Source organism: Cupressus sempervirens, chromosome 11 (genome assembly GCF_028749045.1).
Source record: "Cupressus sempervirens isolate cs-2001-9-10 chromosome 11, ASM2874904v1, whole genome shotgun sequence".
NCBI classification, from domain to species: Eukaryota; Viridiplantae; Streptophyta; class Pinopsida; order Cupressales; family Cupressaceae; genus Cupressus; species Cupressus sempervirens.
Window position 1 is genome coordinate 70,807,288 of NC_143128.1, and position 144,179 is coordinate 70,951,466.

General features: G+C 35.2%; 1 protein-coding gene across 1 annotated transcript; it reads left to right on the plus strand.

Annotated features, from left to right (window-relative positions):
• Nucleotides 1-19,339: 19,339 nt before the first annotated feature.
• On the plus strand, nt 19,340-79,222 carry LOC149528284 (uncharacterized). Its single transcript, XM_089811906.1, has 3 exons — nt 19,340-20,120; nt 42,179-42,293; nt 78,599-79,222. The coding sequence occupies exons 1-3, from the start codon at nt 19,459-19,461 to the stop codon at nt 78,767-78,769; spliced, it is 948 nt and encodes a 315-aa protein (XP_089668032.1). The 5' UTR covers nt 19,340-19,458; the 3' UTR covers nt 78,770-79,222.
• Nucleotides 79,223-144,179: the final 64,957 nt, after the last annotated feature.

The window sequence follows — 144,179 nt, forward strand, 5'->3', positions numbered from 1 at the left end:
ATGGTATTATCATGAAGGTAAGCGATGATGGGGTTATACCAAAGGGAATCAGGAGTGTCTAAGTGGCAAATGATAAGGGAATCAGGTTGAATAAACATGAGTTGAACCATCTCTTCTACTAAGAACTCATACCACTCATGCTGCTCCGGGAGCTGGAGTAAGGAGGCCAAGGTGGCCATAGCATCTGTTGCTCTATTTTTATCTCTGAGAATTTGTTCAAAAGTAATATGAACAAAACATGCTTTGAGGGTGTCAACCATATGTTTGTAAGGCAATAACTTTTCATCTTTGGTCTAATAAGTGTTAGTGACTTGATTGATGATCAACTAGGAGTCTCCATAAATCTCTAGTATTGTTAGTTTCCACTCTAAATCTAGTTTGAGACCCAAGACCAAAGTTTCATATTCTGCCATGTTGTTGGTGCAAGGGAAAAGTAGTTTGTAAGACTTAGGGATGGTAACACCTAGTGGCATGATGAACAAAATACTAGCACCTGATCCATGATGTGTGTAGGAACCATCAAAATAGAATTTCCAAGTTATTGGCTCTATTTGAAGAATGTGCATGTCTGGGAAATCAGCCAGGATAATATTTTAACTCTCTATAGGTGCATCTACGAATTGATCAGAAATGTCCTACCCTTTTATTGCTTTCCTATCAATGTACTCAATGTCAAATTCACTTAGAATCATCACCCATTTGGCCTTAATGTTGTTTTGCTGAGAAGATATTTGAGGGGGTCAATTTTGGAGATGAGCTTGACTTTGTGTGTTAGAAGATAATGACGTAGCTTTTGGGAAGCAAAAACTACAACTAGACATGCCTTTTTGATAAAAGAGTAATTGAGCTCATAATTGACCAAGTTATGACTAATGTAATAGATGGCCTATTCCTTTCCTTGGTCATTTTCTTGTGCTAGGAGGGTTGATTTATCCGTTAGAGAATTGTACAGTAACAAAGGTTTGTGCGATACTGGAGGTACCAACACGGGCGGATTCATCAAGTAAGTTTTGAGTAAGTCAAAAGCCTTCTGACACTGGTCATCCCACTTAAAGATTATATCTTTGTGTAGTAAATGGGTAAAAGGTACACACTTTTCTGCCAACTAAAAAATGAATCGACAAACTAATTTAACCTTGCCTTGAAGAGAGTGTAACTGACTCAGGTTCTTCAGAGGTTGCATACTGATTATGGTTTGTACCTTTTTAGGGTCAACTTCTATCCCTTAGGTTGAGAGAATGTATCCTAGAAGCTTGCCTGATTTGACTCCAAAAGCACATTTCTTGGGATTGAGCCTAACTTTGAATGCTTCAAGGTGGGTGAATATCTTGCCCAATATGGGGAGATGTTCTTCTTGACTATGGGATTTGGCAAGGATGTCATCCACATAATCTTCCATAAAGATATGCATCATATTGTGAAAGATGGTGGTCATGGCCTGTTGGTAGGTGGCCCCAGCATTCTTTAGCCCAAAGGGCGTCAAATTCCAACAAAACATTCCCCATGCACAAGTAAAGTTTGTTTTCTCTTGATCTTCTGGTGCTATCCTGATCTGATAATACCCTAAAACCCCGTCCATGAGTGAAAACATGGAATGGCCTACTGTCAGGTCTACAATGGTGTCAATGTTGGGAAGAGGCAAATCATCTTTGGGACATGCTTTGTTTAAATCCAGGAAATCAATGTAGATGTGTATGCTAACATTCTTCTTTGATATGAGAACAATGTTGGATATCCATGACACATACACCAAGGGCTAGATAAAATTGGTGTCGATTAACTTCTCTAACTCTGCTTTGACTAGTAGAGCTATATGGGGATGCATCTTTCTAAGCTTTTGTTTTATTGGCTTGACCTCTGAAGAAATGTTGAGATGATGGAGCATTAACATTGGGTCTAATCCAAGCATGTCTGCATAGGACCATGCAAAGTTTATCTGTCTTTCTTCAAAGAAGTGAATAAATGCATATCTTTCCTCTGTGCTTAAGGATTGTGCCAAATAAATGACCCTCAATTCTTGCTCTGTACCAATGTTTATTGGTTCTATTGGTTCAATCAAGATAGAAGATCTTTCCTCAGAGTGTTTGGGTAAGGTATCAATCACCCCATCCATGGGTGCCACAGTTGCGTTTTCACCTTGGGATGCATTGCTTCTATTTGTTTCTTATTTTTTCTTGAGATCAGCTACAACTTGGTAGTGACCATTAAGGTTGTGAAATGCTTGACCTATTCTAGTGCAACTGAGGTAATTGATACCAAAACTAACTTCATGCCTTTCTTTTGTTCTTTGTTGATGAGATGGTTTAACCCCGTTAAGGTAGATGAAAACATCATAGTTAGTGTCAAAATGAGGAAATTGGTGAGGCTCGATTGTATCCCAATTAATGAGTTTAGGATGGACTAGAGAGAGTGATTCATAATATGGAAAGGGTTCAGTTAGGTTTAAAGACATGATTTCATTGGATGGATCATACATTGTATCCATTAGATCTATGACATGAGCTTCTTCTAGAGTATTAGGAAAAGTAGAGCTTGTGAGAGGCTCGTAGTAGTCATAATCAACTTCTATTGGAAAGAAGTCAAGAAATAGGGTTTGAAACCAAAACCCTTCAACATGTTCATCATCTTCTAAGTTGCTCTGTTGTACCCTGACTCTTGATGAAGTGGGCACCAAACAAGAGGTTATTCCTTGTGTAGCCAAACTATCAGAGGTTGGTATGTGAATAACATCACATTCTTTGTCATGAAGAGACTCCTCAGATAATGATTCAAATTCCCATTTAGTGGAATCATCATTGTCTTCGTTATTAGAGGTATTTATAGGTGATTCTTCCGTGAGATGTGAACCTAAGAGGGATAGATTTACATTTATGAAGTCAGTTTTTGTCTGGCTATTACTATCCATTTGTTTAGGTACCCACACCAAGGTGGAACAAGAGGAATCACTATGCTTAGGACAAGCATCAAAAGAGGTTTGTGTTTTGTCTTGTTCACCATACCCTACCCCTGTTTTGGACCTGTTGGACCTGAATTGTGCTATCAAAGGTTCGAAAATGCTTTTCCCTTTCCCTAAGGGACCATCTCCCATATATCCCATTTTTTTCATGAGATCAAAGCCTTTTCCATGTAGGTGGGGGGAAATGTCAACATTTCTTTGACTGATTTCTTCTACTAAACTTGGAGGTGCTCCACTTGCTTTGATAAAATGTGTGTGATAAGGCTTAATGGTGGATGATGGTTTCCCATGAGATTTTAGAGAAAGTGGTGGATCAAATAAGGAGACTAGGTACTCACCCACCCCTTTGCATTGCAATTTACACTTTCTATCAAATTCTTTCATCGATCTATCCATTTCTTCATAGTGTGACCATTTAGGGTCTTTGGATGATGATGGCGAAGGAAGGGAAGGACCTAAACAACCAACTTTCTCTTTTCCCTTAGTTGATGTGGATGAGTGGTTGTTATTTCAGCCAGTAGAGCATGAAGCATCTATAGATGTGGACTAGTTGATGTCATCTGTAAGTGGGCTAGTTTCTTCCTTGTTATGAGGGACAAGGGAATTACAATATTGGACAAAATGTTGATCTCTGGGTATGATCACCTCTTGACCCATCTAAGGAAATTTAAGACACAGATGGTAAGTGGAGGGGAGGGCCTGCATGTCATGAATCCACGGTCTTCTCAACATGATGTTATAAGTTAATTGTAGGTCTAAGACCTGACAAACAATTTCTTTCACAACTGGTCCTACTCTAGTTGGTAGAGTAACCATGCCTTTGGAGGATCTCTCCTCATCATCATAGGCTTTGATGGTGATTTTCTTTCTTGGGTAAATAACATCCTCTGAATACCCTAGGGATTTTACTAAATTAAGTGTACAAATATTGAGATCTGCCCCCACCATCAACCAATTCTCTCTTAACTCTATTTCTATGGATAAAGACTTCAATATGCAAAGGAGTTTTTTGTGGCTAGACGACAGACATGTCATCTTGGGCTGAAAAAGATACACGGTGAGGGAAAACTATATTGTTGACCATATTCTGAAATCTACTCACATCTAGGTCATTTGGCACTAAGGCTTTGTTGAGTATTTCTTTATGCTCTAGGGAGATCTGTAATAGTTCAAAAATGGAGATATGGGCCAAAGTCTTAAGTAATTGGTTGACCAGGTTGTACTTGGGCAATGAGGAACTTACAGTTGCATGATCAGGATTTGTCATAGGTCTTGGTAGAACAACTTTAGAGGCTTGGCCTTGATGACGACATTTGATGACTATTTCTTATTTTTGTCCTTAACTATGATAACATTCATGGCATCAGCAAAATTGGAGATCATGTTAATGGTGTTGTCATAATGATGCATGTAATTAACATTAGTTTGATTAGCTTTGGAGGATTCCCCCTTTTCATGGCTCGTGAAAGGGTTCTTGAAGGTCGTATGGTCTTCATTATTGGTAAGATTGTTTACTTTGATGGTTCCATCATTGAGTGATTTTTGTATTGCCCCCTTTAAGGGAAAAACTATTGTTTGTTAGGTGCCCCCTATTTTAATGGTAGACACAAATGTACTTTTTATTCCACCATTTCAGCTTGACTTGGGATTCATAGGGTTTAGCCTCAAGAAGTACAATGAGCTCATCAGCCAAGAGGGTTTGCAAGGCACTTTTATAAGACACCTTAATAGGGGTATACTCCTTGGGTATATCAGAAGATTGATATCTGCAAGGAGGAGGAGCTTGATTGTAAGTGACTTGTTGATTGGACATCGAGGGAGTTTCTGCATTATGTTGGTAGGCATTGTCTTGTCGGGGTGAGTTGGAGTTGGTATTGTTGACAATAGGATACAATTGACTTAGATTAGTTTGAGGTTTGACATGGTTAGCTTTGACCATCCTGTCATCAATGGTGTTCTTCTTGTTGTTTCTCCACCATGACTTTTGTTCATCGATTGCCCGATCAAAGGAATTACGAGTCTGTGTGGAATTGTTTGAAAAGCCGTTACCATCTTTTGATAGTTTAATGATGTCATTATTTAGTAAGGTCTCTTCTACCTTAGCAGCATTTTCTAAGGTAGTTTTGAAATCTTTAGGCCCTTGGAGTTAGAGCTATTAATTCATCAATTTGGAGAGACTATTAATGAAGATGGTAATCTTCTCGTTTTCTGGTATGTCTCTATGGTACTTGGTGAATGTGTGTCTCCACCACTGGAGGAAGGTCTTGAATGACTCATTGGGAAGTTGTTTCGTGTTGCATAAGTCAATCATTGTGACTTCCCTTTCGATATTGTAGGAATATTGGGAGATGAAGATGAAAGCCAATTGGTCAAAGGTCTTGATATTGGAGGGTAGCTTGGAGAACCACTCCATGGCTTGCCCTCTAAGGCTCCTAGGAAACAAACGCATCAAGTATGTCATGTCATGGACAAATTTCGTACTCAGGGTATAGAATTGTTTGAGGTGATCTTGTGGATTTGATGTGCCAAAATATTTATCATACTTTGGTATTTGTACATTTTGTGGGAAAGGTGTGAAGGTAATGTTCTTATTGAAAGGGAGAGGACACACCTTTTCGAGGTTGAATTCTACAAGTTGTGTCTTTCCTCATTTCATCCTTTCCATTTCCATTTGTAGGTCTTGTAATTTTTTTCTGACGACATCTAGGGGTGACTCTTCTTCATCTCATCTCAAGTTGGTCACATCAAAATCAGATGACAATTTCGCACCTTGTTGTGCTAATGTTAGTATATAACGCTCCTTATATTTCTCGAGTATCTTGTCCATGATGTCAACAAGTTCAGGATTTTGTTGAAAATCTTCAATTTTAGTTTCAATACTCTTGTCATCTCATGCATTAGATGAACCCATTGTGGCTAAGGAGTTTGAATTTCAGTTGAACAAGGGTGATTTGTGAGTAACTGCATTTGGTGAGAAATCTATTGGTGTAGTAGGTTCAAGGAGATTTAGAGGTTTTGTGTGTTTGATGGTTCTGCTAGCTATTCTAGCACTCACTTGTATAGGTGACCATCTTAGTTTTGTAGCTATACTGGTTTTGTATGGTGGCATGAAATGTGAGTTAGATTCCTTTAGTTCTTATGCATTTTTGACATGTGAGGGTTTTTGTTGACTGTGATTCATCTGGAGTAACAAGCTAGGTTGGACAAGGTGCTTGACAATATTGATGAGATGAGTTCACTTTTGCGAAGTTAGGTAGGGGACAGAAGCATTTCTCTGAACATTTTTGGCTTGATGTATGAAATGAAGCAATAAAAATTGTTGGGTTGATAATGACATTTGTAGCTTTGCTTGTTTTGAAAAGATGTTTTTGGTCAATTATGGAATCTCTTAGACTTGTAAATACCAGTGAGGAAAAGGGTATCCAAATTTGTCATTTGTTCGCAATTATCATGCATGCAAATGCCCTCTGTTTTATGTCTTTTCTTAGATGCATCACAGTATTGATTAAATACATTGTTTAACAGATCATATGTGCTTTTTAAATGCTCAGATGCACTATTCTAATTGTCATATGCACTGTTTAATGATTTAGATGTGTTGTTTAGCTGGGAAAATGTGTTGTTTAAAGGCTTAGATGTGTTGTCTTACAGGAATATGTGTTATAACAAAGATCATTAGCATCATAGGAATATTCAAAAGCATTGTTTTATGCAATATATGTGCTACTTTAGGGTTGTTTGACAATGTTCTTGTTTTGGACTTGATTTCTCAATGCCAGTTTGAAGTTGCATCTTTCAAAAGGATAGTGATCCGCACTGGTGTTTCTTATTAAATTTTTAAGACACATCCAAGCATAATAGTAGTATAAATCAAAGTAAAACATAAAACCGCACACACCTATAAAGTGAAAGGAAAGAGCTTCCTAACAAGGTCATCTAAAGTCGATGACTAGTGGATTTTAGTGTTTAACCAACTATGTTCATATTTACCTCTCTTGTGATAAAGATCTTCCTACCAACGCTAAGAAGGTTTGGTGCAATCCCTTATGAGACTACTAGAGGAAGGTTATATTCTAGACACGAGTGGCTTGCATTTGATTGGGAATACAAGATTGGGAGTCAATCCCTCTCACTGGCCTTGCTAAGGCAACTTAGGAGGTAGCCTTTCTATGGCTAGATAATCCTACCTAGTGGAAAGCAGGAAATGGAAATCACAAACAGGTTTGGGAATCTGATCACTCAAGAAGAGTGAGAGCATATCCCTACTATTTTGACTTTCCAAACGCAACAAACACAAAGTTTTAATCACCAACCCTTATACAACTGAAGACAGAGGGGCTCTTAGTTAAGCTATGTGCGGAATCTTTCCTCATTCAATTATGACTGATATTTATAGAAGGTTGGGCATTCTGATCAACTCGAAGAAGTTGAGAGCATAGGCCTACTTCTATTTTAGATCGGTGAGATCGAACACTTCTATTAACCTAGGTTTGGAACTTAGAAATATCGCACTTTAAATTAACAAGAGCTGAGGTCCACCTACCTGATTCAGAGCTAGCAAAGGCTAGGCACATTTATGAGGGTCTTCATTCCTATTGCATGCTATCTGCAATCTAAGAGCTTTCATTAACTCGAAAGGGACCTGTAAGAAAATAATATTCGAATTTGGAAGTTAGACTTAGGAAATGGTAATTTATACTAGATGTGTTACAGGAATACTCATATGCGTTACAAAAAGCTTTGTATGCACTATTTAATCTAGAAAATCTGTTGTAATAAAAGAAAATGTGTTGTAAAATACTTTATATGCACTTTAGAAATGATCAAATGCATTACAAAACTCTATAGAAGTGCTATAGAAAGTTTTAAAAGCATTACAAAACTATTTAAAAGCGCTTTAGAGAGATTAAATGTGTTAAAACAGAGTTTAGAAGCGTTAGAATATCTATCGAAAGCGTTAAAATAGAGCTCAAAAGCATCAAAAGATTTAGATCTGGCCCTTGTGTGTTTGAGAAAGACTTTGGGACTTTATTCACTCTGATACGAATCCTCTAGAATGCTGTAGAACCTGTAATCGATCAGATCTACACAAGGAAACATCAAGAAACACATATCTATACTAAAAATGAAAGATTAGACTGAAAGATTTGAAAATAGAAAGGCTTTGAGCTCAAGCCCTATAGTGGGCACCAATTTGTACGTGGTGTAATCATGTATTCATGAAACTTTAATGTAGAATGCAGATAGACTGATAATGAAGTAGACTAAACCCAATAAATCATGATCAAAATGTAAATTCTACAAGCATCTCATGTTTCCCTAACTACAACTACTAAGAAAGCTCTTAGACCAACATCTTAGTGACAGTTCTAGAATGGAAGTATGCTTAGAATGCAAATCTACAAGAATGCATGCAAGATCTATGACTGTAATGCAGATTATATAAGGATAAAAACTCTTACAATGTTATGACAATGGACATACAATGAGCTAACATGTAATAAATGATGCTAAATGACATAAAAACAATGCTAAAATGCTATGAATTTGCTAGAATGATAATGCTAAAATGATAACTCAGAGTGTGCCTATAGTGCAGATGCCTAAAACTTGGGCCCTTTGGCTCTTGGATTTCCCTTCTATTTATAGGATTTTAGAAGGGGTTGGGGTAAGAATTAGGATTTTCACCTTTGATTGGTGGATGAAAGTGAAATTGAAAATATCTCATGAGAGACTAGGAGGAAGAATCCGACAGACTTGGTTTTGAGAATAAATGGGGATATTTCTAATTCTTTTAAATGAAAAAGGGAGATTTTCTCTTTTGTGAGGATAAATGACTTTATTGAATAAATAAATGTCTTATTTATTTTCAACTTTTTGTCTTTTTCTTCCTCCCTTTTTGAATTTCATTTTTATGAATTTGAATTATTTTTCTCCTCTTTTAAAGTTGATTTAGGTCTTGTCGATTTGATAGATAATTAATGACCTGATGTGATTTTGATTTGAAAGTCTATTGTGTTCTTCTAATTTCCTCCTTAATTTTCATTGATTGATCATTATAGCATAATTCAGGTCTTTGCCATTTTTTGGGTGTCTATAGGGGACATATGAAGAAAAGATAAAATGAAGTTCACTCTAAAATTCATACCAAGGAAATCAAGAAGAATGTTTTGAAGAAGATAGAGTCTATTATAAAGGAATTAGGAATGATAAGGAAAGAATTCGATGAGATCAAGGGTATAGCCTTGGAGATGAAGGCTAGTGGGAAATCTAAGGTATTGGAAGCTACTCCTATTTCCATTCCAACACCTTCAGAGGGAGTGACAGTAACATGATCTACTTCCCTGTGCCACAGTTACATGAGTGCAACCTATCAAAGGGAAATTTGGATAGAAGAAGAAACCTGATGAAGATTTGGTAGTAATAGCATCTATGTAGAGAAAATAAAAAAGAATGGTGAAGGTAAAGCATGAACCTACACCATCTCCTAGAAAGAGAACCAAACAGACCACCGATGGTCCAAGAAAAAGAAGAAAAATATTGCAAATAAGTGAACCTAATGAGTCTACGGAAGAGACTAAGGATAAGATAGTAGATCAGGTGGTTGGTGAAGGCATAACATCAATTGATAAGAAAGCTTGGAAACTTAGCTTGGAAACCTCTGATTGAAAATCTTAATATGCAGATAATTGAGAATGACAATTTTGTTCAATTAAATAAATATTACAATTTGTATAGTAATATGGATAGAAGTCACTTAGAGAATGCTATAGTAAGGAATATGATTTTGAGAAGTAAAATATTTGATAGTATTCAGAATAAGATCCCTGAAGACTTGTATAATAGACTACTAAATAGGAAGAGAAGAGTAGTAGAGGAAGATATGAACTTAAGAGAAAACTAATTAAGAAATTTTGTGAAGTAAGCACTAATGATGATATAGAGAGTATTTTAAAAGGTATTGAGACTTTTTTGAGAAATAAGAGAAGATAAATTCTTCTTATGGGAGGAAAATATGAAGAGGTAAACAAGGAAACTGAAGAAGCCATAGTTAGATACATGACTTCTATGCCTAAAGCCACTAAGGAGAGTGCATAATTAAAAGAAGCAAGCCTTGTGCATGTTGAGGCTAGTATGCTTAGTTTTGGTGAAGAAGAGGTTGAGGAAACTCGTAAAATTAACTCACCTTCACATATAGTTATTGAGACTAAATCCATGCAAGTGGATAGTACTCATATAACACTAGATGATAAATTAAATCCCTTTATAAAGTATGAAAGCAACATTGTTGGCAATATCACCACCTACACTAGCTTTGATGAAGAGGATATTGAGGAAGAGGAGAAGAGAAACACTGAAAATAGGAAGATTGAAGATGAGAAAAGAAAAAAGGAAGAGGAAAGAAAAGAAGAAGAAAGAATGAAAAAAGAAGAAAAGGAGATAGAGAGAAAAGAGGAAGAGAGGAAAGTCACTAAACTACAAGTAGTCACACCAACCCCAGCAACAACACCTACTACATTTCCTATTGTATCTAATGAGGATGATGATCATAAGGGTCTGATGACCTCATTGAGAAAATTGTTGGAGAAGAACAAGTCTATCGAGACTTTTGAGAGAACTCTAGCAGAAGTTCTAAAAATGATGTAAAAGATAGTGGAGACTATTGTTGCATAGCTAGACATTTAGAAGAAGGCCAAAGAAATGATGAGAAAATTTGATGCAGAGTTCACTACTTTATTTGATATTGCTTTAATGCAAGCTTAGAGTAAGCATGATGCATCACTCTTTGACACAATATGCACAAAATTTAGAAATGATTTGCAAACTTTGAAGGTTTGCGTAAAGGAGCTGAGGAAGAACATTAATGAAGGAAAGAAATTGTATGGACAATGTGCAATTTTATATAATTACTTATTAGAATTTGATGACCTAATCAAAGGCAGAATGAGTGAGCTTCAAACACTCACTATCGGATTACAACAACCAGATGTGAGCATTGAAGACATTGAAGTAGAAATGGAGAAAGTTCACAATGCTATCAGAGGCATTGAATATGAAAAGGAGAAGGTAATAAAGAGATTCTATGTCCTTACAGAATATTTATCTCCTAAAGTTAGCATTTTGTAGACGTAATTGAAGGAGTAGCTTGCAACAAAGTCATTCTATGACAAATTCGCCTATACAAACTAGAGCATAGTATAAGTTGCATCATATGCACTATGCGCACTTATCAGCATATCTGATATAGTAAAAAACAATTGGAAGAAGGAGCTTGAGAATATGAAACTTGGTTTTGCAGATTGTATATCAAGAATTTTGAGTTAGAACAGAGAAAGGTAATACAATTTTATGTTGTACATATTATTTGGACTCTTTTGTCATTGATGTCAAAGGGGGAGAAGAATGTAAAAGAAATTTGTATAAAAGATATAAATATATATATGCAAGGGGGAGCTTAGCTATGTATATAGGAAATAATTGTAAAAGAAGAGATAAGGAATGTAACAATCCATCAAGACATGAATATAATTTTGAAGTTTTGAAGGCTAGTTTTGAGTAGTTTCTTTTTGTATTTATTGTTGTTTTCTATGACAACATTTTGGAACTTAGCCAATTTTCCCATAAGTCCCCTTCAATGCCAAAGGGGGCTATTGTTGGAAATATAGATGGGTAGATGAGTTAGTGTTGTTAGTTATGGGAACATGTATATTTTGGTATTTCATTGTGAAATTAGAGACATAAAATTGTCTAAGTATTGGATAGTTTGTAGTAGCATAAAGATAGATTCGGTATGTACAGATGAAAGAGTCAAAGTTGTCACATGCATAGTTGAGGACTAATTTTTGATAATGTAATGGTAACATATGTTAGTGTGTATATTTGTATGGATTGTACATAATTAGTTACAAAGGAATTACCTGTACAGGTAATTAACATATCCAAACATAGCACAATAGTAAAATGATATGTACGTGATACATGAGCATCCTAGGTTGATGTGTTATCCTGCTCATTTGTGTTCATTCTTCCAGTTGTTGCTGAGTTGCAATCATTGCCGAGTTGTAACAATTGTCGAGTGCTAGTAATTTGTAGTATATGTCAAGTTGAAGTTATCCCATGTAATGTTAACATTTGGAGTTGCGTGTTATCCCATCTCACTTTGCAGTGTGTGCCGAGTTCCATAGTGTGTGTCAAGCCATCCAGTGGGTGTCAAGTTATCCAGTATTTGTCGAGCATTCTTCATGTGTCGAGTAAACTTGTTGATGCTGAGTGTCAGCATTTTGGACGAGTTTTCTATGTTTTGGTTCTTAATGGGAGCCAACATGTGGGATTAATTCTGATCATGACTTTTATGATTAGATATTATCTTGGGATGTGTGCAGACCATTGTAGGGTCGACCTTTCTATTTTGTAATGTTCTAAAATCTTTTGTAAGCCATTTTGACAATCATAAATAGAGTGTTTAGTCTTAGAGTCAGGGAAGATTTGGTAGATTTTGGGGAGGATTGAAAAAGTCTGTTTCATATGTGTCTAGAAGTGTGAGTTTGAAGCTAGATCATGGATCTTGAATGTATTTTGTATATGATCGTAACCCAAAAGGCCTTATAGTTGGGCATGTATGTTGATCATTTGATGAATCAATAAAAGAATATTGTTCTCTCTCTCTTTGTGGTGTTGTTCTCTTTATGTGTTTTCTTCTATTGTGTTAACTCTACAAGGTTGGTTTGGATTACTAGGTGTGCCTTTGGCCCTAATTATTCTTTCCCTCCTTGCATTAGGTGGTATTAGAGCTTGAGGTTCATCCTTGTGGAGATCGGATTATGTAGAACCCTTATTCAAATTTGGTTGTTGGGTTACAGATTTGTGGATTTGACCTATAACTTGTAGAGGGTTATAATCTTGCAGGAACCTAATTTGTAAAGATGGTTTGAGGTAGAGGAAATGTTGATAATGCAATATTGGACATTTTGAGACAAATTACAGCCAGATTAGATGTTGTGGAGACAACTTAGAGGAGAGGAGTGCATCTTGAGGATGTGAGTGATGATGAAGCAATAGCACCGAACCCTAATCTGGAACCTAAAGAAGATCAAGATGAGGAAAGATTGTTGAGAGTATTGTCTAGGGCACATTCAAAGCTTGCTATAGAAGTTGTTTCTTATGATGAAAAATTAGACACCAATGTTGTGTTGGATTAGATCTTTGATATGGAGAATTTATTTGAGTATGAAAACACTCCTGATAATAGGAAGGTGAAACTTGTAGTTACTAGGTTGAAAGTTCATGCTTCATTATGGTGGGAACATTTGCAAACTAATAAACAAAGGAGAGGATAGGAAAAGATCAAAACTTGGGTGAAAATGGTGAACAAGGTAAAGGACAAATTCCTTCCTACTGATTACCAAGTTAGCTTGTTGAGAAAGATGCAAAATTTGAGACAAAGAGACATGAACGTGAAAGAGTATACTAAGTAATTCTATAGATTGGACATTATATTTGGACATGTGGATGATTATGTTGAGAAAATTGTAAGATATCTAAATGGATTGAGATCTAGAATTCAAGATGAGATAAGTTTTCTGAAATTGGAAAGGGTGGAAGAAGCATATCAATATGCCTTGAAAGCTGAGGAGATCTTGACAAAGAAGCATGAACAAAGACAAAGAGGTAGTGGTGGTAGATTCCAGAGAGGCAGAGGAAGATCTTATGGTGAAGGTGGCAGATCTAATAGTTTTGTGCAAGATAAAGGTAAATCTAAATGGAAGAATGATGATAAAGACAAGACTGAGTGGAAAGGTGGTAGTTCATACTGAGGAGGTTGGAAAGGGTGGAAGAAGCATATCAATATGCCTTGAAAGCTTAGGAGATCTTGACAAAGAAGCTTGAACAAACACAAAGAGGTAGTGGTGGTAGATTCCAGAGAGGCAGAGGAAGATCTTATGGTGAAGGTGGCAGATCTAATAGTTTTGTGCAAGATAAAGGTAAATCTAAATGGAAGAATGATGACAAAGACAAGACTGAGTGGAAAGGTGGTAGTTCATACTGAGGAGGCATTGGTCCTTACCGAGGAAGAGGTAATTCTTATTCTAGAGGTGGTTTCCTTGGTAAATGTTTTAGATGTGGTAAAGAAGGGCATAGATCTTTTGAATGTAGATCCTTTGAAAGTGGGCAAGGTAACAAAAATGTTCTGATTCAAGGAGATTGGGAGTTCATTGAGTGAACCCGAGGTTAGATAAAATCTAATGGTGAGAAGAACCTTATGTAATAAGGGAAGTGATGAGGAACTTGTCCTTAGAAGAAGTCTTTTCAAGACCATATGTAAGATGGCTGGAAAATGCTGTAAGGTGATCATTGATAGTGGAAGTTCTACAAATTTGGCATCAGAAGAGCTGATTACAAAGTTGTAGTTGCAGAGGCTGAAGCATCCCAAACCCCATCATGTTTCATGGATCAAAGACGAGCATAAGATATTGGTAGGTGAGCAATGCATTGTGAAGTTCAAGATTGGACATTACTTTGATGAAGTGCTATGTGATATTATGCCTATAGATTGTTGTCATATTTTCTTGGGTAGACCTTGACAATATGATAGATATGTTGTACATGATGGAAGAATGAATCAATAGACACTTTGGGTGAATGGGAAGAAGCAAATATTACTACCTTTGATTGAAAGTCTAGATGAGGTTAAGTGTACTACTATGAGAATTTGCATGGTTAATGGGAACACAATTTGAAAAAGAAGTGAAGAAGAATCAAGTTTGTTTTGCTATAGTTCCTAGAGGATCGAGTGTTGGTAGTAAACACCGAGCAACAGAAGTTGGTAATGACCGAGTGACAGCAGAAACTGGTGATAATGATTGAGTACTAGTAGAAATTACCAAATTTCTGAACGAGTATTAGGATATTATTGCTAAGGATATTCATGATGGTTTACCTTTAGTAAGAAGTATAAGTTATTGTATGGATCTAATTCCTGGAGCTACTTTGCCGAATAAAGCACCATATAGATTGACACTACAGAGAATGAATAACTTAATAGACAAGTGCATGAATTGCTACAGAAAAGATTAATCAGAGAAAGTTTGAGAAATTTAAAGATTTAGTTAAAGTCTAATTTTGGGCATAATAATATTAATTAAATTTAAAAATAATATATTTAAGAGTTTATTTTTAAATAAATGTTAAATATTATTATTACTTAATAAATATTTTTATCAAAAACGTCTTGATAATTAATTAAAGAGAGAAATAAATTAATTTGATAAAGATATTTTAATTAAATGGCAAAAAGGTTGTGCATGAATATTAAAATATAATTAAATAATAAAAGTAAAGGGCTTTTTCGCATGATTGCACAATCAAAGCCCTAAATTGGGAAAAAAACTCTTTATTAGCAATTTAGAGTTCATTTCTCAGAAACTGGGTTTTGGAGGACCAATTTCGGAGAAGGGTTTTAAAAAAAAAGGGAATTGTTTGTGTCCTTTGTGCGTTTGTCATCTTAGCATTATATCCAGGTAGGATCTTGTGGGTTTATTTGTACAGTGGTTTTCCATTCTTCGAATTCATGTCTTCTTTGTGTCTGGATAAATCTATTTTTAGAATTTTAGATTTGGTAGAAACCCATGTGTTGAAATTTACCATTTTTAGTTCTTGATCACATCTATGAATTAATTAATTAAATTGAAACCCTCGTTTGAGATTAGTTGGGTGATTTGTAATGGATTTGTTAAATTTGATTGATAGTTCGTTTCTCTCCTATCAGATCTATTAAGAAAACTTTAAAAAAATAAATCAAATTTTAATGGGGATTAGGGTCACCACTTCTCCGACCTTGGTTGCGATAACAGTTTGGTCGCAAAGGCAACCAAAGTTGTCGTGAATAGCCGAAGTTGCTATGACAGACAAGGTTGCTAAATGTATCGGCCTTCAGGCCTTTTGTTATATGTTGCATGTGTTATTTTTTAAAAATTATTTTAATATAGCTTTTGGTTTTAATTTATTTAAAATTTTTAATATAGTTTTATTATTATCAAATGTAAATTATATCAAAAGATGATTATTATTATTTTATTAATATTATTATATTAGTTAATTTAATAATTATTACTTGTTAATAAATAATATATTAATATATTATTTTATTAGTAATTTAATAATTATTAGTATTAATAATTTAATAATATTTAATAAATTTGAATAATGGTATTAAATTACAAGATGTTTTAAATGTAATTATTTTATATGAAAATAATTGGAATAGATATGTTTTTGATTTGTTAGAGCTTTCCATTTGAGTTTTAGAGGTGTTACATCTATAGATGGAATTAGTTATATGAAATTGATTTTTATTTCTTTTAAGAATATAAAAGAAAACTTTATCAATTATGATTACCTTTGAAAGAATGAAACCATGAATCTTGATTGAAATTGAAAACTCTATAAACAATGATACTTGGAAAAGAAAATCGAAACCCTGGTTGTTATTGAATCTTTGTATTTTGAAAACAAAAATGAAAACTTGGAAACCTATAGTAAAAATTGAACTTATGTGTTTTCAAAACCTAATGAATTATGAAACCTACTTTTGAATGTACTCTTTATGATGTGTGGTTTATTGTTATGGATTTTGGGGTTGACTTAGCTTTGAACAAATTAGGGTGTTTACTAGATGCTTGGGGAGTTTGTTCTATGATGATGTTATGTATTCAATCTTTTACACCTGACCATGGTGATGTGTCTGTGTGGTTTCTATGATGAATTTGTTCAAATGTTTGTTAGTACTTTCCAGTTCTTGTGTAGAATTGAGGTGGATGTTGTGTCTTTTCTGATATAACCTTTGAGTCTTCAATCAATTATCTTTGGATTACTTCCTAGTTGCTTGTATAGGAATGAGGTGATTATGAGTTATTATTTTTAGGTGATGTCATGATTTTGTATATGTGTACTTGATTTTGAATTAGTCCTTTTAGGATGATTGTATTGGTGAAATCTATAATTTTCAATTAGTGTTATTTCAATATTCTTCTAGTTGCTTGTTTAAGAACTGATATGTGATTTATTTTCGTATAAGACCTTTTTCTTTTACTAAGCTTAGGGTAGGTTTTCTATATGTGATGTCGCGAAGTGGCTTACAATGGAGATCAGAGCCCTAAAGAGGATGGATGAATAACCTATTGTAGGTTAATAAGTGATAACATTTCATTAAATGAGAGTAAAATGAATTAATAAGAGTCATTATTTTTCCTTGCCCATGCTTCTAGTGCTAGTACATGCTAGGATGGGAGTAGAGAGGATGCTTGGTTGTGACCTTGCTTTGTTAGTATGCCTTGACAGTACGAAAAGATACTAATGCCACATATAGTCACTAGGGGGCCGTAGTCCAGTCAGGCTGCCAAGATAACCTTAGAGTTGGCTCATGCGATGACCCACTTACATAGTAGATTTCTTATGTGTCATTGTTGCCTCTAGGTTTAGATGTCACTTGTGTCTTCATACCTTGAGTTAGATTACTTTAAGGATTGTCTTGACCTAGCTAGATGTTGGATTTGACTTTTAAGTTTGTTACCATGTTTGGGACTTGAGACTATATCCTCAGTGCAGTGAGAGTGGACCCCTTTTGGGTTACCATGAGGTTGGGTGGTAGTACTTTTTACTTTTACCATTGAGATTCGACAGTTTGATGCTGTGGCTGGAGTTCCCTGTTTTCTATTTCCTTTCATTCTATTCTTGTGTACTATGATGGATGGTTATACCTATTGTATTGTATTTTAATTCATGGATCTTAAAAGATGATGCAATCTATTTTATGATGGATATTCTTTCAACCTTTCATACCCTTTGACTTGTATAGTGGATGATTGTGCATTTTGATTATTGCCAAGTGACATTCAAGATAATTGTATATTATTTAAATGGATTTGTACTTATAGTTATTCTTTAATGTGGATGTGTTATATATTGGTTTTAGTATTAATTAAACTTAAATGTGATTCAACGTCATGGGACCCTTAAGAATTGTAATATGTTTTATTGTATGTGTTTTGTGTATGTTATTGGTTCCACTATATTATATTTGTTGTTATTAAGTTATCATCTTTCAAAAAAAAGAAGGTTTGACAAACTTAGTGAAACTTTAGGTTAATTTCTTTTGGGTTCCTTAGAGGGACATTACATAACCGAACAAGGTTGGACCAGTTGTTGATTTTGTTGATTGACAAACTTGAGCCGAAGGTTAAACAATGAAGTGTTGAGGTGAAAAGTGGTTGCTTGAAGGATTTCCAAGTGAATAAGTGATAGAGATGCTAATGGAGGCTAGTCAATGAGTCAACTATTGGATCGAATTTGTGATCTATATTTGCAAAGTGAGTTGTATTTATGAGATCAACTTACTGCTACCTTCTAACCATTGTATCAGTTTGGAATTTTTTAATCAAGGTTGACCTAACAATTATTTGTAAATCCTTTAGTCAATGTGACATACTAATGAAATGTTCTAAAGCCCTCTAACAAGGCCGCTCCTAACATGGTGATTAAATCTTTTAGCAAGGTCACATTTAACAATGTATTTTGTAACCTTTAACATGACTGACTCCTAACAGAGCTCACTTTAGAAGAGTGAAAAATCAATGGCATGTTACTGGTATTTTTTTCCAAATTGGGTTTCCATGTTAAATCCTAGTGTCATACTCATATGGATGTTATTTGAGATGTTTTGATGTTAATGTTTTACATTCTGCAAAGTTTGTTACTATTAGGACATTGGATTGGAAGTTTATGTTGCTAATTATTTGATATAGAGACTGAACACATTCCAATAACCACATAATCCATGCACACTTAACCACCCAATTAATAATTTTAAATGAGTCCTAAAAATGACAACACATGTAGCAACAATTGATCATTTTTTAGCTTTTTCGATTGGTAATTGACACTTTTGTGTAGATAATTATGTATGAGTATAAGAACATTGATGTCAACTAGTGACATATTTGAGTGAATTATTAATAGTGCATCTTTAAGTAAGAATCAAGAGACACTTTGAAATAAACACTTTTTAACTCTTTGATACCCAACAATCTGTACAAAGAATTTTGTTAATACCTAAAAATGAAGAAGTATTGTTTATTTAAGATATCAACTGCATTCCAAATATAACTGGAAACACCAAAAAATGGTAAAAATTCAGAGATATAATTTAGACTATTATACAATACGTGAAATGAAAAAGTGCAAATAGGAGTGCTCTTCCCCTATCACAACTTATCGAAAGAGTACGGTAAATGGGCACGAGTGTGCGAATTTCACCATTGCATATTTCATTAGATTTGAGGATAAGATATCTACATAAAATAAACACGATAAAACATTGCGTAGATTGAGTGTACGAAGGCCAGCCACAGCTACGGCGAAACACAAAGAAAGCGTCGGCTCCAACGCAGCCAGAACACCCTTGAGAGAAAAATATGTATGTATCAGAAGAAGTTTGAATCAGAGACATGTTAATTTCAGTGGCAGCCAATAAACTCATGGTGGGTTCTTTCTCAATCAGAGAAACACCCATGTTTGATACCGTAACAACTTCTGTCTTACCCCAACCAAAAACACATCCTAAAACGTTTGCATTACCTTCACCAATAATTCCCTCGAAGAATTTCACTACGAAGAAGCTCTGTCTGTCATCAGGCAGAATATCCACATTGAATTTCAATATAGAACAACTCTGTCTATCCTCAAGTACCCCTTTATTACTGAGTGGATCATGTGATCACAGGCTTTGGGCTGTGCGGACCAGCAGTAACGGGGACGATGGGTTTATTCCTGCTTTGCTAGAGAGACCTTCTTATGCTCCTAAGCAGGAAAGGGCAGATTATAACGACTACGAGGAGGAAGAAGAGGAAGAGGAAGAGGTGGACGAGAAGGAGAAAAAGTTGGAGGGTTTGAGTTATTTATTAAATTATGCGAAGGATTCGAAAAAGGAATATGAGGAGGAGGATGAGGAGGAGGAGTTGGGGAGTTTGAGTTATTTGTTAAATTATGTGAAGGATTCGGATAAGAAAGATGAAAATAAGATTTCAAAGTGGAACGATTGGGAGTTTCAAATTCTGAAGGAGACTCAACCTCTCATAAGAATTTCAAAGATGATACTTCATTCTTCCAGGTAAGTCCTGTTTTTGTTTTCCATTCTGTTACTTTTCCTTTGTTTTTTTAAATTCTTGTGTGTCGGAGGGTGTTTGTATTTTCCTTGGAAATTCGGTAGGGCTATAGAACTCGTTTTAAATCATGGGCGAAGCTGTAGGCTGAATTGTAAATCTTGGTTGGGCCAATAAAGGTAAATCGCAAATCTTGGGCCAGGCTGCAGGCTGGATTGTATCTTGGGTGTTGCAGTCTAGGTATGGATTTCTAATGAAAGACAACCTAAACTAGCAGCCTAAACAATTCTAAGACACTATTCTACTAGACGAAAATAACAATGCTGTCTCTTGTACCAATACTGAAAATTATTCTTTCAAATGGGCTACATTTGTTCCAAGGGAGAACCTAAAACTATTAGAGAGAACGGAAAAAAGGGCGTAGGACTCATTTACTCCTCGTGACGGATGATAATCTGAAATTTTATATTCATCTTGTTAATCTCTGGTTTGACCTGGTTTTCTCAATGTCTTTCTTACTCCATTTGGTTGGCGTCTTCCTCTGTTATACTCCTGCTCTACATTTTTGGCTTTCTTGCCAGCGTATACCTTGTGCCATAATTTTGGGCATGCTCTTCATTCAAAAATAACTTGCCTGCATCTCTGCATTTTTTTTCTGTTCCTTGCAGCTGTTTATCTTCATTGTCTTGGCCCTGTAGATGCTCAAAAAATTAAAAATGGTTCAAACCTGCATGTCCATGTGTTAACATTTTTGCATTGCGATTGAAACATTGTTTTGCACTCTAATTATTCTCCTCTGTTGGGGATGCGGTCTTCACTGTATGTCAGCATTGGGTCATTCCTCATTCGATTTCTGATTAGTAGTTCTCTCATCTTGCATCATAACCTTCACTCCTTTGGCTGAATTGTTCATGTTCAGAATCATTGTCGGAACCAATCAAGTCATTTTAAGTCCTTGTCGACATCTTCAAAATTGATTCAAAACCCTATCAAACCTTTCAAATTCAGTTCCAATTAGTTCTAATTCATTCAAAATCGTTTTGAACTCATCAAATCATTTTCAGAATCAATCTAGGGCATTGTCAGAGTCATTGATGCCTAATCAAATTACTTTCAAAACTTATCAAATTATGTCAAGTCCTCATCAATCATATCAACAACATAATCAAATCACTTTCAAAATCAATTCAAATCGATCCAGTTCAGTATCAATTCAAGGCACTGTCAAAGTTCATCAGTGCCTCGTCATTTTCATTATCAATCCTTATCAAATCAATTCAACATTATCAATCTCTTTCATTATCAATCTAGGGCATTGTCAAAGTTCATTGATGCCTTATCTTGATTAATTCAAGGCATTGTCAAAGTTCATCAATGCCTTGTCATTGTCAATTCAAGGCATTGTCAAAGCTCATCAATGCCTCATCATTTTTGACATCATTTCAACCTTTTCAACATCATTTCAGATCTTATGAAGTCAATTCAAATCAATTTCAAATTGATTTGATGTCATTGTCAAAGTTATCATTGTCATTTCAATCATTGGAAACCCTTTCAAAACCATCAAAACCATCCCAAACCTTCATCAAACTCATTAAACTTGGTTCTATCTTGCATCAATATCATCAATTCGGCCAATTTTCAACTAATTTGTCCTCGGGGGATAGATGACCCATAGTTCATCCCCAAGTCCTAATTGAATAAATAAATTAACTTTATTTATTCCCCCTTTCCTATGTCTCTACCATTAATTAATTTATATTAATTAATTGGCTAATATGAAGTATGGCATTTTCTAATTCCTAATTCCTAATTTATAAATTGGTGGGAAATATGAGCTTTTATATTCAAAATTCCTAACTCGTGCACTCTCCCTACTTGTAATCACGCTTCATGATTTCATCTTTCCCTATCCATTTCTCCACTAATTTGGCTTCCAAATTCCTATTAATTTGCCTACACCTTCCCTTCCCCATTTTCTCAAAATTTATGGCACTGATTATGCATTCCATTTGTATTTTTCATAATTATGACAATCTTCCAATTTGCACATCTAATTGCCATTTCTGCATTTTGGGTTCAATCCTCTATAATTGACTTCCTTTTCTTAATCAAACTTACCACTCTTTCCTAGTATTCTCATAATCATTATAGTCTTCTTTCAATTTGTGAGTGGATTTTTTATAATGGGAGCAACATATCTACATTTTGAGAAGAAAGAAAGGACATGGGAGTCGAATTGAGGGAGTGTTTGCATTCATTTTCTTTACATAATGCATTCTGTCTCAATTTCTCTTATGTTTAGGATAGGTTTGATTGTGCATGCTTTTGTGGTTAGTTGGTTACTCTTGTGTGCAGACGTTTCTCATTTCTCTTGTCCTACAGGCCCTAGACATCCTCATGAATGATCGGGTAATAATCCCTAATAAACAAAGGCTTTCTGCACACCCAGCGTTTGACAGAATGTCAAATGAATAAATGCAACCAAGAACAATTGCGTAGCAACTAGGACATCTTGTGCAACCACCGTAAACATTTATGCAGGCATGGAGAACTGTTGCACAGCCATGCTAGACTTATTTGCACAATCTATTGATTTATCTATTGGTGATGTAATATCAATCATACGTGGATGCTCCCGCATTGTTGGATGAAGCTGTACACCATACTGAAAATGTTGGACAAGGCTATGGGCTGAATTGTTAATGGTTGGTGAGGCTATGAGCCGCTTTCTTGTCACGTTGGGTAAGCTTGTATCACATTTATTAAAACTTGTAAGCGTAAACTGTTAAATATACCTATTAATTAGACTGCGCCAAAAACCTTATAATGTAGTGTGGGGAACGCTTCGACAAGATTATTAAGATCTCTATAGATGCTGTTATACTGAAATGTATACCTAGTTACTGTAATAACCCCTGCCAGTTATGACCACAACAATTGTAATTTTCTTCACTATTTAGTCATTTGACATTATTTTAAACACTTGGCAAGCAAACTTATTACCACTGGATATGTTGATAGATTTCAGATTTCATACATCTTTTTTGCTTGTGTTAATACTTTGGATTTTGCACACATAAATATAAGAAAGAAATGACAGTGCTGAAAATATGTTATCAAATCCAATGTGCTCAATTCATAAATGATAATCAATTTTTGCTAGCTACATTATGAAAGTTCTGCATATAGAGTAAATAGCAGCCAGTTCTGAAATGAAATTCCAGTGCAATCTTATTCATATGATTTTAATAACCTTACACAAGAGTCTTAACAAGTAATATGAAACCTGAAAGTCCCAGCTATAGTCAACTTGCAGCAATAATTCCAATGCCAGTCTAGCAGATCCAATTTCAAACTCTATCAATTTCTACAACAGTACATAAATATAAGAAAGAAATGACAGTGCTGAAAATATGTTAACAATCAAATCCAATGTGCTCAATTCATAAATGATAATCAATTTTTGCCAGCTACATTAGGACAGTTTTGCATATAGAGTAAATAGCAGCTAGTTTTGAAATGAAATTCAAGTGCAATTTTATTCATATGATTTTAATAACCTTACACAAGAGTCCTAACAAGTAATATGAAACCTGAAATTCCCAGCTATAGTCAACTTGCAGCAATAATTCCAATGCCAGTCTCACAGATCCACTTTCAAACTCTATCAATTTCTACAACAGTTCACAAAAATCCCTCTTCCATAGATCCATAGGATACCTCCAGCAAACAATCTCCTTAGACACAGATTAAACAATAGGAGAATTAGCAAATAGTTTTACCACAGCAACTATTTGCATAGCAAACCCTGACTAAAATCTCAGATTCGAATCTACACTACTTCAGCTGTAGATCCAATGGAACAACTCAAAATTCAGACCCTTGTACTTCAGCAAGGGCACAAAAATCAGAACTCAAAAAAAGTCACAGAGGCAACAAAAACAAATAAATTATCCAAGCATGCTTTTCTCGACAAATGGGCTTGTATTTATAACCTCTAGATGTCCTTTTGTTGCCAAAATGTAACTTCACTCAAGAAGCTTCACCACAGAACATTAATTAGAAACTTCCATTAGATTCTTTCACTTGACTTGGCTTAACTAATTAATAAATGGCTCTTTCCAGATAAGTCAACTTTCAACTTAAGTGAAATTATAAAGTTAAATTATAACTTTATAATAAGCCATTTAATAACCTAATAATAATTTGGCCATTAAAAATATAATTACTCCCAAAATATTCATCATTTAAATATGCCGTTTGAAATAGGAGTTATACCTATTATTTCTCCATGTGACCAAATGCACTTTCCAAAAATAGAAAAGGTCCATCTTGATCGACATCAACTTACCACAAATAGTAAGTACACAAAACTAAACCCAAGCGAAGTCCAATTTGAGCCAAACGAAGATCAACTTGTAGCTTACTCAATTGCAGAGAAGATAAAACCCTCCCAAGCCAAGCCATTGCCTCAGAAGACCCTCTATCCGCAATAATTAGCCTTTGAGAATCACAATAATAGGCTAATCCCCGAAATTCTGATATTGACAAAAATGGGGACATTACAGTCCTCCTTCCCCGAGATTGCTTGTCCTCAAGCAATCTGGCAACACAGTGAACTCCAACCTCCATCCGGATCCCAAATGAAGAAGTATGTGGCATCCCTATCAACATTGAAGCAACTGCATGCCAATATCATCAGGGCCATCAACATCACCTGCAATATAGCACCCAGTACCTGTGCTGATGATGTGAAAGTCAGGGCATCACCTAAAGATAAATTCGTAGGAGATCTCAGCATACTCTTCTTCCCTGTAGCCACCCATATAATATATACTAGACTGGAATTGTAATTATCACCAATAATCCCAGAGAAAGACGTAGCTACAAGAGAACCATATGCATTCATGCCAACTGTACCTATAGCTACAATGTATGTAACTACATCCTCATCAAAATTCGTGGCTACAAGAACATCACCAACTGTGACTATAGGAAACTGAATCATGTCTACAGATGGTGAAAACTGCGCCCAACTCCACTCAAGTGAGTGATTAACATCAATTTCAACAAGGGGATTGTTAAAAGACAGTACTGCATCCATGTCGAACATAGGATTGTCCCACAAAGTGACCATCAACACTGTGTTGATTAGAAGTATTACAAAACTCTGTCTCTTCATCACTCACCTCATCATCAATAACATGTGTACTATCATCAGAGCACATATCTACAACTGAATGCATACCACTAAACTCCTGGGTAGATATCTCAACCCACACCAAAGTGGCTTCTGATATGACAATATTCTCCCATGCTCTTACTCCCACTATTGCTGCATCGCCATCAAATACATGATCCTTAGAATTCTTGCCGACAACTGCATCATTTGACTTAACATGACATGAATTCTCATCACATTCCACCTCAATTGTGCTTAGCTCATGCGTTGACTCATAACAAATGTCTTGCACATTTGTAGCCGCAATTATATCATCACATTTCACTCTTCGTAAAAGTGATATCATGCTCTACTCAAATCTCGGATTCAAAATTAGTTGGGTCATCCTTTTGTGATTTTGATTCAGCTCATTCACTAGCACAACCAACTATTTCACAATACCCCATATCTCAGATTCTCCATCCCTAGGCGGAGAAGTATGCCCTCTGCAGGTATAATAAATAACAAACCTTTTGTCACCATCCATAACGCTGACAACCGAATCTCCAAAATAAAGCACTAATCAAACTGAGCCCAATTCCTGCAGGCTGGCAGGAAACCGCTTTGATACCACTGTAATAACCCCTACTGGTTATGACCACAACAATTGTAATTTTCTTCACTATTTAGTCATTTGACATTATGTCAAACACTTGGCAAACAAACTTATTACCACTGGATATGCTGATAGATTTCAGATTTTATACATCTTTTTTGCTTGTGTTAATACTTTGGATTTTTGCATACATAAATATAAGAAAGAAACGACAGTGCTGAAAATATGTTAACAATCAAATCCAATGTGCTCAATTCATAAATGATCATCAATTTTTGCTAGCTACATTTTGACAGTTTTGCATAAAGAGTAAATAGCAGCCAGTTCTGAAATGAAATTCAAGTGCAATCTTATTCATATGATTTTAATAACCTTATACGAGAGTCTGACCAAGTAATATGAAACCTGAAATTCCCAGCTATAGTCAATTTGCAGCAATAATTCCAACGCTAGTCTCACGGATCCAATTTTGAACTCTGTCAATTTCTATCGAAGTTCACAAAAATCCCTTTTCCATAGATCCATAGGATACCTCCAGCAAACAATCCAGCAAACAATCTCCTTAGACACAGATTAAATAGTAGGAGAATTAACAAATAGTTTTATCATAGCAACTATTTGCATAGCAAATCCAGACTAAAATCTCAGATTCAAATTTATAATACTTCAGCTGTAGATCTAATGGAACAACTCAAAATTCAGACTCTTATACTTCAACAACGACACAAAAATTAGAACTCAAAAAAAGCCTCAAAGGCAACAAAAGCAAATTAATTAGCCAAGCATGCTTTTCTCAACAAATGGGCTTGTATTTATAACTTTTAGATGCCCTTTTGTTGCCAAAATGTAACTTTACTCAAAAGGCTTCACCATAGAACATCAATTAGAAGCTTCCATTAGATTCTTTCACTTGACTTGGCTTAACTAATTAATAAATGACTCTTTTCAATAATAACTCAACTCTCAAGTGAACTTATAAAGTTAAATTATAACTTTATAATAAGCCATTTAATAAATTATTTCTTCATGTGACAAAATGCACTTTCCAAAAATAGAAAGGGTCCATCTCGATCAACACCAATTTACCACAAATAATTACACAAAATTAAGCCCAAACGAAGTCCAATTCGAGCCAAATGAAGACCAACCTGTAGCTTACTAAATTGCGGAGAAGATAAGACCCTCCCAAGCCATTGCCAAATCAGTGATCAATGATCATCCCCTGGAGGCTGGAAGTTGAAACTCATCACCACTAGAACTATTTGTCTCTCCAAGATCAAGAGCCGAAAAGGCAACACCGACGAGCCATGTGGTTGGATCGAAAGCATCATCCTCCTCATCAATCTGTGATGGCTCCTTAGGCTCTACATCCCATTGTGATGTTGGGCTCTCCTTGTACACACTTGTCTTGCGGTCATTGATACGCAACACATTTTGTACAACCACTAGCTTCTCTGCTCTCTGAGAGGTAAGTCTATTCCTCTTAAGAGAGTGGATGAAGCTATATGTAGACCGATTCCTCTTAGAAGCCGAGGAACTAGAAACTTGAGATGAAAAATAATTGACCAATGTGAGACTTGGGAATTAGAAGTTGAACAATGAACAATGAAAAGTTAAAAGTTGAGGAACTAAGTACCTGGGACAACAAATGAATAGCTAGTGTGGTGGTTGTAGATTTCGCTCCATAAGATGACCTCCACAAAATGCGATCCTCTTGTGCCATAGTCTTGATATCCGCTTTTGGCGCTTGATTGTAACCCCTAAGAGTAGCAAATTTGGTCCACTCAGTGCAAACCTTAGCTGCTGTCTCAAGGTCATACATCCTATCTATGCACTTGAAGAACCCTTCCTTCACTTGAAAAAATTAAAAAAGGTACAAATTATTTGCAAATAGAAGAATAAAGATGCTAGTAATGTAAATGATTTTAATTTATAGAATGATAAGAATCTAAGTCTTAAGACAGTCTTAAGTGTTATATAATATAAATCACCTCATCATCGTGAAGTGGTGTAACTTTACCAGGCCTAGTCATGTACCACCTCGGATTCAATGCATAGGCAGCCATGTGTAAGGGTGTGTTAAGTTTGTCCCAACTATGCTGAATAATAAGCCCAATGTGATCATTGTAGAAGGCTAATGTGGGGTCCTTCTCTTGCATAACTGCTCTCACTTGCCCAAGCATAGAATCAATGCACTCGTACACCTCTCCAAGAGTAGATGCATCCCCATCACTTGATCACCTTGAAGACTGGCCTAATAATAGAGACAATGTATTTTGCATTGCTCCAAAATACATCACTCTTAACTATATCCTTCACCCTCATCCCTCGCTCTGACCTGGAACCATCCCACCTATTCCATTCATTCGTCATAACCATTAGTTGCAGTGGCTTCTGCAACTCCAGCATTCTCTCCAAGAGAATGAAATATGATGCATATCGTGTCTCCACTGGCTTCAGGAACTCCTTCCTGGCGAAGCTTCTAAATATTGCATGTGAGGTGTGGCGGTTGCAGATATACATCTGCACATCTCTACCATCACTCACCACTCCCTTTATCCAGCTAATCTTCCCCATATCCTTTAGAGCATTGTTCATAGCATGCACACAACAAGGAGCCCACCAAATATGCTGATATGTGGCCTCAATAAGCCTACTTGTAGCTCTGCACACGAGCTGCATCTTTCACTACTTGGACCACATTTTGTGACCCAATCTCCTCAATGGCTTCCTAAAGAATCTGAAACTGAAAATCAATATCTTTTCGATGCCTTAAACAATCAATTGCCCTAAGAAAGAATGGGCCCTCTGTACATGTGACTATGATATTGATGAGTGGACGTTGTCTAATGCCTGTCCACCCATCCATGATAATGTTGCATTTTGATTCCTCTCAAACGACCCTCATGGTCTCCATGGACTCACTAGTCTTGGCATACCCATCATCCAAGATATTAGTCCTCAATTTGTGCTCACTTGGTGGCACATATGATGGTAACCCTGCCTTCGTGACATTGTGAAATGACTCCTTAAAATAAGGAGACCGAGCAATATGAAGTGGAACGCTGTTGGCAAATAACAATTTCCCAATGCATGCATCTAACTTCTCTCTCGTCTGGGCTGCAAACAATTCTGCTATAGGGTTGTTGTCACTAGACTGTGCCCTACATTTCCCTTTGCTTGTCTGGGTTGTTGCTACACCTATAGAGCTATAAGTAGAGGAAGGTGGGGGGGCTGCCTCTAGCAATGTAGTAGATGAAGCTCTATACTGTGGTCTAGAAGAAGACATGCATTGGTGTTGTTGCCCCTGTATTTGTCGCTCATGCACCTCCTATATAGTCTGAATCTGCTGCCTACTAGCCAAGGTAGTAGGCACTAGAAGGCCCAAGTCCTCTAGAACTCCCCAAAGCTTGTTGAATTCAATTCTAAACTTCAAGTTTTTGGATTCAGTAAAAAAACTACATGGTAAGACACCTTTACCTGTCCAAAAGAGGAAGTGTGCATTCACTCTAGTGATGCTACCATACCATATATCACCACAAATATTGCATCTCCACTTTCTTGTGCCACCTGTTCCTGATCCGCTTGTTATTCCAGTGGCAAATTGTTTTAAAGGAGATTTTGGATCAAACTTACCCCTAGCCCACTTTGCCAAAGATGGGGAGGGGCAATCAATAGATGGAGTACCAGATAGTATAAAATCAATACCCATGGAAGTGGAACTAGTTTGGGCCCCTTGCTGATTTAGCCCAGCCCCAATGTCACTCTCATGCTCACCCCTCTAAACGGTGTCAACATCATCCTCAGCCCCAACCTCAGGCTCAGGTTCATATTCTGATTCATTGCCACTATTTGAATGAAATTCCATCTCGCCATCACTATGAGTATCAATGTGGGAGCTCATTTTGACACTACATTTCACAAAATGAATTTTTTTTTTTATAAAGTTAACAATTTGAATTTACAAACTTTCAGCCTATGCGCTTCTTTAAATTTTCTAAAATTTAAAAGTAAATAACAAGAATTTGCAAAATGAAACATCAAGAATCTTAATCTATTATTTAATATTTATAAATGATTCAATGAATGAATGATAATCATAATTATAATGAAATGAAACAACACACATTTAGAAATAAAAACATTGAGCAATAATTTATAAACATGCATTTGAAAATCAGAAAAACAAGTTAAAAACCCTACCTTTTGCTTGAAAAACTCCTTCAACAAGATGGTAAACCCTCCTCCTCCTCCTCTTCTTGCTCCTAGGCTCTCCTTTTTCACTTGCAAACACTTTCTTCACTCTTGCACAAACCCTTATCTCAGCTCTTCACTCTTTTTCTTCTTGCTGTTGCAAACAATGAGAAATGCAAATTTGAATAAAAATGAAGAATAGAAGGCTTTTGAACAAAGGAGGAGAAAGGAATGGGCCCCACAACCCAATAGCATAAAAATAGAAACATTAAAACATTATAAAAATGCCTTAAACTTTTTAATTTTTAATGTGCCTCTTTTGCTTGCCATGGGAGACGTCTTGGCGTCCCCCCAATAAAGGAGACTCCTTCGCATCCCCCCGCACCCACGCTTGGAGACGTCTCGCCGTCTCCAGCGGCAGTGGCGCTCTAAGTGGTGCCGCCCGAAACGCTGAGATGCTGTTCCTCCGTTCCGGGTGCATCCCCGTCTCCGAGAAGACCCACTTTTGGGAGGGGGGGACGCATCCCCATGTTAGTCTGGAATATATGAGTGTGATGAAGTTTGAAAGTTTATAAGCTGTCAGACAAAGTGTCAGAGATATGAATTTATAGAACACAGGTCATATAAATAGCAGTGATTATCAGTAAATATTAGCAAAGATTTATTGTGTTAAGAATATATAAAATCTAAGTTTTGAAGAAAACAAACAAGATAAGAATAAGACAAACCAGAGTCAGTGACTTCTTCAGCGACCATGGAGCGATAATAGACAAAGTAATGTTTGTGTTCGATAACCACATTTTTCTCTACAGTAATTAATGTTTGAAGCCGGCACCAATATAGAGAAATCAAATATTAATAAGGCAGTGATAATGTGTACTGAATCATCAATGGCTGACTCAATCACTACAGACAACTGCAAAGACTTGTGAATGTTGATTATAATTAAAAGAATTGTTAAATCCACCAAGGATGATATAAGCTGTCGGAAATCTTGGACACACATCCCTGGCAAAGCAATGAATGTGTGATTGTGTGAAGAGGAGCAATCGGGCTTTAGAAGTAACAAATATTGTATGAGGAAGTCCACGTTTTTCAGTCTACAGCAGAATATACACACAGCCAAAATAGAACAAAGTTTATGTTATTAGCAAAGTCCGAACATAACAAAGAGCCACCTCCATATTGAGGACTTTCAACTCACAGATAAAATTGACTTGTCAAAAGCCCATGAAAGAAGATATGAATGGTGATGGCATCAGGAGCAGTTTGTCTCCAAAATGATTAATTCTATTTAAAAGAAATACGACAAAAATAGTGTCATCCTATATTACAAAAGAGTGCCATTAAATTTAGATTATAGTAAAATTAAGAAAATAATTTAATGAAAAGGTGCAATTATAAGGTTATAATGATAAGGTGTGAAACACCTCTTTTGCCAAGAGATATGACTTTCTTTTGGAGCAAGATTGCACATAGATATAAGTAGAGAATACATTATTTGAAGAAAAGAGATTAAAGAAGAAACCAAAAAAGAAGAAGAAAAGTTTGTGCGTGGAGCAGATTAATGGGTGAAGAAATATAATTGAATATATATTCAGACTTGTTCTGAATTATATATATATATATATATAAAACTAAGTGTGACAGAATTATTAAAGAAGATTAAACAAAACATGGGAAGATTGCTCCTCTATTAAAGATAATAAAGAGAGTATGTTGTAATGTAAAAGAAGACGTGTACAAATGAAAGGAATGTGTATTCTGATAAAAAGCAAATAAACAAGGAGATGTATAAGAGGTTGACTTTAAGGAGTTAAACAAAAAGAAGTGTGTGTACTGAAGATAAAGCATTCAAACAAGTATAAGAAGAATTATGCACTAAGAAGATCCATCAATAGTTAAAGTAAGCAATATAGTACAGGTGGAAAGGAAGTACGGTGGGTTGATGCTCACAAAGACAGTGTGGGAGTAGGAGCTTCTAGTGGGTTGGGCCTGTGAAGTGTGGGAGTAGGAGCTTTCAGTAGGTCGGAGCTTGTGAAGAGTGGGACTTGGAGCTTCTAGTGAGTCGGTGCTCATAAGCATAGGGGTTGGAGCCTCTAGTAGGTTGTAGCATACAATATATTGTAAAAGAACAAAGTTGATATAAAAGCATTTATTGTCGTGGTTTTCTCCCGCATTGGGTTTCCACGTAATATATTGTGCCATTATGTTTATGTGCATAATTTTTCATTCCAGCATTTGAAGTTAATTGTTTGGATAAAAGTTTTAATTTGACAATTTTGTTATTATACTGATTAACCCCCCCTCTCAGTATAATCGTGTGCTCTTCATCTATAGCAAGTCAAACTGTTGGTTACGATGAGCTCAATTGAGTTAGAGGAGTTGAGTGATGCTTTTAGTTTGGGCTCCAAGAATCCTGGAGGGAGCGTCTATTTATAGTAAGTCACCTCGTCAGGCTCATTCATTGTCTTCCTTCATCAGGATCACTTTGGTGTTGTTACATTTTGATTGTGATACTTATTCAGTTGTTTTCGCAAGAGGAGAACTATTATTATTATTCATTTAAATATGTTGAGTTTGCTATTTTTGTTGTGTTGTATGTTGGTCACCTCAGTATCATAGCTCGTTAGAACGGGGTCAAAAAGTTTTAAATCGTGGGCACAAGAAATAGTGGCCTTCTGTGTCAAAATATTATGTTATGGCGGAAAAGGTCGTTATTGGGAGCCAAAAGCAATTAATAAATTATATTTATAATGACACTTTATTATATTTTGATATTGTGATGAGGAAGCTTCTTAAGTGCAGTTCATTTAAGTAACTTGTGCCATTTGGAGATTATAAATATGAGCCCATTTGGAGATTGCTTGACAAATTGTGCTGATGTATACAATTTGTCATTCCTCTTGACTGTTGCTACTGTTTCTAAGGAGAGGGTTTTAGTTGACTGAATTTGTGAGGGAAACTAGAGGCTGTTGTTTTGCATCTGTAGGCAATGTTTTGGTTTATCTATGTTTGCAAGCTTTCACAGGGTCTAGACGTCATCATTGGAGGCTGGGAAAATATTTATTGGGGCTGTGATAAATGTTTCAGGGGCTGCGTTCTGCGGCAGGCTTGCATTCCCTATAATTGGAGACCTGCGGCAAAAAAATCTGAAGCTGCGATCTGTGTGCTTGTAGAGGCTCATGACACCTATACTGGTTGTGGAAAAATAAATCCAAGTTCCACTGATATTAGTTTTAGCAAATTATTTGCAGTTTTTTCTTTGCTATCATCTGTAATCATTGGAGTTGCAATAAATAAAGGTTAATTTCTGAGTTGAATATTTTGGAGCTGATTTGTTTACAACACTATTATTTCCACTGAGTATTTCGTAATTGGTCACCTAAAGATTCAATGAACAAACTCCGAGCATGAAACATATTTGTTTATTCATTAGCATTACAATTGCATAAGGCCTGCTTACCAAATGTTGGACGAAATGTCAAATAGTTAAATAATTAAGAAATTTAGTGTTTGTCAAAGCAAGAGCCAGTAAGGGTTATTGCAATATGTAGGAGTTGAAGTCTTAAGGCTAGAGCTCTGCTAGTGTTTTTGAATTCATACAAACTTTGAAGACTCTCAAACATCTCTTTCGTTGAATTCAACTTGGATATAATAGGTACCAAATGATCCTCAATAGTGTCAGTAGATCTTTCTTTACATGATGTTTTTCTTTCTCCATTGCGCTTTCTCGGTGTCATTAGAAGGTTCAGGTTTATCATACTTCACATAGTTGAGAGGATCATTCTTTTCAAGAGCAATGAGGACCCTGAATTTTGATGAAGTAAAGTTGGATGCACCATCCACCATCAACCATCCAGCCCTCTTCAACTTTGAGTCCATTCACCATTTGTTGGAAGCTGAAAACAAGAAAACTGAAAGTAGACGGAAGAACAATTCAAAGCTTAAAAATTCTTGTTCAGGAATGTTTCCTTAGACCCACTTTGATACCATGGTACATTTAGAACTAGAATACTATAATAATTAGAAAGTTTAAAAACACAAGAGCAATCAATACCAGATATCTATCCTGGGAAAATCCTCCAGCCTGGGGGAAAAACCTAGCCACTGTGAAAAATAGTACCTTTATTCAAAATCAGGAGATTCAATACAAAGCTTCACAAGCTTATACAAAATAATCACTTCCTCAACAATTTGTTATCACATAACAATTGCTAGCAGTATATCCTTACAGCATTAGACATATCATACATTTAAATCACTCTTTTGAATCCCAAAACACATATATCAAAATTGATGATAGGATAATAAGTTATAACACAGAATATTATATTGCTGATCAATACACAACGAACTATCTTAGACTTGCATAGTCTTTTTCACTTGTTAAACACAACCCAATACTAGCTGTTCACCTTACAATAATTGTAGACACATCAAAATTCACACACAGATTATACACACAATAATGTTTGAAGTAAATATAGATGATTGCCTGATGTAGATACAATGATGTCTCTCACACGCAGAGATCGCTATTGCAGTTCCCTAAAATCACACTCACATTTCAATTATCATAAAACCAAACTCTCTGCCATTTACTAGAGCCGACAAGCCTGTCTATATCAAAGGAATGGAGCAAGAGACAAAGCTTGTAGCGTGAAGACAAATCAGTGGTAGTTGCTTGCTAAGCCGTTTTGAATACCCATTAACTTCAGAATCACGTGGTCTCTATTCGAATCGCTCATCACAAGCACACGATTCATCAAAACTGATGCTCAACATCGCTTCAATAGCCTAAGTCGAGAAACTAATAGAGTGACACCTGTAATGCTCCATTGAACCGTTGATAGTAATAACACGAGCTATTTCTAGTCCACCAAATGTTACACGGGATATGAAAATTATAACTCTTGACATAAGAAATAAACATGGTCACCAGCTTCATCTGATGCCCATTCTGAAGAAAGCATATGCGATGATAATATCTGATGATAATAAAAAGTCATCATCAATGCAAATGGTAAATCCAGCATAGCTTAACGCTCGACAGTACTTGCACACAACTTCCATTAAACCTGGGCAATGATATTATGAATAGAGCCAGTTCACCTCTATAAATAATGATAACGAAAAGTAGAAAGTGAATGGTGGATGAAAGTGATTTGCCAACAATAAACTGCTGCTCCATAGTCTACTCACGATGACAATAGCAGAGGTGAACAAAATGCAACACAACCGAAGGATATACACCCTGCTGTAGATGAAGCCATCACAGGTATGCATAATATCTCCAGTCTATTAATGTTAGTGTAGTTACAGTCAGATAAAACTCACGAAATATATATATATATATATATATATATATATATATATATATATATATATATATATATGTATGTATGTATGTATGTATGTATGTATGTATGTATGTATTATATATGTCATATTTATATATATACAAATATATATGTGTTAAATAACAAACTATTATATAAAATACTAATGAGTAGACATGTCCCATGAAGGGACCATGAAGGGACAGGTCAATCCATATTTCATCTAAAATAAGAGAGATGGCTGTCATTTGGAAAATGCATACCTTAACAGGCAATGCAATTACATTTGCAAGCGATCCTAAAAGATAACATGGTATCAGAGCCTTACTTGCAGATGTAAATCAGAATGAAGGAGTTGACAATGACTATCCAAATCGATGAACACAGGGTGATTTGTTGATTCAGCAAAATGACTAGTTAGTAAACAAAACATTGATTCATTGCTTGGTGCGACTTCTGAAAAGATACAATAAAGGATTGGCAGGGTTGGATACAGACATATACTTGAAGTCTTAAAAGTATGTCCAAATGCACGTTAAAGATTAGTGAGTTATATGCATGGCTTGGCTGCTGTCGAAGATTGATATAGGCCAGAACAATTCTCTTCCACCATTATCGAGGCTACTTGTGCCTTCGTGTATACTCTATGAAAGTCTTTGGTGATATTAATTTATTGCCGACAATTGTGATAACTCAGAAATGAGGTAGTCATTACCAAAGGCTAGAACACAACCGTCTCTAAATGGTCTAATAGGACGAAACGATAATAGAAATACATAAACATCGTACCCTGCCGTACATAGAGCATATGTAAGGGGAATGCATTAAGTATAAGTCCATGCAGGACCAGGTCAACCACACCACATTAGTGAGGTGCCGCGGAAAATAATAAATGTAAAGTGCCACCTATTTATGAGATGCCAAATACATATTGCAAAGTGGAATGAGTCAAAGTGATCCAGTTTTGGAAATCAATGAAAATACCACTCTAATTCATATTCATTGATTAATGTATTCCAAGTGCTGTCAAACTATAGAGGAGGTTGTGTATTACAAAAGTGGTAATGTATGGTCAACAAACACAAAGTGTTGTACTACTGCCACGTATACAGAGGGACCCACCATGTAGGTAAAGTGATGAACAAGGCAGAGTTTATAATAATAAACAAGGTATCTCACATAATATGAACATGTGTTTCAAGGAAATATTCTACTATTCCCTCCAAACAATGTACGTGGAATTATGTGAATCTTTATCATTATTTAATAATCTAAAATTGTTAGTAACATTGTGAATTTCTAATATTCTCATGAGGAATATAAATGGAATGGAATATAATTATGATTAGAAGTATTGGATAGAGTTAGTAATAAATAATAATGTCAGCTTGAATAGATTAATTATCTTATTCTAAAGGAACAACATTACACTATTATGATTATTATGAATATTTGATTATTCCTCATATTATTATTCTTGAATATTGTATCAATCTTTCTTTTTGTATACTATAAGAGCTAGTTACCTTGATCTTTTTCTTGAAGAATATTATTGCAGGAAAATGGAGATTGATTTCAGACTTAGAGGGAGTTTGATGAGCTGTTTTGAAGATTGATATTCAGAGGGAGTTTGAAAGTCCATGTGTGTGACTACATGGTTTTAATGAGCCTACCCCCTGTGTCCATCATGACGAAGTGATGACTTCCACATGATTATCAATTGTATTTTTGAAGTTATTGAAAGGTGACGATCTTACAATAACCTAATATTCTATTATGATGGATACCTTACAATGTCTATGTAGATCATGATAGATTATACTTTGCATGGTGGATGTTCATATGATAAGCATTATGAGAATGCGTGTGCACATACCTTATGAACATTTTGAGTACATGGTGAATGTTATGCAAATTGATGTTCAAGAGGCCATTACACAAAGCACTTGGTGAATATCAAATGAGATGACATTCAGGAGGCCATTACTCACAGTACTTGGTGAATATTTTGCAACTTGACATTCAGGATGCCATTGCTCAAAGAGTACACGGTGAATGTCACATGAGATGACATTCAAAAGGCCATTACTCCCAATATCATTACTCCAATTATTTAGTGAATATCATTTGTTGATATTCTGGAGGCCAATACTCGTGATATCAAAATGTTAAATATCTTTTGATCAAAGATATTACATTCAAGTAATATCATTCAGGTAATATATGGCCCTGTGTTTATCCTCCCTAACTAAGAGGGAGTGTTAATGTTAGTGTAGTTTTAGTCGGATAAAACTCACTATATATATCATAGTTGAAAAACTCAGATTCTGCAATTACTCGACTGGGACAAAAAAAATTGGAAAACTCGAAATCGTCAAAAAATTGGCGAAAAAACCGGCACTTTTATTGAAGATTTGAAAATATAGAATTTCTTAAAATATTCTTAAAAACACACATAGACAAAGATAAGTATTTTCATTAGTAGTATTTACTATTTTATTTCATCTTAAATGAATCTCTTTGTATTTTATTTACATATAATTAGTAAATACATTTGTCATATACATAAAATATGTTTCATGAATCATAATGGTAATTAATTTATTTTGCATTAAATAAAATTTAGCAATCTATAAATGTATTAAATAACTAAATTGCGAATCTATTAAATATTAAATTAGTAAATACATTTGCATATAATTATGAGAATTATATGTAAAATACATTTATGATTAACATAGTTTGCAAAACTCCTATAATTATATTAATAATAAATGTTTTTTTTATTTACATTAATAAATCTAAATTTATAAAATATATTTACTTTTACATTGATAAATTCCTAATATATAATAGGAAATACTTTACTAAATACATTTACAAAATGTATTAAACATTTACATTAAAATGTATTAGACTGAATTTTTTTTTTAATAGTCTGGAGAAGACGTCGGTGGAGAAATAGTTGGAGTGTCGCTGCTGAATGAAGATGCTGTGCTGCAGGAATAAAGATAAAACCACCACTGAAAACAAAAACTTTGAATCACAAATGATGATTCCTGACTTTTACAACACTTTTTTGGATGATTTTTGCACTTTTCCAGCGAGTTTTCTGGAAAATGTTGGGGCATATGGGCTCTGTTTGTACACATGCTCTGTGCTGTCTCTGAGAAATACTGTCTTTGAGGTCTCTGAGAAATGCCATCTCCATTTTTACTTTGTGAAATGTCATTAGTTGTTTTCACTTTGTGAAATAACCTAATAACATGTCAACGCCTTTTCAGACTAGTAAAAAAAACGTTGACCGTAGTACACCTGTAAAACTCACGAGAACCTGCGATTTTTTGGTAGTAATATTGCTGCGATACTAACTTAATATTGACATCAATTTATGGAACGATAATAATAGCAATCTAAAGTTTTGGCGATATATTGTGTTATAAGCGATATATCGCAGTTTTTTGAAACTATGATATATATATATACACACATGATATATATATATATATATATATATATATATATATATATAGCATAACAAACTATAATATTTAATACTAATAAATAGACATGTCCCATGAAGGGACGTGTCTATCCATATTTCATCTAATATAAGAGAGATGGCTATCATTTGGAAAGTACATACCTTAACAGGCAGTGCAATTACACTTGCAAGCGATCCTCAAAAATAACATTGTCAGTACAAAAACAGTAACAGGTCCTAGTGTAGCGGGTTATAGGGGCATCTCATCAAATCACCCTGACTTAACACTTCTATGGTTAGGTAACTTTAATGTTAATTTTAATAAAATAATGTCTTGATCATATTTGTTATTGAAGAAGCAGTGAAAGTTATCTCTTCAACCTTAATTGTTTGACAAGAATTGTGATTTAGGGTGGAATTCGGATATTCTTGATTTAGGGTAAAATTTGGATATTCACGATCTGGGGACATAATGTTGATTATCAAAGGTCTAAATACTTGTTCTATTAAATACCAGATAGAAGTTCTCAAGTACCTACCTTAAACTCTAAGCAGGAATCAGATAGCTAGGATCCAATCACAAATATACATCCAATACATAAATGGAATTTTCTGAGAATGAATATTTGAGGCGGCCTCTAGGAGACTGTGATATCAGGCTTGCATTCCCAGCTGCAAGCTACATAAGCTCTAGGCATTGTGAAATCTCGTGTTTGTGCCTTTGATAATGTGATCAGCTTGGAGCTAGCTTGCAGATCTCATTTGACGATAATGTCTTTGCTCCAACTGTTTTACCAGTGCTAATCTAATATCACTGGCTTTGCCCTGTGGAAGACAAAGGCAAAGAGTAAACACTTTTCCTCAAGTCGCAGTTCAGATCCCTAGATGTGCTGATTAGGCATTCCAAAGTCTGCCCACAATCTCATCCTTCGCGTGTGTTATCTTGACCAATGGTAAGTACCACTACCTGCAATGAATGGAAATGCTGTATCAAAACCAGTGATTAAGTGCTTTGATCTGCTGTGCAGTGGCATGATTATCTCCTTACCTCCTTAGCCACCTGAGATTTGTGTCCCAGGTTGCTTGAATGCTTAACAGCTCAGCGACAAATCAAACAAGCATAACAAAAACCTCTACCAACTCTCCTTAAATAGAGAGCTAGGTAAAATCACGACTAAGACAGCCACATCTAAAAACAAAAGTTCACTAATATTTATTTGTGCCAAGGCAAAAGAGATAGACCCAAGGGTGCTGATATTTATCAAATTTATAATAATTGGATTTATTAGAATTTTGATTTATTAATATTAAAGAGAACTCAAAATAAATGAGTGCTAAAAAACACAGTGTGCTGGCCAACCAGCCACTTCAAGTCATTGGGCTCAGCACATTTAACCTGTCAGAAATGGCCTGTCTATTTCCCGATCTGGAGTTGCAGGTTAAGAAACACATTCCGTAAAAGATTTTGACATGCCAACATGATCAACTCTCTTGATCTTTACTTATTTCTATCTGTCCACCATGAAGGTCAGAGGTCAAACAACCAAGAACAGCATTGCTAGTGTCTTCTTTGAGCACTTTTCCCTCCTAGTCATTTAAAAGAGACTTCAAACCATCTTAGAATTCCAACGCCTTTGTCATGCAATGTTTTGCCAAGTCTACAATCTGTGGAATATCCTGTAATTGGAGACATTCAGACCTTTGAAATCTTTCCCACTACATAATTGAAGCCTCAAATGCACAAACAACAGCTATAAAATTAATGAATATAACTTTTGTATATGATATAGAATGTTTGTTTGGGGCAGGTTTATAAAAATTATAATTGATTATCAAATAAATGTGAAAATTATGTGAAAACAATGCTTGAATATATTTCATTTAAAGAAGTGAGAAGTTGACACTTAACATAATCTTTGGAATTTTTCTTGCATATATATCTGCACCGACCATTCTTTATAAATGGATCACCTGTACTAGTAAGCATTTAAAATACCAGTGGATCGTCCGTACTAGAAAATAGTTTAAATACCAATACAACAAACATAATGCTCCTGAATAGATTAAGTTACACTGTGGTTCTTTGGTGACTATTTAACATTAAAATCTGCATGTGCCATTGCAACCTCCTCTTCATTGTTATACCTGATGGCCTAATCTCTAATTTTCGGATCTTATAAACACTACAGAGAAGAATCAAAAGCATAACTGGAGACAGAAAATACTTTAATGGATTATAATCTGAGCAATTGGAAGACTGCAATAAGACATGATGATTTTAAAAAACATGCCACTGGTAATTTATTTACAAAAAGCCAATGAAATTTAGAGGAGGCAACTTAAAGATTTTTTGACAACAGAAATGCTTCCAGAGATGCTACTTGTGCTTGAAAACATGTTTATTGGCATCTAGGAATTTTGTAAGGAATACATGGATTGCAGCATAATATAATTGGCAGATCTCAGTGAATTCATTCAAATGCTAGTTTAACACAGTAGAAAAGAATTACCATGTTAGGAGATGCTAGAGCAAAAGGGATGAACTACAATTTAAATAATGTATGGCTATTTATAATTTGGAAAAAGAATGACCCAAGTTATTCAAGAAGATTGTCAACTAAATGATTATAAATATGGAGATTTGATATAGAATGCCAGAACCACACATAGGAGTGTTCCTTGTGCTAAACTAAGATGATCAATAAGAGGAAGTTTAGGGAGTATTTGAAGTTCAAACACACTTTGCTTGTGGTCAATTTACTGTTTTATAGACTCTTGGAACACTTACTAACCCTTACTCAAGCTGTGGCAGATATCCCAAGTGAACTGCACTTTGTGAATGTAGAAAATCTATATGATATTGATCCATAGGACACTGCTGCTAGTAGCCATATAAGTTGATTCAAACTGGTAACAACTAATGCAAACATAGCATTTATGCTCAAAAGTATGGGATGTGATAGTTCATAGTATAACTTTGGCTACTGGTGGAATCTTCCTTCTACATTGCATGGTACTTTTATCATGCTCATCAATGTTTCTGCTGACACAAATATGCACAAATGGAAATGATTTTATTTAATGATTATAAAAGAAATACTTCTCACACAAAAATACAAGCATGCTGCAGCATTTCTTTCAGATTCTTATATTTGCAATTTAATCTCAAAGAACTATGTGTCATATTAATTAGGTAAGAGCAGTAGTTAGTAAGTTTGGTAATGATGTGCAGCATACTCAAGAACTCAAGGATTCTCTGCTTGCAGATACAGAAGTGGGGATAGGCTGTCAGCAGTGCATGAAAATATTATTCTTGAAAAGCTTCTTCCATATCATCCAGAGATGGAACAAAAAGTTGGCCCTGGGGTTGATTTTGTATCGGTATGAGCGGTTTTTCTCTTACATCTAGCTTTTTAGTGGTTACTTTTGTCTAAGCAGTAGTCACTCTATTTTCGACAATAACCTTTGTGCATTTAATATCATTTTGTAAGAGAGAACTTCTGGAAAACTTTACTGCCCATTAGTTGGAGGGTCAAGCCATCAAGCAAATGAACTCACTTTTACTTCTCCAAAATTTTCTGTATTGGAAAGCCTTCAAATATATAAGACCAGATAAATTTGGACATCTCTGATTGCCAAATACTTTGAAGTATTAACCAGAGTATGTTATGAGCTATCAAAATGCAGAGATAAGTTATTGAAATACTTGTATCATTGAGCTTGATAACTTTGATGACACGCCAGAGTCAACTTACAAGTTGTACCTTATTGAATGATGCATTATTAATAAAAAATTGCCTATGCCTTTAGAGGGTTGTATTATAATCAACCTCATATTATAGGAGTAACCATGAAGATGCATTGTCTGTTATAAACTTGGATAATTTGGGATTTGTATCCAGGACCTACTCTTAGCTGGTTAATTTCTTTATCCCAAGCAACCTGCCCATTGTGTTATGATACTTTCATTATTGTTTATCAAGTGTAGGAAAATCAAGACACACATGCTTTGGCATTCATCTGAAAGCTCAATGCTTGACAATCTGCCTGTACTAACAATTTTTGGAGGCCAGGTGTGGTTTATGGCCATATACAGCTTACATCAGGCCACACTTCAGAAAATTCAGCTCAACTCCAAGACAGAGTTTAACCATTGCTTTGATACAGCATTGGAACTTCGGACAAGATAGGATTTGAACCTAGGCATCAGTTGTGCTACCACTGAAATTCTTTCCCGTCTAATGGTGGGAACATCATTAGTGGCTCTTAAGTGTATATTGGCATTTCCAATGCTCACCTTGGACGATACAGTTTAAAAAGTCAATGTTTCACCTTCTGCTACCAATAACAATTCTCGGCTATCAAGTGCAGGTTGTCGTGTCAAGATTGTTTTAGTGGATACATGCAAGAACAGTGATTTGGGGCTCAGTGTTAGAATCTCTGTGGACAACTCTCCAGTTGAAAATCTAGACAAGTTATGGTGTATAGAGAAGCTTAGTTACAAAATTAATGAGAATTTAGAAATAGATATAACACCAATCAGTGAATGAACTTTGTTATGCTGAGAGGTGTATTACACTCACAGACAGATGTAAAAACCTTCGTAAATAAAAACAAAAGTCATTTAATTTGAAGGGGTCTGTCTTGAACAAATGGTAGCTTCAGTCAGATATAGGACTGATGATTGATTTGATGATGTTTTAATGTGTGTGTATGTATATGTCAGTATACACTGTGTATACTGATACACACACACACACACACACACATATTTAATTGTATATAGTCATATCATTATTTGACATAAGTTTTGGAAATCGATTATCACTTATATAACTGATGAAAACTTCATATGTCCCAAGTATATTGACGATCTGTATTTGAAGACTATTATTTGGCAATTTCTATTATTTCATGTTCCATACACAATCACGATCGAGCATGTATTATTGGTGATTATATTCAAATTGGATAATTGTTTGTGCAGAGATTACAATCTTGACTATTTCGATCGTGTTTGTTAAAGACATAATTATTGCATAGCCCAATTAGTAATTGGATGTATTAACCATAATGAAAGGGCACATTCACATGGGCATGCCATGAACGGCCATGTCTCCACAAAGCTTTGTAGAGACATGTTCACTCATGGATCCTACCCCTTCTAATAATGTATAATGCAGATCCAATCCCAAACAAAGGACATCAAAATCGATAAATGTTCTGCCTCTTGGAGATCAAATACAGATTAGATTCAGACTTGTGAATTTATATTATCTTTCAATATTCATTTAGCATCACCTTCATATTTGTCAAGGTCAAAATTGTCAATATTCTGATTACAGCCTGCAGATAAAGTTCAGTGATTAGTAAGAATCGTATTCTTAAAATTGAAAAGATATACATAGTTCAATTCTGAAATAAATTCAATCACCTTTAACATGGTATCAGAGTCTTGCTAAGGAAGATCTGATTAAATTTGAGAGTTCAGACTACTCAAAACTAAATAATTTTTCCTCTTGAAATTGAAATCACACCATTCTTCATAATGTCAAGTGTAGTCAGATTTGAGGATCGTCTTGAAGGTGCAACCAATTTTACATCCTGGAAATTCAGAATTATGATAACATTGAAAGAAAATAAATTAGACTCATTTGTGAAATTAGAACCAGAGAATGATCTTGAGAAAATCCAATGAATCAAGAACAATGAAAAAGCTATGCAACTTATAGGAGAAGTAGTTAGGGATCATATAGTACCTATCTTATCAAATCAAGATTCTGCATACCTAATGCTTAAATCTCTTGAAAGAAAATTTGAAATAAACAACACCAGTAAAATCCTTGCTCTAAAGAGGCAACTTAATCATGTAAAAATGAAGAAGAGAGAATCAATCACTGCATATTTTATGAGAATCACCGAACTAAGAGATTAATTCTCAATAGTTGGAAATCAAATTGATAGCAAGGAGTTAATATTAATTTCTCTAGGCGGCCTACCAACTTCATGGGAGTCTGTTATTCAAGGAATAAGTGCAAGGTCAAAAACTCCCTAAGTTTGATAGGCTGAGAACATATTGCTTACAAGAAGAATCTAGATTGATGACCAAAGGAAACAATCAGAAACCCATAGATGAGCATATTTGTGTATTAAACACCAATCCTTATAAGAAAGGTAAGAAGAAAAAATTCAAAAGAAAGAAGAGTACTTTTGGGAAGGGATTGCATTCTTTTGGGAAGGGATCGTCCAAGAAGAGGAAAGACATCTCCCAAATACAATTTTTCAGATGGAATCGGTATGGACACTATGCAATCAAGTGTCCTGATAGAACAAAATAACAAACATCTTTAGCTAAGATTGGAAAGGCTAAAACAAAACACGATTCTGAGAAATTTGTCCTCTACTTTGCATTATCAAGCCAAGTATCAAACAAACTCAATACCTAGTGATTGATAGTGGTTCACCAAGACACATCACAAGATTTAGAGAACACTTAGATAATATGGTAGAAGAAATTGTTGAAGAATTAACTACTGGGGATGATTCAACACATCCAGAAAAGGGGGTTGGAACTTGCACCATAAATTCAAAATTTGGCATCTCTCTTCAACTCACTGGAGTATTATTTGTACCTGGAATAAAGAGGAACCTAGTATCCATTTCTGCCCTTGAGGACAAAGGATATAGGGTTACCTTTATGGATGGAAACGTTTTGGCATGGCCAAAGAACTCCAACATAAAGAAAGCACAAACTATAGGAATAAGGCAAGGATATCTTTAGAAACTTTGCACAGACATGAATCAAGCTCTTATTCATGAGACCCTTGACTCAAATGAAATTTGGCATTGAAGATTAGGACCTATTCATTTCCGTGCCCTACCTTCAATAGAAAAAATTGGTGACAAGGTTGCCCAAACTAAAACAAATTCATGAAGGAGCATGTAAAGGGTGTGCCCTAGAGAAGAATACAAAGGGGACCTTCCTAAACAACTCTAGTAAAACTAAAAATGTATTCGAATTAGTTCACTTTGATTTATGTGGACCTATGTATGTACCTTCCGTGGGAGGATTCTTATATTATGTAATCTTTGTAGATGATTTTTCTAGAAAGATCTGGATATATTTTCTAAGTGTAAAGAGTCGACGGAAATCCTTAGAAGGTGTAAGGAGTTCAAAGCTCATACAAAAAAATTGACTAGGAAGAAAATCAAAGTATTGAGAACAGATAATGAGAAGGAATATACTTTGAATTTTTTTTAGGAAATTTGTGTAACTGATGGGATTAAGTGGGGGTTTACTATACCGTACAATCCACAACAAAATAGTGTTTTTGAGAGAGAGAATAGAACTATTGTAGTAGCTGCTAGACCAATGTTGTATGATCAAAACATAGAAACTTCATTTTGGATAGAAACCTCTAGGACAATTGTCTACATTCAAAATAGATGTCCCCACTCACATCTAGAAAACAAAACTCTCGAAGAAGCATTCACCGGTGTAAAACCGGACATAAGTCACTTATTTTTGGCTGCCCTGTCTACATTCATGTGCTTAAAGATAAGAGGTCTAAATCAGAACCCACTGGAAAGAAAGGGATATTTGTGGGCTATAGTGAAACATCAGAAGCCTACAAAATATACATACTTGGACAGAAACAAATTGAACTTAGAAAAGGTGTCATCTTTGAGGAAGACATTGCTTTCAAAAGATCTAGGAGTTCTCATGAAAAAGAAATTCAAGATTCTCCTAAAGCTCTGGAGGAGGATCCTTCCCCTAAGATTCAGAGGGAGTCTCCTATAGACATCATAAATGAAAACTCTTCTCCTCTAGAAGAGGAACCTAACAACAACAGAAAGAGAGCACTTTGGGCTAGAAAGATGATCGAGGAAGTTGAGAAATATGCAACAGCCAAAGAAACCTTTAAAAAAAGTAAGAGACCCCACAGATTCTCTAACCATGTTGCCCTGATGAGTGAGATCTTTAATCCAGAACCAACTAGTGTTACAAAAGCTCTCAAGCATCAAGTATGGAAAGATTCTATGACAAAAGAGTATTAGTCAATTTTGAAAAATGATGTATGGGACATAGTACCAAGACCGAAAGAGAAATTTGTTGCCTCTTCCAAAAGGCTATTCAAAATCAAACATGCTACAGATGGAAGTATAGAGAAACACAAAGCTCGTTTTGTTGCCCAAGGTTTCTTGCAAAAGGAGGGTATTGATTATGAAGAGACGTTTGCACTTGTTGCTCGATACACCTCTGTTAGAGTAGCCAAAGCTATTATTGCTGTTAAAGTTTGGAAGAGCCATTAGTCCGTAGATGATGTGATGAGTTGAACTTCAAATTTGTCTTTAATTTTTTCCAAAATATGTGCCAAAATGCCAAACAAATTTCGTGTCTCGATTTGAAACTATGCTCTTTGGTAGACCATGTAGTCTCACCACTCCTTTGAAAAGCAATTTTGCCATATGAACGTCATCACTAGTCTTCTTGCATGGAATGCAGTGTGCCATCTTTGAAAACCTATCAACCACCACAAAAATTGAATCGCACCTCGCTAAGACCTTGATAAACCAAGAACAAAGTCCATGCTGACATCCTTCCACGACTTCTCTAGTACAGGTAATGATAGATACAACCTCGTGTTCTGCTTTACTTCTTTTGCCATTTGATTTACTTTGCAACTTTGTACAAACTTCTTGATATGTTGCTGCAACTGCGGCCAATAATAATTCTCACTAACAAGAGAAATGGTTTTACTGTGACCAAAATGTCTAGCCAATCCTCCACTATGCTTCTCCTTGATGAGATTCTTCCTCATAGAACTTTTTGGAATACACAATCGACTTCCTTTGAATAGCATACCATCCTGGATGATGAAATCCAACCGCTTGGTTTTGTCTAGGGTAATAGGTTATGTACAAGCTCTCCAAGCTTCACCAAAATTAGGATCCTTTGGATACAAACTCTTGAGTTCTTGGAATCCAACCACCTCAATTTGCGTCTTTGTCAGCAAAAGTTGTCTCCTGCTAAGAGCATTTGTAGCCCTGTTAGACTTCCCGTTCCTGTGTCTCAAAACAAATGACAACTCTGCAAAAACTCAACCCATTTCAAATATCTTTGATTTAATTTTCCTTGACTATTCAAATATTGTAAAGATTAATGATCAGTATATAGAACAAACTCCTAAGGAAGAAGATAGTGTCTCCCCTTTGAACTATAACATAAAATTTCTGATCATAAACATAATATTTTCTTTTGGCATCATTCAACTTCTCACTGAAATAAGCAATAGGTCTACCTTCTTGGCTCAAAACAACTCCTATTTGTAACAAACGAATTTTCTTAACCTATTTTGAACTCCTAATAATCTGTTTAATAAGTAATTGATTCCATTTCACAAGACAATGAATTCTACTAACCGAATATAACTATGTTAAAAGTAATTGTGTCTAGTCTAACTGTATTTCATTTTCAGCTAATATAACGAGAACAAAAGGAAATAATAAATTTATATACATTGCTATCAATTTAACCATTTCTAGCTGATAACATATTCAACTGAAAATAAAGTAACGACTAACTTTTTTATCTGAATTATATCAACTGAAATCTTTATTCAATGTAACTATCAGTATTTACTTTATCTAGAAAACTAAACTGTCTAATTATTCTTCTAAGGGTTAAAAGTAAAAGTGTAAAAGAAACATACAGTAATAATGGAAGAATCCCTTTATCTTGTTGTTTAAGCCTTGGCATTGGTGAGAGGAGAAGTATTGACATAGGTTTAACCTCCCAACCTCGGACCATACTTATCCCCACACATCCTAACTTATTAGAATGGCCCTCCCTACCTTGAGATTGGGCTTGGGATGTTCTTCAGTCCAGCCATCCGAGCTACCGGGTGGTTTGAGTGCCCAATCAGTTATACCTATATAATTGATGTCTGCGGACAAACAAAAGATCTTAAGATTGGCACATATGCCTAAAACTACCTTGGCCAAGGATTTCAGTTGGGTTGGTGAACCCGATCTCCACCACTCGGTTTGACAACAGATTTCATTATCAGGGCATGCATGAGCTATTAGTTGTTCGTTAATCATATCTGATTTCATTGTTGATTCTTGTAGGTTGATTCCACCTCTTCACCCTTTTGTGGCTTCTATGCCCAGGTGAATCCTAGGTGTTTGAAAGATTATGATCACCTAGTTATTATATACACCTCTTCACCATTCCATGGCTTCTTTGTTTGTCAGTGAATTCCTTGGTGTTCGTAAGATTATGAGCATTTAGATATATTTTACACTTCTTCACCAATTCTATTGCATATTGCCGGTGAATTCCTCGGTATTACAAGTACTCCGAATATGTTTGGAAAATTGTGATAACACATGCATTAATGTTGATTCATGCAATTCAATCAAGCTTTCAATCATTTAAATTCATAAATATTATAATCTCAAGGATACTCGATAAGGATAAAAAAGGGTCTCAATGTAATACAGGGAAAAACAACAGCAAGATACCAGATTGCATGTAAATCTGACTATGGGTAGAAAGATGGGAGTTATGCATCTTTAATACACTTTTAATCTTAGTCTAGTGTTTATATTGTATGACAACAACATTATATTCAATGGTAAAATGAACTAAGTATAGCATTGCTTCTTTGGTATTTCATTCAACAAAAGGAAAATAAGGGAAACCGACTATAATCAGGCTTAGACTTAGCAGAGCAAGGAAGAAACAGGACTTGTGATTTGTATTTGGCTCTTCCACCCGCGGTCGAAACTCTTGTTCACTCGCTATAAAATACTTTCCTTAGAATTCCTATCGCCAGTAGAGTTAAAGAAAGAATGGAAAAATTGGCAATAAGAAATATTGGATGGTTATTCTGTTGAAAACGTCCCAACTCGGCTTGGTAAATTACGTAGTAGATGGAAAAAGAGAGAAGGAAGAATGCAAAAAGGGTTGCCTCCCAAATCGATTCATGGCATTCTTTTAATGGTTGGCTGAGACTCCTTAGCTACCATTGGTTATCAAGAAGACCATTCAAATACATCATAAATTTGAATTTAAAAAGGACAGAAATAAAGAGGGAAAAGAAATAAGGAGTTGAAGAGTTTTAAACTTATTTTATTATTATAATATGCTCTTATATGCATTCGCATAAGTATCTTGATGAGGTGACATCATTAGATTATATTATTATAATTTATTGGTGCCATGTCATTTTTATATTTATGTGTTCGTATTTAAGTGTTTATCATAATGATAAAATAAGAAGATTTAATAGTAAATCTCTAAAGGTATGAATTATATTTTAATTTAGATTATTTAATGTTTTTATTATATTGTTTTCCTAATAGCTCATGCGATCCCATAATGTAACTTGTGGACAAGTCTTCGTATCCTTTCCAAGGGAGTCTTAGGTCATACTTGCCGATCCTGATGACTGAACCAAATGACCATCCCATTCCGATGATCCCGTTTAGCAATGCTTCCCCTCTCTTTAGTCTTCTCTTGTAATCACCTAAGCAAAACATTCTCGCCAAAACATTAATTAAAAAATATATTGATCGTTAATTCAAATCAAACAACTGCTAATCATCTAATAATAGTTATAGGTTACTGGTTCTTTCATCGTTTATAATAACTAACTCATTTCACATGATCATGAAAAGAAATAATTCGTTAACAGTTGGTACAACGTATATAGATAACTAACTCATTTCACATGATCAAGAAGAGAAATAATCTGTTAATAGTTGATACAACGTATATAAATAACTAACTCATTTCAAATGATCAGGAAAAGAAATAATTCATTAAACCAATAGTTATGATCAAATTAAAAATTAGGGCAAAATTTGGGATGCAACTCTATTGCAGTACTGCTAGCATCATAGTCTACTTAAAACACCTTATTAACATCTAGAAGTGCTAAAACATGTTTTTCTAGAACTTTTTGTTTCAACAAATTAAAACTCTTATTCGCTCCTATAGTCCACTTAAGCTCTTTCCTATCCCCTCATTGTTTTAGTCAAGGGTCCATAGACACTGCTAAAACTCCTAACACATTTTCAGTAAAAGCTAGGAAAATAATGAAAATATCTTACCTCAGTAACACTCCTTGGAGTAGGCCATTCGAGGATAACCTTCACTTTCTTTGGGTCCATTTTTAGACCTTCTACTAAAATTACAAATCCCAGATACACTAACTCCTTCACAAAATAGCACTTCTTCAAATTAATCAACAATTTGTCTTCCCTCAACTTCTCCAACATCGTATGAATATGCATTATATGCTCCCCCAATGTCTTATTGAAGATCAAAATATCATCTAGGTAAACAATGATAAACTTACTCAGAAACTCTTTTAGTACCTCATTCATGAGCCGCATGAAAGTGCTTGGTGTATTGGTTAGTCCAAAAGGCATGGCTAACAACTCACAGATTCCTTCTTTTGTCTTGAAGATAGTTTTCCATTCATTTCCTTCTCTGATCCAAAACTGATGATATCCACTCTTTAGATCTATCTTTGTGAAATACACTACTCCATTTAAACAATCCATAATATCATCCATTCTTAACAAGGGAAATCTATACTTGATTGTGATCTTATTGCTAGTCGTAGAATCCGTATACATCCTCCATTCTCCATTCCTCTTTTGTGCTAATACTGCTGGTACAACACATGGACTTGGACTCTCTCAAGTCAACCCTTTTTGCAACAACTCATGAACTTGTTTGTTCAACTCTTCACTTTCAGCTAGTGTTATTTTGTGTTACCTTTTTTTGACAAACTGAATCGAAGTCCATCTAATGACTGATCTACCTTATTGGTGGTAATTTATCAAGCACATTATCATATACAATATCATGAAACTCATTCAATAAATCAACAATTTCTGTAGGTGCCATCTTTTGGAATTATCGTGTCTCATACCCTCTAGGAACTGTCTTCCATCAACAAAACTTATTTTGGCATTACTACATACCTTTTCTTCTATGTCCTTCTATGGCTTTAGCTTATGTTCCCCTCGATCCTTTGTTAGGGAATATGTATTTGCACGCCCATCATGTACAACACATTTGTCAAACTGCCGCAGCCTACCCAACAACATATGACATGCATCCATAGGTATGATATTACATTATACCTCATCATGGTAGCCCCTAATCTTGAACTTCGCTAGACATTGTTCATTAACCATGACCTTGTGGCCATCCTGCACCTAGGTGATTCGTTATGGATGTGGGTGTTTTTGTCTCTTGAGCTTTAACTTCGTGACCATCTCTTCTAGCACCAAATTGTCAGTGCTTCCACTATCGATGATCATATCACGACACTTCTCCTCACACTTGCACCTCGGGTGAAACAAGTTCCTCCTTTTCTTAGGTTCATTCTCACCACTCAATGAGACTCTTTTATTAACTAGAACTTATCCTCTTTTAGCATCTTCAGAATGTGATGATTTGGCATCTTCATCCACTTGTGCAACTTAGCCTTGGCCTTCAGTTTTCCCATCCGTCCTTCCATGGTGTCGAGGACATTTATAAGCCCTATGACCTCCACAGTGAAAACATGTTCCACAGAGGCCTCCTCTTCTTGATCCTTGTCCTCTTCCTCTTTCATCTCTATTATCCTGATCATGGAAATGTTTGAAATTATTTCCCCTCTGATTTTGATTGCTACTAGCCTCATGGCCTTCATAAGACCATCTGCTGGACCTTCCACTACGATCTCTTCCACTTTGTCTACTCTCAAACTTCTTGTTCAACTTTTCCCCTACTCTTAGGGAAAACTAGTATGCCTCTTCAATACTGTTCATTCAGACTAGACACAATTTTTTTAGAATGCTCGACCTCAACCCATTAAGGTAACAGGCAACTTTCTCCTTGTCATCTTTCGCATGACTTGATTTGATGAGGACTCAGTCGAACTACTTTGTATACTCTTGAACAAATTTTTCTGCTTGCTTCAACCCTTGCATTTCTTCAACAAATCAAGCTCATATTCAACAAGAATGAATTGTCGCTTCAATTTATCTACCATCCGATCCCATCTTGTGATTTTCTCTTTTCCTCTTCTATTTCACTCCAATTTAATCTCTTGCCACCAAATCTTTGCATGACCCTTTAGTCCGACCTTCACAAACTTGACTCTATCAGGATCTTCGATATCTTCACACTCAAAAATATTATTCTAATTAATTGTTCTAGTCGATCAATTCCTCTAGTTTAAGATTTCTTGAAAATGTGGGGACCTTAATCTTAGATGTTTTCCCAATTTTGGAAATGGCCCTAGAAAGCCTTTCTTCTTCTTGGTTCAAAATTTTGCATTCCTTTTTGACCAACATTTCCTTCGATTTCATCCTCACTTCCATCTCTTACAACAAGATTCATCCCTCCGTGAATCTCTTCTTGCAATGCTTTCACTTGTCTCTGGAGGGCTCTAACCTCAAGTGGCACAACCCCTACTCTTCTGCCATGTTCTGTTCGTGGAGGCATATTCACGCTTATCGCTAAAACCCTAAATCATAGTTCTAGTGCAACCTGCCTCACAATCAACGATCTATCTATACACTCAGTTCAAACCACGACCCTGGTGCAAATTGTCTCCTAGTCGGTCATTTGTCTACACACTCAAGAACTTCTATTCTAATATCACTTGATGAAGGGTGCTCCCCTAAATACCACAAACACATAACAAAAATAGAGACATCAACAAAAGGTGGGCTTCCTATTATCTCCAAAAATATGGAATTATAGATTTCATAAATACAATATGCACAACTACATGGGCACTTTCCTTACAATATTTTGCAAGCCAAAGTTGTAAACCACCTATCAAAACTGCCCTAGGAAACACTACGAGCCTTCCTTATATAGGCAATTTTACATTGCCCGGGAAGGTTTTAGATATTAACCTTAACCCTTGAGATCGATTAACACTAAAATTATCATATTTATTACATTAGAGTCGGCTCAAAACAATTACAAATTATATTTCTAGGTAGCACAACTTCCAGAGACAATAACATTTTAACCTTAGACCCGATTGACTGCTATACCATTTTTTGGAAACGAGAACTTCTGATCTACAACATGTGACTTGCACAAGCCTAATCAACCAAGGTTTGACCCCTTTTCGAAGCCTCTAAGTTCTTCAAAATTTAGCTCTAAGATTTTACACCAAAAATCCTCAATAAATTCATCAATACTTATGATATGACAATAAAACTCAACTGGCATGCTAATATATCTAAGAGGAACCTTCACCTGTGAAATTAGAACATTCCGAGCTTGTATTACCAACTAATTATAAATAGTAAGCTCCACAAATAGCAACTCTGTGTTGAGATACTCTTATTGTAAGACAAAAACATAAATATTTTTTGGTGATGCAAGATTGCCCTTACACCCAGGATGCTTTTGCATCATAAATACAAAATGTAGGCCTAGATCTACATGGATACTTTGATTCAAATTGGGCTGCAAGTGTGACCGATCGAAAAAGCACATCAGGATATTGCTTCACTTTAGGATTGGCTATGCTCTCATCGATCAGTAGAAAACAATCTTTAGTGACTCAAAGCTCAACAGAAGCCGAATGCTTTGCAACCTCTATGGGAGCAAGAGAAGTAGTATGGCTCCAGAAATTGCTTGCGGGATAATTTGTTGAGCCCATGAAACCTTCTATTATCCACTGCGATAATCAAAGTTGTATTAAGCTTTTAGTGAATCCAGTATTCTATGATAGATCAAAACATATATAGATTGCTTACCACTATGTGAGAGACATGGTAGAAAGGAATGTGATTCAGTTGGACTATATTAGTACAGGAGATCAAACAACAAATATTCTCACCAAGCCTCTCCCTAGAGTGGAAGTTGAACATTTTAGGAAAAATCTTGGTATGGTTGAAAGTGTAAGTCTTAATTGAGATTGAGTCTCAAAATTATTTATTTGTCTTGATATATATATTTAAAAGATGCTTAATGTGTAAACTCTCTTTTGTCATGTGTGTAACTCCATTACTTTATGACCCCCTTGTGTACATTTTTGAAAGGTTGTAATGTCCCCATTTTTAGTAGGTTCGTGCAGTTGGCTTGGTCAATTCACCATCACGACCTTCATGAGTTGACAATGAGATTTGAGGGTTTCAGTTATGTGGTTATAGGCTTTCCAACAGCCTACGGTGTGTTTTGGCTTCGTTTGAGGGACTTACTATTTATAGTAAGTCAATTTGTTTGGTTTTTGATGAGCTCAGTTGAGTTAGAAGAGTTTGTGTGATGCTCTTGGTTTTTATTTCAGGCTTCCAATTTGGGCTCCAGGAATCTTGGAGGGAGCGCCTATTTATAGTAAGTCACCCTGTCAGGTTCATTCATCGTCTTTCATCATCACGATCACTTTGGTGTTGTCTGATTTTGGTTTTGATGCCTCTTTAGTTGTTTTCGCAAGACGGGTGGATTATTATTATTATTCATATAAATACATTGAGGTTGCTATTTTTGTTAGTCTTGTTGGTTGGTCCCCTCAGTATCATAGCTCGTTGGAACCAGAACGAAAAGTTTTAAATCATGGGAACAAGAAACAGTGGCCTTGCATGTCAAAATATTAAGTTATGGTGGAAAAGATCATTTTTGGAGCCAAAAGCAATTAATAAATTATATTAATGACACTTTATTATATTTTAATGTTGTGTAAGTAGAGTTCTTTTGAGAAACTGGTGCCATTTGGAGATTATAAATATGAGGACATTTGATGATAAAAGCATCCGATTGTATTTATTTTTCTCTTGCTATCTTTGTGACACTTCTAAAGTTCTGAAATTTTGTGCCCTTGTTGAAGTATAAGGGTTTGAGATCTACAGCTAAAGTATTGTAGATTCAATTTTGAAATTGCTTGGCAAATTGCGCTGAGGTATATGATTTTCCATTTCTCCTACTATATTAATTGTTGCTAAGGAGAAGTATAATTTTTCTTGCTGCTGGAGGTTGTTCTGGAATTTGTGAAGGGATTCATTGGAATTGTTATATCAAATTGTGTGTTGCTTAATTTGGAGTTGGTTGAGTGCCAACTTATATCTGTTGCTGGAGGTGGTGGGGAGTGCTGAAGATGTCAAAAACTTAATACAGAAGATCCCGCAATTGGAGGCTAAGAATAGGGCATTGGATAGAGATTTCAATGCTAACCAGGGGAAGGTCACGATGTTGGAAGCAAAGATAATCAACCTGGAGAAATTGATCAAACAAATGGCTGAGAATGTGAGTACTTTGATGAAGAAACTAGAAAAGGATAAAGGCCAGGATTCCCCTCAGGTTGTTGATAGCTAAGGCCCCAAAAAACGCACTAGGGCTCACTCAAAGAAGATTGAAGACACGGGCAAGAAGGATGAGGTGAAGGCAGTGGCTGAAAACATGTAGATTCTGGCAGATCAGGCGTTGGACATGATCAAGACTACCTAGTTGGTTCTTTGCTGTCTCTTCTGCTGTCTTTTTGCTGTCTTTGTGCTGACTTTTTGCAATCTTTGTCAGCAGTTCTCTCTTTGACCTCATCTTTGTTCTTTTTGGAGGTCTGTTTCGTGTTGACTTTTATATGCTCTATTTGTTTCTTGAAATACTGGTTGTAAAAAGGTTTCGGGTCCTTTAAAACCTGCTTTTACTTAATCAAAACTTATATCTGTTGCTGGGCGTTATTTTCTATCTGCGCTTTGGGAGCAACTTTTTCCAAATCTGCAGTTGCATTTGTTTGTCGAAGAATTCTTTGTTGTTGCTAGTCTCTGTTTTAGAGGGTTTCAAGGCATGCCTTACCTATAAGTTCATGGATTGTAACTTCTAATTTTTCTAGATATTGTTAATTTAAATAATAGGGGATATTTTATCAATTGGGTTGTTGGTATTTTGCGAAAAGACTTAGTATCTAAGTTGGTATTGAGATCTAGAATTTTTCAGTTATATATTCCCTCTGTAATATTTAAATATTTGAGTTGAAAATATTATTACAAATTTTTCTAGTTTGTTGCTATATTGTTCTATCAAAAATTGCAAAACCTCAAGAACAAAAAAAAGAAATCAATTCTTCAACATAGATTGTTTGAGAGCCAATTGGGTTATTATAGTGGTATCAGAGCTTGCTTTCAAAGTGTTTGACGAAATGTCAAACAACTGAATTATATAAGAATTTGGTGTTTGACGAAGTTATAACTAGTTGGGGTTATTATAAAGGTGATGATCTTTAAGAGAATGAACACTTGTTTTTGACATTGTAAGGTGATGACTTTACAATGATTACTATCATGATGGATATCATATGACTTGGTATCCATGGACATGTCATGATAGTATCTCTTGGACGTAATGATAGATATCACGAGACTTGATATCAATTGAAGATCATTATGATTCTTATGAGATATTTATGGTGGATAGTGTATTTGTGGGTATACCATGATTTGTTATGGTAGACATCATGAGACTTGATGTTAGTGCACATACCATAATTTGAATTTTTTATGAAGAATGTCATGTGACTTGATATTCTTGAGCATATTATATCTATTGATATCACGAGTGAGGTGATATCTCCTCTCAATAGATGAGCCTACCATTGTGATGTATACTTGCTCAAAACTTCTTCTTCCCTAGCTAAGAGGGAGTGTTGAACAAATGGTAGCTTTAGTCAGATATAGGAATGATGATCGATTTGATGATGGATATATGTGTGTGTATATATACGTCAGCACACATTATGTATACGGATACACACGCGCGTTTAATTGTATATAGTCATATCATTATTTCACATAAGTTTTGGAAATCGATTATCACTCGTATAACTGATGGAAACTTCATATGTCCCAAGTATGTTGACAATCTGCATTTGAAGACTATTATTTGCAGATTTCTATTATTTCATGTTCCGTATACAATACCAATCGAGCATGTTATTGGTGATTATATTGAAATTGGATAATTGTTTGTGCAGAGATTATAAACTTGACTATTTTGATCATGTTCGTTAAAAACATAATTATTGTATAGTCCGATTAGTAATTGGATGTATTAACCATAATGAAAGGGCACATTAATTGGATGTATTAACCATAATGAAAGGGCACATTCAAATGGGCATTGCATGAATGGACATGACTACACTTTGTGGAGACATGTCTGCTCATGGATCATAACCCTTCTAATAATATATATTGCAGATCTGATCCCAAACAAAGGACATCTAAATCAATAAATAGTCTGCCTTTTGGAGCTCTAATACCACTATATCATATTCAGACCTGTGAATTTATATTCAGTATTTTTCAATATTGATTTAGCATCACCTCCATATTTGTCAAGGTCAAGATTATCAATATTCAAATTACAACCTGCAGATAAAGTACAGTGATTAGTAAGAATCATATTCTGAAAATTGAAAAGAAATGCATAGTTCAATTCTGAAATAATATTACTCACCTTTAACAGCTTACCATTAAAGAGTTTGTCAATTTTTTAATTTAGTTTTTGATCTTCTTTATTATTATTAGATATTGCATGTTTTAAATGCAGAGCTTTTTTGTTTTCAAAGCTAGAAAAAAAAACATATTTATTTTTCTTTATTTTATTAGAAATTAAAAGTTAAATGTAAAGTTTTTTATGTAAAAAAATGCACTTTAATTTTCTTTAAAATTATATGCTTTTATATGTTCAATTTTTTATTTTTTTTCAAAGAAAATGGATTTAATTTTCTTTATTATTATTTTGTTTTGATTGGTAATGGACCGAATCCGGAATTAATTATTATTTGTTGATATTAATTATTATTATATGTTAAGCTCGAGTAGGTTCAAATTTCAAACCCAAGACCTCCCAAATGAGATGCTCACAATTTACTGTTGTGCTGTAGGCTGTGGCCTTTAATTTTCTTTATTATTATTAGATTTTATATGTTTTAAATGATCTTTTTCTATTTTTCAAAGCATAATCTATACACTGTAAAGGAAATGTATTTTTTTTCCAAATAGAAACCTTATCACTGTATGTTTTATTTAAAATGAATGTAGTCTGTATTTGCGAATTATAAGGTAATAAAAACTCTTGTGAGGGTTATAGGCCTCACATTTCCTATTTCCTGTGTAATGTTGATTGCTGATATAATTGCAAGCAGTGCTTGCCCTCTCGAACTTCTAGTGTAGCTGCCATCTAGGTACATATAACAATACTCATATCAAATCATTTGGTAAACCTTACACAGAATAATGGGCTCACAAGAATTTAGTTTTAAATTTAAGATGATCCTTATGCATGGTGGTGGATGAGGTGGAATTCAATGTTGTGGAAGCATTGAGAGTGATCAGCTACATGACTGGCTTCACTTTAGTTTTGTAAATATTAGGAATCGATACCGACTCTTGTATTTTGCAAAAATCTGATTTTACTTAAGTTGATCTTTGTACTGGATTGATAACAAATGTTTTGATGAACTATGGATTAGCTAATGGACTGTTTCTAGTTTTGTTTTGTGACTATTTTGGCTGGATATCATTCTCAAATTTTCCATGGAATGGTCTATTCAAAAGAATATTGATTTTCTGAGTTTTCCTTATCAACAGAATTTAAAGCCTTAGATATGGTTCTTTGGATGAAAATGGGGATCATCTTAGATGTACAAAATCTAGGAATATATTACCATTATCAACTTTCACCCTCAATTGTCTGGCTTGAATTATAGTAAGTCTCATATTTTAGTGACAGATATTTGGTTATTTTAGTGCAAATTTGAGCTTTTGAATTTCAGACAATAGTTTCTTCCTCTTTCCATAATATTCTGCACGGTACACTTCATGAATTTATATTTTAAGTTCTTATTTTCTGTTTTTTGTCTTTGTGCATTCCTTAGTGGATTGTAATTCCACGATTTCCTAACCCAAGTCGATAGACATATTTGACAATCCCCTAATTCAAGCCCCTTATTTCCTTTGTTCACTGTAGGGGTAGCGATTCAGGTTAGTTTGGAACTTGATGAGTAATGGTCGACATATTTTGGGTTCTGCAAATGCCATGTGTATTAATTTAAGTTGTATATTGTGGTACATTGGTTTGTGTCTTAAAATCGATAATTAATATTGATGTTGGGTAGATGTGATATATTGGAGTCCAATAAAAACTTTCCTCATTGACAAAGTTTTTTTGATTTATAATTTTAAAAAGAATGCATCCTAGAAATGAGATAAAAATATCTCTATTGAAAGGGACTTCAAAATTAAAAAGGTGCAACAAGGTGCCAAGTTACTTTTCTATGTTATCAACTTGATTTCACAATCAATCCTGATGAGTGATTAGTTCTTAGACAAGATAAATTTATTAATTTCCAACCAAGGGTCTAAGGGACTGGAAAACCTACAAGGCAACAACCTGCAGTGGGAGCACCAAAAGGTGTCCTCAAAAAGAACTAGCAAGAAAGCATAAGAACAAAGCAGGAAAAGACTAAATACTCCTCACAAGCAAGTAGTCCAGAACCAAAGGATAAGGTCTGAGGTGAGGTTGTGTCTCAGACCGTCTCATGTAGCCGCTAGAGGAAGGGCGAAGATGCTATTGTTTTTTGTGGACTTGTCCAACTTGAGAAATTTATTGTAGATGTACTTTGAGAAATTTTCTGAGTTTTTCTAGAGGTTGCCATGTGGGTTTTGTCTAGAAGGCTCAAAGGCAAGTCATGAATACTTGCAAAACTTTCATAACTATTGCTTCCAAGAATGGTTGCTCTCTTATTTTAAGTTCAGTTATTCAATCAGATACATTTTCCATAAGATCATGTCATCATTCAAGTTGTTACATGCACAATATGAGATATATATGTTGTATACAATGAAGTCTATTGGGACAATTAATGTCCAGGCTCTTCTTGATGATAGTTAAAATGAGAGTTAGTGCATAGATGGTTAAGTGAAAATATTTTCAAAATTTTACTTGACAAAGTTTTGAAAACTATTTACAAATTCTATTTATGACTAAATTCAATTTTTATAACATTTTATAGATGTTTTAGAGTTATTATTAATTCATGAATTGATAATCAAGTGAAATTGCATCTCACTTATCGCTTTTTAAATGATTGTAAATTTTTAATTCCATAATATTTTACAAATGTTTTCATATTTCTTATTAATATGATATCGTACCCCATGCTTTAAAACTATAACTATAACTATATATATATATATATATGTATATATACATACATATATATATATATATATATATGTATAAACTATAACTATATATATATATATATATATATATATATATGTATATATATATATGTATATATATATATATGTATACATACATATATATATATGTGTACATACATATACATATATATATATATATATATATACATATATTTGAAATGCAAAACCACCGATTTATTCATTGTGTTGTGTTACATTTTTCACTTAAAAATTGTCACTATCAAACTCTTTATTATTATTTTATTAATTCTAAATATTTTCAAAATTGATATCTCTTGGCGTATTTTTGTTACTTTTTTTAAATATAGGTATGCTACTGTATCTGTAGGCTAGTAATAAGTAATTAATAGACTTGTTAAGAAATTAGCTATACAGAAGGGTTGCGATGGTTGCTAATCTTAACCAACTAGAGTACTATATGTAGGGGCTGTCCAAAACAATGAAGGATATGTTGGTATTGATGCTAATTTAAGAACTTGGTACAATCAATAAAGTGATATTCTGCCATTTAAATGTGTTGTGTGTTTGCTATGGTATTGTTCTTTGTATTGTTTCTTTGTTATTAATAGATCTTGTTGCATGCCATTAGTAAATGGTTATAGTGGTAAGATCACTTATCTATTTGGCATAATGGGTCGTACCTTCGACCAGCAAGTGCTGATAATAGAGAGTGATGTCGAGAAGTGACCCAAGAGGATTGATTGGCACAAGCATAAGGGGTTGGAGAAGTGACCACAGAGGATCGATTAACACATGCATAATGGGTTGTACCTTCGACCGACAAGTAGTGATAACAGACAGTGACGTTGAGGAAGAGGAAGTGACCTAAGAGAATCAGTTGACACAACACCTCCTTTAAGCATGGGGCTTGATAGTAGCCCTGTACGTACGATGGGAGGCAGAGAATAGTGCTCTCGCCACTGTATGATACCTGTAAAACTCATTTTAAATGAGGCAATGTATGATCTTCTGGGAAGCCTTCCAAGGTTACTTACACATAGGCTGGTGGAAGTAGAAAGACAACAAGAAGCAACCGAAAGAGAACAACAGAGGCAAAATATACTACACTGCTACCAAGAAAGGAACTTGCGGGAGGAAGAGCCCCACAATGCAAACAAGCGCCGCATACCCCACAACTCCAATAATTAAGGCCCCCTTATGTTGAATAAGGACAATAGGTCATAAGTGGGAGACAACTGGAGGAAAATGAAAGCTAGAGTGAGACGATCCCTACAAATCCAACAACAATCAGAAAGACAATGAAGGTTGCAACCTCTTGCCAAAGGGTCTCTGAACCTTGAGAAAATGAGTGAGAACCATATGGAGGAGTTGCTGCTTGGTACTGCTGCCAAGGTGAAGCTACTACTAGGCATTGCCCTGAATGAGGCAAACACAAATAGTTAGGGAAGTGAGATTTTTACAACAGAGCCATTCGTGCACTCTGTGGAAGCTAGTGACAAAGAAAGAAGTTTGGAAGGAGAGGTAGTCGATTAATTTGAGAATATGTTACGACATATAGGAGCGTTGGCCGTATCTAAAATGATAAGAATAAGGTAAACAAATCCGGAGACCCCAGGAAGGAGGGAGTATTGGTACCACCAAGGTATATACAACGAAGGTGGGAGAAGGGAAGACTCAAGCGAGATTGAGGTACTAGAGAAGTACTATGGGGGCATAGAGGAATTCCTAGCCCACCAAATTTCCCAGAGTGCGTGGGGTATCGATCAAGGGAGAAAGATATTGAACACCTTGGACAAACAAAACTTCCCAAGTTCAGTCATGATATGGGTCAGAAGACCCGACACAACATTGCAAGACATGTGTGACTATTTGGGAGGCATTTGGGTAGGAGGACGGGGATTATTGGTTGAAGGCCTTTCCAACCACCCTACAATGTATGGCAATTGATTGGTACAATAACCTTCTAGCCACCTAGAGGACAACCTGGAACAGTCTGAAAAATACTTTTGTGGCAATGTTTAGGTTGTTGCAGGTTGACGATGAGGTAGTAGCTGAAATATACAATATACACCAAGGAAGAACGAGACTGTTTGGGCCTACTATCATAGGTTGAAGGAGCTTATAGGCAAGTTGGAAAATCAACCAGTCAATGGATTAAAAGAGATGATTCATAGAGGGCCTATCTTGTTCCATTCGGAAGAAAATGAAGGTGGTGCCTCCCTCCATGTACGAGGCTTGTGATTGGGCAATGGACATTAAAAGTGAGAACAAGATGGCAAGAAATAAAAGGAAAGTAAGTGATAACAATGATGAAGGAGAATCTCAATCAATCCAAGCATTGCGCAAGGACATGATGAGGATGATGAAGAAAATGAGGGGGGAAAAGAAGTCAAAGAGAACAAAGAATTATGTACAGAATGCAGAAATGAGGGGCATACAAGAGCCAATTGTCCTAAAAAATCATTGTGACAACTGTTAGGTGATGGGACGCGCTTTGAAGGACTACCTATACATTTTAAAGGTAAGAAGCACACAAGTAATCCTAAGTTCTAACCACCTAACAGGCAACCCCACCCACTATACTGCCAAGGACCAACACTACCAATGCCTCCCTAGGAGACTATAGGAATAATAGACATGGAAGTAATAATCACAAGAATAATACGTCGTGAAGCCACATTGAGTATGATGCGAAGGGATGCTCGATGATTTGGTGCAAGAGATGCAACAAATGGGTACACTTCGCGCGAGTGTCAAAGCGAGCAAAGTGGCAGAACTATGTTGTGTAGGTGGTGTGGGACGACAAACCATGAAGATGGTGATTTTCTGAAGGGAAGTCATAAAACTGGAGGAAGTCCCATATCCAGATCCCTAAACTAAAATGGAGAGACTGAAGGAGGCAAGAAGAGGGGAACAAACGACAATGGAAGAGGAGTGCAAAAAAACTCATGAAGCTACAAACACTCTGGTAGGTCCAGCATCCAAGGCCAATAATATAAAACAGATGTTGCAGGCTACCCTAGTTAAGAGTAGCAATCTCCAACATGGAGGATAATAAGGACAAAGACATAAAGAGTGAAGGTGGAAGGGGAATCACTCCACAAAGGCCCCCCCACCTCCAGGTCTGACATTGTTCACGGTTGGAATAGGAAGGACTCCTGCCATAGAAGAAATGGAGATCATGGGTCTTTCCCTTGGTAGAGAATGGATGATCACAGTGAAAGCCAACCATAACTAGAAGAAGAACATGCTATCCATCCAATGCGATGGGAAAAAATATGTCATTGATCTACGAAGTTAGATGGTAAGCCAAGAATTGGCATTTGACTCGGAGGCAAAGGATTGAGAGAATGGCAAAGAAGAGAAGGTGAAATTGGACGAGGAAGGCATACTAAGACTGGGTAGTAGCATGAAGGATGCAACCAACTCCCTTAATAGTTGTTCCTTTGGCAGATGGAGGATTATGAGAAATTTCAACCCCATTGCCACATGTTGGAAACAACAAAAATAAAAGAGGACACAGGATAGGGACACATATCCAATAGAATACGAGAAGTATAAGGAAGGGGTAGCCAGTGTAGATGACATTCTTGCCCATCACTTCGGGAAAGATGAGGAAGTGAAGTATAAAGAACTAAGTGTAGAAAAAATAAACTAGTGAAAAGAGGAAGACTCGAAAGTGATCCTAGTGGGGAATGATTGGGACCCCGTACTAAAGCTAGTGACATTTAAAATCTTTTTGGAATATAAAGACGTATTTTCTTAGACATACAATGACTTGAAGGATGTGCCAATGGAATTGTGTGTATATAGTATACCCCTAGTCCTAGGAGCAAGGCCGATATAGAAAAGGCCATACCATATGAATAAGAACTACACCGTTAAGGTATAGGAGGAAATTGCAAAGATGTTGGATGAGGAATCATTTTCAAAGTACAGACAAGTGAGTGGGTGTCACCAATCGTCATCTCACTTAAAAAAGAAGCTAATTAGATTAGGTTTTTGTAGAAACTTGCGGTGTCTCAATGTGGGCACAATCAAAGATTTGTTCCCATTCATCGATAACATACTGGAGGATGTGGCTGGACATAAAATATACTCCTACATGGACGAGTTTTTTGACTACAACCAAATCAGTATTGCATAGGAAGATAAATTAAAGACAACTTTCGTGGTTGAAGATGAAGTGTATGCTTATAACAGAGTGCCATTCGTCTTATGTAATGCCATTGCTAGCTTCCAAAGGATTATACTCCACATCCTTGACAAAATGTCCATAGGAAATTTTAAGGTATTTTTGCATGTTTGGTCAATATATAGTGGGAAGGAAACACACCTCACAAAATTATGGGACACACACCAAGTGAGTGAAGATAATTGGCCTTAAAAAGTAAGACATTCCAACTCATCCAAGGATTACTTTACAAAATGGGACTGAACGATGTACTCTGCAGGTGCGTTATTGAAGAAGAAATCACTAAAGAAATTGCACATGGCACAAAAGATGAGCAAAGAAAGGCTCAGATAGTATTACAAGGTATACAAAAGAAAGTGTTTGAAGACCAAAAGTGAACATCAAGAATGGCAAGGGAACAAGGAAATACAAGTTACACTCCATGTGAAGGAAAACAAAGAAAGTAATAATATTAAAGTTAGAAGAACAAAAAGAAATGGATTTTGAAAGTTAATTTTAAGGAAAAATATAAAGAAAAGTGCAAAGGTAAAGGTACTAAGGGTCACCCAAGCCTAAACGAAGCATGTTATAAAAGCTTGATGCTATAGGAAGCCAAACAAGTAATGCATGGTGGTCCATCCACCTCAAGTCCACATCACACATGCATGAGTTTGGTGAAGGGTAGCTTTGGGAACTCTAGCAAAGGAAGTTTTAAGGTTAGTTATAAAAAGGTCAGGAGTGGGCAAGAAATCAATATAACATACGATGACAACTTCAATCAAGAAAAAGAATGACAGAGGCGAAATGGAAGGGGTTGCAACAACTAGTATCACATTCAAAGCTGTCTCTAGAACTAAATGCAAAAATTGGTGGGAAGGTATAGAGGACGACAATCATCCATTGAAGGCTGCATTACACAAGGTTGAGGTAGATAAAATAATTTTCATGCCTATTTTTTATTTAAAAGAATTCAAACCAATTTAAGAACCATGGTGCATAGATATGATAAAAAGACACAAATCCACAAATCAATATTTGCAATAGAATGTCAGTTCTTATTACCCAAAGGACTTTACCGAAGTGTTTAGGTACTAAATAGAAGGCACTAGGCAACAAAATCTTCTTCTAAGATGAGCACAGGTGGCAAGAAGCAGTTGCTAGAGCTTATTTGCCTAAATGACCTAACAGATAAGCAATGGGAAGGTATATGGAATTAGAACAATAGCAGGGGTGTGAAGAAACCCTTCATTGCCAATGTGCTATGGAGATATATAGTGGACTTGGTAAAAAGTAAACTCATTGGGGGTAGCCGAACTTCAGATATCGCCATCTCCATGCCACCATAGGTTAACGAGTATATTAACAATAGGATATACAATTCGGGCTCAACTCTTATTAGATAGAATAAAGGAGTTCCTACAACTTAAGCATAAGACATTTTACAGGGCTCACTATGCAAAAGCCCTTTTCCTCGATGCATTTTGCACTCATGTAGCACCATAGTATTAGGGTACATTCATTCTAGCTAGTTGGGTGGAACCCTATAAACCTGCTATGTCCTACTGGCTACACTTAGACATATTTTCATTGGGAACGCTTGAGCCGCGAAGGAAGAAGGTAAGATAGGAAACCCTCGCACCCAGTATAGAGGTTGGGGAAGAAGATAGGAGTTCGGAGGAAGACGAGATGGTGAGACAAGAGGCATCTTCTTTGGAGTCTAGGGATGAAGAGGGGCTCAAGATGGCAACCCCCCATACTAGAGAAATAGATAGTGCATGACATGTGTGAAGACATTGAGTTTATTCCTGTATTAGAGGGACCCTTACTTGGATCTATACTCAAGGATGCTGTAGAGGTGGGTGAAAGTAATGTCTTTAAGGAGACAAAGACAGTTGGGGAAGCATAGACAACACAGAGTAGATTAGGTATATCACATGGTAGTGGATTCGGCAGAGCACATGGCAGTGGAATTGGCAATAGATTTGGTATTGGCGGTGGAGTAAGCATAGGAGCTCTCGATGAGAGCATAGTAGGTACGTCAGTAAGTAGTACATTGGCTATCCTAATGGGCATAATTGAGGTGGGATTGACATCTAGGAGTAGAATTTGTGTAGGAATAGGGAAGGCGCCTTCCTTTCCAGACTGGGGAGAAAAGAGGATATAAATCACCCTATCACAACTATCCTTAGAAGCAAATCTAGTTCCCATAGAACAAATTCCACATGCTAAGGTAATGGGCCTGAGGGCATATAAGAAGGCTACCCATACCATTAAGATCACTACTTCGCAGGGAGTAGAAACAACACAACCAATTGCACTTATAGTGAAGCCTACAACACCACCACTGACCCGCCTTAGCACATCATCCGCCATTGTTACCACTATACCCATAGTCTCCCTGATAGTCACCAGGATAGAGGAGGAAGAGACACTTGGGATAGATGCCAAAGTTGGCAATTTGTTGGCAAAGTTTAAGATGGAGATAGAGAACATATCCCCACCCTCACCAACCTTGATAATGGGGCAGGCCGAGGAGCTTAAGGTGGAGGGCATGGAGGTAGGTAGCCAATATGTGGGAGAACAAGAGGATTTTAGTACAGATAGCCATATTCCATGAATCTAATGGGGCAGGTCGAGGAGCTTGAGGTGGAGGGCATGGAGGTAGGTAACCAATATGTGGGAGAACAAGAGGATTTTAGTATAGATAGCCATATTCCATGTTTTGGAGATTCAACACATTGAAACTTGGTAGAATTGGAGGCCATGATGAGCACCACTTGGGAAATGATAGATCAGGCCAAGGAGTTAAATATAGGATCCATCACTATGATAGCCAAGGCATTAATTATATTCATGAGGGAACGATGCCATAGTGACTTCCGTGAGCTTTTGATAGGTCACGGATGGCCGCATGGAGGAGATATTTCATGCTACATTTTTGGAGCTCCAAAGAGCCTCTTTGCAGGGTGCCAAAACAAATAGGGAACAAACTCTCTTGGAGGATAGGGTGCATGAGTTGGAGGGGGAATTGAAATAAGAGAAGTCTGTATGGGCAAAGATGGAAAACCAACTCGCCACAACAACAAAAAGATAGGATGGATACATTGAGGCTCCTATAGGTAGCACAAACAAAGCAACTAGCAATCAAGTGGGATTTAAAACTGCTTTGAGAGGAACTTGTGTTTGCCACCACATCCACTATCCAGGGACGTTTTCTCACCCGTTCCAGTAGGAAGATGTTTTGTTAGATTAGCTTATTTTGATTTTGGTGGTCTGGAAGACAACTTTTTTATGGGTGAGAAGAGGATAATGCAGGCTAGTAAGAAGTAATTAATAGACTTGTTAAGATATTAGTTGTACTATATGTAGGGGTTGTCCACAATAATGAAAGCTATGTTGGTATTGATGCTAATGTAAGACCTTGGTACAATCAATAAAGTGATATTTTTCCATTTGAATGTGTAGTGTGTTTGCTATGGTATTGTTCTTTATATTGTTCCTCTGTTATTAATAGATCTTGCTGCATGGCATTAATAAATGATGTTTACAATGGTAATATCACTTCCCTATTTGGCATATAATAGTATCTATGTCGTACATGGCATTACTTTGAGAAAGATGTATGGATGTTTATCTTTTCTTTCCTTATAGCTATTTATTTTCTATATTATGGATGTATAATATCAAGATGTTGAGTCATCTCGACAAGAAGTGCCAGCTTTTTCTATGCTAGGTTCACATCTCTTGATTTATGTGTATCCCAATTGATTGTTGATGTGTACCTAATGAGTTGGCACGTGACTTGATATGCCACATATGTGGTGGGTATTGTTGATGTGAGTTTGGCAACTACTCCAACGTGCAAAATAAAATACGAACTATTCTATCCTCTCTTGAACAAAAACCTTTAAATGCTAAATAATGTAACAACTTTGTGATCAAATGAAGTGACCCTGAAGTTTACAATGCATATGTGAGACTTTATGTTGGACACAAATCAGTTTAATGATGTGATACATTGGTAATCACACAGGGACTTATGTTGTTCTTTTTGGACATTATCAACTCTTCTCCTTAAAGTGGCTAGAAGATAGACCACTAACTTGAGTTGAAGTAAATGACAAAAGGGATGAAGGGTTTAGAGAAATCTAAGGTATTCCAAAGGACACTAATATCAATGGGTGATGCTTAGATGAATAATTTCCTATAGTCAAGCTTTGCTTCACTAGAAGTTAACATTCAAGATGGAAGTTGCTTTGGTCTTGACCACTTTGATAATTTTGGAAATTTTGGAATTTATCATTTAAGCTACAAATTGCTTTGGTCTTGACCACTTTGGTAGGTTGAAATTCAGCATATAAGCTGCCAATCACTTCCAAACTTGACCATTTGCAACTTCACCTCTAAAACCATGCTTTTTCCATGTAAAAAATTAGTAACTAAGTTGGAAATGGATTTTGACTTCAACCACCTTGCAAGTTTTTATTAAAACAACTTTTATCCTTGCGAATTTGAGAAGTGAAGCTAGAAATGAGGAAAGAGTGAGGTTGTCTCTCCATCTTGGTGCTGGAAATGAGCGAATTAGGCTCTTCCCATCTTTACTCAAGTTTGAACTTGCTCCATCATGAAACTTCTTCCTTTTCATGTGTTTATCTAATCACTTTCTTTCTCATTCATTCCACAAACCTCATCTTACATGTTTAAAACTCCAAAGTTGAACTCTATCTTTAGGTCAGAAATTTGAAGGTAAGCTGGAAATGAGGCAAGGTGTAGGTCAGATTTCTCGCTTGGCGCTGGAAATGAGCAATTTGGGGTTACAACTCCATCTTTCAAAAAAATTGATCTTTGAAAACCCCAATTTTGAATAAAAAGTCTATCACTTTCAATGCCTCTTATCACCTTGAATCAAATTTCTCTTGCGTTTGTGATTTCATCTCAAAATGTCATGTTTTGTCAAGGTCGGAATTTCCATAAAGGGGTTGGATTTCCAGCTTGGAGCTGGAAATGGACTCCTAAGGAGGTCATAAATCAGAAGGGGAGCTGGAAATACTCCAAAACTTGACCAAATTCCTCCAAATGCGGTGGACATACTCCAAAATTTGACCAAATTTTGGTCATTTTCACAGTTTGCTCTGAATTCAACTTGGTTCACCATTATACAACTCACCTAGACAACTTCTGTACTTTGAGAACTTTTACAAATTCTCAGCAATCACAACCTTTTATTTCCTTACTTTCCCACAAATTGATCAAAACTCAACGTAGAGTTGGCAAGACTTCTCAATTGCCCAGTAGACTAACTAGACAATACTTGTGAAATACCTACAACCCCTAAAGCTAACACCAAGCCACTTAGAGAAAAAGAGGGGTTACCCATTTGCAACGTAGCATGTGTGTTTACAACATAACACTAGCACCAATTTGAAAAATGTTCTTGAATGTTTTGAAGATAAGTAAAAACTCATTCCACACTCAGAATTGCTGGATAATTTAGGAAATATACTCAAAAGGGAAGAAAAGTCACAAAAAGAATCAAGATACTTTATCTTTGATTACTTAAGTGTCTATAAATGTATTCATTTCATCTCAAAAGACTATTGAAACTCTTAAAGAGTCCATTTTGGGGAGCTACATGAGTTATCCTACTTAAGAAACATTGTGGATATTGCCTTGTTGCCAATCCTAATGAGTTTATCGTTGTAATTGCCTTGAACATTATTTTATTGCTAGCCAAATGTCCATAGCCCTGATAGATGCTTGTACATTCCCAAAGCCAAATACTTTGATTTCTGTTCATTTTATTTTTCCCTGTTTTCTCTTTTTTATTTTGGTACTATTCTTTTTTCATTTTTTTCATTTTGGCTCATAAGCAATGAGAATTATAGTGGCGTCAAAGTAAGATCTTAAGATTTTTCACTAGCCACAATTTCCCCTAAGAAATCTTAATGACTTGGATCAATTAAGTGTGTAAAAGATATAGTAATTGAAATATGGGGTGTCAGGATGCAATAGATGATTCCCTTCCAAGTGGAGTACAAATTGTAACCAAATGGAAAAGTTGGAAAAGAAAACCCCAAGATTTTAAAATATTTCATGAATAGCTATCCAAGAAATGGTTTGGCTCGTAAAGTCAAAATTGTATGCAATGTCCCCTTTTTTTGGGACATTATAATTCTATGTTGCTCGCTCACTTCGCCTAGGTTACGGGGGCGAAAAAGTTCTTTCGGGGTTCAGTTCAAGGTTTGGCCTAAACATTTCCAGTTTTAGACCCATTAGAGCAGTTTGGGCAGGTTGTTTGGATGCTTACTATTTTTAGTAAGTAAATAGAGCACAGTATTTTTGGTACCTCAGTGTTGGTTTGGAAGCGTCTCGTCGAGAGCTTTCCCATGAGCTATTGCATGTGATTATCTAAATTCATTTGGTTGGCTATTTTAACGCTTGATGATTATATGGTTTACTAACTAAGTGACTATTAAAGTTCATTTAATTTGTCACTTTATTTAAAAAGGTACTATGTTCACTTAAGTGACTAAAGGACAAAAAGGTGCTTTATCCCACATTGCTTAAAAGAGCGTGCATCACATTGGGAAAAGTGATAAAGGTACAACAGACTCCACATGGGATGTTATGAAGATAATAATTGTTGTTCATTTTTCACACATGTTCAAATGAAGGAATACATGCTTATTGCTTTCAAGTGATTTTCAGAAAATACATCAAAGTAAAGTATGTTATTCATTTTGAAATAATGTTCAATATTTGCATGATGGAGTAAATCATGACAGAAATTAAATGCTGAAAGTAAATTTCTCCCACACATTTGACTGTGAGAGTAGTCTATATATGCTGACATACATCTACGCCCTACTGAAATCAATAACTGAATATAAGAGTAAAAGGAAAAAAGGTTCATGGGCACCAGTCATTGCCTGTAATGACTGGTGATGTGGCATCCAACTTCGTCCATCCTCTCGCTGCTCCAGACATAGTTCGTGTCGTGCTTCCAATTCCTGTATTCACAAAGAAGAGAATGGGTTAGATCCAATGGATCTAAGCAATGTTGATGACTCACTCAAATCTCGCATTTACCATCCTACAGGCTATTCATCTCAGTAAGATACAGACATACATTAGCAGATAGAGAGATCAATGGCGGAAAAATAAAAGTATTAAAGGGACAATTCATTTTTTGTTTTGGAACTTTTTACTTATAAACTGGTGTAAAGCAATAGAAGCATATCAAGAAATGCATGAATAGCTAAAAGAGAGCAAAGTGAGCAAATTAAATGTCATTCTCAGATAAAGACAATGAGCAGGCAGCTAGTAGAAGTGATCAGTGGATATGGTGTCTATTTTTCATGAACAGCAGGAACTGTTAAGCAAAGAATCTGGTATGGTTTTTAGTAAAGAAATCTCAGTTTCTTAGAGTTTAACCAGATTCAATCAACAGGGATTCTCACATCTGTTACAGAGACATATGAAAATATGGTGGCTATATACAACTTTCAGCAATGAAAGTAGGAGCTGATAAAGAAAATCTGGTTTGACAGTTGAAAGAAAACCCTCATAAGCTTTGTGATATATCAGTTCATACAGCAACCTAGCATGGAGTTTAACGTAAATAGAGTATCACAGTCATTTCCAACAGCAGGAAATCATCACAAAGAATACCATGAATAGTGCCCAATTTCTATAATATCACAATCATATACGGGTTTCTTGCAAATAATGGAAATTAGCATACAGCAGAAAATCCTTTTAAAAAAAAATATATGGCACAGATCTGAAGTAGATGCAGTATTTTTAAAACATAATAGCTTCCTGCAGAAGTAGAAGGTGGAAAGAGTGTTTTAAAAAAAGAAAAAGACAAAACAAGCAGAAGATCTCATAAGAAACAACAGATCTAGGGTTTTTTTAAAAAAAATATTCTTCTAGTTCTAAAACCCACATGGTCAGCAAGCTCGCAAATGAAGTCCACAAGAGCAGAATGACAAATATAGTTTAAGGAAAAACAATGGCTAAAACAACCAGTCGGCCTTAAAAAAAAAATACCCACGTTTTTTGTAGAAGGAAACGCCATTTCAGTTCGCTCTCGAAATCTGGTCAGTTTTAACAGCATGGAGAACAAAGGCAAATCAAATGGTAGACACCAGTCGGCTTGTTGTAAAAGCCATGCGTTTTTAACCATAAGTCTAAACTTTATGGCGTCCAAGAAGCAATAAACTCCCAGTCGGCAGTCAAAAAACTCATGAATTTCATACCAGCATTCACTGATATACCATGGCAGAGATCAGCAACGAGCAGGGTGAAGGAAAATGGAGCCTCCAGCAAAAAGGAAATCACAGAAAATGCAGGCGTTTAGGGTTTTCTATAACCCTGTTGACGTGTTTCAACTCCAAAACATCAAAGACAGATGCCTTCGAAATGATAAAATTGAAACCCTTTGCTTCCTTCTTATCACTTCCTCAATCAAATTTGATAAACTTTCGGGTCCGGCCACATATGAGGAGAGTTGATTTTTATTTTTATTTTTTGCATATACTTGTCACATAAAGCATAATGCCTTAGCTTTGTTAAAAGATTGCATGCGTATTTATAAAAAACTTTATTATGCTTTAGTTGATTTAATCAACTTAAAGCTGATAAATGATTTATTTTTTTTAAAATGCAATTTTTTAATATTAAAGTAATGCAAGTAAATAGAAAAGGTGCCATTTATTTGCATATTTTTTTTTTATTGCATAAGAATTAAAATGATTATAATTATTATTTTATAATTGATATCTTATAAATCAATTATTAAAATAATAAGTATTCATGCAATTAAGAATAATTAAAAATCATGCAAATAAATGGAGTTAAGAAAGGGAAGTTGGTATATTTTTTTTAAAATGCCAAATTTCAAGGAAACAACTGCAGTTCTTATTTTTAGAGGCCACAGTTCAGAGGGAAGGTTTCAGAGTATATTATGGAGTGATTATTGGCAGTTTGGGGGACTTTTTTACACTTTTCTTATGCATGGTTGGTGGAACTTCAGTTCGGGATATTTTGAGCATGTTTTTGGACTTCTCAGAGGTGCTTAATAATGAGTTAACTCATTATTTCGACCCAGCTTTTTGCTTGGAGGCAGTTGTATTGTTGATATATACTCCTCTTACTTTTGAGGAAGGGGTTCAGATTTGGAGAAGAAGTGCTCATGTGATTCCCATCCTTTAGCAATTTTTGTCTGGTTTTTTTCTGATCCATATGCAGATGTACTGTTTTTGAGGCTTTTGATTGAAATAAAAGTTTTTCCTTGGGATCAAATTTGGAGTTAACAGATTAAGTTGTATGCGTGGAGGTGATGGATATTATTCAAATTGTGTTTTTCATAATAGACCTGTCTGAATGATGTCTTATCTTGTATCTTCTTTATTCGAAATAGCTGTTCATAGGTTTTGAGTTGTGTTTTCGTAATTGATATATTCGATTGTGAATCAATTTTCCTTTCGTATATTTTCAAATTATAGACCTTCTCTTAAATCATTGATATGAATCAGCAGATCTTCAAAAAAAAAAAAAAAAAAAAAGGGTTTCTTGTGAATGTCTTGTCAAATCTTTCATTGTGTCTCAAGTATAGCAGTAATCTGTGTTATCAATTTTGGTGTATCACCTTACTTCTTTAAGTTTTTTCGAGTTTTAAGTCATCCTTTTACCCTTTTCCATCTGAAAGTTTTTTCACATTTCCTTTAAGTATAAGTAAGGTATAAGATATATTATACAGGAACCGGCCTAGGATCCGGAGGTTCAGCCAAGTTATAAGTTACCCACAACTTTTGGTTGATCCCATGTTTCTCCAAAATCGCTGCAAGTTTTAGGACTTAAAGCAAATTTCAGGGTGCAGATTTTGGAGACAACAATAATATTTAAAACAAATATTAATCTGGGAGCTGGAAACAGTTATTGGTTATCTCTTCGAGGACGCAAACCCTTGAAGAAACTTTTGGAGGTTGGACGCAAACTTAGCCTTCTTACAGGTTTTATCTATATTGCCAATCTGACTGTTATTTCTGTTTATAAGATTGGAATTTTTGGATTATTGCGTGTTATTGTATTGCTGATGTATAACACAGTAACGTTATTTGGCAACTATTTGTATTAATTGCTGGCTTAAATATGTACTTCTGAATATTGGAGGAATAAAACAATCTTTTCTGAGTTTTCTTGTATGCAAATCTGCTGGTTACAAATCGATTTAAGTTCTGGAATTTATATCGGATATTGGTTTTCTGTTCGGTTTTAAATCTGCACATTTACATCAAGGGTTTTTTAGTAAAATATCCGGTAAGGGATATTACATTGTACCTAAGCATGTTGAAATCATAGTTGAAAATATCATAATAATAGCTCCTGTAGTGCAATATATTACGAGTCAAACTTGAAGACGATATATTCACTGTTAATATTGGCATCAATTTTTTCATTTTTGCACCCTGATATTATCAGAAAAAATTGCAATATATTAGAGTTTAAATTGGTGATAAAAGTAACATATGCAGAACAATTCATTTTAGGGTTTTGTAGTTAATAAAGCGACGAAAATCAAATTTTTTAAACCTCATTTTTGGTGTTGTTTTTTGGAGACAAAAATGTCGGGTGCCATTCTCAAATGACATTATCATTCGACACAAGGTATTCTTAGACAGTATTCTGACCTGCGATGCATTATGCCTCTCTCAGCGATCACCTTCAAGGCCTTAAAACACCATTTTCACTTTTAGACAACAACCATATGTATGTTGAAAACTTGATTATATTGCCCCCAAACAACAGACAAATATTGTGCCTGCATTTTACAATTGTTTAAAGTTCATTTCATGCATTTGAAGAACATTTTTTACTGAACTAATAAATGCCCACATACATCTGCACCTGGTAAATGAAACTGAGGGATTAACATTTAAAAATATAAAATCATTTTGCAAGGTTTTTATTATTTAATTTAACATTGGGAAAATTTGAGACTACCAAGTATTCCTGGATAAAGCCAATTTATTAGAGTAAAAATTTAGGAGAACAGTTAAACTGAGAAAAGAAATTTGCATTGATATTTGTTGTTGACATATAATAGTGAAAAGACATCAAATGTAATTCATAAACATTTCCACCCTTAGATAAAAGAAAACTAAAAGAAAATGTTCAATATCCATAAGTGAAAAAAAAAGTTAATTTGACTGGAAGTTGCGTCAAGGTAAATTGAAAGGGGATAAAGCAGTTGTAGCCTATCGTAACTGTGGAGGATCATAGTTAAAACTAACAGCTATGCATTTAACTCAAAACTGTGAATAATATATGGTGGATATCTCAAATCAGTATATGCTCTACAAATTTGGTGGTATGTGTGTGTTTTTAAGAATATTTTAGATAATTAAATATTTTCAAATATTCGATAAAAGTGACAATTTTTTGCCAAATTTTTTGCCGGGTTTTTGGCGATTCGGAGTTTTCCAATTTTTTTGGGCCAGCCGAGATATTGCCAAGTCTGAATCTTTCAACCCTGGTTGAAATAACACCCTTCTGACAAACTGGGATCCCACAGAGCTAAACAAAACAAAGGAACACCTAAACGCAAGGAAACTAAACTAATGAAATACTTATCATTTTCTATGTATGTCAGTCATTATTAATTTGTCAAATAGAATCTTAGGCTATGGTCTCATAGAGCTGGTGGCTTGCCAAAATTTCTAAACTAGTGTTGTTGAGGAAAATTAGTAGCCCATTTCAATGCAGGAGCCAAATGAATTTTTAAATTGTCTCTGATAAAAGTCTTCAAATTGAAAAGGAAATTTTTTGGATGAGAAACTATAACTAAATTATATTGGAAAGTAAAATTTAAAAGAAAAATAACTTGCAAACTGCTACATAGAAGTCCCTTGGTTGGTGCTGGAAACTTTCAGCACTCCAATACCAATTAAAAATTTACAGCTATATTGTGGAGCACCTATTTTAAACTTTAAGGAAAAAATTAATTTAAATCCCATATCTGTATTTTTTCTATGTTAGTGGTTTTGGTATGGATCTTTGTTTGGGTTCATGGGTCCAGCAAGAATGTTTTGGGGGCTGGGTTCATTTTGGGTTTGTCTGCACAAAAATCATGTAAAAGCCTTTATATAAGGATTTTGTGAATCATCAATTAATGGACATCAACATCATTATTGACATTAGATAATGTAGGAACATTTGAATAACCACAACCAGTGCCATTACCAGTGACCATTTACTCTAAAACTGTGCTCGCATTTAGACTCCCAAGTGTAACATGTTGGAAAGTGGAAGCATCAATATCAATTTGCTATGGTTTCATATCCGATAATTTTGTGGGTCTTTGAGAGTGATGCCCCTAGTAGGGTCAGGTGGCAGTGCCCCTAGCAGGATTGAGGGGCAGCGCCTAGTGAGGTCAAGGACAATGCTCTTGGCATGTTTGCTATTGTCATACGGGTTGGGGTCAAAAGGTAGAGCCCTGACTGTGAAGTCCAACTGAAGACCTTCAAAACTATAGACCTTCACAGGGCAAACCATTTTCATGATTTTTTTTATAAGGCAAAGTCAAAGGTGGATTGGACTGGACTGGCCAGTCTGCAGGTGTATCCATTAACATAGCATTTTTATCCATTGGACTGCGTGTGAAGTAAAAGTAGGATCCCAATCCACTTCCATGGGATGGATTATTTTTTAAAAATTGGCTATATATATGTAAATAATGGTCATACCCAGCTGGTACCCTACCTAGGTCATACATTTGAAGATCCTGCCAAACTTAACCCTGAACAAGCAACATAAATGGAACTCATTTTAGTTTTCTGGTTTGGATTGATAGTTTCTTATTATAATATAATGATTGTGGAGCTAAATTCTTTGTTATTGCTAACTAAAACTTGCCCTTACTTTGGATGGTTTGCATTTTAGTATATGCAGATGTTGGAAAAGGTTTAACGTTATACAAATTTATCCAGTTTCCTTTGAGATCACAAGCTGTCTTTAAGATGACTAAACAAAGAAATTTTCTGACTCATTTTAATTTTTACGTTTCTCAATATCTAATTTCTTTGATGCCTCTATTCTATTGAGTATAGTAAGTACACTTTCAGATATTGCTGGTTTGGAAAACCTGGAATATGATAACTGAAAGATAAACTGGATAGTAAACATCAGATCTGTAATGAACAAATAAATTATATTTATTCCTTTTAATGTAAAAGAATACGTACATTAATAGATATAATTTGTCAAAAAATTTAACACTACCTTTTTGATGCAGGTTGACTATCACACAGATTTTAGGAATTCTCGCTGCTTATTTCTTACTCGGAAGGATGGGACATCAGTTGATTTCTCATTCTGGAAATGTCTGAAAGGGCTTGTCTGGAAAAAATACCCGTTATATGCCCAGACATTCATACAGAAGCATTTGAGTCCTCGTCACACTTGACATGGTGCCTTTCTATAATGTGGCTGGGTAAGTTCTGGATATTCCTTTGACTTTGTTGAGAAAAGCATGTGGTGGGATCTCTTATCTTGGTTCTAATATACACAAGGAAGGTACATTTAATGCCTTACTTTAATCATGTAACCTTAATGACATTGCTTATTGTTATGCAAGAAGAAATGTTTAGGTAGTGCAGTAAGGGAATCCCTCAACAAGCAATATGGATGGAATTGTTATTGTTGTAATATATGAAATTTGCTATAAGAATGCTGTTCTGGGAAGTAATCAATATCGGACTCCTTTGAACAAAGCAATCACACCTCATGGATATAAATTTTTATCTGTTTCTATCTGAATTGGTGGGAATGAGTATATTCAATATCTGTATCAAGCCTGGTGATGTAGATATGAGTGGGAAATGCAATACCATAATACATATTTCATCCTTTATTTTTACTGTCATGGGTTTTTTCATTATTTGTCAGTCAAACGGGTGTTCAGGGTTGATGTTGAGATTCTGAGAATGTGGTGCTTTTTAGCAGACAAATGATAATAGAATTTGTGAATAACATTTTAGATCTGACCACCAGATTCACAAAGATAACATAAAATGCAGAAAACGAGGGGGAATCCATTCAAATTTTGACGAGTTTATTCTTTGGGGGCTGGTTGTTACTAAATCACTTTGTTCTAGAGGAGATTTGTGATGGCGGCCAATATATTTATTCGCATATAGGCCCCTTGCTTCTGTAAGAATATAACAACACTTGAAATTAGCTCAGATGGAGATGAGCATGGCTAGGGAAGGATAGTTTCTTGAACTCAAGGTTGATTGCATAAGCATCCCAGTTTACAATAAAGAACATTGACATGGAGAAACTAGATTATATTTCCATTAAGAGTCACTCTAGCCTGCAGTTTATTTCAAATGTTTTATGAAATCATTACCAAGTAGTAACATCCTTCTGCATATGTCATTCATGTCTTCTTGCATATTATTTCTACTCCTGGTATGTGTTTTTGTTGCAACGTTTCACTTGTGCCTATCACTGCAAATATCAAATTCAAACATGACAGGGAGACGGCAGAGGACATTGTAAGCAAGAAACCAAATACAATAAAACTAAGACGAGTTTATGCTGCCACAAAGTTCACAACGGGACAACTATGTATATATTATTGGTTTATAAAAATTATATAACAACACTTGAAATTAGCTCAGATGGAGATGAACATGACTAGGGAGGGATAGTTTCTTGAACTCAAGGTTGATTGCATAAGCATCCCAGATTACAATAAAGAACATTGACATGGAGAAACTCGATTATATTTCCATTAAGAGTCACTCTAACCTGCAGTTTATTTCAAATGTTTTATGAAATCATTACCAATTAGTAACATCCTTCTGCATACGTCATTCATGTCTTCTTGCATATTATTTCTACTCCTAGTATGTGTTTTTGTTGTCAACGTTTCACTTGTGCCTATCACTGCAAATATCAAATTCAAACATGACAGGGAGACGGCAGAGGACATTGTAAGCAAGAAACCAAATACAATAAAACTAAGACGAGTTTATGCTGCCACAAAGTTCAGAGCGGGACAACTGTGTTTATATTATTGGTTTATAAAAATTATAACGGCAAATCACACCATTTTGTTGCAACCGTACTATTCAATATCGTTCTATTTTAGGTACTGTCCAACCAACCTATATTTAAGCAGTAACCTTCAGGAGATTTTTAAAAATTGTTCTTATTGTTAAATTTGAATCAAATTTTTTGTATTTGGATTTTAATTTATAACTGATAAATTTCTGCTCGTATATCTCTGATTAAATTTACTTCAATTATCTCTCCCGTAGTCCACGTAAGTTTTTGGCTGTACGTTGTTATTATTATTTATGATACTGTCGTGGATGATGAGAACACGTTAAGACTGTAATGTATGTGTTGCAGTATTCTTCAACGGCCTCGGTCAGCAATATTAATATGTGGCTCTGTGGAAGGTTTTGGGACATGTACAGAGGGACATGCCTCCACATTACGTAGAGACATGTCGCTTTGTAGACATGGCTCCACATATCATTCACAAATCGTCACTGTCAACTTTAATATATTGCTTGACAGTGATTGGGTCCACCTTAACTTTTGTATAATATTAATATTTGGTTCGTTAAAATTTAATAATAATAATAATAATAATATGTGACTAACACACAGATATACACACCAGTATAATTTCTCGCCCCCCCCCCACACACACATAAAATTAATCTGATTGAAGCTACAAATCATCAACAATCCCTCTTAGTTAGGAATGATAATTTGTATATCAACACAAGTAGATATTATCTTAATGTAATATCAAGTTCAATTGATTGTTCACAAATATCATGTTTAGGAGATACCCACCATAAAGATATCATCTCATGGTATTAGGAGTAATGGCTTACAAATATCATGATATTTACCAAATACTCAAGATGCCCATAAGGTATGTGCACACGTATCACTCAATGATACTTACCATAGGGAATTTATAATCATGGTTTGTTCACGGATATTAATCCCCCATGATATATCTATATACCACAAATTATAGATATTTATTTGACACGTCTATCTCTCAATTGATATAAATCTACAAGATACATTATACTCTAATCTACTTAGATATCAATCATGTGATACACATAATGATAAAAGATTTTAAGTTTTTGTAAGATCATCACCTTGCAATTACTTCTCAAAATACAAGCAAATATCATTTTAGAAGTCATCACTTCTTCATGGTGTAAACATGGCTCAAGGAGTCATGAAATAACCAATGATAAAATGGAAGTATTTTATTAGTATAATAATGAAGGATGCAAGTTTACCTTTGGAGTATTGCACCTGTTTTCACAAGAGGTTTGGTTAGGATGCCTGTTGTCTTGTTATCTGTACTAACATATTTTAGCTTGACATGTAGTGATATGGCATCTCAATGTGTTTGGACTTGTTATGAAACATTGGGTTTAGGGAGAGTTTATGCAACTCTAATTGTAGCAATAGGTGATGATAGGGTCTATAGAGGTTTTCCAAATAATTCAACTAGAAGTTTTCTCAGCAATAAGTTACTTCTCATGCTCCCATAGATGCTCCAATGTCCTCTGCTTCTGTGGGGCTCTAAGCTACTGATGATTGCCTTCTACTGAATTAGGATATCATAGTTGATCCTAAATTGACGAAATATCCTGAGGTGCTTTTTTGACACACAAAATTTTCAGCCTAGTCTGAATTAGTGTACCCATGCAAGTTAAGATCTACATATTTGTATCTTAAACCATATCTGTTTGTACCACAAAGATACCTTAAGATGTAATTAGTTGCCATCAAGCTTAAGTGCTTTGGTTCACACATGAACTACTTGCATAACAAATATCTGGAGTAACCCTTTCAATGTCAAGAGAGGGATCCTTTTGAGGATCTTCATAATTTATTTCTTTTTCATCTTTGGATCTTTTAAATGCAACATCTTCATCAAATATCACATCTCTGCTTAATTCAATATGTCTTGGTCCAAGGATGTAAACTTGATAAGCTTTAGAAGTTTCTCTATACCCAAAAAGAATTCCCTTCCTCGAAAGTTCTAATTTAGTTATTTTCTTTTAGGAACGTGAATGTAAGCTTGATAGCCAAATATTCTTAGGTGACTTATGTTTGGTTTAGTTTTAGTAAATGCTTCTTTTGGCGTTTTTCCCCCTTCTAGACAAGAGTATGTGCATCTCTTTTGGATATATACGACAATACAAGTAGCTTCAACCTAAAGGTGAGTTTCTAGGTCTGGATCATGCATTATGGATTTAGCAGATTCAACAATAATTTTGTTCTTTCGTTCCACAACTCCATTTTGTTGAGGATTGTAAAGAACAACGAATGCCCTCTCAATACTAGTATTTCACATTTTTAAAGATATTTTTGAAGTGTTTTCCCTTTCATTGTGAGTTCTTAGAGTTTTGATTTCTTCCTTGATATGTTTTTTACTAGAGCCTTTTCTTTGAACCTTGTAAGAACTTCTCCAGAAAGTATATCAAAGTCTTCCTAGAGTAATCATCTATAGATATAATATAATTCAATGAATCCTTTTATGGAGGGAACATGCATAGGTCCACTTAAATCGAAACGAACAAGTTCTAGTACACTTTTAGATTAATTTTCACTATTGTAATTGTGACATGGGATTGAAAAATCAGAAGAGTATATGTTGAGAACAAAGGGACTAAAAATATATATAAATAAGAGGTCTTTCTCAATGATTGAGTGGGAAGGTTCTAGTTAATTAACCAAAGAGGTGACATAGACCAAACAAATAATATATAATAAAAATGAGAAGCCTTTTACATGTTAATGACATTAGAAAATCTTTATAAACAAAAGAATATGGTTAAGGAAATTAAAATTGTGAAGGGTGTGATTTGTATATATGCAAAAGAAACATTATTTCATTTTGAAGGTTAAGATATAAAAAGGGAGTATGTCATTTAAAAAAAAACTACAACATATAAGAAGAATAAATTAAAAAGAGTGAAAATAAAGAATTATACATTCAAATTTTCTAGATCTGATATATACACATAAAGAGAAGAATAATGATGCAAGAAAATTAGAGACGTATAAAAAAACAAAATCAGATAAAAAAACTATATATGTCTGTCAAAAATATGTTGAATAAATAAAGCTAGAGAGATGCAAGAGAATTAGAGAAGCATTAAAAATTTTAAAAAAAGAAAATCAGATTGAAAAAAAAAAATGTATATATCTTTAAGAGATGCTGAATAAATAAAACTATGTGTGTGTGTGTGTGTGTGTGTGAAGATTCACTTGAGGTAAAATAAAATTAAGTGAGAAGGGTGTGATTTGTGTGTAGTGGGTTGGTGCTCACAAAGACAACAATGAGAGTAGGTGCTTACAGTAGGTCGGAGCCTACAAAGTGTGGGAGTTTGAGCTTCCAGTGAGTTGGTGCTCATAAACATAGGGGTTGGAGCCTCTAGTAGGTTGGAGCCTACAAAATATTGTAAAAGATCAAGTTTATATAAAAAATATTTATTTGCTGTGGTTTTCTCCCATATAAGGTTTCTATGTAAATCTTGGGTCATCGTGCTCAAGTGCATAATTATTGATTTAAATATTGAAAGGAATTCAAGTAATTGTTTGGTTAAAAAAATTTAAATTGGGAAATTGTTATTTTATTGATTCCCCCCCTCCGTTAAGCAATTGTGTGCTCTTCAAGATATAGTACTCATACAGTGAGTTCAAGTGAGATTCCTGATTTGAGATTGATAGTGCATCTCCCAATTCCCCTTACTAGAAAATTTATATTGTCCTTAGTAGTTACTTTGTCATCATAATCTTCTTCTATGGAATCTAGATGTTTTCTAAAGCCTATTATGTGTCAGGAAGCCCCATTGTCTGTCACCCACGTGTTAATATTGTTTGAAACTTGACAAAATAGGTTGGAGTAAAATACAAGTTTCTTTGAATCCATATCCATGCGTGTTTTACTAAGTTTAGCGAATGAGGCTTGGAGTTTGGTTCTATCAAGACAATTCATTGCAAGATGACCGTATTTGTCACATCTATAGTATTGCATTTTGGATAAGTCCTTCCTTTTCTTGAATGATTGTTTTTCATTTGCATCCTTACCTTCTTTCCTTTTCTGATTAGTGGTGAGAATATGAGTTTCTTCTTTGTGGATCCCATACCAATCCCTCTAATTATTAATCTAGTCTCTTCTTGAATGCAATTAGCTTTCAATCAGTCAAATTTGGGAAGTGTGAATCGAGCACTTATTCCTCGAATAAATGTTTCTCATGAGACAAGGATTCCATTTAGGTCCATATCATTGTTAATTCCTTACTATCATAGGTATGACCAATTGTGGATAGTTGGTTTCTTAATTTTGTTATTCTCATAAAGTTTGAGATGGTGGTTTGTCCCTGATTCATCTTTATATGAGAGAGTTGATTTTTAAGAGCAAGAAGTTTGCTAGTGTTGTTGATATTGAACATGTCTTCTAGGGCTTTGAACATAGAAAATGTTGAGTCTAACTTTATGATAATAGGTAATATGTGATCTTTCACTCTGCCTACCAATAATTCCATTGCTTTGATATTATTCTTTTCTCATTGATTCTTTTCATATTTCTCATTATGTTTAGGAATTGCATTCTCAACTATCATTTTTAACTCATGTTTTCTTAGTGTGAGCATCATCTATAACTTCCAAGCTTCAAAATTTGAAGCACCTTCAAGTCTGTCTTCGATTCTAATTCCATTCACCATCTTGTCAAATGCAATAATCTTTCAAGGGAAGTATGATAATTTCCTTAATGTAAAAAAAAACTAATCTGATCTTTTCTCAAACGTAGCTCTAATACCATGTTAAATTTGAATAAGGTTTATTGTAGTTGGATTTTATTGATAACTAATAAATTTCTACTAATGTAAAATTACTTTAATTAACTCTCTGATAATCCATGTAAGTACTTACTGCATAGTAATTCAAAACATTGACGATACTCTTAATATTTATGATACTGCCGAGGATGATGAGAACACGTTAAGACTATGTAATGTGTGTGTTCTAGCATTCGTCAATGATCTCGATCAACGATATTAATATGTGAATCTGAGGAAGGTGTGCGGATATGTCCATGAACGTACATACCTTCACATTATGTGGAGACATGTCACTTCATGGACATGACTCCGCATATCGTTCACAAATCATCTTTTTCAACTTTAACATATCAATCAATATTCGGTTCACATTAACATTTGTATAATATTAATATTTGATTCATTAATAACATGTGACTAATTGTTTATAAATCTCAAAGTTAGGAAAAAGAATACAGGAAATTGTTTATGAAGATCTTCCAAATTCTTGCTATGCTAGTGAAAAATAGGGCCTTTTGGTCAAAAACTGTCCTTATAAAAGTAAGAATCATCCAAACATTGAAAAGGAAGTGAAGACGACTAAAGTTCAGAAGAAAGTGTGGAAACCTAAAATTGCTTACAAAGAGAAACAAGGGAAACTGGAGTTGGTTTCTCAAGATGAAAAAATTGTAAAAGAAAGCGAGAATATTGAAAAAAAAAGGGATCTTGTGATCCCTGAGCAGAATATAGATGATATGATGGATTTAACGAAACAAATGGTTATTTATCAAAAGAAGGATGAAAGATGGAAAGGTCTAGTTGAGATGGATGTTCTAGAGGAAGGGGAAATTCAGTTTGACTCTAGAAATTTGATGGAGAAGGGAGAATCCCAAAATACCCATGTGACTGATAATCAGGAACCAGACTCAATGCCTCAGGAGATGCCTGATTGTAAAGATATTGTTCCCTTTAGGAACGATCTTGATTTTGAAGAAATGAAGGAAGAAGGGAAGGATCCGAAACATAAACCGAATCAAAGGAAAAAAAGCTGAAAAGAAGAGTAATACAGCTCCCAAGGGAGTGGAGACAAGGAGCAATAAAGTGGACCAACAAGATAAGATTAAACCAAATGTTGGTACTCCAGATAAACCTGGAAGAAGATCCTCTAGGAAAACCAAAGAAATGGAAAGTATGCAGAATATTGTTGATGGTAGACAAGCAACTATTTTGGATTTTACTCCTAAAAATTAGAAATGAAAATTATTACTTGGAATATTAGGGGTTTGAATAGCATGCACAAACTTGATGTTGTTAGGAATTTTGTTAGAGAGCAGAAGCCGGATTTTCTTCTTTTGCAAAAAATAAAGATGGAAAAAGAGAAAGCTGAACAAATTAAATCTTTCAAAGATTATTGTTTAAAAGCCAACAGTTCAAAAGGAGCTTCAGGGGGAACCTTGATGTTATGGAAGAAGAATTATTACTCAGGAACTATTTTGAATGCTAGTACACATCTAATGGTGGTTAAAATTACTAGTATTGATCACAATAAGGTATATTGTTAATATGTATGCTCCCAATACAAAGAACCTTAGGAAAAAGGTTTGGGATACTCTCTCACGTATAAAAAGTAATGACTATTTTGGGCAATGTATCATTATGGGAGATTTTAATGTTCCTCTTTATGAACATGAAAAAAAGGGTGGAAATGTGAGTCAGCTAGAAGGTCAATTGGATCTCATGGATTTTATTAATAAGGAGGGTTTAATGGATATGGATCTTCATGGAATTCAGTTTACATGGAGCAATAAGAGAATTGGAATTGATTGTATTCAGGCTCGTCTTGATAGAGCTCTTATCTCACTTGATTGGACTAAAGAGTTCACTTGTAAGCTGGAAGCTTCTCAGAAAATTGGATCATCATTTCCCTCTGATCTTTACTACTACAAAGATTAATATTAAGAAAAATTTCCCTTTTAGATTTGAGAAAATGTGGATGCAGCACCCATAGTTTGAAAGTAAACTGGTTGAATGGTGGAACATAGATGTTGAAGGTACAACTCTTTATAGAGTTGCTTCCAAGCTTAGAAATGTTAAAAAGATGGTTAAAATTTGAAAAAAAGAAGTTTTGATAACATTTTTGAGAATAAAGTAGGTATAAAGGAAGAACTTCAAACCATTTAGGATAACATACAGAAGGAAGGATATACTCCTGAACTTGTTATCAAGGAAAATGAAAAATTGGCCCAATATCATGACATAATCACTAAAGAAGAAATCTATTGGAAGCAAATATCCAGATTGACATGGATGAATGAAGGAGATAAAAATACAAGATTTTTCCATCTTTCTACTTTGAAGCATAGAGCCAAAACTTGTATTTCATACATAAAAAAGGGAGATTTGAGGATTTATGAGGATAAGAATATTATGGAAGAAATGGTTTCCTTTTTCTCTTCTTTAATGACTGCTGATCCTGACATTAATCCTCTTCACTAGGTTGAGCTTTTAAAGGTGATCGTATCTTTAGTTATGAAGGAGCAGAATAAATTGTTAGAATCCATTCCCAAGGAAGAAGAAATCTTTAAAGCTGTGTGTTCATTAGGAGGAGATAAAGCACCTGGTCCAAATGGTTTTCCCATGTTCTTTTTCCATAAGTCATGGAAATTGGTTGGAAAAGATGTGTGTGATGCTGTGAAGGAATTTTTTGGAGCAAAACAAATGCTAAAGGAAATCAATTCCACATTCCTTTGTTTGATTCCCAAAAAGATTGGGGCTGACTCTCCAGACTAGTTTAGACCGATCAGTCTGTGTAATTCTTTTTACAAAATTATTTCTAAGGTTCTTACATCTAGGCTACTCCTTGTGCTTCCTTCTCTTATTGCTGATCAACAAAATGGCTTCATCCCAGGTAGACAAATTCTTAATTTAGTTATTGCAGCCCATGAGAATATTCACTCTTTGTCTTGTTCTAATAATCAGGGGTTTATTATGAAAGTAGATATTGCGAAAGCATATGATAGAGTTGAATGGGCCTTCCTTGCTAGAATTTTACATGCTTTTGGTTTTGATCATAAGGTTGTTGGAGCGATTTATCAATTGATCTCTACTTCATCCATTGCTGTCTTGGTCAATGGAAGTTCTCATTTTTTCAATCCTTCTAGAGGTCTGAGACAGGGCGACCCCTTATCCCTCATTCTCTTTGTTATTATGGCTGACTATTTGGGGAGATATATAGGGGACTTGGTTCAAAAAGGAGTTATTAAAGGTCTTCAGCCTTCCTCTCATCCCCTTACTTGTTCTCATGGTCAGTTTGTAGATGATACTACTTTTATGGGTAAATATGAAGTTGTTGAAGCTAGGAACCTCAAGCAAGCCCTTAATTTGTACTCCTTAGCCTTGGGTCAATTGATTAATTGGAATAAAAGTGTTGTGTTTTTTATTAATACTCCTATCCTCAGACAAAACAAAATTGCCAAAATTCTTGGGTGCTCTATAGGATCTTTTCCCTCTATTTATTTGGGTCTTCCTCTTGGTCCGAAGGTTCTTGATTCCTTTTGGGAAGATCTCATTATGAAGTTTAATAAGAAGTTGGTGGGTTGGAAAGGAAATCTTTTGAGCCAAGCAGGTAAAATTACTCTTCTTAAAGCATGTCTTCAAAGTATTCCTACTTATGCTTTGAGTCTTTTTAGAATCCTAGTCAAATTTGCAGATACTATTGATAAAATTCAGCAGAATTTCTTATGGACTGGCACTGAGGAAAAGAAGAGAATGGCTCTTATTGTATGGGATCAAATTTGTAAACCTATCAGAGATGGTGGATTGGGGATTAGGTCTATAAGAAGTATGAACGGAGCTCTTCTAGCAAAACAAGGTTGGAGAACTTATCATGATGATAAGGAATGGAGCACTATATGGAAGCATAAATACCTTTTTAATGCCAATTCTTTAGCTGATTTTCTTTCAACTCCAGATGTTCTTTCTCCATCTGCTATATGGGGAGTTGTTCAGGGAACAAAGAACATTCTTGGTAAGGGTTGTTCCTGGAAAATTGGAAATGGGCAAAAAGTGAGATTTTGGGAAGATGTTTGGTTGCTGGATCATCCTCTGATTGATGACTTTCAAGATACCACTCAAGTAGACAGATGTAAGCAAATGTTTGGCATTCTAGTGGGACATTACTAGCATGATAATACTTGGGTGAACTTGATTGATGTTGACCAAAGTTTTAATAATATACAGCTAAGTTTGAATGCTTTTTCTCTATATCCTAACCATGTGGATGAGATGATATGGAATGCTGATCCTAGTGGTCAGTTTAAAGTCTCTTCTTTGTTCACTTCAAAAGAGAAAGGTATCCAACCTCTATAGTCTCAAGCTTGGATAAAGGGTCTTATTCCTAAAATAAATATCTTGTACTGGACTTTGCTTCAAAACAAAATCCTCACTTAGGATAATCTGCAAAAAAGAGGCATTAATGTAGTCAATAGATGCATTCTATGTAAAGATGGATTCGAAGACATAAATCACTTGTTCTTGAATTGTTGTTACAATCAACAAGTGTGGAATATTGTTCTCACCTTACTAGAACATAACTTGGGTCATCAAAGTAATGTTGAACTTTGTTTTGAAAGTTGGACGTGTCCTTCAAAGGATTTTGATGTGGATTTTATTTGGAAAATTAATCTTCCCCATCTTTGGTGGGGCATCTGGAAAGAAAGAAATAATAGAATCTTTAGAAATAAAGATTTGCCAGGATGGGTGCTTGGACAAAATATTGTTAGAGCCATAAAGGAAAATTTCAAGTCTCAGAGGAAAAGTAATCAAACTTTCCAAATTGATAATTTGATGCAATCACAAGGTTCTCATTTGAAAAAACATAACCCAAGACTGACTACCAGATGGATGGCTCCTCCTATTGGCTAGATCAAAAGAAACCTCAATGGTGCTGCTAAGGGTAATCCGGGTAGAGTAAGGTGTGGAGGAGTCTTAAGAGATCATAGAGGTAATATAATTGATGTCATTGCTATCCCTATAGGTAATTCTAACAACCACATAGTAGAAGCTACTGCCGCTCTATATACTATAAGGTTAGAGCTGAAACTGGTTATCTTTACCTCTGGTTGGAAGTTGATTCATTAAATATTATAAATATGCTTAATAATGAAAACTCAATCACTTGGTCGATTGAGGCTAGTGTGATGGAGATTAAAACTTTATTAAATAAATTTGAAAAAGTGATTATAACCCACACTCACTGCGAAGGCAATGGGGTGGAAGAATGGGTTGCCAACTATGCGGTTCAAATGGGTCACAAGATTATGTGGAACGGTGATCTCAGCAAAAACGTGAATCTTAAAGCCCTCATTAATTATGATGCTACTCACGCGATGGTGGGAAAGATATGCCAAGATTAGCAAATTAATGATTTTTGGAAATGGGCATACGGTTGTCAGAATTCTTTCCCTGAGGAAGTACATTTATGTGATTGCAATCGTGGCAATGCACGTATCTGGAGCAAAGTGGGTTTTATTTGTTTTAATGAACAATCTCTGTATGCTTAAACCATATGCTTTCCACCTTCTACTGAATTTGGTTTGGTATAGCTTTTTGAATTCTCTGAAAATGGGAGGAGAGCCATGAAAATAGGAACCCCCAAATTGCAAAGCTTGGAAGGACAAAGAGGATGTTTGGAAGATTCTGCAAAAGGGGAAGGTGACTAATTTCCTAGAGCATTTTCATGGGTTTAAACCCCATGTTACCATGACCTTCTTCAAAAAATTGGACAGAGGACAGGGTTACTCTACATGGCGTCACTATGCAATTGATAGAGAATTTCATAGCAGAGATTATGGGTTTACCCATGGAAGGCATTAAGTTCAGCAAACAACCAAGCATCTCAAATACTGCGTTCAAGAAATTTTCCAAAACGAAAGTAGAGGAGAAAAACTTGGAGAAAAATGGGGTTTTCTATGAACTGAACTAGATCAAGACCATATGGCAGGATGTGCTTTCCTGTACTCGTGAGTGTTTTATCTTGGATGGTAGAAATAAATGAGTGCATAAGTTTCATTTTGTCTTCCTTAATCATTTTAGGTATAAGGATAGACTTTCCTTTCCTTTTTATTTGAGATTCTCTCTTCTTCAAAGCCTGCAAGCTCATAGGAAAAAGGAGTCGTGTCCTATATTGCATGAAGGGTTGATTCTTCTCATTGAAGGTCACTGTGAAAATATAGCCATTGTTTCTTCTCCTTTTGTAGATAAAAATAAGGGTTCTGCCACTGAAACCCACTTTAGGAAGAGTAAGAGTGAGGAAATTGTTAAGGGTATGATGAGGAGTCTAAAACATGAAACCCAACAATCTCCTCAAAATATTGTGGAAGAGGCTACCGAATCCGAGAACTCAAAAAATAAGGACAAAGAACCTCAAGGAAGAAGAAAACATGAATGAGGGAGATTTTAGTTCCAACTTGGAAGGCTACCCGGATAGCAAGGAAAAAAGCGGGAAGGAGGATGAGGAAGAAAATAGTGAGGAGAATACTGAGATGGGTAATGTTGGTAATGAGGGAAACCAAAGTGACCATTCGAAAGAAGTAAGGGATGATAAAGAGGAGATGGAGCAAGCTAAGCAAGAACTTGTAAATATGAGGGAGGAGGAACAAATTGATAAGGTGGTGTCTCTTGCTAGAGTTGATGTGGAGGAGGATAAAAATGGCTCACCTCATAGAGATTCTATGCTCTCCTTTTTGCACATTGCAAAACTAAAAGCTGATACCATGTTGCAAGCTGACTCATGGTTGTATAACGAGTTAATGAGTCTCAAAAAGAAAGTGGAAAATATACAACAAAATCAGGATATGGACCATGGTAAGCTCAGCCAGATGGAAATTTAGGTGGGAAACATACCAGTTAAACTCAAAGACTATGAACAAAACCTTCAACTGCTTATCAAGGAAAGCGAGAATAAAATGGAACAGGTTACATCTAGTATCTGTACTACTACTACAAGTCTTGGAAAGCGTACCAATGAAGAAATTATGTCACCAAGGAGTCCTAGTAAGAGCACTAGGCAAAGTTCCAGGAAGAGAGCTGCGGAGGCTACTGGTGGTTTGACTGTTGATTCCATTCAAGATACTGCGGAGATTGGCAAAGAAGTGGTCAAAATGATCAAAGAGCTGCAATAGTAGCTTTTACTGGTCTTTGGTCTCTAGTTTTTGTTCTTGTCCCGATCTTATTTATAGGTTTTGGTAAATGGTTTCTGTTTATGGTTGTGATATCTGGTTTTTAATTTGTTGTTTAAACTAGGTTCTAGGTCCTTGTAAAACCTGAGTTTGTTTTTTGGATATTTTCTATGGTTTTGGGTCTTTGTAAAACCTGATTTTGATACTGTTTAAACAATAGGTTTCAGATCTTTGGAAAACCTAGTTGTGCTTCATGCTTTATCTTTTCTTCTTTTGTTAGAGGGTTTCAGGGCCCCTTCAAAACCTATTTTTACCATAATCTAAAAAATATGTGACTAATTGTAATAGTATTTATAATATATGTGGCTATATATATATATATATATATATATATATATATATATATATATATATATATATATATATATATATATATATATATATATATATATATATATATATATATATATATATATATATATATATATATATATATATATAAAATTCTCAAAAATATATTTGCATATAATATACACTCATACTCTATTACAATCTATATATATTGTAATAGATAATAGATAGAAATTACACACACTCGCACGCACGCGCACACACACAGAGAGGGAGAGGGAGAGAGAGAGAGAGAGAGAGAGTACAAATCATAAATACTTATATATGACAATAATAGATAACTGTATGATATGCCAAATAGATCTATAAGAAATCAGATACCAATCTTTTTTAATAATAATAAAAAGAACTAATTATTAAGCTATTATATACATATTTCTAAGATGGGTAAAAGCACAAACCTGTGTCACCCTTTTACAAAGGAAAAGGCTAACAATAGTATAGTTGTTCACCTTCAATGACATAAAACTGGTATTATTATTTAGAATTTGTCTTCTTTAAATTTTTTATTAGTTTTAATTTGCTCATTTAATAACTTACAATTGGTATCAGAGGCAGTTTGGCTTGAGAAAAGATGAAGGAAGAAGATAATGACTTTGATTTTGTGATTGAAGAATTTCGTGAAAATTTGGATTCCATAGAAGAGGAAGATGTTGAAGCTAGCGAGGATGAAGTTGAGGCTAAAGAGGAGGATGTTGAAGAAAGCAAAGATGAAGTTGATGCTTATATAGCTAAGGAGGATTACCAAAAAGAAAGATTATGAGGTTGAAGGAAGATAATTTCCTAGTCACTGACCAAATGCTATGTACGTAATATAAGTTGGGGGTTCTATGTCACATAATGAATATTGAAAAAGATGACTTTGAAAAAGATAGTGATTTTTTTGAAGAAACTCTATTTGAGTAAGAAGAGAATGATGGGAAGAGCCATATGAGGGACCTTTATCTTGTAAAAATATATGACTTTCTCACATAGAAGTTTCCTCTTAGTGAAAAGAAATCACAAGAGGATTTTGGGTGCCTAGCATTTGAAGATCTAAGAAGTGCAAGGATTATAGATCTCAAGGAGGCCAAAGAGAGCCCCTAACTCAAGGTTGTGCATGATCCAGAAGCCTTTGGCATGGAAGAGAATAAGAGTTGTGATGATTTATAATTGTAGATTGTAGTAGTAGAAGTAAAATGAAATGCAGTAACTGCAGTCTAGACTCTATGCAAGAAGGTAAAGGGACATAAGATGATATGGAAGTGACAACTAGTACAAAAGGTAATACCAATATTGTGGATGTTGCGATTGAAAGAAGAGGCATGTGTATTGGCCCAAAAGAGGGTCAAAAAGTCCAAGTTATTTCTTACTCTTTAGAAAAGGAATATAGTTCTAAGACCATTGATCTCTTTCAAAATTCAATGATCCTTCCAATATTGAACATTGTCAAAGTTTTTCAGTTACCCTGGTTTACAACAAGTGGTGAATCAAATCTAGTCCAAGGGCTACCATAGTCCCAAATGTTTATATTGCGGCAATTGTTTGACCCATCTCAATCATAGGGTCTTTTTCAATCCTATGTTATCAAAACAAATATGTGAAAGGAGTTGGTGTGATTGGTCATGGGTTTACAAATCAACGAGTTGGCTGATCCCACTCCTTTCATTTGATAGTGTGAGCTTGCATCATTGACAATTTGATTGTTGCTAAGGTTCAACCCCAAATATTGATAGGGCTAAAGTGCATTCTATTTTATTTTATTAGTAGGTTCTATGTTGCATGCATTCTAAAGGAGTTGAAAACTTTCAAATACATCACATTACCTGGATTGTTTGATCTCCTTTCACTCTACAATTCATGCAATCTCTTGTGGATTTTCCTAAAGGCATTAGGTTGTGTACTTTTTTAGGCCACACCCTTGCTGGTGGGCCAGTTATTTTTATAATCACCCAAAATTTATGATCCCTTGGGATTGCATTGGCCATTATATCTTAGATGCACCATGTGTTTCCTATGCTTAATAATATTTTAAAAGATTATTAAGCTATTAGATCATGTAGATTCCTTAATCATTTCTCATCCAATGGCTTGTGCCCAAGGAGAGTATTATTAGAGAATTACATTGTTTGTTTAGATAGTTGTTATCTTGGCATTAATGGCCTTGGGCTAAAGTAACAATTGTTTGACAATCCTACATGGAACAATTACTAGCTCGTGAGCCTACCAGTCTTCTGAGACCCTCTAAGGGTTCAACCAAAGAGATCTCAAACCGTTGATATGGACCTTAATACTATCATTAAAAAGATCATGATGTTTTGATACTGAGAGATTTTGTCACCAATATTATGGATTTGCTTTTAAAAGCATACAAAGTATCACAAAAGAAACATCATAATCTAAGATTTCAAATGGCTTCTTTACCTATAATTGCTATTATCCAAAGGTTTTAAGGATAAGTTACATATCCATGATATCAAATAGTTTGAGGCATAAAACCTCATCCTTGACCAAAGCATCAATTGGACATTGAAAACATAACTTCAATAATTGAAACCTTAGAAAACACTTTTAGATTTAATTATGCAATCTCCTTTTCTCGTGAGATGGAGTTCAATGATAATAGAATAGAAATAAATATTAAGTAAATAAATAGTAGAATATAATTATAATTATAATATACATTATTATAATTATAATTACATTGATAAAGTTAAATTTTATATGTATGTATGTCTGTATATACACACATATCAATTTTAATAAAATATAATTTATTGACTCATAATTTTATTAAATAAAAATAGAATTAAAGTATAAAATAAATAAAACAATAATATTATTATAATAAAAAAATAAAAAATTATTATTAAATGATTAAATACTATTCAAATAATAAACAATGATAAATCTAAAGACTAAATCATTAATAATAACAAAAGATTACCTCGAAACATTGATTTTATTAATAAATATTTTATTAATATTTTTTGATAGGTAATTGGTTGAAGCCTAGATTGTTTATTATTCATTTATAATTATTGTTAAGATTAATTATTATTATGTATTAGTCTTGAGTAGATTCGAACCCAAGATCTCCCTAGTTAGAGGTGCACAATTTACCGACATGTTGTAGACTCTTGCCTATTTTTATTTTTTATTTTAATTATCTTGATATTGTAATATATAATCCAAGTAATATTAAATTATTAATATTTTAATATGTAATTATTATGAATATTCTAATTGTTAATGATGTACAATATTGTAATATACGATTATTAATATAATAATATATAAAGTATTAAGTTAGAATAAAATAATATATTACAATTAAATATTATCTTTGATACTAATATCTGAATTAGTCTAGTATTGATATTTTAATCTTTTAAACTATGGAATATTTAATATTATATTAATACCATTAATCTAAGACCATGACATGAATGTTATCTGTAATCAATTCTTATATAACATTCTATGAAAAAGTCATGTCTCTTTCCAAATGGGCATAAACTCTAGCATATATTGGAATTAATTTTCATTCTTAATTAACATATCATTTTAAAACTTTATTATATATCTCACAATCAATGTTGAGGAAAGATTACATGGTTGCAAGAATATATGTAGACCCAAACATCAAACAATTGAGGAATGCCATTTTCATTCAACTTGCAATTAATATGTTGTTAGCAATCAATATCCATAGAAGACATTTTTGTACTTATCTCAAACACAATTGGTCATGTTTTCTATTCATTTTATATTGAGGCTTATAAAATCAACCTATAATAGACATAAGGATATCAGAGTCTTCGAGATGTTGAAATGAAAAGAATTTAAAATACAACATTCATAAAACAAATTGACACAATATAAGAATTAGAAGGCAAAAAATAAACACTTAAGAACATGCAGGAAATATGCACAAACAACTAAATGAGAGAAAAGATAAAACATAGATTTTAGTTGTGCATAAGATAAAGTTGTAGTTGCAAAACAACGATTTTTGCAAAAGAACCAACAAATCCTTGAATATGTACATGAAATTACCTTTTAAAAAGCTAACATAACTATGAATACGATAACAAAATTTGAACTCCAAGCTAACTGGAGTTAAGCTACATAACAAGTCAAAAAATTAGATCACAAAAATGATCTCTATGTGAACATTATATCCATGAAGTGACAAAAAGTAGCACTAAAAATGCATCTGTAATAGAAAAGGGACAACCCATACTGAAAAAATGTTTTTGACAAAAAGGACACTTGCAGAAGTAAAGGGGCATGGCAAAATAACTAGGAGGTGTGTATAGATGAAGAATGTGACTCCACAATGAATTTAGTCATCCTTGGCCATGTTGCAGTCTCTAAATTTCAAATCAAGTTGTTAGTAACAAAAATCCCATTAGGTAAGAAAAAACAAGATTTTTGCAATGCTTTGCACCTACACAAGCTTTCTCAATTTTCCTAAGACACATGTAGGAATCCAAGGGATATAAAATACACAATGTTTTTTCTATCATTAAAATTGTCCATTGATTCACCATGTGTCCACACATAAAGACACTTCTTAAATGAATGTACCCTAGGAATGGGGGACGCATAAAACATACAATGCTTTTACCTCGTGATAATGTTCTTTCCTTACCTAAATAAAAACCCATTTTTTATAGTACTCTTTCATGGCGATGCACGGATTAATAATACACAATGTTTTTGACAAAAAACAATCGAGAACATAATGCAATTACTTGTGTATCAAATATTTTGAACTTAACCCATAAAAGGTCTCTTAGATCGAATATTTGTGATGAGCTAATGGTGGAAAAAAATAGCCAACATTTATGACAACTTAGGGGGTGCTTACATGCTACACATAAGAATATTGGCCTTGCAAAAATCCATTGGGCATTGGATCATCAACATAAAAAATGTGACACATTTTTATGTGTAGAAAACATGTTGAATGTTTATTTTCCTCACAATATAAAATTTGCAACTCTAGAACTTGGGAAAACATGCTATTTCTAGGAAGGAAAATGTTTTTTCATGCAGTTCATGGAAAGATAAACATATCTACTCTACCATGTATAAAATTTTACATCAAATGAAGCTAAATAAATCCATTAATAGGTTTGTTAAAGTAGCTTTCCTTCTAACAAGTTTCTTGTTCTTTTCATGTATATGGGCAACTAGCCAAGGCATCAAGCATAACAAATGCACAACTTGCTTGAATACCCTCCCAATGTTGAGGAAAATGAAGCTCTCCAACACCCATACATTGTTATTTTGAGCAACACAATCTTTCTCCTTTTTATACTCACTCTTTTACTTTGAAACAAGCATGAGCAAGGGTAACTTGTAGAGTGAGATTCCCTATGGGGCATTGTTGTGATGATACTAGGTCAAAAAGATCATCCTTAACCTTGTTATTGTTGTCTACAACATTAGTATCAACGTAGATTGGAAATGACTCCTCTTCCTTCTATAAAGAGATGAACTCCATCTCTTCTACATGCTTCTTATGAGCCAATTCCCTAGGAGATGTTAGTGTGGTGTAGATCTTTCGTTATTTCTACTACAACTCATGATCTTTCGATGAAGGAGAAGATGGGTTAATGTGTACGGATGAGAAAAATATTTCTAGCTCATCCCATAAAATTTCTACTTTATCAAATTCCTTGTCCTATTTTGCAATAATACACATAGGTTGAGGGCCAACCTTATGCAATCAACATGTCCTTCCCCAAAGAATAAACTATCCTTGGGATATTCTTCCTTGTCCTCCATATCATAGAGGATTCCTATTGTGACAATTCGTCTTGTTCTTCCTTTCCTTATTGTAGAGCCTCTGGATCTTGTGAAGGCTCATTAACCAAGCTATGTTCCTAAAGGCAAGGAATAACTTTGTTGTCTTCTTTATTCCTCAACAAAATAGGGAAGCTCTTCAAATAAGAGGATTGAGTCATTTTCCTTTTGTTTATTTTTTTCCTTCTAGAGAGCTTTGTATAGGCACCTCCTTAATTTTTTCTTGGAGTAGCTCCTCCTTTGGTTGCACTAGTTCACAAAAACTAGGTTTATGTACAACATATTACAACTTTTCCCATGTAATTTTTTTTGGCTTATTATCACTCTCCCAAAATGATCATTTGGGACCATCATTAGTCAATACAATTGGTCCATCATTGAAGAGTGGATTGGTATGCGATATAGAGGACAAATTTGGTATCTCAATCTAAAACCATACTCGTTGGTAGACCATGTAGTTGGACCACTTCTCTAAAAAACAACTTTGTCACATGAACAACATCACTAGTCTTCTTGTAAGGAATCAAATGCGCCATCCTTGAAAACCTATCAACCACCACAAAAATAGAATCATGCCCACATTGTGTCCTTGGTAATCCACGAAAAAAATCCATGTTGACATCCTCCCATAACTTCTTTGGTACAGGTAATGGCTAATACAACCCTGTAATCTACTTTACTCCTTTCGCCATTTGACATACTCTACAACTCTATACAAAATTCTTCACATCTTGCTACAATTGTGGCTAGTAATAATTCTTAGCAACCAAAGAAATGGTTTTATCTCTACCAAAATATCTAGCCAATCCTCCACTATGGTTCTCCTTGATGAGATTCTCTCTCATTGAACTTCTAGGAATAGACAACTAACTTTCTTTAAACAACATACTATCCTTGATCATGAAATCCAACAACTTTGTCATATCAAGTGTAACAAGTTCTATAAAAGCCTTCCATGCTTCACCAAAATCAAGATCATCTAGATACAAAAATACTAAGTTCCTTGAACCCAACCACCTCTATCTACATTTCTTTAAGCAAAAGTTGTCTTCTACTAAGAGCATCTGCAACTTTGTTAGACTTCCCACTCCTGTGTTTCAAAACAAACGTATAACTCTGCAAAAAATTAACCCACTTCAAATGACTTTGGTTCAATTTTCTTTGACTAGTTAAATATTTCAAAGCTTGACGATTAGTATACAAAACAAACTCCTTGGGAAGAAGATAGTGTCTCCACTTCTTCAATGCTTGAACTATAGCATAAAATTCTTGATCATAAACATATTATTTTCTTTTGCATCATTCAACTTCTCACTAAAATAAGCAATAGGTCTACCTTCTTGGATCATAAAAACTCCTATTATAGTACCACTAGCATCACAATCTACTTGTAACACTTCGATAAAAAATTAGGAAGTGCTAAAATAGGTTGCTTAGTAACTTTCTATTTCAACAAATTAAAAATCTTATTTGCTCCTATAGTCCACTTAAATTATTTCCTATCCCCTCTCATTGTTTCAATCAGGGGTCCACAAATAATGCTAAAACCTCTTATGAACTTTCTATAAAAACTAACTAGTCCATGAAAAGATCTTACCTCTATCACACTTTTTTTGAGTAGGTCATTCAAGGATAGCCATTACTTTCTCTAGGTCCATTTTCAGACCTTCTGCTGAGACTACAAATACTAGGTACACCAACTCCTTTACAAAACTGCACTTCTTCAGGTTTATCAACAACTTTTCTTCCCTCAACTTATCAAACACTTTGCAAATATGGATAAAATACTCCTCTAATGTCTTACTAAAGATCAAAATATCATCTAGGTAAAAAATGACAAATCTACATAGAAACTCCTTCAGTACCTCATTCATGAGCCTCATGAAAGTGCTGGGTGCATTGGTTATCCCAAAAGGCATGACTAACCACTCATACAGTCCTTCTATTGTCTCAAAAGCAATCTTCCATTCATCTCCTTCTCTGATACAAATCTGATGGTACACACTCTTCAGATCTATCTTTGTGAAATACCCATCTCCACTCAAATAATCCATAATATCATCCATCCTTGGCAATGGAAATCTATACTTGATTGTGATCTTGTTGATAGCATGAGAATCTGTGCACATCCTCCATTTTCCATTCTTCTTTGGTGTTAGTATGACTGGTATAGCACATGGACTCAAACTCTCTCAAATCAAATCCTTCTGCAACAACTCATGAACTTCTATGTTTAACTCTTCACTTTTTGTTGGTTTCATTCTGTGCACTCCCTTGTTTGGAAAACTAGTTCCTAGAACCAAATCCATCTGGTGATTGATCTTCCTCATTAGGGGCAATCTATCAGGTACATTATTTGATACAATATCAGAAAACTCTCCCAACATATTTGCAACTTTTGTAGGTACCTCCTCTACTTATTCTTTACTATCTTTTGAAATTATAGAAAAACACATGTGCTCATGCTTCATACCTTTGAGAAACTCTTTTCCATCAATAAAAAAATATTCTGGTAGTACTACATACCTTTTCTTCTTTATCCTTCAATGGTTTCAACTTATGTTTCACTCCATCCTTGGTCAAAATGTAGGTATTTGCTTGCCCATTGTGTACAAAATGCTTATCAAACTACCATGGCCTACCCAACAACATATGACATATGTCCATAGGTATGATATCACACAATACCTCATCCTAGTAGCTTCCAATCTCTAACTTCATAGAGCATCGCTCATTGACCATGACCTTGTGGTCATCTTGCACCCAAGCAATATGGTATTGATGCAAGAGCATCTTGCATCATAAAAAAGGGGGTGTGATCAAAATTATATTTTACAAAAATAAAAAGAAACAAGAGGAGAGAGAAAGTGACAAAAATTAGAGAAAAAAGGGGAAAAAGGACAAAAAGAGGAATTTCTATTTTCAAAGTGCATCGGTGGCATAAGTAGAAAAATAAAAACATGGTTGTCATTTCATTTATTGAGGTGTGTAGGTGGCATCTTAGAAGTTTGTGGAAAGTTCCTTAAATCATGCATTTAATATTTTTTGTGATCCATAAAGGAAATATAATTTTCTAGTTGGCCCACACGGTGGTTCTTAGTTGTATTTGAGTGGGAATTTAATATTTTTTTTAAGGTAGTTGTATTTACCTTTTATCCCACATTGGTTATGTTTATAATATCTTGGGTGATAAGTGCCTATATAAGCAAGGCTTATGATCATTTGTAAACAAGCTCTTAAAGGATAAGCTCTTCAAGTATAAGTTCTTCATGTGTAAGCTCTTCAAGTATAAGCTCTTCAAGTGTAAGCTCTAAAGGTGTGATCTCTTCTTGTATAAAAGCTTTGGAGGTGATGGATCTTAATTTGTAAGATCGTAGGTGGGAAGTTCTTCTTGGTGAACCTTTTGGGTTCGAGCTCTTTAGTTGTAAGCTCTTCTTGTAGAAGCTCTTGGTGTGCAAGCTAGTTGGAAGCTTTAGTGTGGAAGCTTTCTTATGTTAAAGAGTTTGGAATTCTCTCATTTGAAGAATATTGTAATGAATTTCAAGTATTAATGGATGCTTTATGAAGAATTTTATCTTCTCTTTGTCTCTATATTGTTGTATTCTTGGTTGCGAATCTACAAGGTTGGTCTGGCCCTTCATCAAATGGTATTAGAGAGAGAGAGAGTTCTTGAATGTGCTAACAGATCACCAAATGTGAGGTAGTTTACACCAGGACCTTGGGTTGGGTTAATTTTGTCAAGGAGTTCTTGAGTGTGTAGACAGATTGTCGATTGTGAGGCAGTTTGCACGATGTTCTTGTGTTGCACGAAGTTTTTCTTATAAAGACTTGATTATGGAGAAAAGAAAGAAGAGGATGACTTTTATGGAGAAATCAAGAGGTATTATGAGTTGCATTCTTTGATTTATAGAAGCAAGTGAATGAATTAGAAGCAGAATTGTGGAAGAGAAGAGTGTATCACAAGAAAAGAGATATTAACAATTCTTTGAATGTAGAAAAGAAAGAAGATCTAGTGGAGTATCACCCATGTGATACCAAAGAAGAGAAAGAGAATGAAGATGAAAATATTTGTCAGCCAAAAGTAGATGAAGATGATTTGTAGACTATAGTAGTAGAGGATGCATACAATTCCTTGGTTGGAAGTCGAACAAGCGAAGTAGTTACTTGCCTTGTTGAAGACATGGAAGAAACAAGCGAAGATGAATATGTTAAAGAGGTGAATTATTACGAACTATGGGATGTTGAATATGAAATGAGCTTGAAAGGTAATGATGATAGTTTGCATGATGATCTTGTTAGTGATGTGTGGTATACAAAGGAATATTGGCATGGCATTGTTTAATTTATTACAAGTGTGTTTAATTCAACAAGATTGGAGGAGGATGAGATTTATACTTGGACAAAGTTCATTGTGGAGGAGAATTTTTAGTAGCAGGAACTTGTTCTAGCTAGGTTTTAGAAGAAATAAGGAAACATATCGAGAATAGATACTTGTTCCAACGAAGTGTTGGAAGAGAAGAAGAAAAAATGTCATTGTCAGTTGCTTCATTTTGCAAATCCATATTAATTTTTTTTTTTAATACCATGGGTGTCTGATGCAGGAGCATCTTGCATCACAGAAAGAGGGTGTGATCAAAATTATATTTTACAAAAAAAAATGGAGGAGAGAGAAAGTGACCAAAATTAGAGAAAAATAAAAAAAAATAGAAAAGGGGAGAAAATGAGAAAAAGAGGAATTTCTATTTTCAAAGTGCATAGGTCGCATAAATAGAAAAATAAAAAAATGCTTGTCATTTCATTTACCGAGGTGTATAGGTGGCATCTTAGATGTTTGTGGAAAGTTCCTTAAATCATGCATTTAATATTTTTTGTGATCCATAAAGGAAATGTAATTTTCTAATTGGCCCACATGGTGGTGCTTAGTTTTATTTGGGTGGGAATTTAATATTTTTTTTAAGGTAGTCATATTTACCTTTTATCCCACATTGGTTATGTTTGTAATATATTGGGTGGTAAGTACCTATATAAGAAAGGCTTATGATCATTTGTAATCAAGCTCTTCAAGGATAAGCTCTTCAAGTATAAGTTCGTCAAGTGTAAGATCTTCAAGTATAAGCTCTTCTAGTGTAAGCTCTTGTAGTGAAGCTCTTGAAGGTGTGATCTCTTCTTGTATAGAAGCTTTGGAGGTGTTGGATCTTAATTTGTAAGATCATAGGTGGGAAGTTCTTCTTGGTGAATCCTTTTGGGTTCAAGCTCTTTGGTTGTAAGCTCTTATTGTAGAAGCTCTTGGTGTGCAAGCTAGTTGGAAGCTCTTAGTGTGGAAGCTTTCTTATATTGTTGTGTTCTTGGTTGTGAATTTGCAAGAGTGGTGTGGCCCTTCGTTGGGTATGGATGTCGTTGTTTCTATCTCTTTAACTTCAACTTGGTGATCATTGTTTCTAACACCAGATTGTTAGTGCTTCAACCATCAATGATCACAACACAAAACTTCTCTTCACATTTTCACCTTGTGCAGAAAAAGCTCCTTCTTTGATAAGGTTCATTCTCACCACTCAACAAGACTCTTCTATTAACTAGGACCTCTCCTTTTTCAACATCTTTAGAATGTGATGATCTGGCATCTTCATCAACATGTGCAAATTTGGCTTGGCCTTCTATTATTCAATCTATCCTTCCTTGGCATTGTGTACATTCAAATTCTCTATTCCCTTCTTCTTTGTAATGAAAACATTTCCCACAGAAGTCTCCTCATTTAGATCCTTGTACTCTGCCTCTTCCTCTTTGATCTCTATTGTTCTAATCATGGAAATGATTGAAATTATTTCCCCTTTGGTTATGACTACAACTTCTAGCCTCATTCTCGTTCTTCTGATCATCATTATGGACACCATAAGATCGTCTGGCAGATCTTCCACTAGACCTCTTCTGTTATTCTTGTTTTCAAACTTCTTGCTTAGTTTCTCCTCAACTCTTAGGGAAAACTAGTATACATCCTCAACACTATTCATTCAAATTAGACTCAGCTCATCCTGAATTCTTGGCCTTAACCCATAAAGATAATGGGCCACTTTCTCCTTATCAACTTCTTCATGGCTGGTTCTAATGAGAATTTGGTAGAACTCTTTGGTATACTCTTGAATATATTTTCCCACTTGCTTCAACTCTTACATTTTCTTCAATAAATCAAGCTCATAATATACAAGAATGAATTGTTGCTTCAGTTTAGCTATCATCCATTCCCATTTGGTGATTTTGTCTTTTCCCTTTCTATTTCACTCTAGCTAAACCTCCTGCCACTAGATCTTTGCATGTCCCTTCAATTTCACCTTTGTAAACTTGACCCTATCAGGATCATCAATATCTTCATATTCAAATTACTCCTCCAATTTATTGATCCAATCAATCAGATCCTCTAGGTTAAGATTTCTCAAAAATGTGGGAACTTCAAACTTGGACCTTTTCTCAATCTTGGAGATGACCCTAAAAAGCCTTTCTTCCTCTAGGTTTAGAATTGCCTCTACTTTGGCATTTTTGTCTACTTTGTCCTCATCCTCACTTTCATCTCTTATAGGAAGATTTATTCCTCTACGTATTTGTTCTTCCAGTGCTTGCATTTATCTTTGGAGGGCTAAAAAATCCTTAGGAGTAACACCTACAACTCTTCTGTGATGCTCTCTTCGTGGAGGCATTTTCATTCTTCTGCTGAAACCCTAGTGCAAATTGCCTCACAATCGAAAGTCTGTCTACACACTTAGCCTAAACCATGGTCATGGTGTGAACTGCCTCACATTCGGTGATCTATCCACACACTCAAGAACTCTAGATTTGATACTACTTGATGAAGGGTGCTCTCCTTAAAACCATAAAATCATAACAAAAACAAAGAAACAATAGCAAATGTGAGAAAAAATATAGAATTCCTATTTGCACCACAAATGCAAATTTACAAAATTTACAAGTACAAAATGCTAACCTACATGGGTTCCTTCATTACAATAATTTGCAAGACAAGCTATGCACCTTTCTTAAATAGGCAATTTTATGCCATGAAGAAGCTTCTAGAAATTGAAACTTAATACCTAGGGCTAAAAGACCCTAAAAATACATAAAGAGTTGGCCAAGTACATCTTTGACAATTATTTTAGATATTTCAGGTAGCCCAACTTCGGAAGGCCATAACTCTCAAATAGTTACTCAGATTGGATATTATAAACACTTTTCAACAATAATAGCTTGAGATCTATAGGCTTGAAACAACACAAGTGCCCATTCATCAAGTTTTTGGACCTCATCTAAGTACTCTAAGGCCTCCAATGGTGGGTCTAAAGATTTTTCTACAAAATTTTCCATTGAAAATCTGCAATAACTTCTCTGATACTTAAGCTGGAGTAATGAGATGTTAATGATAGGCTTATATCTCTAAAATGGACCTTCCTATAGAAAATGAGAACTTTTCAAGCACATATGACAAACTTACTAAAAATAATAATTTTCCATAAATAGTAACCACCTTGTCTACTAGTACTTATTAAAATAGAAAAGACATTTTTCTTTTGGGTGATGCAAGATTGCTTTTACACCCAGGATGCTCTTGCATCATAAGCTCTTTGGCTTAGAATGGTTCTTGGAGAAATTTGGGAGTAGCAAATTCAGCCTAGAGTAATTTATTTTGACAATGTACGTGCTATTAAGTTAGGAAAAAAATAATGATACACGCAAAACTTTTGTGCTGCCAATAAAGGCATATTCTAGTTTTCATCACTTATGCCAAGTTGATGTGGAAGAAAATATGGTCAATGCTATGATATATCCATTGAAAATCAAACAAAATGGTGTTTCAAAATAGATAGTCCTACATTTTATTTTGAGTTATTGTGAAAATCATTAGGAAAGGGTATTGCCTTTGTTAGTGTTAGATTTGCTCCACGGATGCCATGACCATGTTTGAACATTTCATCCTTGTCTATTTCCTCTTGTTTGAGTTGCCTCTATACCACAATTTCATCACACCTACCTCAAAGTTTGCAGAAGACAACATAGAATGCCTTAATGAGTGTAAAAACTTAACAAAAATTCCAAACTATAGAGGCTTTTGACTCACTCGACAGGGTAAGAGATGAGTGTTAGGCTATACCAATTTGCTCAACAATTTAGAGTGCCGAGCTATAGGTAGTGTCGAGTTGCTTGACAACAATATGGACCAAGTTTCTTAGTCACCAAAAGGTACCTTGACAATGATAATGGCTACATACAATAAACCTAGAGCAATCACTGCTCATATAGGATAAAAATGTTTCTTTCACAAAATACCCAGAAAGTCATTGACCCTTGGTGCTACTAGAACACATTGACCTTCCTATCTCTATTGTTATGCTGAACTCAAAAAATAACTATCAAAATATCTAAGTCTGACTTATATAAATGAAGGAACATTTCGTCCTTTTTTTCTCTTGCTATCAATTCAAAAATCTCCCTCATTCAAAATTCAATCTCAACTACCCACATTTATGTTGGAATTATTTAGAATAACTATGAGGGGGGTGAATTAGTTATCCAAGGTCTAGATGTACAAATAAAACTTTTCAATGCTTAGTAGACCCATATCCATTAAACTTTATCATGCATGCATCCATTAGATTATACAATACTTAAATTTTGTAGGTTACTATCCTAGGTCAAAACAACTTTGCAGAAATATAAACATGAAACAACATAGGAACATTCACACAATTGGACACAAGGATTTTATGTGGGAACCCAATTTGGGACAAACCACCAGTAATATACTACTAGTTCTCACTCTTATGAGGTGGTTACCTATGAAGGGAAAACTCTATTAAAGGTTACAATACACATTATTAAATGTGACTTGGTTAAATGATTTCAATCATCCTGTTAGAATTGAGCCTTGTTAGAGGACTTTAGACCATTCCATTAGAATGTCACCTAGTTAAAGGATTTACAAGTGACTGTTAGGTCAACCATAATCCAAAGGATTTACCCTAGACTAATACAGTGATTAAAAAGTAACAGTAAGGCTGGATCTAATAACAAATTACAACTCACTTGTAGATTACAGATCTTTGTTTTAGTCCTCCATTATACCTGGCATTCACACACTTCAGCTCTAATAGCTTTTTCACCCTTCTAGAATTTGTACTCTTAAGCCTTCTTGCTTTGCATGCCAATAAAATTCACTTCTGTTCGACCACTAAATGAAGAAATACCCTAGACTCCTTGTCTTCTTTAGGTTCTCGCACATGACAACCTTTTCTTTTGACCAAATATCTCTATAAATAGAGAATTTAGATCATTTTCCACTTAACCACAATCATCCATTTGAGGGTTAGGTAGGACACAATGAATCTACCCACTTTTCCATTTGGTTCCTCTAGAAACTTCTTCTAGAACCTTCCTTGAATTTTCTTCAAAATGGTTTACCTTGAATTCTGTGCCACTAGCTCATGATAGTTATCTTCCACATGCTTCATAGAATTCAAAAAAATAAAATAATCATCTCAGATTTGTCAAATCTTTGATTTAACATTGTTCGCTATCACTTGACATCTATACTATTTTTTACGATGCCAACACTAGTTCACTTGGCAAACACTAAATGTTACTAATGCTTGACACCAACTAAACTTTACTTGGCATATACTAACAATCATTTAGCTTGCACTATTTTTCATCTTTTCTCAGCATGTCTTGATTTTCTCTCAACTTCCACTAATTTTTGCTCCTCTTGCACTGTCTGCTTAGCAAGGCTTGGCAGAGACTTTTCTTACTTAACCTTCTTCTAGTATTAACTTGAGTAATCTTTCATTTCAAAATTCAAGTAGATAAGAAATACACTATAGTATCAATGTCTTACTTGGTCTTAGTGCTTCTTTTACAGGTGAAATAACTCAACCTTTCTCCTAGGTTCTATTGTTATCACTTCTTTTGAAATCCTCTACATCAATCAACTAAATGATAGTGTTTAGACTAAAAATAATAATTATCTCACCACGAGATAGTAGGTTTACCATCATTGAGAAAATATTGATTGTTCCTTTACAGGTTCTTCACTTCAAAACAATCTTATATCAGCAATGTCCCTCTTTGGCATTGATGGAAAACCAATACTAGCAACAATACCAAAAAGAAAAACAAATATTTGAAATTTCTCCCTCTATCAGTGTAGTATATGTCCTTCCTTCGTGTAGGGTAATGTGAGCTTTTTCAAGTTCCTTTATTGTATTTTCTCCCTCTGACTTAGATCTCCCTTTTAGAATATCACTCCCTCTTTCTAACATTATGATGCATCCATATTTTTCTGCTCTTCTTTATTAGATTATTTCTCCCTCTTACTACCTGTATATACTTTTCTATAGTCATTGCTCCCTCATTCTTATTTTTGGGTACTCTATTTCCCTCTAGTAAATCATTTCTCCCTCTTTTACAACAGTGTCAAAGACTTGTTATTTTTGTATATAGATATAATCAATTCAGGTTATCCCTTTGTCACCTTTCATGTGACTGTAACTCTTCTAATTCAGCTCCTTCATTACTTTAGGAAGCTCCTAAAGTAAGATCCATTGCATCAAGTTGTGAGATACAACATTCAGCTTGATTGATGCAGGACACTACTAATTCTTCTTAAGTAGCTTTGGATAGGGGTATCACCCCTAGTTTACTTCTTAGATACTCATGAGCATCCTCAGGTAAAGATTCTGTGAAGATATTAGCTATCGTTTCTTTTGTATTCACAAATTTTATCCTCACTTCTTTGTCTTGAACTAATTCTCTCAAGTAATGATACTTGATTGCAATGTGCTTAGTCTATGTGTGCACTATAGGGTTCTTTGATATATTTATAGCACTTGTATTATGACAATAAAGTACTATAGGTTTAGTCGTTTCCTCCTTTATATCTTAGAGTAGTTGTTTGATCCATACCACATTTTTACAATTTACCGCAATAGCCACATATTCAGCTTTAGAAATAGATTGTGATATGCAAATTTGTTTCTTGTTGGTCCAAGTGACCAATCTCTTTCCTAAGAAAAATGCTCCACCACTTGTGCTCTTTCTGTCATCAATGTTTCTAGCCCAATTAGTATCTTTGTAGGCTCTCAACTCAATTTTTTCATTTTTTTTGTAGTATAGACCATAGTCTTTTATTCCTTTCAGATATCTCATAATTCTCTTAACAACCATCAAATCATTCTCCTTAAGATTTACAAAGAATCTTGCAACAATTCCAATAGATAATGCAATGTCAAGTCTGCTATGTGCTACATATTACAATTTATCAATCATAGACCTATACAATGTTTGATTTACATTAGCAGAATCATATTCTTTAAAAATTTGTGTCTTCTCATCATAGGTGTGCTAACTGGTTTGGAATTTCCAATCTAAAAGTTTTCAATATTTCCATCACATACTTAGACTGAGTGATGTATATACCATATTTCATCTGATATACTTGCAACATAAACATCTCAAATTCTTTCTTCATTTCATTTGCAAATGCCTTACATAATGTATCTTGATGTCCAAATATGATATCATCAACAAAAATTTAGCTAGTAAAATACCTTTACCTCCTTCTGTCTCCAAGTATAAATTGTTGTTATCACCAGTCTTCTCAAAACCAATCTTCATAAGATAATTGTTAATCCTTTCATGACATGCTCTTGGGGCTTGCTTTAAACCATATAAAGCTTTGTGTAGTCTACATACCATGGTCTTGTTGTTAGCATCAACAAATCTTTTTGGCTATTCTATATAAACCTCTTTTTCTAATATACCATTCATAAATACTAACTTCACATCCATTTGATAAACTTTGAAACCTTTGTATGCACAATGGGCAAGTAGAGTACTTACTCCTTCCAATATTACAACATGGGAAAATGTTTCTCCATATTGTATTCCTTCTTCTTGTGTATACACCTTGCAAACTAATCTTTCCTTATTTCTCATGACTTCACCATTTTCATCTAACTTATTTCTGTACACCCACTTGGTTCCAATCACCTTCTTGTCCTCTAGTCTATGAACTAGAGTTCATGTCTTGTTTTTCTCAATATGCTCAACCTCTTCTCTCACAAATTTAATCTAGTCCTCATTTTCTAAAGATTTTTTCACTATCTTGGGCTCATGCATGCTTAACAAACATGTATCACCTCTCAACATGTTTCTTGTCATTGGTATAGCATCTTTGTCTCCAATAATTTGTGTAGCAGGGTCATGTCTTTTGACATACTTTGACAATCTTAGTTTTTCTCTTATTTCTTTAATAGGTCTATCAACTTTTGAATCACTATGTACATCTCTATTAGGTAATTCAACATATCTTTCATGTACAGTTATCTCAGAATTGGAATGTGCCTCAACTTCTGTTCGCAATTCAAATCTTGATTGTAGCTTGGTTCCTGAATGCAACTCTGTATTCATTGTATGTGACCTGGTAGTCACTAGAACTTGCTGTTGATTTACAACTTGGTTTACATCACCTTCATCAGCATGCATAGCTTCATAAAAGTATACAAAATATTTGTACTCTTCAAATTTCTTCATAGGTTTAATTTCATTTACCTCTGTATATTCATGAAACTCTACATTTGCACTTTCCACAACTTTTTTAGTGTTAGTATTTAAACACTTATAAGGAATAACCAAAGAATATACCTTCTTCATTTTTAGCATCTAATTTTCCATTCTCAAAATACTTAAGAATGTAGCACCTGCTTCCAAATACCTTAAATTTTTTTTACATTGCGTGAGTATTCATACCATAATTCAAATGGTGTTGAATGAGTACCTTTCTTGACATGCACACAATTCAAGGTATAGATAGTTGTACTTACAACCTCTCTCCAATATTTCAAAGCAACATTCTTCTCCATCATGAGTTTCCTAACATAGTCCATTACATATTTGTTCCTACTTTTAGCAATTCCATTTTGTGGAGGGATTCTAGGTGCAAAATTTCATCTTTTGATTCCTCTGTCATTAGAAAACATTTCAAACTCATTTGATTTAAATTATCCACCTCTTTCAAATCTTATAAATTTCAAGGTTTTTGCATGTCTCCTTCTCAACTCTAGCTAAGTACCACTTAAACATTTGGAAAGCATCATATTTATGTTTCAAAAATATAATTGTCATCATCCTAGAATAATTATCAACAAATGGGTAGAAGCAAGAAGTTGTGTCTCAATTCTGCGAAAGTCCTTAGATTGAGATCATGATCTTTTAGAATTGGGTAGCTATTTTTTAAAAATAGGTACCTATTTTAGGCTTGGGCACCCATTTTTTAAAAATCGGGTACCTGTTGTTTATTTTTAAAAAAATGGGTGCCCATTTTTGAAAACATAAAAAAAATGTATTTTTTACAAATGGGTAGGCATTTTTAAAAAGTAAGAAATGGGTACCTGTTTCTAAAAATTCAAGAAAAAAAAGGGGGGGTTGGGGGAGGGATTTTAAATGTCAATTTGAGTTTTTCAAAATAGGTACCCATTTTTTGAATTTCAAATAATGGGTGCCCATTTCTTACAACATGTGGTGGGATTTTTTTCTTTTACCTTAGATTTTGGTTTAAGATAGGCTCAGTGAGACCAAGCCTATGCCTTGACCTACCAAGATTTGGCTAAGGCATTGAACTGACAAATTCATGCATTGCTAGAGTTTTTAGAGGGTCTTCCTAATCAATTTTTTTATTAAAAAAAATTCAATGGAGCTCCTATTGTCTTGATTTTAGAAATATAAATTTTATAGTCTTATGATTTTATTTACTATTTTTGCATTATTTTTTAATGAAAGGTGGTACCTAAATGTAAAATAGTAAAGTTCACTAAAACTTTAATAACTTTTTCATTTTATAATCTTTCCTAAATTAATTTATAATTTGTCAATCGACATACAATTATTTTAAGGTTAAATTTTTTTTTATAGAAAAAAGTAAAATTTTGATCAAATTATGGTGTTCATACATGAGAGGTTTTAAAAATTTTCTTTATAGCCAATTAATAATTAATAATAATAAATTATTCAATAAAAAATTAAGGGAAAATATTATCATCAATCTTAGGTGTATTAGGCAACTCCTTTTAAAAAGATTTATGAAAATTTATTTATTTGTGTCAAATTATGGTGTCTGTACATGAGTGTGGTATGGTCCTGAAACATGCATTTTAGAAAAAGTGATTTTTAAAGATCCATACCAAAAAAAACTCTATCATATAGGTACACAAATAAATTACATATTCAAAAAGTAGATTTTGAACAATAAAATTTTTATTTTTGAATTTTTAAAAATACAATCTCTAAATGCCTCAAATTTTGACATCAATTGACAAGAAATTTAAAAAATAGGAAAAATAGTTCCATTTTTTGCCCAAAAGTGAGATCCAACTTCTTGCACTTACCCAAATAGGATAATGTACTTGTCACCTTTGTATCTTTGCACATCAATTGGTCCACACAAATCAAGTTGGAATAATCTCTAGAATTTCTTTAGAGTTGTGAGTCTTACTTTTAAAACTAGATTTTTTCATTTTGCCTAACTGACATTGTTTGCATATCATATTGTCAGGTTTCTTTAGTTGAGAAAAACCTCTTACTCTTTTCATGTTAAGGATACTTACTAAGTTATCAAAGTTAACATGACATAACCTCTTGTTCCGTAACCATACATCATAAAATTCTACAACATGACAAGTAGCATCATTCATATCAAGATAAAATAGATTACCTCTAGTTTGATCACCTTTCCCAATTAGTTTCCCATCAGTGTCATAGATATTTGCCACCTTATTCTCAAACTCAACTTTGCAACTTGAACTATTATGTTGTGACACACTCAACAAGTTATAGTTAATTCCTTCTACATAATAAGCATTTTCACACATGATATTTTTTGTGGTTTTGATTGATCATTTTCCTTTTATTAGACATGGTGCATCATTACCAACTATTTCTATGATAATAATCAAGGGTAATAAACTTACTCTTATCTTCAGTCATGTGATATGAACACCCACAAATAATGATCCATCTATCACTCTTGTTCACATAAGATACTAGTGCATTTGCCTCATCCTCATCAAAATCATCATTCATTGCAACATACACCACTTCATCATCATGGTTGTCACATCCATATTTGGTTTCCTCTTTCACAAAGTAGTAAGATTTCTTGCCTTTATCTTTGTAATTTTTGTTGTCCTCATCTCTTTTACTTTTGTATTTGTCTCCACTTTTATTGTTCTTCTTCTCTAGACATCTAGCAGCAATATGACTAACCTCATTGCAATTAAAACACATGATAGGTAACTTACCTTTGAATTTTCCTTTGCCTCTATGAAATTTCCTTGCCAAGAATGCTTCAAGCTATTCTATATCCTCCTCATCTATATCACTATCACTAGAAATATATTTGACCTTTTTATTCTTCTCTTTAGGTTCTTTTATGACATTTGAGTTCAAAAGTGATGAGTCTACCTATCAATCCTTCAAGGGTCAGATAATTACTAGGTGTGCACCTTAGTTCTTGTATGAAAGAAAATCTAATAGCATAGATGGTAGTAGGGTTCTCAGTACTTTGCTGATCATAGGCTCATCTTCAATCTTATCAGTTACTCCTCTAATTGCATTAACTACTTCTTATACTTTGGCACAATATTGAACTATATTCTCACCTTCTTGTATTCTCATATCATCAAACTTACCTTTTAGTTTTTCAGATTTTTCTCTCAACACATTTTTGTCTCCTCCATTGATCTTTTCTATAACATCCCACATCTTCTTAGAAGTATCACATTCTTTGATATTATCAAACTCATTATAGCTTAGGGAAAATAAAATCTCCAATATTGCCTTACTGTGTTCTTTCTTCTTCTTCAGATTCTCGGTAGTTAGGGAAGAGTCAATATGCTCAGTGGTGATGGTAGATTGTGCATGGTCTACAAGATCTCCTAGGTGTACCTTCATCAGACTTTTCCATGCAAGGAAGTTCTCTTTGTTAAGCTTGGGTACCTTTCTTTTGAACTCCTGGTCTATTACTTCTAGCACCTTCAAACTAGTCCTCTTAAATTAGTTATCTAAGGTCTAGATGTACAAATAAAAATTTTCAATTCTTAGTAGAACCATATCCATAAAACTTTACCATGCATCCATCCATTAGATCATGCTATACTTAAACTTTGTATGTTATTGTCCTAAGTCAAAACACCTTTATAAAAATGTAAACATGAAACAACATAAGAACATTCACACAATTTGACACAAGAATTTTACATGGAAATCCAATATGGGAAAAACAACTACTAACATGCTACTAATTTTCACTCTTCTAAAGTGATGCCCTATGAAAGGCCAACCATGTTATAGGTTACAATACATACTGTTAAATGTGACCTAATTAGAGGATTCCAATCACCTGTTGGGAGTGAGCCTTATTAGAGGACTTTAGGGCATTCCATTAGAATGTCACCTAGTTAAAGGATTTACAAATGACTATTAGGTCAATCTTAATCCAAAGGATTTACCCTAGACTGATACAATGATTAGAAAGTAATACTAAGGCTTGATTTGATAAAAAATTACAACTCACAGATTATAGATCTTTGTTTCAGTCCTTTATTCTTCTTGGCACTCACACACTTCAACTCTGGTAGCTTGTTCACCCTTCAAGCATTCATATTCTTAAGCCTTCTTTCTTTTCATGCCAATTGTCATGCCCAAAATTGGAGAAAAAACACACCAACAAATTTAAAAAAAAAAAAAAAAATTAACTTAAATTTGCAAGGTTGACATGTTCATAATCAATTAAAGATGAAGTTACATTGCAAGGCGGATACCAAAACCTCTTATCAAAACTTTTAAGACTACAACTCAATTTTGAAACATCTTGCAGGACTCAGATGTTTTAAACTTAGACATTCATTGTTGATTCGAGTGATTAAAATAATTAAACTAAATTCAATTAATTAGTAGCACCTAATAAATTTTAATTACGCTTAAATTATTACATTATTAAACCAATAATACAAGCTTAGGAGTTAACATAATTTTCCAATAATTTAAATCACATTAATCAATCAAATATCCATAAGCAAAATATTAATTAACGATGTAATTGATTTATTTGAGTATTTATTTAATTAGCATGGATCTAATTATTGCAACCATTTGAAATGAAAGAAACTACAATTAATCTAACATTACATGGTGATCGAACTTAAATCCTAATTACAATTTTACTCAAATCTATAATTTACTAATTAACCTTAATTTATACTAAATTTTTTGACTTAACTAACACTAGTTTTCTATCATCATGATATTTACTACCATCTCCTTAACGAATCAAATTAAACAACTACACTTTTAACAACACATTAAGACTGATAATAGAACTACTCTTCTCTAATCACTTAAGATAACTCCCAATATTTACTTGCACTCATAATCACCTTGATGAATGCTAACTCTAACTAACATTAGAATTTAATTTTCTTAATCATTAAATGCCATTATAAAAAGAACACAACTATAATACATTACTAAAATTTAACACGTAACACTTTATTTCTAAGTGACATAACTACAAAACTATCTTAATTTAAAGGAAACTTTGATAGCAAAATAATTAAATTAACAACTAACATAATTTAAAACTTACTTACATTGTCACTAACTTAAATTAAACTATCTAACTCAACTCTAATAACGGAAATAATAATAATAAAAAGATTAAACAACTTAACATATTAATACTTACTAACTAAAGTTTACATCTAACCATACAAATTAATATACATAAAAAAAAACTTAAAACAATCTTAAGCACTAACCATAATACCTATGAATGAAGTTATATATATAACTAAAAGTGTAATTGAACTACTAAGACATTAAGCAATCTATACTAAGTAAAAATAAACTCATAATTTAAAACAATGTTTATAAAACTATCCTACAACTACCCAAAACACTTGGCCACTTGGCCTACCTGCCACCCCCACGCCCCAATGAATCTTGGGTATTTTTTGAGGCACTTGATGCAGACCCCAAGTCTACACTGGCGCAGATCACACTGGTGCAGATCATGCTTCTCTCCACATTCTGTGCAAGTCAAGCCTCCCAAGCGCTTAGGAAGGAGAGAGGGGTAATAAATGAGGCGGGGATAAAAGTTTTTCCTTCTAGACCTCTACTGGCATGTGCAAACCCCAATAAAATTGCAATCAACCCTTTCTCTTGTTGTTTAAGAATAAAATCGAGATCCTCCAATCTCTTACGTAGGTACTCTTCCCTTTCAGGGCACATGACCCCATGGGTATCACAGGCAATGAATTTGCAGGCAGTGAGTTGAATGGTGATGCGAGTTCCCATAGGCCAATTATAACTTGACACCCCCCCCCCCCCCCCCCCCCCCAATGACCATACTTATGCTCAAGCCTTTAAATGGATTTTAATATTAATACGATTAATGTCAAAAATTTTATTAGGTGAGCTTGACGATAGAAGGTATATAAATATACATTTTTTGCATTATTTGTTTGTTACTACAATTATTTATTTATTTATTTTTTATTTTTTAATATTTAAAGAATTTGAGAGAAGATTTTAAAAAGGGAATCAATTGGGAATATGTTCTATTGCCAATGGGATAAAATTCTATATCCCCATACAAACTCCAGAGAGCATTTTGCTCTTGAGAGTATGCTTTTTTTTAAAACTATATTTTTAACAAAGATGTATATCTTTGTTTTATTTGAATTCCCAAAAGCGTTTAGTTTATCAATGAGGTATGTAAATATATATATCTATAATTTTTTGTGTCAACATCCCTTTTTTTTTTTAATACAATAAGGTATATATTCTTTTTTTGTGTCTAATTGGTTTTGCCACTTACATAGTTTATCAAGGAAGGTGGCAAATTTGTTTTTCCTCGATTTAGGATTATTTACTTTCTCCTAATGCATATACTTTGAATTGAAAACTTCAACATATCCAGTTACTTTTCCTTGACATATACGAAAACTTGAGAATTCATAATTCGAAAAGATTGTCCTTTAATCTAATTTTTTTCCCACATACATATGCATAATTTTAAAACACATAAGAGCAATGCAAGGAGGTTTTCTCAATATTTTTTCATTATTATTTAACTTGGTTCAAGGCTCCATCAGGAAAGAGCCAGTAAGAAAACTTGACATCTTTGCCAAATACATCAAAATTTAAACACACTTTTACATAATGTGACAATACAATTGAATTCTCTTCTAAGTCTTTCACAAACAATCTCTTCCAATATTTTCAATGCAACAAGGAATTCATGGGAAGGACAAGAACTGACCAGAAGGTGAAACAACATATATGATGAACAATTCAAGCAAGCATTCCCCAACACGAGTTTTGCACAATAGGTTCAATATTGAACCACAATAGGGGGGAGGTGGATTTTCTCAATAGGAGATGTCAATCACCATACCATAACATCACCCTTTCGGAGCTAAAATTTAAGAACTTCCATTCTTCTAAAAATGCCCTTTCGAGGCCAATACAACAAGGATTTTTATTCCTTCCCTTCCATAAGAATTCAAATTTTCATACAAGGTATGTGATGACAAGTAGGGGCCCATACACCCTACCCTCTTTCCCTCTTCTCACCATAAGAGGAGACTCTACACTATTGAGGTACAACTAAGGTCCTTCCCCCATACTTGGCCACTTCTTCCCTATCGAAGGGTGAGTAATGCCAAAACAATCCTCAAGAAATCCCCTCAAAATTTCAAAGCAAAGAATAAGAATGACATCCAAGAACAAGTTAAGATTCCTCCCAAAACACCCTCAACACACATACAAGTAATACAAGGATCTTCAAAATGCCTTATGCATGAATCAAGCATGAAAAATAAGAAGAAACATGATCAAAAGAGTGAAGAACCCTACCTTCACAAAAAGTTATGGTAAAATGACAAGTTGAGAAGAGTTTTCTCCTTTTCTTCCTTCAATCTTTAACTTCTCTCTAAAAACTAGAGATTGGGTAACACCCCAAAACTCTCCAAAATGCATCTAAGTATGATCTTAACTCAACTAGACTTTAGGTAACCCCATGGTGGAGTTTGAGTCACCAACTCATGAAGGAGACAAATCAATTTTCGCAATCAACCAAAAGTAGGGTTTTTGAGAGACCCTAAAAGTCAACCAAAGGGGTTAAGGGGGTGGAAAGTACTCCCAACCCATACCCTTACCCCTAGGGTACTTAAATTTAATGTTTTTAGTCCTTAAAGACTTAATGGGAACCAAATCAAAAGCTAGGAGAATTTTAAGACTATATAACAACCTTCAAAGAAAGACATTAATGCAAATTAACACAAATAGCAAGGGGTTCAGTTCAGTCTTTCCATTAGATTTTTTGGCTAAACATCCTACACACTCATTGCACACATCAGTAGTTCAAGAAAAACACATACATATATTCAAAACTTATCTATATAGTCACATACATCGAAACATAAATCTTTCATATAATTAACTGTTTAATTCATTTCTTCTCACATTTAATCATCAGTACATACAAAATCAATATAACATAGCTTATTCATTAATTTAGATTAGGATTCTAGAATAATCATCATTAGGCATGCATAAACCTAACATCACAACATCACCAATTAAGAAGTGTTGAACTATCTAAAAGCATAAAACTAAATCATCAAGGTACCAAAATCAACACCCTTATCATTAGGTGAAAGATGCCTCGTATCATCATTGATAAAATTTTAATATTTAAATAGTCGAGATATTGTAGTGGTTCTCAGATCACTGATCATTAACACATGGATGAATTAACTGATCTCAATTTCATTAAGACACTCACAATATAAAACATTTCTTCATATTCATTTAAACCTCCTATCATGGTTTTAATAGAGAATTCATATTGATAATTACATACAAGGAGGGTCCTTACACCAATAGTAGTCACTTTTTTTTGGCCATTGAATGAAGTAATACCCTATACTCCTTGTCTTCCTTAGGTTCTCGCACATGACAACCTTTTCTTCTAACCAAATATCTCTATAAATAGAGAATTCATATATTTTTTCACTTAACCATAATTTTCCATTTTAGGGTTAGGTAGGATACAATGAATTTACCCACTTTTCCATTTGGTTCCTCTAGAAATTTCTTCTACAATCTCTCTTAATTTTTTTTCAAAATGGTTTACCTTGAATTTTGTGCCACTAGCTCATCATAGTTATCTTCCACACACTTCATAGAATTCAAGAAAACAAAATAGCTCGCTTAGATTCATCAAATCTTTGATTTAACACTATTTGTTGTCACTCAACATCTATACTATTCTATTACTTAGCCAACACTAGTTCACTCGAGAAACACTAAAGTTTACTAATGCTTGACACCAACTAAACTTTACTTGGCATATGCTAACAATTACTCAGCTTGCACTATTTTTCATCTTTTCTCAACACCTCTTGATTTTCATTTGGCTTCCACTGATTTCTACCCAGCTTGTACTAACTGCTTGGCAAGCACTTTTCTTACTTAACCTTCTTCTAGTATTATCTTGAGTAAACTTTCATTTTAGACTTTAAGTAGATAAGCAATACACTATAGTATCAATATCTTACTTGGTCTTAGTGTTTCTTTTATATACCAAATAACTCAACCTTTCTCTTACGTTTTATTGTTGTCACTTCTTTTCAAATCCTTTTCATCAATCAACTAAATGGTATCTTTCAAATGAAAAAAACAAATTTCTCACCACCATGTAGCAGGTTTGACATCATTGACAAAATGATGATTGTTCCATTACAGGTTCTTCACTTCAAAAAAATCTTATATTAACAATTTATGTTTTTGACTGTTGTACCTATAGATTGTTAGAGTTGGTAGGTGAAAGTAGGGCTCCACGAAGAAGAATTTAATATTCTAACACCCCTTTTTCCTAAGTCAATAAAACTAGGATCACTGTTGATCCAAATCAACTAGGCCAAGACTCTCTCTTAGATGCACAAAACATGCTAAGGCTAATGAATTAGAGAGAATGTCCACTAGTTTCTTCTCAGACTTGCAATATTCCATTTTGATTTCTCCATTTTCTACTAGCTCTCTAATGAAATGATATCTTGTCTCCATATGCTTTCTTCTCCCATGGAGATTTGGATTCTTTGTCAATGCAATTGATGAGATCTTGTCAAAAAATATTGTGGTTCCATCCTCTTGCTTTTTATTCAAATCTGTCAAGATTCTTCTTAGCCAAATAGCTTGACATGTTGCTGCATTTTCTACTATGTATTCATCCATTTTCATAGATTGAGAAATAATTGGTTGCTTCTTGGATGCCCATGAAATTGCATTTGAGCCCATATGAAGCATATAACTAGAAATGCTCTTCTTATCATCTAGACTTCTAATTCAATCACTATCAGTATAACTAATTAGCCTAAATTCAATATCAATAGTATACAAAATGTCAAATCCCTTGGTATGATTCACATACCTTAGGATCCTATTTCTCATTTGCTAATGGGAATCCTTTGGTGCTTCCATGAATCTAGAAATCAAACTTACTGCATGCATTGTATTAGGCCGAGTTGTTGTCAAATACATCACACTTCAAACCATGCATTTATACAATGTTGGATTCTCATTACTTCTGCAATCTTCCTTCCTCAACTTCAGACCTACTTTTGGTGTTGGGGTTGCCTTACTATTTTGCATTTTGAATCTCTCCAAGATCTGATTTGCATATTTTTCTTGAGAGATAGAGATCCCATCATGCATTTGTTTTACATCTATATACCTAGAAAGTACTTCAAGATACCTAAGTCTATCCAAATTCACTCTTCATGGCCTTTATGAACTCATCAATTAGGAAATTATCATTTCCAATAGAAATTAAATTATCTATATACAAGACAACAATCAAAACCTTACCATTTTCTACCTTGATGTAATGAGTGGGCTCACCATCACTTTTGCTAAAGCTATTGGTCATCAAGTATGAGTCAATCAAACTATACCATGCCTATGGAGCTTGCTTGAGCCCATAAAGAGCTCTCTTCAACTTATGCACTTTATGTTTCTCACTTGCAACTTCATAACCACGTGGCTGCTCCACATACATCTCTTCTTTCAACACTCCATTCAAGAAGGTGGACTTCACATCCATTTGAAATACCATCCATTATTGTTAGGTTCCAATTGTTATGACAACACACACTATTTCTATTCTTACAACTAGGGCATACATCTCATCATAATCTCTACCATACTATTGTTTGCATCCTTTGAATACCAATCGTGCTTTATGCTTAACTATTTTTCCTTCAATATTGCACTTGGTTTTGTAAACCCATTGTACTCCAATAACTTGTTTCTTGGGAGGTAGATCAATTAGCTCTATTTTTCATTTCTTTCTATAGCATCTATTTCCTCATCCATGATGTTACACCATTTATTTTCTTTCATGGCTTCTTCACAATAGATGGCATCACTATGAGAAAATAATGCAACATTAACACTCTTATAATAATTTTCATCATACCTTTCATCTTGGTATATCTCCCTTAGACTCTTAATATTTCTTAAAAATAGTGAGGCGATAGAGGGATCAAAATTTTTAGTACTATTGCTACTACTATTTTGCATACCAATTCGAGGATGTCTAGAATTGCTAAGAGTTGATTCTCTACATGTTTGATGCTACTTTCCTTTTTGCCTCTATCTGCAACTATCTATACTTAGTGCTCCTTCATCTTTCTATTCACCAACTTCATTTTCTTCAACAATAGTCAGGACTCTACTTGAAGTGCTTGAATATTCATCCACCAAGTCATCCCATGACTGATTTTCAAGAAACTCCACATCTTTTGAAATGATGATCTTCTTGGTGATTGGATCATACAATCTATAGGCCTTTGATTATAGACTATAACTTGTGAAGATGGACTTCACATCTTTGTCATCCAACTTTTGTCTTTGCTCCTTTGGCACATGTGCATATGCTACACACCCAAACACTCTCAAGTGCTCAAATGTCCATCTATGTCTTGCCCATGCTTCAAGTGGAATCTTGTCACAAAATTCTTTTGTTGAACACCTATTTATCAAGTATACCATTTTTGCTATAGCTTCTCCCCAATATTCAATATGGATTACTTTTGCTTTCATTATGCTCCTTTCCATCTCAGTAATGGTCCCATTCTTTCTCTCAGGCATTCCATTTTTCTGTGGAGTATAATTAGCTGTAAGCTCCTTCTTAATGTCATTTTTCCTACAAATTTTTTTTAAAAAGATTGGAGGTGCACCCCCCCCACCATCTGACCTTGGGACCTTTACATAATGTCCACATTCTTTTTTAGTCTAGGATTTAAATTCAAAAACTTATCAAATTTCTTAGATTTTCTTTAAAAAAAAAAATCCATGTCCTACAAATGAAATCATCTATGAATGTCATAAAATAAGTACTACCCCCAATAGAAATGGTTTTTGTAGGGTCAACTAGATCAAAATGTACTAGCTCTAATGGTGTTGTTTCCCTCCTAGAATTACCAAAATTAAAGGTAAGACTATGTTGCTTACCCAAAATACAAGCCTTACACTTTTCACATGAATCTACAATATTTGGCAAACCATCTACAATTATTTTCTTGAACAATAAATTTAAACCAGAAAAGCCAAGATGCACATACCTTAAATGCCATAGCTTGGATGGGTCTTGAATCATGCTCTTTAGGGTTGATTACTGATGTATTGTTCTACATGCATGTTTGGGAGGTGTGGTAACAATTTGAGAAGAGAAACAAGTCTCTATCCTCAAGGGGAACATCTAGTTCCTTGTCATTTGGATTAATGCTAGAACATTCTTACTTCCATCTTTCTCATGAATGACACACTTGTCATTTTCCATCAACACCTTATAGCCATTTTGAATGAATTGTCCAACACTCATCAAGTCATGCTTTATACTCGAGGAAAAAAATATATTTTGTATTTATCTTTTCTCACCTTGCTTGGTGTAGACCATGATAGATCCTTTACCCATAATAGGAATGGTTCCATTGCTTCCCATTCTAATTTACGATTTGAAATTCTTATCAATAAACGAAAAAAGACTTTTATTATCACTCATGTGGTTGCTGCAACCATTGTCCAAATACCATACCTCGGGACTGCCTTCTTTACCAATGTTGCACAATATGAAGGTTGTGGGATTGTTTACTTCCCCCACATTCACATCAGCCACATTTGTATTCTTCTTTGACTAATCACCTTGCTTCTTCCAACATTCACTAGCATAATACCCAAGTTTATGATAGTAATCACATTCTACATTTTTTTTTTTGAGTTGTGGCTCTGCTTATCTCCTCTAGAGTTATTTTGAGAGCTTCTTGCTCCCTCTTGATTGCCTACTCATCCTAAGATTTCTCCTCCAGTATTCCTTTGTCTGGAGTTTCCATCTAGAGCCTCTACTAGAGCCATTTCTTCCTCTCCCCTTGCCTCTTGAATTTGACTAGGCTTTCAAAGATTTCTCTTGGAAAGTAGTTGTTGATTTGTTTAATCCAATGCTCATGGGTTTGACAAGTACCCATCAACTCTTCCTTTTCCTCTTCAATGGTCATCACAAGATTATCATACTTTGGCGGAAGAATCCTTGGTATCTTTTCAACTATTCTTTGCTCCTCATAATCTTGTACATTTGATTTTAACTAGTTTATCGAACCAGAGGTCCTTTAGCTAAAATCTAAAAAAGACTAATTATCCTTCATTTGAAGGTTATCAAACTCACTTGTAATCATTTGTAGTTTCACTACATGGACTTTATCAATCCCTTTGAAATTTGTCTCAAGGATAAGGACCATGCTTCCTTTGAATAGTTATCTTCTACTATCTTAGGAAAAATTGTTTCTATCATGGCTACCTACATCAATCTTAAAGCTTTTGCATCCCTTCTTCTTGACTCCTTTAGTTGAGTCTTTTGATGGTTGATGAGGGAAACATACTATGCTAGATCATTTACATCATTAAATGAGTTTACCAAAAACTCTTATAAGTCATGTGCAACCATAATGGTTTTCATTTTCTTTGCCCAAGTATCATAATTTTTTCCATTAAAGGATAGTGGTTACTACCACATTTTTCCTACATCTCCATCCATGTCTCCTACATAATAATGTCAAACACCCAAAAAAGTATTCCCAAACTCATGAGGAAGTGGGGCCTTATACCTCTTATACCATGTAAAATTTTCACAAAAGTTCAAAACTATAGAGGGTGCCAAGTCATCCGGCATGGTAAGAGATAAATGTTAGGCTATGCTGAGTTGGTCAGTAATGCAGAGTTCCAAGCTCTAGATAGTGCCAAGTTTCTCAGTAACAATATGGACCAAGTTGCTTGGTCACGAAAAGGTAGCTTAGGAAAAATGGGCTCAACAGAGGAGACTGGGTTGTTCAGTCAGTACAAGCCGAGTTTATTGGTTCAAGTAGAAGTTGATTAACGTAGGGAGGAAGAAGAGCATATTAAAAAAACACGTTAAGTGGTTTCTCCTCATCTATCCTAAATCTTACTAATCATGCACAATGGAATATAATAAATGAGACAAGATCTACAACCACTATAGATTGGAGATGGAAAATATACTTGCTTTCTTTATATTAACTTGAAACAACTGATACAGATCTGGACAATAAACTATTAACCCTAGATGGAAAAAACTATCTAAGAACTTTGAATCAAAATTATGACATTTAATGGATGCATAAAATAAACCTGGAGTAATCGCTGCTCATACATGAAAAAAATGTTTCTTTCACAAAATACAAGTTTTTGCTAGATTTGATCAACCTTCCAACCTCTTCTATTCTACTAAACTCAAAAATTGATTTTCTGAATGTCTAAGTTTGACTTGTATAAATGAAGGAAAATTCTCACCTTTTTGTCTCTTGCTATCAATTCAAAAATTTCCCTCTCATTCAAAATTTGAACTTACATACCCGCATTTATGTTTCTGACTATTGCACCTACAGACTATCAAATTTGGTAGTTGCATACTAGGCTCCAAGGACAAACATTTAATATTCCAACAGGTAAAGAAAAATTGACCGATTCAAGTCATTCTCTTTTACATCATAGTTTGGGAATAACAACTAAGGATTTATCTATAACTTTGAAGGAGTTTTAGTTCATAGTCTTTATGTGATGAGTGTATTTGGATCTCTATAATTGGGGCATCTCAAACACCGCAATTCAGTTCCTTTTTTGGGGGCATATCTCATTTTTACTTTACAAAAACTATATTAAACGTTATAATTTTTTTCATAACTATAATTCTTGTATTAAATTATTAAAACATATTATAAGACATCCACATATAATAAACATTTGTACTCCCCTTATTGTAGAACAAGAATTTGTATGCAAAGAACATTAACAAATAAAGTAAACATTCACAAACCAAAAACTAAATTCACATATATGCTTAGACAAAGAAAGAAAACAAGAAGTGCAAACCTCACAAGAGAAAACACTCCATGCATTTTTGATTCTGTAGATGTGTCCTTTTGCTGTGGATGTATGCTCAAGATGCTCAAAAGCTGCTTCAATGGAGATGGGTAATGGTAAATTGGTAGCTTTGTGAGCTCTCAATTTGGCATTATAAGGGTATGGTTGATGGCTTTGGTTCTCAAAATAGCATGGTAACTTTAGCTCAAAGATTGTTGATGAAATGGCTTGGGATGGGATTCAATTTATAGGCTAAGGGGTAGAGGGACGGAGGGCTTAGATGCAAGGATGGATGAAGGCTTAAGGAGGGCTAGGATGCACTCAAAAGAGAGCACATGGATTGTGCTTGTTTAGCACCAATGGGAAGGTGACACTTGTCACAAGGAGGATGAGTGTGAGAGGGTAGAGTAAAGGGTTGGTTAAAGGCATGATGAGTGGGGTTGAGTATGTAAGAGGGATGTAAGAGGAATGAGTGTGGAAGAGGGAAGAGTGTGGAAGATGGGTGTAAGAGTCATGAGTGGGCTTGTAAGAGTCTTTTATGTTTTGTAAGAGCACTCATGACTTAGTGGTTGGGTTTTTTGAGGGGAGACTTTGGTTTGGATTAGGAAAGTCTTAAACTTGTTTAAGGAATGTGACAACATTAGGGGGTGGATTAGGCTTGGGTTTAGGATTAGATTAGGGATGTTAGAGATGTGCAAGTGGATGGCATTAATGAGGGTGGGTGAGTTAGTGGCTAAGCTTGGTTAGTATGGGTGGATGGAGTGGATTAGGCTAAATGGAGGATTAGAGATAGGTTAGGGGTTTTTGAATTTGAGGATTTCATTTATCAAATAGATTTATTTAATAAATGGGGATTTTTGGAATTAGATAGGAGAAAAGGATTTAATTGATAAATAATAGATTATTTGATTTATCAATTAGGACTATAGATGATTAATTAAATTAATCAACTAGGGATGGAAAAGGATTAATTAAATAAGAATTTAATTAATGATGCCTTTAGAGATGGATAAATTAGATTACCAAAGCAGTGTAATCAAATTTAGGTGTTTATATTTTGCCCCTCTTTGACATAGTGTTGAGACAACACTATTTGAAAGAAGTTTGAATGAAGACGACACGAGGAAGATGTTTTAGCAACAAGGTTGCCCCAGTCTCAGATAAGAAGAGGAGAGACTAGACTTAGATGATGCCCCCTCAAGAAGGCGGCGGGTAGAGAAATGAGGCTCGATGACTTCTTGAAAAGTACAAGAAATTGAGACGAGCTGAGACGCATGTTGGCGAAGAGAAGGGGCTGAATTAGCTCAAACTCTCACTACGAGAGAATGATAAAGGAAAATCAGAGGCACAATAGTAAAGCAAGCTTAAGACTTTCCAGGATTGGGGGGGGGGGGGGGGGAGATGGAGGAGTAGAGCACTATAAAAGGAATCCATGGTAGGGAGATGGATGATATAATGATAAAGCTGATGCAACAGGATTTCAAAGAGTTAGATTGGCAGAAGATGGGTTTCGGAGATCCCTAGGACTAGGATTGTGGATCTTGAAAGATGAGGCTTGGTGGATTGATTTGATTGGTGGATCCCTAAGACTAGGTTTGTGGATCCCTAAAGCTAAGCATGAGGAGTGATTCAAAGAGATACTAATGCATAAGCTGGGGTAGGAGCGACAGATGTAGGATATGGATGGGGGATAATGGAGATGAAGGGAATCCATTGAAGCTTTTTGAGCGGGGGGATACTTCAAAGAGAAGTACCACCATGTAGTTGAGCACTAGATTTGCTATAGGACTATTGGTTAATTGCCAAGGTTACCAAGAACATCAAGGCCTTTTTACCAACCGTCCAGAGGACTGATGAATTGACTCAAAACAAACATGCAAGGATTGCCCCAATATCACACATGAATCCCAGAGGAAGCAGCGTGGAAATGACACTAGGTAACCCACAAGCAGAAAAAGAAAACAAGCAAAAGACCTGATCAAGACCTTACGCTCTAATTGCCCCATTTGCAGCATACCATGATATGGAAGATCGTGGCAACCTTGAGGAGGGAACAAGGAGATTGCTTGGAAAAGATATTTCAAGACCCAAAAGGGAAGATCCCAAATCAAAAGAAAGAGAAAATCCAAAAGAGAACTGTTTGCCAACGAGATGGGTAGGACAAGGTACTAATGGACCAAGATCAGACATGAGGAAGGCTATATCCTGCAAGGATCTATCAGAGAGCACCTAAGCTGATGGATCTGGATGAGTGATGCGTCTGGCAAGCTGAACTAAGAAGGATAACACTTTGGTGACAGGAGATCTAGCTAAAGAATGCATTGGAATATCTAACCAAGGTGTGCGATGTGTGCAAGATGTTGACCAAGGATGAACTAACACGAAAGCCAGATAGATACAATGATACTAAGCTAAAGAGGATGTACAAGCTGACAGACCAAGATATGTTACAAATGTACAAGTTTGTTCATGTTTTGGTTTTTTTGTGAGATGGAAATGTTTGTGAAGTATGGGATGTCTATAATAGTTGATAGGTGGATAGGTAGATGGTTTGTGAAAAGCTTAAGGAAAATGGGATTCTGTGTGTGCATGTGATAGGATACAGGCTAGGATACAAGATTATTTACAAGCTAAAATATGGTACAAGCTTTAGACAAGATTTAGATATATACAAGGTATGGTACAAGATTTACAAGGTATAATACAAGCTTTGGTACAAGATTTACAAGCTGTACAGGAGGTATTGACAAGCTCCATCAAATTTTGGATATTTGATTGGAACACCAAGGGAACAAGCATGTGTTTTATGGGATGGTGAGTGGATGGATGAGGGATAGGATAGTGATAGATAATGGATTAGTCTTTAGCACACAAGGCGCCTGAATTACCAGGTTTTCACCAAGGTACCTATCCAAGGTGCTTGAATTGCCAAGTTTTCACCATTGGACGCTTCTTTCCCTTTACTATTTTTTTTTGTATTTTTCAAAAGCTGGGTATACCAAGGATCTTCAAGCATAGAACTTCTTGAGATGAATGATGTTAGTGGGGTCATTCAAGAGTTCTCCTTCTGGTGTAGATAATTGATAGGCTCCGGAGCCAAAGGAGGCAGTAACCACATAGGGACCAAGCCATGTAGGTTCAAACTTGCCTTTCTTTTCTCGATCTGCTTGGACTTTCATATTTTTTTTGAGGACCATGTCACCTGGCTAAAAGTGTCATGGGAGCACCTTCTTGTTGAAATTCCTTTTAAGATGAGTTTGATAGACTGTGAGATGGTCATAGGCTTGTTGTCTCTTCTCGTCTAAGAGATCTAGCTGGGTGAGTCGAGCTACTTTGTATTCTTCATCTGAGATTTGCCCTTGCAAAGATATGCGTAGTGAGGGAAGTTCAACTTCTATAGGTAATACCGCTTTGGCACCATAGACTAGGGAGTATGGAGTTGTGCCTATGGATGTACAGAAGGAAGTTCGATAGGCCCATAGAGCCGGATTTATTTGAAGGTGCCAATCACAGCCGAAATCATTGACAACTTTCTTTAGGATTTTGAGGAGGTTTTTATTAGTCGCCTCTGCCTGGCCGTTACCTTGTGGGAAATATGGTCTAGAAAAGTGGTGATGGATGCGGAGGGAAGTGCATAATTCTTCCATGTTGAGATTTTCAAAGTTACCTTTGTGGTTAGTGAAGATGGTGGATGGGATGCTGAAGCGGCAAACAATGTGGTACAAGATGAACTTGGAGACTTGAACTCCTGTAGCTGAGACTAGGGGGACTGCTTCCACCCACTTAGTGAAATAGTCTGTAGCTGTTATTATCCATTTATGTCCATCAGATGAGAGAGGTGTGATAGTTCCAACTAGATCAAGGCCCCAACAAGCAAAAGGCCAAGGTGGTGCAATAGGTTGTAGATCCTGTGCTGGAGCGTGCACAAGATTTGCATGCTGCTGACATGGGAGATGCTTTCTGACAAAGTCACAAGAGTCTTCTTCAATGGTAGGCCAATAGTAGCTTGCTCTAAGGATTTGTCGTGCTAGGACAATACCACTCGTGTGGGCACCGCAAAGTCCAGAACGTACTTCTTTTAATGCCATCGCGGCCTCATTTTCATCTAAACATTGAGAGAGAGTATCGTGATAACCCCGACGATATAGGGTATTGGCTATGATAACATAGCAGGATGATTTTTGGATGAGGTTCTGGCGTTGGGTACGTGTGAGGTGAGGGGATATGATACCATCGTTAAGGTAAGCATGAATTTCATGGTACCAAGGGGATTGGGGACCAACCAAGATTCAAACACGGTTTGAATCCTTATTCGCATAGGCAGGTGTGAGGAGCTGCTCAACTAAAAACTCATACTGCGTAGCTTCTTGGGGAATTTCCAAGAGCGAGCCGATAGTGGCCATGGCATCTGCTGCCTTGTTCTGCATTCGAGGCACTTGTGTAAACTGAAGCTTTGTAAAATGCTGGGTCAACTGATCAACTAGCTCTTTGTAGGGTAATAGCTTTTCATCTTTGGTTTGATATTCATTTAAGACTTGTTTGATGATGAGCTGGGAATCACCAAAGATTTCTAACTCAGTGATATTCCATTCAGTAGCTATCTTTAACCCTACTACAAGAGCTTCATATTCTGCTATATTGTTGGTGCTGGGGAATTGTAGCTTGAAGGCTTTTGGAATATAATCTCCTTGAGGTGTAACTAATAATATTCCTGCCCCTGATCCATGAGATGTGTATGAGCCATCAAAATAAAGCTTCCATGAGGGTTGTTCTTCAATTAGGCAGATATGCTCATTTGGGAATTCTGTGAACAAAGGATATGCATCTACTAGAGGTGCATCAGCTAGGTGATCTGCTATAGCTTTCCCTTTGATTGCCTTTCTGTCCACGTACTGGATGTCAAACTCACTTAGTAGCATAACCCATTTGGCCAAACGGCCTGTAAGTGCTGTTCTGGAGAGCATATACTTGAGAGGGTCAATCTTGGAGACTAGTTGGATGGTATGACTTAGCATGTAGTGGCGAAGCTTTTGAGTTGAGAAAACAACTGCCAAACAAGCTTTTTCCATAGGAGTGTAATTGAGTTCATAACCAACTAGAGTTCTAATGATATAGTAGATGGCTCTCTCTCTGCTATAATCATCATGTTGTGCTAGAAGTGCCCCTAGAGCAGTAGGTGTTGCTGATATATACAAGATCAAGGGACGAACAGGAACTGGTGGAACCAAGATAGGGGGATTGGTGAGATAATGCTTGAGCTGATCGAAGCTACGCTGACATAAAAGATCCTACTTGAAGTTCTCATTCTTCTTTAGCAAGTGTGAAAATGGTGTACACTTATCTACAAGTTGGGAGATGAAGCGCTAGACAGATTGAAGTTTTCCCTGAAGAGAGCGAAGCTGTCGTAGTGTCTGGGGAGGAGGCATGTTTAAGATAGCCTTGACCTTTTTGGGGTCGATCTCTATACCTCATTTAGAAACTATGAAGCCTAGAAGCTTGCCAGATGTGACCCCAAAGACACACTTCTTGGGATTTAGCATGAGATGATATTGGGCCAACCTATCAAAGACTTTCTCCAGGTCAGCAAGATGGTCCATGAAGGTGTGAGATTTGACTAGGATATCGTCCACATAATCGTCCAAAATGCTATGGATAAGATCAAGGAAAATGGCTGTCATAGCTCTTTGATAGGTAGCCCTAGCATTCTTTAGGCCAAAAGGCATCATGGTGTAGCAAAAGGTTCCCCAAGGGGTAGTGAATGCTATCTTATGCTGGTCCTCTTCTGCAATCTTGATCTGATTATACCCAGAAAATCCATCCATAAGGGACAGAATTTCATGTCCAGCTGTAAGATCTACAATCATATCTATGTTGGGCAAGGGAAAATCATCCTTTGGACAAGCTTTGTTAAGATCTCTAAAATCAGTGCAGATTTTGATGTCAACAGAAGGCTTAGTGACAGGGACCATGTTGGAGATCCATTCTGAGTAGTCGATAGGTCAGATAACCTTAGCAGCTAACATTCTTTCTAGTTCAGCTTTGACTAGTAAGGCCACCTTGGGGTGCATTTTTCTAAGATTTTGTCTTACGGGCTTGATCTTTGGATCGACTGCAAGATGATGAACTACAAGCTTTGGATCAAGTCCTGGCATATCCTGATATGACCATGCAAATTGGCCAATGTTCTCTCATAAAACCTCAAAGAGGAGGTCAGCTTGGTCTTGTGATAGGCATGCAGCAATGTGAACAATTCTAGGGATCTCTGAAGAACCAATGTTGACTTCTCTAGTATCCTCTATTAGAATAGAAGACACCTCTGGTCGATTATCTTGAGGAGGCAATACTAAATCCTCATGTTCTGCTTGTGGCTCTGGATTTTCTTGCTGAGGGGTTCTCTTCGCTGCCTTAGCTAGTCTCAGATTTACCTTAGTTCCAGTTTTGGGTGTATCGAAACTAGGTTGGGGATTTTCTCCAAAATACCCCTTGGGATCTAGCTTGTAGATGTAGGTAGAATCTGGCTTTGTCTTCTTATGAGGAGTTTCGGCTCCCATGAATCTTAGAAGCGCTTCCTCTGATGTGAACTCATCAATATGTATGACACTTGGTTGGTCCCAATCTATGAGTTGTGGATGAGCAAGTGGTAGGTCAATGAGATGGATGGATAGTTCTCGGAGAACAGAGTCTCCTAGGAAGATTTGGTCTGGGATATCGTCATAGGCTCTCTTTTCAACTTCCTCAGGAATGTCTTCGATTTCGACAAGGTCGCGGTGGATGTTCGAAAAAGCATGACCATTCTCGTTGGTGCCCCCAGTTGTGGGTATGCCAAAGCCAAGACCTGACTTTATTTACCAATTATGTGCTTTGATGGGACATTGCATGCCCCTTTCTTCTGGTCCTAGTCCACCTCCTTGATAGTTCCATTTTTTAGTGATGAGCTTATGCTGTTGGGGATACTTTTGGCTGAAGTGATCAAGGCGTGCTTGATTTCTTGGAGGTGCATCCTTATGTAACCAATTGTTGATATCTTGAGTGAGCTCCTCATGAAGAGGGGTTTTTGAGGACACAAAGGTGGTTGGGCCAAACTATTTGTATTGAGGAGGTGGAATCTCCTTACCTTTGTGATATGCTGGCCGTCCATGGGTATGTGGATCAAGTGGGATTGCTCCGACAACAAATGCATCTGTTAGACTATATTCTCCACAACCTTTGTTGTTGATCTTTACAGTAGATAGGGTGGAGGCAAGGATGGTTTCTACGTCATTACAAGTGTGGGATGAGCTGGCGATGGCTGTGCCGATGTCTATTCCAGGGTAATGGTTTGTATATGAAGCTTCAACCGCATTGCAGTAAGCAAAGGGTTCTGGATCGGCATGGATGGTTACCTCAGTGCCTTGATGCAGAAATTTGATGCACTGATTGTAGGTGGATGGAACGGCCTTCATAGCATGAATCCATGGGCGACCGAGGAGGATGTTAAATGGTAGGTTTAGATCAACAACATGGAAAACTGTCTCTTGAATGACTAGCCCAACCTTGATTGGTAGCAAAATAGTCCCTTCTGTGGTCCTTTCCAAGTTGTCATAAGTTTTGATGGTGATAACCTCACTAATCATATCTGCCTCAATATACCCAGCTTGTTTTATGAATTTTAGGGTGCAAATGTTCAAGGCTGATCCATTATCTATCATTACTCTTTTCACGGCAAAATTGGATACCATGATGGCTATGCGAAGCGAAAGGGTGTGATCTAGCTCAACTGCGGGTATGTCGGTGGGTTTGAAAGATAGGGCACATGAGGATGAAAGGTGTCCAACAAGATTACGAAAATTAGTAGCATTGATATCAGAAGGGACACGGGATTCTATGAGAGCACTGTCAAGGATGTCTTTGTACATAGAACTAGTGCGGAGAAGGTCTAAAATGGATATTTGGGCTGGCATGTTCCCAAGGTGTTCCAAGATATTGTACCGACTTTTTGATGGAGCTGATGGTGTTGATGAAACTGGTGGGCCTGTGATGTTAAATTGCGCTCTTCGAGTGGTGACCGCACACTCATTATCTGGTCCTCGGATATTGATAACATTGACAGAAGGATCTTTCTCAGATATACAACCTATAAGGCTACCATAGTCTATATAGGATGAAGTGTGGTCATTGTTCTTCCCATGCTGTTGGTTTGGCTGGCGGTTGTTGATGTTGTTTTGGATAGGTGCTTTTCCAGGATTTTGGTTGTTGTGTGGAGGAAAAGCATTTTGATAAATCTATAAGCCTGCATTGGGAGAGGTTTGGGCACCAACAACGATTTCCTTCTGATCAATGAGGTCTTGCACATGGTCTTTCAGTTTCATGCATCTGAAGGTGGTGTGACCGTTTACCCTATGGAACTTGCAATACTCATTGTCCTTGTACCATGCAGCTTTGGATTGGCTTGGATCAATTTGCTGGGTAGGAGGAAATTTGATGAGGTTTTCCTTAGCCAATTTCTGAAAAATAACATCCAATGGCTCACCAAGGGGTGTATAGTTTCTAGGTGCAGGTTGGAATATGGGCTTTTGCCCTGCAACTACATTGATGGCATTAGCTTGATTGTTAGACCCTTGAAAGTTGGGTCTTGTATTGTGGTTTTGATAGCTTTGGTTATTTTGTTGTTGGTAATTGATAGCTTGTTGGTTGTTTGTTTGATATGGTGGGTTAGACTGATTTTGAGAAGGACCAACGATATTCACATGTCTGGTGTCAGTAACCCCATCTTTTGCAACATGCTTGTTTTTGTTCCAATACCTAGACTTGTCATTGGAATGTGATTGATTTTGGTTGGCCTCTTTGTAAATCTTTACCACACCATCTTTGATGAGTCCTTGCTCAAGGATCATTCCTTTCTCTTTGATATCCTTATAGGTCTGCAAACAGTTCATGGTCATGTGGTGAGCCAAGCTGGGATGTGCATTATCAATAAACATTTTCACCACATGGCATTCTGGCAAGGTGCAGGATATGTGGGTGGTAAGGGTTTGCCATCTTTGCAGGTATTCAACAAGGCTTTCTCCACCTTTTTGCTTGGTGTGGACAAGATCAACTATTGATAGCTCTGTTTCAACAAGATGGGCATATTGGGCTACAAATGCCTCAGATAATTCAGCAAAGTTTTTAATTGTGCCATAGGGGATTCTATAAAACCATTCAAGAGCTGGTCCAGCCAAGCTTTTTGGAAAAAGGCGCAAGAGGAAGACATCATTGTATGCCACATCTTGGAAATGCATGTAAAATTCTTTGATATGTGTGACAGGGTCTCCTTTTCCTCTGAATTTGTCAAATTTAGGTACCTCAAAGTGTTTGGGAAATGGTGTCGTGGTAATGGCTCTGTCAAATGGGTAAGGACACACATTCTCAAACTTGAATGTCTTTGGATCATTCCCTTCTTGGATGGCTTTCAGAGCTGTCTTCATTTGCTCCCACTCTGAATTGATAGGTGATGGTTGGGGTGCCCCCAATGTAGGAGTGCCTTGAGGTAGGTATGTGCTGGATGGGGCCACTGAATATGGATGGCTGTGAGGGATTTGCTGATAGGGATTGTACATTGTTTGGGCAGCTGCATGGTGGATGACGGGTTGTTGAGGGGGAGGTGGTGCATATTGCTGCATGTGCTACGAGGCTTGCTGTTGATATGGGACTTGAGGTTGGGATTGAGGAACATAAGATGGCTATGGGATAAATGGATTTCTTTGTGGAGGTAATGTATAAGATGGTTGTGAGGCTTGGGGAAAGGATTGGAGGGCTTGTGGGGTTTGACCAATATATGTGGGTTGTGCCCCCATTTGGGATGGTATCTGCAAATAATTGGTGGTTGGTTGGGGTGGCGGATTACCTCCTAGAAGTGGCATTGAAAAGTAGTTGGTAATTGGAGGTAATGGATTAGTTGGTGGTGGAGGTGGTGGGAATTGAAAGCTTGGGAATGGAACTGATGGGGTTTGATAGGTTTGTGGCTTGATTTGGAAGCTTGGTAGAGTGGTGGTGGGAGCTGGGGTCACTTGGGAGCTTGGTAGAAGATTGGCAGTAGCTTGCGGGTTTTGATAGCTTTGTGGAGTGAAGGTAGTAGCTTGTGGATTTGTGGCTGGTGGTATTGAGCTCCCAAGACTTAATGTAAATGATGGGATTGTACTTTGGGCTATGGTGAACAAGCTGGGGGCGATGAAAGGTTGATTACTTAGTCCCATGGGTGGCATCCCTGTTGTATATTGCTGAGGTTGGCCAAAGATGCTAGCACTAATTTGGGAGATGGGTGGATTTGGAAGGCTAGGTGTGGGAGCAGCAACAATAGTGAAGGGGGTGAACGGTGAGGTGTTTTGAGTAAAGGGGGTTTGGAGCGGAGAGGTATGAACCAAGGATGGAGTGGTGGTGGTGGGGTTGGCTTGCAGCATGGAGATTTCAACTTGGGTGGATGATGGTATGTTTGGGTCTGTTGGGTCATATGGATTGGCTGGAGGCTCTTCTTTTGGAATATATTGAGGATAATTTGGATCATAAGAGCCTATGGGTGGTGGCAGCTACCCAAACAATGGGTGAGATGGATCTGATAATGGAGGGGGTCTTCCAAAGTCAAAGGTTCCTACATTGTCCCTTCAAAAATTAGCCATGATTGTCTCTTTGTTTTTCTCTATAATGGCGTTTACCAATACTGCATTTCCTGGTTGGTTCATGAAAGCTTCAATGTCAGTAGGTGATGGCATAGCTTGCTCTAGGCTGAAGGATGGCTGAGTGCTCAAGGGGGGTGAGGCTGTTCGATCCAAATGATAGGGCTCCATTGTTTCTTTCTTCTTGGCTAAGCGAGTGACGGGTGGCATGAAAAATGCTCCTAGGGATGAGATGCAATAATGCTGATGGATGCAAAAGGGGGAAGGCATTTCTATGCAAATGATTTCATAGGTTGAGGCAAAGCTATATGACAAAACCTAAGGAGGATTGGGTTGGGGATTCTAACTTCAAAGATATGTTGTCAAAGCACAAAAGGTCTGCTTTCCTATGTGCAAGCTTGGTGGTGATTGTGTCAACTTAAGGATAGACTGATGATCCTTTAGGAAGAACACGAGATTGACCACTTGTGGATCCCAACCTTTAGCTCAAGGTGATGAAGGATAACAAGTGAAAAAGCTAGATTACCCTAGACAAAGCTCTGTCAAAGGGATAACCTTGGTGAGATTGGTGGATTTGGAAGATTTTAGGAATGGCAAACTTTTAGCAAGGTGACAACAATTTTGAAAGCTTAGATGTGCAGATTTTCGATTACTGGCTAGATGGTATGATTCTAAATGAGATGGATGAACTAATAATGCTTAAGGGGATAACCTAAGATGGCTGGCTTTTCTACAAAGATGACTCTAAAGTGAAGCTTATCCAAGAAGATGTGGAGAAACAAGGGTGTCTAATCATAGAAATCATGCCTAGTTGGTAAGGCATAAGCAGGATTAACTCCTAGATGTTGGCTAAATTTGATGGTACGTTCTAACCAGGCCTCTTCAAGTGCTTTGTCGATAGCTTTGTCCTCTGCTTTGTGGAGTTTGGCAATTCGTGGGCTTGGTGTTATTTCTTTTCTCTTGGCTAAAAGTTCTTGGTATGCTAGAGATGGCTTGAGTTTGACCTTGTGAAACTTTTGTTTGGGTTTGGGTTGTTCCGACATAAATTCCTGAATTTGCTTGGCTTTGGGAAAAATCTTAGTTGTTTTGCTTCAACTTGTTCAACTTCCAAAATAGGCAGTGACTACGCTAAGTGTACCCTAAGCTAGGATTGACCAAGTTTGGCAAACATTCATTCAACAACTAAAATAAAAACAAGCAATAGATAGGAACACCCAGATAGAAGTTTGTGGTTCTCAGAATGTGATACTTGCACCAAGGAGTGTGTATGTTCTACAAATGTTTCGATCAGTCACTCCAAACACATTAACATCCTAGATGGTTTTCTGCAAGGCTGACAATTGGTTTAGCTAGGGAGTCCTCGATATACGCAAGGTACGTGAGGCCCAAATCTGTAGATGAAACCAAAAGGATGTCACATAGCCGAGAGGAGTGGTAACCCACTTCTCCTCTTTCACTTCTCAAGGGTATAAAGTTCCTTGAGGCTTAGCCCGAATGACAAAATCTTGATCCCAAGAGAGGTGTCTTTCGATTCACCTTCCGATTCTTATACTCCGCCGGAACGCTGGAGTTGAGGTCGTCCAAGGGGTGATGAAATCCCCAAGCAGGCCTCCTAAAAAGAAACACAGTTTTTGGATCCTAATCTTATGCACCCAAGATGGCCTCGAAAGACGACAAGGGGAGAGAAGACTTGGATGACCTTGGGCTAAAAAACACGCTCGTTCTTTTACCAATTGACTCTTATGTGTGCTAATCTAGACTTTGCAAGCACTCATGTTTAAGAGACAATGTTCAATTCCAACTTGAAGCGCCAAAAAAAGTAAATCGATCGAAGAATGCAAACAATAAGAAGAGTTAGGGTCAACAAAAGCAAACTCGCGCGCCCGGAGGCCCTCCACGTCAAGTATCGATTAATTTTCTTTAAGACATTCAAGATTGAGTGTGAGTTTGTTTTAAGCCTAAAACAAAAGTGTGTGAGATTCGATTTCAAGCGCGCGCTCGGAGGCTCTCCACGTCAGTTGTTGTTCAATTTTAGTGCCCAAACTTGAAGTGTGATCAATTTAATCTAGAGTTTTGGCCATTTAAGAATTTTGATAAAGTTAAAGCAAATGTTCAAAGACCAAGTGAGTGAGTTAGATTGTGGAACATTTAACACCTTTTTCAAGTAGACCCATCCCCATAAATGGCGTTGAGATTGCAACCAATGGTTAATATTTGATGGGTGATTAGAAAAGAGGTGAGTCCAAGGAACTACTCAAATTGATTTTTGTAAATTTGTATTTTAACTTAACAAAGTTTCTTAAATGTCCAAAAATCAAACTTTACCTAGATTGCATGTGGAAAAGAGATTTGTTTTGTTCAATTTTAGAAGCTCCAAATGAAGTGTTTGATATTGCAATGGTTAATTGATCCTTGGCATTCAAGATTGGATTTGTTTTTTTAAGCATGCATTCCAAAGAAAGTTGATTTTAATCCATGGCATTCAAGAGTGTGTTTTGAGCAACATTCATTCAATGGAAAATGTGTTTAACCATTCAAGTTCATTTTTTAGCAACATGCATTCAAAGACAAATGGTTAAGCATTCAAGTTCATTTTTTAGCAACATGAAAACCTGCAAGAAACATGGTTAGTGGTTCCATATGTGCTCCAACCTGCAATGAGACAAAAAAAAAGCAATTTAGTTAGTTAGCCAAAATCTTCAAAAATGAGAGCTTAACTATGGGAAATTTTTTTTAAAACTTTTTTTTGTTATTTTTTCTACGCGTAAAAATGCTTAAAATGTTCTAAATCCTACGGAACCACTAAAAGTCAAATTTTGATTTATACTCTTTTTTTTAAAAAAAAAAAAAAAAAATATTTTTATTTTATTTTTATAGCTACAAAGTGCAAAAATAAAGATTTTAAAACAGAAATGCAACATAAGCAGGCAGAGACGACAGTCTATCAAGCGGAGATGCCAAAATACGAAGACGCTGAAATACAGAGACGCTAGTATTCGAAGATGACAGAACAGATTTGCGGCACAGAAAACAGGTGACAAGCAGAGACGCCAATTTGCGTAGATGCAGATTTTCGCAGATGATGATTTGGATTGGCGGTGGCGGAGACGTCGATTTGCGCAGACACGAATTTTCGCAGACGCGGATTTTCACAGACAGAACAGGTTGCAAACACCAAAACTACGCGAGAAAAGTTGAAAAAGGCAAATTTTTTTTTAGATGGTATTTCTTCTTCCTAAGTGCGTTCTTTAACCTACAAAAACAAGAAAAACACCCTCACAACACACTCAAACAACAAAAAACATTAGATGGTTAAAAAAAATGACATATAGATGAAAATAGATGATTAAATGACCCATAGTGGGGTCCCACCGGGCATGCCAAAATGTAGAACAAGAATTTGTATGCAAAGAACATTAACAAATAAAGTAAACATTCACAAACCAAAAACTAAATTCACATATATGCTTAGACAAAGAAAGAAAACAAGAAGTGCAAACCTCACAAGAGAAAACACTCCATGCTTTTTTGATTCTGTAGATGTGTCCTTTTGCTGTGGATGTATGCTCAAGATGCTCAAAAGCTGCTTCAATGGAGATGGGTAATGGTAAATTGGTAGCTTTGTGAGCTCTCAATTTGGCATTATAAGGGTATGGTTGATGGCTTTGGTTCTCAAAATAGCATGGTAACTTTAGCTCAAAGATTGTTGATGAAATGGCTTGGGATGGGATTCAATTTATAGGCTAAGGGGTAGAGGGACGAAGGGCTTAGATGCAAGGATGGATGAAGGCTTAAGGAGGGCTAGGATGCACTATAAGGAGAGCACATGGATTGTGCTTGTTTAGCACCAATGGGAAGGTGACACTTATCACAAGGAGGATGAGTGTGAGAGGGTAGGGTAAAGGGTTGGTTAAAGGCATGATGAGTGGGGTTGAGAATGTAAGAGGGATGTAAGAGGAATGAGTGTGGAAGAGGGAAGAGTGTGGAAGATGGGTGTAAGAGTCATGAGTGGGCTTGTAAGAGTCTTTTATGTTTTGTAAGAGCACTCATGACTTAGTGGTTGGGTTTTTTGAGGGGAGACTTTGGTTTGGATTAGAAAAGTCTTAAACTTGTTTAAGGAATGTGACAACATTAGGGGGTGGATTAGGCTTGGGTTTAGGATTAGATTAGGGATGTTAGAGATGTGCAAGTGGATGGCATTAATGAGGGTGGGTGAGTTAGTGGCTAAGCTTGGTTAGTATGGGTGGATGGGGTGGATTAGGCTAAATGGAGGATTAGAGATAGGTTAGGGGTTTTTGAATTTGAGGATTTCATTTATCAAATAGATTTATTTTATGAATGGGGATTTTTGGAATTAGATAGGAGAAAAGGATTTAATTGATAAATAATAGATTATTTGATTTATCAATTAGGACTATAGATGATTAATTAAATTAATCAACTAGGGATGGTAAAGGATTAATTAAATAAGAATTTAATTAATGATGCCTTTAGAGATGGCTAAATTAGATTACCAAAGCAATGTAATCAAATTTAGGTGTCTACACTTATATTTAGTGTTTAAACTAAATTACAATACATTAGGCATAATGTAAAGTTCTGTTATGACCTCTATGGGGCTAATGGAAATTCTTCTATAAAAAACAACAAAAATATGAAAACAGGATTTATTTCATTAAATTTGAACAAAATTCATTACACTAGCATCATGTGTATGTTTGCTCAAATTTTAGATTGAACTACATTGAGATTGTCAACAGTTCAAGCTTCTCCTCAGACACTCCCTTGTCATGATAGGGCCACATAAATATGGATTGCCTTCGAAACCTTATTAGTTTGACATGCACAATAAAATTAAAGATTGTTCAACTCATACAAAAGGCTAGGCAATTCATTCAACATAAATACCAATGATTAGAACTTTGGTTACCTCATATATTTGAATGAAGATAGTGATCCATCTATTGGAAGGTGGCCTTCCAATTTTGTGAATTGAAGATATCAGATGAAATGAGATGAAGAAATCCCATATTTTAATTAGTGATAATAGTTTGAATGAGATAAAGAAACCTCATTATTTGAATTATATTTTATTTTCTACAAACTTTAATTTCATTTATGTTTACTTATATGAAAAAAAATTTATGTACACTATGTTTTACAAACATTGAAATCTTGCATGTCTACTTAAATGAACAAGATCTTTGATAGAGCTACAATCCCTTCCTTTTGTGTTAAAATAGAGGAATGTTTGTAGGCATCATAAAAGAACATAGTTTAAAGAGTTATGTTTTTCTTTTAATGGATGTCAGAAGTTGTTGTAGAACTACACATGAAGAAAGAAGTCATCAGAAAGCATATATTCAATTTCATGATCATATAGATGAGCTTTATTAGCAAGTTTGTCCATATGTATCAATTACCATTTCTTCCAGTGTTGACATCTTGCTACTTCATGTAAAAGCTAGTTATTTAAGAAATCTAGAAAGTGATAGAAAACAAACAATAATAAAAATCTATTCATACTCATGCAAGGAAAGATTGAGAATTAGTAGATAAATATTGACCAAAGAAGATTGGCCTTAATCTATACAATTAAATCCTAAAATTACATTATATAATGATGCAATAGAGCAATAGTAGTTGAAAAAATATATTGGAGAAATCCTTATTTGAAAGATAGGGGTAATAAAACAATTTCTACTCATGGTCTTTTAGTGGGTAGTCCTTGATCCAACTCATTATCTCTTACCCACAAAAAAATATATGGCATGTTCTGGAAATGCACAATAGTAACTTCTCATTCAAGATCTCATCAAATCAGTATAAACACTATCATTTGTTCCTCCAATGTTAGTAAGCATATCTTTTGAAGGTTCTTTAAAGAAATGTTTTTGTATCTAAGACTTTCATTCAATTTTCTATAATTTATTGTGGAAATCCTTGGCTTTCTTTTTTTAAAATTTTCTATTTTTTTTTGTATAAGAGATAAGGCTCTAACATTTTATGAATATCATAAAACTAATTTTTTAGCAATAAAAATGTTGATTGCTCATTTGATGGAATGTTTTTTTATGACAGAGGCAATATTTTGCATCATTTAGAACCTCTCTTCTTTGTATAGGAATCACAATCTCATTGAATCCTGATTAACAAGGAAGAAAAGGATTTCACCATTTGTAACAGTTCTAAAAAAGGAATATGTAACCATTCTGATTGTGTAGTCCAATCATTGTGACTCTTCCTCTTCTCAGCCCTTTCAACTTCCATTGAATGTGACTAACAATAATATGTATAACAGTTGATTGTTGATGTTCATTGTAATGTGTATTTTATCTACTAAGAGAAATTTCCCTACTTGAAGAGTGGATATAATCCAAACTAGTTTGATGAACCACTATAAATTTTGTGTCCACTCTTGCATAATTTCAATTCAGTTTTAGTTTTTTGTTTTATTTTAATTTTGTATCTTTTATTTTAGCTCAATAGTTGGTATCAGAGCTAGTTAAGCTTGTTTAATTTTCTAGAAATTAATCAAGATTTATAGATGCCATGGATGAGGTAGATAAGTGGAAAATCAAAAATTTTTTTGGGCAAAAATTTGGGCTATGCAAAGTGCAGATAGAGCCTTTCCTCATCAATAAATATTTATAACTTGCATTGCTTGGTAAGACAAAGGGCAAAGGATCATTGATAGATGAAGAATGTGAAAAACTTGATCTGGGGGATATTTTCACCAAAAATTGAACTATCTCCAAAACTCCAATAAATGGCATAAGTTTTAAGACCTCAAAATTTTGCACCCAATGCAACTCGAACGGGTGGAAAAGGAGATCGTACGCAAAAGTTATAGCCAGTCAAAGTTTGGTCAAACCTTGGGCAGAGGTCATCAAAAAGGAAAAATTTCAAACTCTCCAAAATTGGTCGAAATTGGTGCCAAATTGAAGGTCTCATTGAGAGCTTTTCAAAAATGTTCGTTTCGTTGAAATTGGACTCTGTATGCAAAAGTTATGTGCAGTCAAAGGTGGTTGACCAAAAGGATTAATGATGGTGATGTGACAGATTATGGAGGTGACACGTGTCACCAATGTGGCATCAATTAATAAAAAATTTAGGTGCCACGTGTATGGTAGGAATCCACATGGCACCTTCAGGTTTGTTGGCATTATATATTCATGGCTTCATTTAATTTTAACATTGACAAGTGAACAGTGGGGGTTGATCCCGTGACCACCGGGCATCAAAACACAGTCATGGCCGTTATGCCACCGACTGCCTTTAATAACCTATGGTGCAATGTTATTAATAACCAACAGCTGATCCAAATTTGGTTAAAGGGCAGTGCGGTGGTTGGAACCACCGATCTCCCTCCATTTTGCATTTTTTCAAAATCTTCGTTGCCATTGCGCCATGCGAGTGACTTATGATATTATTAGCATAGATTT

Coding starts and splice junctions, on each gene's coding strand:
- LOC149528284 (XM_089811906.1), top strand. CDS start 19,459: ATGTTAATTTCAGTGGCAGCCAATAAACTCATGGTGGGTTCTTTCTCA. Junction 20,121..42,178: donor ATGATACTTCATTCTTCCAG/GTAAGTCCTGTT, acceptor CTCTGCTTGCAG/ATACAGAAGTGGGGATAGGC. Junction 42,294..78,598: donor CTGGGGTTGATTTTGTATCG/GTATGAGCGGTT, acceptor TTTTTGATGCAG/GTTGACTATCACACAGATTT.